Here is a 144,179-nt window from a genome sequence, read left to right as displayed (position 1 = left end):
CCAACTGGGTCCTTAGTTCTTTCATTTCCGTTGGCGCTAATCTGTAAGGTGCTCTTGCTATCGGAGCTGCTCCAGGAATGATGTCAATTCTGAACTCCACTTGTCTATCTGGTGGCAAACCAGGTAGTTCTTCAGGAAAAACCTCGGGGTATTCAGAAATGACAGGAAGATCCTCGATCTTCGGCTTTGGTTCTTCAATTATCACCTGAGCCATGTAAATTACACAGCCTCTGTTTAAACACCTAGAAGCTTTCAGCATAGATACGTCTTCGGGCAATCCGTAATGCGTATCCCCTCGAATGGTAAGAGATTCACCACTCGGAGTCTTTAAAACTATTTGCCTCTTGCCACAAATGATTTGGGCCTGGTTATGGGATAACCAGTCCATGCCTAGCACGATATCAAAACCCGCAAGTTTGAAAGGAAGCAGAGATAAAGGAAAAGAATGGTTCCTAATGGATATTTCACATCCTTCTAGAATAGTAGAGACGGTTTCTATCGTGCCGTCTGCTAACTCTACTTCGTATTTCACGTCAAGGGTTTTGATTGGCATATTTAGTAGTTGGCAAAATTTCTGGTCTACAAAGGACTTGTCAGCGCCAGAATCGAACAGTACTCTTGCAAATATATTATTTACGAGAAAAGTACCTGTAAGCACAGTGTCGTCCTTGACCGCTTCCTTTGCATCCAAACGAAAAATTCTCGCATTTGATTTCTTCGTTTCTTCCGCCTTCTTGGCATACTTCGGGCAATTACTCTTTATGTGCCCCTTTTCATTGCAATTAAAGCAGGTTGCGTCCTTTATCTTTTTGCACTCCACTGTCTTATGCTCCTTGGACTTGCATAGCCCACAGGATGGAGTCTTTTGTTGCGACTGTGAACCAGACGCAAACCTACACTTCCCAGAGTGAGGTTTCTTGCAGACCTTGCAGTAAGGTCTCCCATCAGATTGCCCCTCCTTCCTTGCCTCCGACCCTTTCTTGCCCTCACCGTTTCCACGGTGCTTTTTACCGGACTTTCGTGAGGTATCATCCTCACGCTTTCGCTTCTCAGCCTCCTTGCTCCTTTGTGCCCTCAGACGGACAGCATCAAGTGTAAGAGACAAGGAGAGGTCAGTAACTGACCTGAAGGTCGTTGGCCTAGAGGCCTTTACGCTGGCCTTGATCGCCGGCTCTAAGCCCCCAATGAATCGGGCAATCCTTCTTGACTCTGGTGTCACAAGATATGGCACCAGGCGTGACATAGTGTTAAAGCTTGTCAGATAAGCTTGACAATCCAGGTTTGTCATCACCAGTGAGACGAAATCCGCCTCAATCTTCTCAACCTCGTGCTGAGGGCAGTAGTTTTCTTTTATGAGGGTAATAAACTCCCCCCATGACATTTTGTACAAGGCAGACTTACCTGAAGCCTGCACCAGAGCTCTCCACCACGCCAGGGCCTCGCCCTTGAATGACTGGGACACAAACTTAACCACGTCCCTCTCAGCGCACCCGCTGATGTCCACAATCGTGTCCATCTCGTCCAGCCAGGTGATACAGTCAACCGCACCTTTCTCCCCTGTAAATTCACGGGGCTTACATGATACAAAGTATTTGTAGGTGCAACCCTTAGCACTGGACGCATCGGTATATTCTCTGTCGCGATGAACGCTGTGCTCAGTAGACGAATGCTTGTCGTCATCTTTCTTGGGTTCAGAGGGTGGTTTGGAGTGTGTCTTTGGTTTAGAGTGTGGTTTTGACACGGATCTGCCTTGAGACTCAGTATTTTGACGATCAATCGCTGCCTGGACAGCATTGTTGATCAGAGCCTTTAGTTGTGCGCCTGTCAAATGTACTGACGCATTGTCATAGTCATCTTCATTCGTGTGGCTGTTCTCTCCATCGGGATCCGCCATTTGTAACTTGAATCTGTTACAGAAGATAACAAAATTTTAATTTAGGAGATTTATATGATTGTCTTTTATGACAATTTGTCAACCATGGTACAGAGACCATATTCGGTTAACTTATTAACTCATTAAATATTAGGATTTGAATATATCCTATATTAACTATATAAATAGTATTGGCGGCATAAAGCCTAATCATGATGATGTTTTATAATACTGGCCGAGATTCCAGAGAATCAAAGGCATAGAGAATTGAACCGTAGTTCTTTATCTCTTTCTGACAGGGAGTCATAGACCACCACTGTTCTTTGTTGTTATAAGACAATTATTATGGCCCATAGGCACTACACCTCTAATGGACGTTTTAATATGGTTGGCCCGTAGGCACTACATCACTAATGGATGTCTTAATAATATTGGCCCGTAGGCACTACATCACTAATGGATGTTTTGATAATATTGGCCCGTAGGCACTACATCACTAATGGATGTTTTAATAATACTGGCCCGTAGGCACTACATCGCTAATGGATGTTTTAATAATACTGGCCCGTAGGCACTACATCACTAATGGATGTCTTCGTAATATCGGCCCGTAGGCATTGCATCGTTAAATGGATGTCTTTGTAATATTGGCCCGTAGGCATTGCATCGCTAAATGGATGTCTTTATAATATTGGCCCGTAGGCATTGCATCGCTAAATGGATGTCCTTATAATATTGATCACCTTTGCTGGTGATTTAACCCACGATTTATATATCATTTAGTTGGGTTTTGAAATCCTTAAAGGATTATTGTATAGGAATGACGTGCGTGATTATAACGAATCACATCTGCCATGAATGTTAACATGCGTACAGAGGTTAACAGGGAATCAGAATCTTTTCAGCTAGGTCGTACCATCTTGGCTGATCTTAAAAGACCCCAAGCTAGGTTTCACCCCTTTAAGATTCTTTATTAGGCAGATCAATATAAAAGGAATGGTTTTTGATTTATTTTTATATCTATTAAAACAAAACTCATAACATACATTCCAAAATCTCAAATACAATTACATATTGCCCTAAACGGGTCTTTCAAATAATACATACCTCCATAGAGGTTTTAAAATAAGTGACAAGTCCACGCAGGGACTAATATAAGATAGGTGTCCATGCAAGGACTAAAGATAAGTCCACGTAGGGACTGAAATACGATAAGTTGTCCACGTAGGGACTTATTTCAAAGTAGAAATTACATTAGTACAACTATTAAGGGCTAGTGGTCACGTTTCTTCTTTTTGCCCTTTAGTAGGTTCGCCAAGCCCTTGAGAAATCCTCGGTGGCTTTTCTTCTCTTCCTCGAACTCTCTCTCCACTCGATCTAGTCGATGGAGTATTTCTTCCTGTTCAGGAGGAGAAAATCGTGGTTGTGGCGCTTGATGTGGAACTGGAGGTCTGGGAGGTATTGGATACCCATGAGCTGAGTAGTCCGGTGGTCCCATGTTTCCATGTGCTCCGTCAGGGTAGCGCGCATTATATCTAGCCGACACCACATATGGGTCGCGCTCATAGCCGTAGTTGTATTGTGCTTGTGACGGTTCAAACGGATTGTAAGCCGTTGGACCTGTGTAAGCTGGTATGGGTTGGTCATACCCAAATGGTGGCGAATTTCGTGCAGTAGGTGCGGAGTTCGCCTCCTGTATAGGACTTGAAGGTCCTTCTTCATGTAGTGGCGGATAGTGGCTACTACTAGAATGTCGAGGAGTGCTGAAGTGGTTACCCCCTCCTCCTCGTGTAGACATACGAGCATTGGTCCTCCTACGCCTCGGCGGATCAGGTATTACTGGTTGTGCCGGTGGCGGAGGTGGTGGCGTAACTGCCTCAAAGCGTGAATCCTCAGATGGATCCTGTGGATGTCTCGGTTGCGATGTCTGATGAGATGGTGTGTTGTACCACTCATGTCGGTCAAACAAGGCCATAAAGCTGTCTGGGCCTTGATATTGCGGACCATGATATGAAGATCCATCAGATACTTCTATCGGATGCGTGGGCGTACCACGAGCTGGTTCAGTTGGATCCTCATCTTCCTCCATGGGATCTTCAGAAAAGTGGTCTTGTGGTCCTAGTGGAACAAAACCTGAAGGTTCCTGTATGTAGTCAGCCGGATTAAACTGAGCTACATAGTATGGACTAGGGTCGTCGTAGTTTCGGTGGGATACCGAACGTTGTAGAGGTATGAAGGAAGGTTGTGGGTTGTTGGGATTATTTTCTGAATCTGGCCCAAAGGAGTGCCGGTAGGATGGCGTTGAGCTGTGCGAAGTGGAATGCCTCGCTGGTTCGTAAAGATCTCTTCGTCGTTGTGGCTCTTCGCTCCTTGTCATCGAAGGATGTCTTGTACCAGATGGTCCAGCTTCTTGATCGTGATGTGTCACGATTTCTCCTCGGCCTCTACGTCCCCTTCCTCTTCCTCGGAATATAACAGGTGGCATTTTCCTGTTCCAAAACTTATTAAAAATCAATTCGAAAATAAAGACAAAAAGGAATAATAATCCGAATTTGTCCTAAGTTATTGTCTAGACTCAAGTATGTGCAATTGTGTCACTGAGATTAAACACAATAGGATAGTGTTTAATTCACTCAATGTTGGCTCTGATACCAACCTGTCACACCCCGATTTCCAACTGTCTCACCGGTGGGCCCGGTGGGGGATTACCGTGACGATGTTGGCAACATTATAGTCAAACCACACAATTAAATAATGCACAGCGGAAGCATAAAATAAATATATAAACTTCAACCTTTGATCGTAATATCAAAATGTATTACAAGGGTTGAATATATCCACAGCGGATCGTAATTAATTATAAAGTATTGTTCCATCAGATACTGCAATCAAGCTTGCGAGGCTTATCCCGACGCTAGGGAGCTAATACCAGCCAATTACGTTTAGGTACCTGCACTTAATCTTTTTGGGGAAAATACGTCAGTTTACACTGGTAAATACATTCAACTGACACATTTGAAAATGTTTATAAAAATTGATTTGGATGCACAAGGCACAAACTCTTTTATAACTTGGGAAAATTCATAATGATCTTGTGAACGTTTTACATGTTCTTTTATGCGTTCAGTAGCCCGGGTCGTGCCGGGTTAAAGATTTATAGACACACCACGTTTGCGTAAAACCGTAGTACAGAAACCAACGGCTACGTCTTTTAGTTTTAATGTCGACACTTTATACCGGGTGTACGCCTACACCGGGATGTCGATGGTCGTGGCCATTTCGTAAAATGATGCCGAGGATATCCGGGACAACGGTCATTAAACCCCCCAAAGGCTTATAAGCAACAAAACTGTTTAAATGAGCCAATCATATTATTTAGTTATCCACCTAAGCGGTGGACGAATATAGTGCTCAATCAAGCGGTATTAATATACCGTAACCCAAGCCCATATAGGGGAAATAAGTCAAAAGTATTTACCTTTGCAAGTATAAATCCTTAATTAAGATCAAGTCACCGATAGCTTTTACTGGGGCTCCTAATCTGGAACGAAGGTTTTAGTTAACCTCTTAGAATCCTAACGGTCCTTGTATTAGCCGTAGCTTAAACCGGTTGATTCCGATATATAGATTTGGTTAATTCGCACGAAAAGGCGAAAACCGAGAATGGAGTATGATTTGGACCCAACAAGTTCAGAGACTTGTTTTTATATGGGTCAATGGTTCATACTCTGGATTTTGGGGTTCAAATAGTATAATTTGACCCGTATCGGCTATTGCACGAAAACTAGTTCCGTGAGCCGTACCGTGTGCGCAAATAGGCGAAACGGTTAACTATAAGAGTCGTACGCTTATTTCCTAAGTCAATATGCCTTAAAAGTATTCTGGTATCAGTAGGATACCTTCCGTAATGCCCGTAACGAGTTTAAGTTAATATTATGCCCCGTAGGGGCTTTTTGGTCATTTCAAAGACTTTAAAAGGGATTTTCGAGTTCTACAGGAAATCTGAGTTTCCCGGACAGTTTATAAAGCTTAAAATACTTTATTTATTATTTAAAATCAGTAGCAACTTGAATCGGGTCAAAAGACCTTGTAGAACTCCCGTTTTGGCCAAAAAGGGCATATTCGGTATTTACCGAACCGTAGCCATAACCGCAGGTTATGAGCAAGGTAAAAATTATTAAAAATCTTTAAAATTCCCAAAATATTATTTTACCACAGTGGGTAAAAGTTTTGGTGACGAAAACTTGGGTTAGATGGGCGTTATGCTAATTGCGCCGTTAATTACAAAACTTTCTTAAAAGTGCGCCTTTTAGCATAACTCCCATTCTAGACCTCGGATTGACGTGAAACTTTAGGGACATGCTTATAATTTAACAAGCAAGGTTTTGGTCCGTTCACGTGTCCGAAATACTCGTTTTAATTTTAAAAGGCCGTTACGGTCAACTTTTAGGCGAATGACGGAAATACGTAAAAGACTCGGGTAACTCATGAACCGACCACAGAGGCTTATACCAACATGTGACCTGGTCTTAAGAGAGTCCTAGGGTATATTTATACCTCACTAAAACGGGTCAGAACTGAAGTCAAAGCAAAAGTCAAACTTTTGCGACTTTCGGCTCCGAACAGGTTCTACATAGTAAATGATCGATTCAAACGAGCGCAAACAGGTTTATATACTTATTATCATGTTTTATGATTGTCAAAACAGGTTCCATAACATATACATTACAGATTATGCATAAATCGCTAAAATAGCTTTCTGTTGACTTTTTAACCGCACGTTTGACTCGATAATTGACATAGTTAGAGTGGTGATCAGGGGGAACCATTTTAGAGGTTTAATACCCACATAAATACCAACTCATAACCATTTTTGATTCGTCATAAGACTGAATCGTTTGCAAGATATTGCAATGACAACCGTTAGTTACGACGGTTGCGTTTATAGGCTATAACTATGGAAATGTGACACCACAAAGGGTGAGATCACTTACAGAGGTTGTGTTCTTGACTATAGAGCAGAAGAAAAGCTAGAGAGCTCCTTAGAATGATCAGATAGTGTGTTTTGAGTGTGATGAAGGTTATGAGCACAATGGTGCTATTTATAGTGCAACCATGCCCTCTAGTTCACTACACAACAATCTATACTGACCATGATGATGGGTAGATGTCCCCTGAGGTGTATGGGTCGTGTAGGGGTCACCCATGCTGCCATAATTGATCAAATGATCGTTCAAGAGCTCAAAAGTCAAGAAACCACAACTATTCTGCATCTGGGCGTCGTACGCGACCCGCATGGACATTCCATGCAACCTTTACGCGGGTCGCCTAGGATCAGAAGATCAGACGCGTAATAGAGGGAGCTCGCGGCCCGCCTCGACTTAGGTTTAAACCTTACGCGGGTCGCGTGAGGTTATATTTTCAGAATTTTTCATATCTTTTATAATCATTACAGAATCGGGCCATTAATAACGAAATCTTTCGTAATGATTCACCTGGCCTTTCGGTTCTGAAGGGGTAACTTTGCGGTTTGGCCCTCGGTTATTTACCGATAGGGGCCTCGTGTTAATTACCCGCATTAATAAGTCCCCGGTTTATTTATTAATTATATTGGAAAGCCTTAACTTTCACTGTTGACGCTTTTAACCCTTCTTCTACGTATTTGATCGTAACTTTCTCGTTTCATATCGAAACTTCGCGTAATTCATATATTTATTTTAGTGGGGGTATAATACCGTTACAAAGTCTTTGGGACGTTAAAGGGTCACTCAGAGGTATTATTAAACATGTTGACACAGTTAACCCCTGTAGTTTGTAATCTCCCACTTTCTTCCGCGTTTTATATTTGTACGATCTATAATTTATTCGTTTGAAGGTTTAAGCATTATTTAGGGATACTATACAGTATATTTACCCTTGTTGACATTTATAACCCTCGAATTTATATATACTTTCAAGGTTTGTCAAAATTAGTCCTTTATTTATTATAGATGCCACGTGTAAACAAATGCCACGTGTTAACACATCATTGGACACAAAAATTCGAGGTGTTACAACTGGTCTGCCGTAAGGCAGTAAGGCAGTAGAAAACTGCCGTAACAATTTATTCGCTACCGTAAGTTACGGTAGCTACCGTAACTTACGGTAGCTTTCAAACTTAACATCTGAATTCACAAATTAATAGGCTTCGAGCCCTTGGCTTTAAAATTTATTTTATTTTTTAGACTTTTGACCCGTTCAAGTTTTTAAACCACAAACTTGTTTCTAATTAACCATTAAGCATACATCAACATGTTTATCTCAAAATCTTTAATTCGGGTTTGTAACTTTTATGAATTACGCGGGTAGTACCCAATCTATGCGCATAATTCTTTCGACCTGTTTCGAAGATTTAAACCTTTTAAGTTTAAATCTTTCCCATTTATTATGCACAATCTACTGTATACTTATCTATAACTCAAAATATGCGTACCTGGTTCGGATCAACATATTGACCCGTTCTAATACCTTGTATCAAATAAATGGTTAATTCCTCGCATCGCTAATTCTCAAATCGTTTTATCCTGTGGCTTAAGACTCGACAAACATTATTAGTCGTAAATTGTCAAATGGTATCAACTTACCATTTGACTCGTTTGGTCTAACAACCAAACATTTTGTGCTTATATATGAATGCCATTTATTTACCATTCCGTTAAGTAATTCGTTTCGGATTCTTCACCAATTAGTTAGGTCTCTTAAATCCGTTTCTTACACATTTACCCAATATGGCTTATGCCACTTGGTGTCGTTTTAAACTTCAACTTTGAACCATTTAAACTTGACTAAATCATCGTCTTACCCTTTTTATTCTTTTAGGCTTACTTATAAAGCAGTCGTTCCAAAAACTCATTATATCTAAGTCCTTTCATAACTACTTTACCATTTCGCCCCATTTTACCATTAACCAAGGTTTTTATCATTTACTTTTATTCCGACCCGTATCGTTTTGCGTCGGAACCATATTTCAAACCTTATATTTATCGCATTTATAACTTATAGATTAGATACACATTCTACAAGAAACCATGTAAGATTTACTTACCTTGCATCCATGCCACGCTTTTCTTTCCATGCTCGCTCCGTTTGACCCGTTTCATCCACAAGCTTCTACCTAGCTTGTTAAGCGCCAAACTATTATCCAATGTTCACAAGGTGGTTAGATTAACCATAATTTAATATGATCTTCCACCTTACACATTTCTATGCATTCATCCGAACACTTAATATAATCATGTTTTACACACAACCAAATAGACCGCGATTTCATTCAGGCATTTCATATCACTGAAAATGGGCTGTGTTTGGTGACTTGTTTAGCCTGTTTACAAGTCTTCAAAAATTATGATTTTTTTATGTGGCGTACCTCTCGGAGGGTTCGGCCTTTTGTTAAAATTTCAAGATCTAACTCTTTACCAGAAATTCGTAAAAATTCATTTACTAAGCTGCAATCAGATTCGTCACTTCTGACTGCAGCTTACGGAAAAATTCATTAAAAATTCCTCGTTTATCCGTTTGACGAAATTCCAACTGGCGATTCTTTTAATCACTTAAAACTTTCTACAGTAAGAATTTCAGATCATAACTCAATTCCTAAATTGAGTTATGACATTCGTAATGGGCTGCAAATTCTGCCAGAAAACGCAGCTTAAACCTTTGATACGGAAAAATTCATAAAACGCTCAATTTTTGTCGAAAAAATGCGATTCCAGTGGGGTTTTAAAGATATTTCCTGGAATTACATTTAAGACTCAAGAAACACATGTTTTTGTCCCGTTTTGTTCAAGTTACAGCCAATACAAATCGGCTGTAAATTCTGATCAGGAGCTGTTTGAATTCAGCTTTCAATTTAAGCATGTTCTTGACATCATAACACTAATTTTTAGCAATCAAAATCCTAAAAACATCTCATACATGAATTTAGCATGAACAAAATTTTGAATTTACTTGAGCTAAGCATGATTTCAATATATACTTGTCTAGGGTTTACTCTTAGGCATTTAAATGTTCCTATTGCATCTACATATCATTCATGCAACATCAATTTTCGATTTCTCTAAGTTCATCCAGAAATTTAGATGGAAATTTTCTACAAAATTTACATACCTTATGATCCCTTTTCAGAGGAGATCACCAATCTATGCTCAGATTTCGTTTTGGAACTGATTTAGGCCTTCAATTTGGACAATTTAGCATGAACTAGGGTTTGGTGGAAGAACTTGGTCGCCCCTGTGTTTTTTATCGAACCAGACACACACACAAGTGTGTGTTTGGTGTTTAATTTTTGTTTTAATAATACCACTTTGCAATTGTCCAACTTTGGTCCCTCAAATATCCATGGTTTATAAAAGGCTTACTAGTCCATGCTTCTTTAGTTAATTACCCCTAGTTAACTTAGCGAGTTCCGGGAGTTCTAACCCTTTTATTTTAAGTTCCGTTAACTCGGGCCTTTTGTCCATTTTATTATTTTCTTTTTGAAAATTCTTATCCGCATTTTAATTAATATTAGGATTATTTATTTAAATCCTAATATTTACCGGGTTACTTTTACCACTAACGGTACTTTACCCATCTTTTTGTATTAACGGGGTTTGATTACCAAACCCGTTTTCGGGGTGTTACATAACAGCAGACTATTATCGTCCAAAATGGATCTTTTTGGATTATTATCGGCCAATAACTGAGTTGAGATTATTATCGACCAAATTGAGAAAATTGGGATTATTTAAATCCAATTTGCCTTGATATAACGAAGAAATCAAAGACAAAAACAAACGTAATCACTTTTTAATGTTAGTATAACTCACAATCAAATAATAAACTTATAACTAACTTGCCAAAAGTGTCCCTAAGGTTTAAGGTTTGGACATGTTTGTCAGTTTCATCCAAAACAATCTTTTTGTACCATATTGTACTTTGCTTTTGGGATTTTTTGTCGTTTTCATCAAAACATCTAACTTTTTTTTTTTTGCCAAAATGGTCCCTAAGATTTGGGATTTTTTTGTCATTTTCATCTAAATGTCTGACAAAAAAATAAAGCAAATTAGAAATTTGAATGAAAATGGTAAAAAGTCTCAAATGTGAAGGGTCATATGGTACAAAAAAAAATGTTTTGGATGAAACTAGCAAACATGCATAAAACTCAGGGACGATTTTGGCAATTAAGTCTTTTACTTAATAATTATAGTAAAATGCTAAACTTATAATTTTACTGAATAATTGTAGTTTTTTTTTTAACGGCCAACAAAATCAATCTCGAACATTCTTGGGTCACCCACTAGACCAAACGGAGTACTCCGAGAGTAACCCGAGCCCACCACCAATTATGGGGAAAACCCGGTAATCCACCCGCCCGTAGGCACGACAATGAAATTACCGGTAAAACCCGTTTGCTCAAGGATCAAACACATGTTTCCCTGGGTCTTTTATCATTGCTCATCAATGTCTCACTCTACACTAAATGAAAATTAAACTTGTATCTCTTAAAAGAAATACAAGTGTTCCACCACTTGATCTAGATATCATTCGCATAGGGCTGTAAACGAACCGAACGAACACGAACAAGGCCTTGTTCATGTTCGTTCGTTAAGGAAATAAATGTGTTCACGAACGGTTCATGAACATTTACCGAATGAGATTTTATGTTCGTGTTCGTTCATTAAGGAAATGAGCGTGTTCGCGAACGGTTCACGAACACAAATAAATTTGGCGAACGCGACGAAGGATAAAGATAGATGGCCTAGAGAGTAGCACTCGAACTTGAATCCCTTATTGTGGAACGGAGGTTATTCGTGGACGTAAATAATGAGAATTGAAAGGGAAATACTGCATAAACAAGGTGAAAGTGGGTTTCCTAGTTTAATTGTTAGGGAAATAAAATAAATAAAAGTTTAATAATATAAAAAGTACAAATAAAATATAAGAAAGTACAAAGATCTTCAATAAAAACACAAACATACGTACATAAACGAACGCAAATCAACGAATGTTAACGAACACCTTGCCGAACGTTCACGAACACAATCGAACGAACGAGACCTATGTTCATGTTCGTTCATTTAACTAATCGAACGAAATTTCTTGTTTATGTTCGTTCGTTTATTAAACGAACGAACATAAACGAACTTCCCACCGAACAGTTCACAAACTGTTCGCTGAACGTTCGGTTCGTTTATAGCCCTACATTCGCACTTAATAATTGTAGTAAAAAGCTACCTACGAGTGAAGACACTAAGGTCAAATCTATACAACACACACCAAACTGTTGTTTGGACGTTGACTTGTCATATCCCTATCCAATCAGTTATTTCCACGTCACCGTTGTTCTTTATTTCTTCCGACGGCTCAGATCACATCCTCCCATTTATAATCCAACGGACAGTTCACCTTCTTCGAGATCCTTCTAAACCAAAAATCTAAGAAGATTAACCGAGATAAATTAATAAATTAATTAAATATTCACTAAAATATCCATTAACCGAGATAAATTAATTAATAATTAAATATTCACTAAAATATCCAAAACATAAGTATTTTATAATTTCGAAAAACATAAGTATATTATAATTTCGGTATAAAAGCTTTACTAAGGCCGGAGGGTATGGGGGCTCCATTGTGCCACCTCATCACCTATAGCGTCTATGGTCGCCAAACACCCACACCCACCATGTTAGCGTCTAGGGGGCTCCATCATGTTAACGCCAAGAATGAGATGTTCAAGTGGGGCTCACTTGATTTAATCTAATGAATATTTTTTTTAATTTTGTTTGATAGGGGCTCTATCACACACCGTGCAAATTAAAGAGAGGTGTGATAAAGCCCCCTGGCTGACGTGGATCCTATGTGTCGCTTACGTGGCTTGATAAAGCCCCTAGGGGGCTCCAACCGCACACTCCATTCTAAAGAAATATTATAAAGTCTTTTGTATTTATCGAATGTAACATTCTTTTGCGTGATGAAAATATAAATAAGTTCGTTCTATTTTTGTTTTACCTACTTGGATTCTTTACATTTTAAACTACCTAAATTAAAAAAATTGATGTTTTTTATAAAGAAAGGTAATTGGTTAGGTTGAAGGAATGGACGAAGGAATGAAATGGACGAGTGAATGCAATGGATGAGGGAATGCAATGGATCATTACCATTCCATGTCTTGTTTGGTTACCATGTGAATGGAATGAATTATTATTGTGTATTGTTCGTTAGGCAAGAAAAACGGAGTAATAAAATTAGCGGTGAGTGGTGGTGGTGGTCGGTGATAGTGATTGTGGGTGGTTATAGGTGGCGGTGGTGGGTGTCGGCGGCGGTGATGGGTGGTGGTGGTGGCGGCGAGTGGCGGTGCGGCGACGACGACGAGTGGTGGTGGCGACAAGGTGGCCGTTGGTGGTGGGTGGCAGCAAAGATGGCGGTTGGTGGCGGCGGTGGCGGTTGGTGGTGGCGGTGGCGGTGGTGGTGGCGTCGACGATGGTGGTGGGCGGCGACGAGTGGCGTTAGTGGTTGGTCGTAACAATGGGTGATAACGGTGGCGAGTGGGTGGCGGCGACGGCGGCGGTGGCTGTCGGGGTGAGGTGGTGGCGGGTGGCGGCGGTGGCGTCAGTGGTCGGTGGTGGTGGTGGTGGGTTGTGGCGAAGGTCGTGGGTTGTGGTGTTGTTGATGAATAGTGCAAGAGGGGATGGAGTGGAAAAAAAACATGGGGGGTGGAAGGAATGATTTTGAGGGAATGGAATGCCTTTCGGAATGAGTGATTCCATTCCATTGACCAACCAAACACTCTTTTCTTCATTCCCTCGTAATCACTCATTCCATTCCACCTCTAATTACTGCATACCAAACACTACCTGAGTGTTAAATAAGTCGTGTTTTCAAGGTGACATGCCGAATCTGGAATTTGTGTTAAGCATATGAACTTTGAATTGAATACGAGTATTTACAGTTTGACATAGTGGCGTACCTACTACCGAAGGAACGGGCAATCACTCTCTCTAAATAAAAATTAGTGTTAATTTTAGGTAAGAATCTTGATCACCCTTTAAAAATTTGGTTAAACCATCTAAATTGTCTCCCCTGAAAAAAAAATTATAAAACCACCATTAGTTTGATATGAACATGACTTGTTTAAATCTCTCGTATATTAATACTTAACAAATACATATTCACAAATAAGATTTTCAAATATATAGAGAGTTAGTACGTTTATACTATACAACTTGATATCAAGTTCTTTTCTATATACTAAAATTAAAATCTAACATAAAATACACAACCAGATTAAATTTTACGTAAAACATAATTTTTGAAAACAACAAAAGGTAAACGAGACAACCAATTAACCCGTCACGTTAACTTAAACACCATCCGCTCAATTAAACGTGTTAATAAATTGGATCCAAAACTAACCAAACACGTTTACACTACTAAAACTCAAAACTAGAATTACGTGTTACACAAATCTTTGTCATGAATTAATTTTATTAAATAACGTAATTAAGTTTATATGTTGAATTTCAACCCTGGCTTTTACTCCTTAAAAACCGGAGTGAAAAGAATATCACTGTCCAAACCTCTATATAGATACGATTATTCAGAGCAAGATTTAGAGAGAGAACACTCGAGAGTGATTGAACTCACAGGAGCAACAACAACAACAAGATGAAGAAAAAAGGGTTTTTTTAATTCGTTTTTATACGATTTTTCTTATATAAAAAACCCTTTTTTTCATCAGGTTTTCTCTCCGGTTAATCATCTTATCCGGATCTTGAACCGTTTGACTTCCGTTCTTTTTCCGTTAATCTCCGTCAGATCTGGTTATCTGGTGAGTTTCATGACATGTTTCAGCTGTTAATCTTCATGATTTTTTGGATTTTTAGGTCATTTTTGTGTCTACATCAATTTATGAGCTAATAGTTTCATAATTTCTAGTACTGTTAGTACTACTATCGTACCGTATGATACCATATCATACGGTACGATATTTGTTTTTAAATCTAGCTTAATTTTGATATCGGTACAGTACAAAATCTGTTCGGGACTTTTAACTGTACCGAACCATACCATACCGGTACCAACCAAACATATGCCATATTTTATTCTAGTTTTAGCTAGATTTCGGTATCGGTACTATGCAAAGTGTCGTACCGGTTTGGTATTGTACCGATCTCATCCCTAATAGTTACCTTCAGATTTGGTACTGTACCGATCTCATCTCTAGTATCAGTATGGTTTTGTGGTATTTAATCTCTAAAATTTAATATAATCTTGATAGTATTGTATATTTGTATATGTATATGAATCTGATTGTTTTGTGTATCTTGTTTGTTTTTTTTTTTTTTTTGTGTACAGATTAGGGGAAATTGCACTGATTAGGTTCAATCACATGGGTGGTGTGTGAAAACAATCAATTTTGGTGTTTGATGATTGTTTTTGCACTGTACTATACAAATAGTCTGCAATCAGCTTCTGAATTTGGCTGGTTAACTGGTTCATGTCTAGTAAGTTAGACAGCCCGGTTCAAACTCAAATGGCTGTAGCAGTTTTTAAGAGCCCGATCGGTCGGGAATACCATGGGAACGATAGGAAACCGACCGGGAGCAGGCGGGTTTTTGTTCAAACCGAAAACGGATGTGTTTTAGGAATGGAGTTAGATAGAAATGATAATGCGCATATGGTTAAACGGAGGTTACAGATCGCGCTTAATGTCCCGGTTGAAGAAAGTTCTTTGACTTTTGGAGATATGGTTTTGAAGAACGATCTTAGTGCGATTCGTAATGATTCTCCGCTTCTGTTAACGAGGAATTTAATGCATAGAAGCAGTTCAACTCCGTGTTTGTCTCCTTCGGGCAGAGATGTACAACAGCGTGATCGAAGCGGGCCTATTGAGATATTGTGTCAATCGGGTGGCTTTTCGCGAACGAAAGAGCTTGTTAACGAGATCGTGATGGCGTTAAAGGCCGGTGTTGACCCGATCCAGGTCAATGGTGGGCTTGGAGGTGCTTATTATTTTAGGAACAGTGAAGGTGAGAGCGTAGCGATTGTGAAACCGACTGATGAAGAGCCTTTTGCGCCCAACAACCCGAAAGGGTTCGTGGGTAAGGCGCTTGGTCAGCCTGGGTTGAAACGGTCGGTTCGGGTTGGTGAAACGGGTTTTCGTGAAGTGGCTGCTTACCTTCTTGATTATGACCACTTTGCTAATGTACCTCCAACTGCACTTGTCAAAATCACTCACTCTATTTTCAATGTTAATGATGGTGTTAGTGGAAGCAACAACAACATTAAACAAGGTAGAAAGAAGAAACATGTTTGCAAGATTGCTTCTTTGCAACAGTTTATCCCTCATGATTTTGATGCTAGTGATCACGGGACCTCGAGTTACCCGGTCTCTGCTGTTCATCGTATCGGTATATTAGATATAAGGATTCTTAACACCGACCGTCACGCGGGGAACCTGCTTGTTAGAAAGCTTAACGGTAGCGCGACGTTTGGTCAACAAGTTGAACTCATACCCATTGACCACGGTCTGTGTTTGCCCGAAAGCTTAGAGGATCCGTATTTCGAGTGGATCCATTGGCCACAAGCTTCGATCCCTTTCTCAGAAGACGAAATTGACTACATTAAAGCACTCGACCCGTATCGTGACTCGGATATGCTTAGAAACGAGCTTCCGATGATTCGTGAAGCATGTCTTCGGGTTCTAACCCTCTGCACCATTTTCCTCAAAGAAGCGGCTGGTTACGGTTTGTGTTTAGCTGAGATCGGTGAGATGATGACCCGCGAGTTCAGGCGTGGTGAAGAGGAACCCAGTGAGCTCGAGGTTTTGTGCATGGAAGCTAGACGGGTGGTAGCCGAAAGAGAAATGTTCATGTTATCCCCTAAAACCGAGCCCCATGAAGACAGTTTTCAGTTTGAAATCGATTGTGATGATTCTGAAATACCCGTAAACCCGATTTTTTCGTTCCACTTCGGACCCGGGAGAAACCCGCTATCGAAACTCGAAGAAGAAGACGAACACGAAGAACCCGAGGAACTCGTGCTTCCTGCTATATCAGGAAAGGTTCCGTCTGTATCGAATGTGTCAATGTCGTTGAAGAAAAATTTAAGTCTCGGTGACTCGTCAGCGGGGCACAGGAGTGCGACCGAGCAGCTTCCAGCGAGTGCTAGCTTTGTGAAGGTTGCGGATATGACCGATGACGAATGGGGTCTGTTTTTAGAGACGTTACAGGGGCTGTTGCACCGCACGTTTGTGGAGCGTAAGTCGGGTGCTGTGGGGCAGAGGCAGAGACAGAGGCTGGGTACTTCTTGCCAGTTTTAAGGTCGTAGGTTAATTTGTGTTTTAAGGATTGTGCGAGTTTGGGTTGTCATAGGTTGACTTGCAGTTGTAGTGTTCGACTAAGTTTAGGTTTTAGTTTGTTTTTTTTTTATTTATTGCAGTCCTTGTGGACCTGTTTTATAAATAACTTGTAGTATATGAAAAAAAGAGAGAAAAGAGTTAAAATAGTAGTGTAAAAAGTATATATTTGGAATATGTGCATTTGTGATTTTAGTCTTGCAACAAAAGTTTAACTAGGAGAAAATTATGAAAAGATCAATTTCTTGTGTTGTTTAACTTTTAGCCGATGATGATCAGGGACGGATCTACTCTAAGGGTTGGTACGGTCTACCCCACAGAAAAAAAAATAATGGTGTAGTTTTTAGGCAAAAATCTTGATCGCTCGATAAGCCCCTCAATTGCTCTCCAATAAAATAAATCTTGGGTCAGTCACTGTCGCTGTCCCATAAAGTATCTTTCGGTAATGTTTCTCTATCACTAATTTTCCTATAACTACTATTTGGTGAATTTTATACCTATTGATGGAGGATATTATGTTTTATCATAGTTGTCCGGATGACATGAAATGACAAAACCTTTTATTCCTTTGATAAATTAATGTACTTACTAAACCCATCAATGGCACCAATTTTAATCCTTCAAGCAACATAAGTTACACACTCACTCTAAAGTTAAAAATATTCTCATCTTATGTCAAGTTGATAATCTTTGCACAATGTTATGAACTTAATAGTTTGGTGAAACATAACATAATATAACATTGACAACATCTTATGACTTGAATCAGCAGTGGCGGACCCAGAAATTATTTACTGGGGGTGTGAACGTGGGTCTTAACCAACATTTCAAGGAGTGTGGTCGGAAAATTTTGCCTATAAAATACACTAATTTTTTTTTTCAAGGGGTGCGCCCGCCCACCCAGCTTATAACTTAGGTCCGCCCCTGCTTGGATGTGTTGTACATTCTCTAAAAGAGGACACCCATGGTGAATGTGGTAATGGAAAGGAGTGAAGGGTCAAAGGCTACAATACAATTACAATAATAATAATTAAAAATATAATGTAACATGTAGAACAATAGACTTCTACTAATCCCACAACAACCACCACTCTCTGATGACCATCAATAAATGTAACTCATCTCTTAAGGGGGTGACAGTTGATCATGCCAATATTATAACCACTTGCGTGGATAGTTGATCAATACATTAAAGCAACCACGACTCCACGAGCAACGATTAATCATGTGATTCCAACAACATTTGTTGGTTTCCATGTTTTGATCTCTCTCCTCACTGACAAACCTCCCTATATATATTACAAAATCTCCTTGTGTGCTTAAACTAGTATGTTTCCGTGATACTTATCGTCAACGTTTATGCCCTTTAATAGCAAAGGTCGGTTTTAGTGATGCGCGACTTATGTTCATACAAATATGTTTTGATTACCCAAAATATTATGCCGCCATTTTTGTGTACATGAAAAATAGATAGCCTAAATACGCGAGAAAAGTAGATATGCGACGATTAAATCATGTATTTCATTAGCATAAGTGTGATTTATTTTCAATTTTTTTTATAAAAAGTATAATACACTTGTTTACTCTTTTTAACTATTTGAAAAGAAAATGGGTTGCTTTGTTGCTTGAAGAAAAGCATGGGAGTAGGAGGTACAAGTGTCTACACTCTAAAAACTCTAAATTCTATTGAAACAACACAAAAAGGAAACAGCTTAGCTTCATGATTAGGAAGGGTGTTGTATGTGAGCACATGGTTTGTTGGTTTGCCTGAAACCATAAATCAATTATTATTATTAAGGTGTTTTTTTGGAAATAATTTATAAGTTTAAAAGAAGAGGAGAGAAAACTTTGATTATATATAAAAATAAAAAAGCTTGTGCTGAGAATCAACATGTTTTCGTTCCCTTTTCTTTGATACTTTTGGTTCCATTGCACCCGAAGCTATTCGATTCTTGGACAGAGTGTAGAAGGTCGTGCACGGCAATTTCTCAACACCGATGAGCCAGAGTTTTGTTTTTAGTAGAATTGGATTTGCTATTCAAAGTGGGGTTGCGGCGCAGCTTGTTGTCCGTCTACCTTTGATTCTTATATAAAAATCCTCATGTCACTTTATATATATATATATATATATTCTTTTGACCTAACATTCTGTCTGTGATATAATGGTCAGCTGTAAAGAGTAAAGAGAAACCTAACAGGATTATTGTGGGGCCTTGGGTATTCTTTGACACCTAAAAAGAAACAACCAAACAAAAAATAATGCTTCCATGTTACTTATATGACAAGACGTTCTTTATACATTGCAACACTTGGCTAAATTCTAGATCGATAATGGATTGGAGATGGAGATATATGATACTGATTTAATATTAAGTCATCCATCCAGCTAATGGCACAATTTAGAAAATCACAAGACTCGGTTGCAGCTTGTAAGTTGTTATACTAGACTTGTCGACCAACATTGACCACAGATTGGGGCTTCGAACCTGCCCAAAAAGAGACACCATTAGCCCCGTCACAAGAAGATAGTTCTACATGAGTGTATTTAATAGAGGAGTAAATGTCAAACATGGTTGTTTGGGATCGTATTTATAGTTAAGTGGTTATGGTAGTTCAGGCCTTTAATGCCATGGCTATTTAGGGTAAAGGCGCATCTAATAATTTCCTGACATGTGTATTTAATAGATGAGCTAATGTTAAACATGGTTGCTTGGGATCGTATCTAACTATCTATTGTTAAGTTGTGATGGTAATTGGGGCATTTAGTGCCCTGGTTATCTAGGGTAAGTCGAAAGGCGCTTTATAATTGCTAACATCTATCGGTCATAAATTATTGGATAGCGAGTACTGAATTTATGTTTATAGCCAGGGTAAAAATGGCTATTTAATCCATACGCCTCGACCCCTTGGTTCCAGAGCATACAGCCGAAGCATAAGCATGAACCTCATGTTGATTTGGGTGTGACGTCCGTTTGATCCTTCGTTGATTAGGAGACACATACACGTTTTTATCATTAATGGGACATCCGTCATCACAAGTGATATTACTATGTTGGAAACAATACCATTCAAGTGTTATATATATAAATTACCGAACACTATTACGTAAGTTGATACAAAACATGAAAAATAGTTATTAAAATCTTGTTGTACAACAAAATGAGTATATGTTTTCTTTGTAACCAAACACTATTAAGACACTTGCTTCCTTCTATCTAGCGTCTTGTCAGTTGTTTGCTATAATAAAGTGCCGCCTTTCAAAAAAATAATATGGTCAATTTGGTAATCACTAATGTCAACATCATCTTTTAACCATTCGCTAACACTATAATGACCCAATTGTTGCAAATTCTATTTAATACAAACTTATGTTGTATTTTAGTTACCTGTATAACTTGTAATTCATTTAGGGTATATCAGATATTTTAATTTTTTAATCATGTAACTAATCGAACACATAAAAATGTGTTATAAGGTTGTATAGAATTTTTAGTGTACTATATTAGAATGCTAATGATCTCTAGATTTAGTGGAGGAAGACTTGCATTTCTCTAGGGAGATTCTTCTCCCACTTGGTGCAGAATGAGGCATTGGTGGGCACTGATAGGAGACTCAGGGAAACTTGGGTTCGATCATTGAGCCAAACGAGTTTTACCGGTAGTTTCACCGTCGTGTCTACAAACGGGTGGGTTGCCGGGTTTTCCTTGGAATTGGTGGTGGACATGAGCTACTCTCAGAATACTCCATTTGATCTAGTGAGTGCCCCCATAGAATGCTCAGAATTAATTTTGTCAGCCCTTAAAAATGTACTGTATTAGAAAGCATAGTACCTTTTCTTTCTGTTTTATTTTCAACTAGTTGATGCCCCGCCCGCGTTTCGGGGCGATGGCCGAATAATGAGCGAGTGTTAGGCAACTCATTGACACGAAAAACAATTAAATCGAGTCAACCAATTAAAACAAAACACTTTGATAGATTTGAAAAAAAACTAAAACAATGGCAATATTGTAATTTTTAACTGAGGGAAAGTTATATTTTTTGACTGGGGCAAAATCGTAATTTGCCAAAATCTAAAGTAATGGCAGTACTGTAAATTTGAACCGGGGGCAAAGTTGTAAATTTTCACAGGGTCAAATTCGTAATTTTGAAATTGGAGTAACAACGTACTATAAATTTGAACTAAGGGCACAATCGTAATTTTAAGCTGGAGGCAAAAACGTAATTTTATTTTGAACCGATGGCAAAATCGTAATTTTGAGTTGGGGGCAAAAACATAATTTTATTTTGTACTGGGGAAAAACGTATTTTTGAATTGAGTGCGAAATCACAATTTTTTTAAACGGGGAAAAATCACATTTTTGAAGAGAGGGCAAAATTGTAATTTTTAGCTGGGGGCAAAAACATGATTTTATTTTGAACTGGGGGCGAAAAGGTAATTCTGAGCTGAGGGCAAAACCACAATTTTATTTTGAATGGAGGGAAAAATCGTAATTTTGAGTTGGGGACAAAAGCGTAATTTTATTTTGAGCTGGGGGCAAAACCGTAATTTTAAAAAGGGGCAAAAACGTAATTTTAGAATGGATATAAAATAATAAACTGGTTGGTCCAATGGGGGAGTGTCAGGCAAAGTCGTAATTTTCAATTGAGGGCAAGATCGTAATTTTGAGATTGGGACAAAAAGCGTAATTTTATTTTGAGCTGGGGGCAAAAACGTAATTTTAAAATGGATATAAAATAATAAACGTGTTGGTCCAATGGGGGAGTGACAGGCAACTGCCTGACACTATTCCCCCATTTGGTAAATGTATATATAGGATAATTTCAAAAGAGATGGTGAGAACTCGTGAATGTAACGATAACTAGAGTATGCCCCGCCCGCGTTGCGGGGCGTTAAACCGAATATTTATCACTTTAATAACATGTACGCATTTATTTCGATTAGTTATACATGCTACTTATAACACGATATCAAAAAAGATAGATCAAGTTAACCAAGTAAAGAAAAAACTATCGTAGTTATGATAAACAAAATAACTAAAACAAAGACAAGCGTGTAATTTAGAGTTGGGGGCAAAACAATAATTTGTCAGGACCAATTAGCGAATCTTAGGCAGTTGTTTGGCACAAATAAAAACTAAATTAAGTCAACCAAGTCAAATAAAAGACTATAATAGTTTTGCCAAAAAAACGCTGAGAAGATTGTAATTTTTAGATGGGGTAAAATCGTAATTTTAAACTAGAGGTAAAATAATATTTTGAAGTGAGGGCAAAATCATGTTTTTATTTTGAATTGTGGGCAAAATCATAACTTTTTTTAATGTGGGCAAAGAGGTAAACAAAATTTTTATTTTGAACTGAGGGCGAAATTGTAGTTTTAAAATGGGAACCGAATTATAGGCAAAAGTATATATATTTTTTTAACCAGGGCAAAATCGTATTTTTTAACAGAGGGCAAAATCATAGATCTAAGCTGGGGGCAAAGCATAAATTCAATTTCAAACTGGAGGCAATATCGTAATTTTTAACAGGGATAAAATCGTAATTTAACAGGACTTATAAATAACTATTTTATGCAAAAAAAAAAAAATATTAAAGTCAGCCGCCACTTTTGGCCAATAATTTTCTTTCACTATTTCCGCCAACTTTTGTAAGTTTAGTTTAGTTTGTATGTATGTATTATTATTATATTATATATATTAATACCAAGTCTTGATGAACAGTAACTTAAATGAAAGTTATAAAAATATTATATTATATTTATTTGGATTTATTCTAATTTAATTTGTTTTTTTAATTGAAAATAAATATTATATTATACATATTAATACCAAGTGTTGATGAACACTAACTTAAATGAAAGTTATAACAATATTATATTATATTTATTTGGATTTATTTTAATTTAATTTGTTTCTTTAATTATAGTAATTTATTTATTTTTATCGTAAAGTTCCCATAAGAATATTAAAAAAACACATATTTTTTGCATCATAAACTGTACGAGTATTTGATACATCACTAATCGAATCGATTTCAATCGAACAACATCGGTAGTATAGGAGCCAATATTCTTTTTATGGTTTTCAATTGATATAAAACATGTATCATTTTCAGCATATCACGACTTTATTTTTTTAGATTTCTCTTTGAGCTGTTGTAGTGAATCTCGGTACTAGAACGAACCGAACAGATACCAAATGAGTTCCCACCGCATAGCGCGGGGGAAACCACTAGTTGAAAATTAAACTACAGAGTATACAACAATGTAAATAATAAAATATTGGGTTTATATAAACTTTTATTTATTATTTGTAAATGAAGGTGCCACTTAGCACGTATTTAAAATCATTTCATCTTTTATTTTAAAAAACAGCACACATTTACATCCATTAACTACATATACAATTTCAAGTTCAGGGAATAGTGCCAGGCAAGCATATACAATTTCAAGTTTAGGGAATAGTGCCAGGCAGCTTGCCTGTCACTTCCCTATTCGACCAATCTATTTTTAACTTAATTTTATTCCCAGTTTAAAATTACGCTTTCGTTCTTCGTTTAAAATTACGTTTTTGCCACCACTTCAAAATAAAATTATAATTTTGCCCGTAGCTCAAAATTACGCTTTTGCCCTCGGTTCAAAAACCCATTCTTAATTTTGTTCTCAGTTTAAAATTACGGTTTCGCCCTCCGTTTAAAATTACGTTTCTGCCCCAGTTCAAAATAAATTGTTGTTTTTGCACCTAGCTCAAATTACGATTCTGCCCTCAGCTCAAAGTTACGCTTTTGCCTCAGTTTAAAATTATGATTTCGCCCCCAGCTCAAAATATAATTACGATGTTGGCCTCTGTACAGACATACATGTTATGAGAGAGAAATATTCGGCTTATTGTCCCGCAACGCGGGCGGGGCAAAAACTAGTTAGAGACATATGCAAATAACAACTATATATTATGTAAAATTTTATTCATAGCAAAGTTATTGATAAAGTACAAGAAGAGTGTGATATAAGTAAGGGTTAGGATCGTGTGAGAAACACTAGGCTAATTAAGAAAGTTGAGAAGCGTTCTGTATTACACATTTTCCTTAAGCTTTTCGTAATATACACATATGTATAGTTTAAAATTAACTATATACATATGTGTATAATTCAACATTTGACATTACGTATATGTACATTGTCAATTTTAAACTATACATATGTGTATATTACGAAAAGTTTAGAGAAATGTGTGGTACAGAATGTTTCTCAAGGTTCTCAAATAAGATAGATGGACTTCTCTTAGAATCCCTACTCATATAGGTAAATCATATATTCATCCCAGATGAAAGATAAATTGCTTCCAATTAAGCCTACTTCATGCAATTAATTAAGCAAAAACAAAGACAAGATCCAAGTCAAGCTAGGTGTTACGGTTCCACGAAGGGTGCCCGGGGAGCTTAGTTGAAGGGTCGGTGGAGTAGGAAGCACTGGGCCGTATGGCTGTAAACGAACCGAACGAACAGGAACAAAATTAACATGTTCATGAACTGTTCACGAACGCATATCGAACATAAGTTTATGTTCGTGTTCGTTCGTTAAGGAAATTCAGTGGTTCACGAACAGTTCGTGAACATTGGTCTCGAACACAAACGAACGCAAGTAAATAAAAACAAACACAAACGAACATTTAACTTGAAAATAAAAAAATAAAAACATTATTATCCTTAAGCATTGGATATGCATAGTTAAATACAATCATCAAATGATAAATCAAAACACAAGAAGTCTACTAGACCACCAAACGATGAATCATGTTTAACTAATTTGACATAATTATCCCCAACAATGTCTTAGAATGTCCAAATTTTAGCTAACTTAGAAAAAATAGGGTTTCAAGTTTTCAATATGTTTAAATAAAAGGTTTGTTATTTATTATTTTTTTATATAATCAAACGGACACGAACAAACGTAAATGAACATATTACCGAATGCTCACGAACGTAGTTGGACGAACGAGACCTGTGTTCGTGTTCGTTCGCTAAGCTAACCGAACAAATTTTTTTGTTCGTGGTCGTTCGTTAAGCTAATCGAACAGACATAAACGAACTTCCCACCGAACGATTCACGAACTGTTTGCTGAACGTTCGGTTCGTTTACAGCCCTACGGGCCGCCTCTCCCTTGCCTGTGAATTTCCGAGAAAATCTGGGCAGGGTTCCGAGTTCCGACCTCTTCGTTTCATTCTTCCTCTCTATCTCTCTCTCTAATTAAAAAAATATATAGAAAAGGGGGTGAGGATCACGGAAGAGTATATCATAGGTTGACTGATGAAAGGATATGATTTTATGGCGCTAAAGGGGGTGAGGATCACGGAAGGTGACAATCATACTTGAATCATGGTGACGGTCCACGTTGAAGAAAGGAACATATAAATGTTATTTTCTTTAAAATCTTAACACGTGTGATTGTCTTAATGACACACGATTAGTCATTAGAGTGAATTATATATATATGGTTCCCATTAAGTCTAACTGCTTTCTAAATCGATATTCACCGTCGGATCGTGCTGAGATGAAATCTCTGCCGTTTAAACTCCCAAAAATAACCGCTCTAATGGCGGTTCCCGGAGGTTATGGTCGGTTTTTGTAGCTGGTGGTTACCTCCACCTTTTGCTGCCCACTACCTCCACGATTTAATCGCCTAGAATATTACTTTTAACCGTTTTGGTTATTACATATTCTAATGTTCCTGATCTGGTGTATTGTCTTATATTGTTTTGACATCGCTCTCGTCTTCCACCTCAATTAACACCAAAAAATCCCTTTATCTTCTCCAATATCACATTCTGGTACGTAAAATTGTCTTTCCTTTTTTATTTGATTGTCATTTGCTTACAGATCTGTAATTGCAATTCTGTCGTTTCACGTGTTAATTTTTTGATATTAAGATCTATCAGTTTCTTCATATTGTACTTAATTGATTATGTTTCAAAGGATATGAAATCAAATTTAGTCATTCACAACTTTAACAGTTGTTTGATTGATTTTGCAGGATCTTTCTTTGGGTTAACGGCTAATCAGTTTGATTTCATTGTCATCAGAGCTTGATTGTAATTTGTAAGTAATATCATATATAGTTTGTGAGTATGATTGTGTTTATAGATGAAACTCGCTAGATTATAATTGACTTGCCACCATCGCCATAAAATAGAAGAAACATATGCGCCTCGCCCATAATCCCGATAATCGGCCCAAGGCATTAATTCAACGCAGAGAGAGAACCTAACCAAACCACCGGGCTTCGAGGTTTGTTTTCCAGTGCTCCAATTTTAATATATATATCTGAAGCTCTTGAATAAACTTAATAGTCCAGTGTTTTTCTCAACTAATTTTGGTTTTGGCAGTGAAATCTTGACGTTTCTATAGAGGATTCACAAGATGTTTGCAATCACGTTGATATGGATAATTGTAAATGTTCGACATCAAGTTCCGTTACCGATTATCTGTTCGGCAAACCATAATCCACAGGTTGATGATGGGGGCAGAAAGGTATAATTTGTTTTATTAAAAACGTACTGTTTTACTTTTATTATTTTGGCAAGGAGTAAATCTTAACTTGTAGTTGCCGGTACTAACTAATTTTATCCGAAACTAAAGTAGATTTAATTGGAAGGGTAGTGAATTAAGTTATTTTATGTATTAGAATTTGATTTGGGAATTTCTTATCATTTTGTGAGTGTAGTGAATGTTGTATTTAAAACTGATGGCAAGACCTACTTTGAGTGTGATGAAGTTGCACCACCAGCAAAAAAAAAAGGTACAAACTTACTTGGTGTGTCTATACTATATATACAGTTTAATCACATCATGCATTTGTTCCTTAATATGCTAGCACCTTTGAATTACTGTACGTATGTATATGCCAGGATGTCTGTTACGATGGTCTAATCTTTGCAAAACAACTATACTATGACACCTTCTACCCTATTGAGTGTTTAGCGCAATGTATTTAGAATAAGGTTTTATGAATTTTCAGATTAAAAATAATCAAAGCTGGAAACAGGTAAGGAGTTGCATTGAGAAAAATGATTAATGAGGTCATATCTCTACTAATTACACTTTAACATTAAGCACCCGATTATGTATCATTTTAGGTGTTCAAGAGCATAGATGGCAACCAAGATTCTGTGAACGAAGTCGATGAAGCGATTTCTGAACTAGGGAATTGGAGGGTTGGGAGCGGAATTGGAGAAGGGAACCTATTCTTGATCCTGAATCAGACGAATTGAACAATTGTAATGAGTTATTAAGTGCTATATCACTCACAACAAATCGAGACAATTAGGTTTGGGAGTTGAGCCCTTCTAGCTCCTTTTCAATGAATTCGTGCAGAAAATTATTAACCAGATTTGTAGTCCTGTTTTATCCTATTCCATGGGTAAATTGGGTCCCAAGGAAAATTATTATTTCCACCTAGAGAGAGCGGAGCAAGATCGCCTACCCATTTTAGAAGGGATTCACAAACATAACATATTCTGAGGGCCAATGACTTGTCGGTTATGCAGATAGAATGAGAACTCGGATCATCTTTTCACTTCGCGTTACTTTGCTGTAGTAATTTGGAATAAAGTTAGCAAGTGGTGTAAAATTCCCCCATTTTTGCTTTCTCAACAAGGGACCTTTTTAATATTCATAAAAATGTGGGCAGTTTTACATAACGGGTAGTTCAAGTGGTTGTGTTGGTGACTTGCTGGATCATTTCGAAGAGCCGCAATGAATTATCTTTTGGGAAGAGGTTGTGCATTGACAGAATAATGGGAGAAATGCAGGCCGCTTCATTATGTGGGTCAAGAATCGAGCTGAACGACATGATCTAGATCGGGTTTCCCAGTGTTATTTTAACTTTCAAAATGTATAATTTCCATTTCCAATGGTTTTAATGAGGATGTAAAATGGTGTAGTTCCTTCCTCCTAGCTGCTTGCTAGGAGAACTATTGTAATATTTTGGTGATGCATATAATCTTTTTCCTTTAAAAAAAACATCAATCCTCATTTCCCAAAGACGGGCATTTCGTTTAACCTTCTTTCATATGTTTGTTTTCAATGCAATATGAGTTACTGAAATTGTCTCCAATCTTGCTTTTTTCGTTTTAGGCATATGTTATAACCACCTTCCGAATCCATCTCCACCGTCGGATCATGCTGAGATTAAATCTTAGACCTTCAAACTCACAAAAAAACCCGCTCCTGTGGTGGTTGAGGGCAGTTTCTCAGTTGGTGGTTATGCTCCACATTATTCTGCCCATGATCTCCCTGTTTAGAAGCAGTTACCAAAACTGTAAAAGTGGCGGTTCATAGTAGTTCCACACCTTCTCTTCTATTCAGATCAATACTTTGTAGTCTATATGTTTTGCTGAGAAATATAGCGATACATTTGGTTGAAGGTTTAGCAACATGTACCAGCTTCTATGTGAATGTGTGTTGCCGCGTACTGTGTTTGGTTTGGTTTGTATCAATTATCATGTGGGTTGGCTTTTTGCTATACGGGTCGTACGTTATTAGACATTCCGCACATGTTGTTGTACTTTACCATGCATGCGTTTTGCCTATTGTTTACTTTTTGCATCAAAATGACACTATTCATGTTTCCGTACTCTATCAGTTTTACTTTCTATCGTTTTGTGGTTGTAAACTGTCGACGTTCGTTTTCCTTTTATAAATTAAAGAATAGAGCTTTTGTTTGTCATGTTGATTAATTTTGTGCAAGCTTAATATAGATTAGCTTCATTTCTCACATTCATATAGATTTGTGTCATCCGACTCTATTTTATTTCTTTGTGTTCATAGGTTTATTCATGTTGTTAATATATATTACATTAACGTAACCCATCCACCAGAAGAAGCTGGTACATGTGTCAAGTATGGTGGGAAGTGTGAGAATTATCTTTCCTCTGGATGTGAGCCAGGTGCAAGCGTGATGGAATGGACTGGGGGGGGGGTATGGGGGAGCAGACGAGTCTGGATGCTGTTGATAATGTAATGTGTTGGTTTAACTTTGTACCATGTAATTATCCAGCTCCTAGCTCCTTGCTGGTGTGTCTTTTAATGAAAGATTGGCTTTGATGTTCAAAAAGAAAAGGATTGATGTAGTGTTAATATTATGGCGTTAACGTTCTCTTCCACTTAAAGACTCAATGTAATTTGAGTTATTGAAATTGTCTCCAACCTTGCTTTTTTTTATTTTTAGGCATATTATATATGTCTGCGAATAAAAAACTTGTCATTAGAGACTTACGTTGCAATCGTACTAACAACCGGAATATAGTTGTTATGGTCTCATGCATATGGACAACATACAACCCCAAAACAAACCATGTTCTTTCTAACGACATCATTCTTTCATATGAACGCGTAAGATGATATTTATTTTCATATATAGTGCTATAACATATTCTTTTTTCTAAAACTTAGCATTGTTTCTTTTTAGGGTTAAAGTATTTTCATATATAGTGCTATAACATATTCTTTTTTTCTAAAACTTAGCATTGTTTCTTTTTAGGGTTAAAGAAATATAACATGTTTGACAAATGGGCACCATGCATCAAGTCAACATGTCGAAAAGAGGTCACCTTTGAGGTTAAAGAGGACGATCCAAAAGTCGAAAAATTGAGGCAGCAAACCATGTTTGAATGTTATTACAGTTCCCCCAATGCTTCCTATTGTTTGCTTTTGCATTAACATGAACCATTTCATGTTTTACCAATCTATCAGTTTTATTTTATATTGTTTTGTGCTTTTGTGGTTATAATTGTTTATGTTCGTTTTGCTTTTATAAATTAAAGAATCGTGCTTTTGTTTGTAATGTTGTTTTAGATTTGTGTCCACTTAATGTGGGTGTTTGGGATTGCTTATTTTGAGCTCCTTTTAACTTTTTGACTTCCTAAAAGTTAATAAGTCATTTTTGTAGTGTTTGGATAATGTGTTGAGAGGACTTTTTGTGGTTTGAAAAGAAGAAAAAGAAAAGTTAGATGATTGTGACTTTTTCAAAAAGGAGAAAGGGGATCAAATGTGGTGTTTGTCCGCTGGTTGATCTGAGTTTGGCGTGTCAAACGAGGGAACTGAGGTTTGGTTGTATTCCTCATTTGTTTTGCTTGTGTTGGTTACCCAAAAAAAGAAAGGGGATCAAAAAGAAGAAAAGGAGAAGCAATCCCAAACACCCTGAGTATAGATTATCTTTGTTTGTTACGCTCTTAGCGTGACCCGTCCACCGGACGGGTATTAAACTAGTTTTAATGAAAAGAAACCCTTCTAAATTTATTATTACATTTACTCTATTCTAAAAATCAAGTGTCGTTAAATATGAGCTTCAAGATTCAGTTCATTTTTTATTTACAGTCGAGCCTCCATGCTCACATATTTTAGTTATACCAAGTGTGATCGAAGTGTTATGGTCTACCTATAATCTGACTATTCCAATAGAAATTAGGTTGCCTAATTCATATAATGCATGCTCTGATGGAAATATATTTTTGTTTAAATAATATTTCATGCCATATAGTTTCTTTTTCCCAAACCTCACCCAAAACATGAATTAAAACCACATTTTAAGTGTTGATTACGACTTTTTAAATAATATACACAAATTTCGAACTACGAAATAAGAACCATGATAGGAGATATTTTGACAGCATATGGGAGTTGTATTTATCTAATTATTATTATAATTAGGAGATATTTATGATAGCAGTTAAGAGTTTAATTTTTTTTTTTGAAAAGAAAGTTAAGAGTTTAATGTATTTATATTTACCAAAGTTAGAGATATGATTTTATTACTTTTATTAAATTTGTAATTATTCTTATTATATTCCTATAAACAGATAATCCACAAGACATAATGTGATGTGATGTTATCATTATTCTATATGTTATAAGAGTTTTTGTAAGGCCCCAAACATCAAAAGTAGTTTTTAAATTAATCAACGGAAAATGTCAAAATTTCAAATGCATCAAGTCACATAAGTTAAAGACATAACAGTGAAATATCTTAACAAATCATCCAAGGTCGATAGGATATTAGGATGTCGATCCTTATGATAAGGTGGCCTTCATTCAATATCATGATGACTTCCTATCAAACATCCATATATGTTTAACATGACATGCATGCTAAAAGCCAGCTAGACTGAGTGAGTTCTAGTTTAGGTTAAAGACATCAAAATATCATTTTATATTAAACAAATTAATAAAGTTGTATTAAATCATACTAGATGTCAATTATGCATGTCAATAACAATCATCAAAGTTAAATAGATAGTTGTGAAACGAGTTTCACCATCGATCAACTGCTTGTTACATAACCAAGCAGGTATACACCGACATAAGACTTCATGATACCTTTTTCGTCGTCGCGCTCACATGTTTCATCAATAACATTGGCAACAAATGCTAACCATCAATCGGTTAACGCCTGATATCAATCACTTAACATTTACGTTCAATAAAATTAAATGTATAACATCAATTAAAAACACATAATAGCTAATAGTCATCTTAGAGGGTATAAACATTCGATAACATGCATATCAGTCCAAAATGTTAAAAGGGGCATCTAGAACCCGCTGGGGAGTTAGCTTCATTTATTGAATGCGACATACAGTCTAACCTCTGAACGCTTGGTGAACTCGTCAAAGATTCATATAAAACTTATTAGTTTTTCACCCTTAATACTAGGGCAAAGTAAGACTTTGAACATGTGGATGGCTTTTCGCTTGGGTAACACTTCGCCCCCAAGGTATATATTGTGCTACCTGCATTACGCTAACAAAACATTATGCTTGACATATTTCGTGCTCATCATTGTGCGTGCAAAGTCTCACTTTGTGTGCAAGCAACCTGAGCGAAAAGTGTCTCATTGTGTGTCATTAACAAGGGCGTAAAGTGGCGCACAATGCACCTGATAAAAACCCTAATAGCATGAAGTGGCGGTTGTTCTTCATATCCAAGCTTGTTTAATGTCAGGATCCTAAATTTAACGCTAACACATCAATATCACCCCATGACATCATATCAAACGTTTAACATCAAAAGCATGTTGATTTTATGTGAAACACACCTTATTCACCAGATATCCTTAGCCTTAAGCTGGAACCAACGAAATCCTCTTGAACCAATCCCCTTTGTACCTTAAACTCCGTCAGTGAATAAACAAAATTATTCCTCTTGATATATTTCTATAGCATATACATATCTCTTGTAATCATATTAGTTATATCATATTCATTAGCTTTTTAGTTGATTAATTTAACATAAGTAGTTAATAATGATTGAGACGTTAGCGTTTTTTTTACAAAAATAATTTGTTATCTTATATTTTTATTTCGGGAGGGACCGGTTACATTAGTTATTCTGATTAAAATAAAATTATCTATTATCTATATATTAATAAACCATTATCTATAGTGGTTGGTTTATTGCCGCAATTTTCATTGGTTGTCACGTGCCAACTTTTTTTATTGTTTTTATTTTCCGGTACGGTTCTGTTGGATATTGGTACATGAAAGTAAAAACCGACACCAGTCTGGTACAGAATAGACCAAAAGTCGGTACCGAATCGATATTGAAATTCTTTTAGTTCAGGAAATTTGGTCCTGCTACCGTTTATTCATCCCTGATCACGGGTACCGTACGAATAACGGTATCATACAACTTTTTTTGTTGATTTTCTTCAACTTTTAAAGATTTCTTTTTTTAGTTTTAGGGGTACGGATGAGCCCGGTGCCAACGGATACCGAATCGATACTGGTACCGAAAATACCGGTTACGGTACCGGTATATGAAGGTAAAAAACGGTAGCGAACCAGTACCAGGAACGCCAAAAGTCGGTATCGAATTGGTACTTAAAATCTTTCGGTTTGGGAAATGCGGTACCAGTCCCCAGTACCATTTGCTCATCTCTGACCACAGGTTTCATACGAACATCATTACCGGTATATTTCTGTGCGCAATGCACTCGTAGTAACTTCAAAACACATGTAAACACAGACAAAACAACAAAAGAAATTCTTCACAGCACGACGACAGTGATAAACCTAGTTAAAACTTCATAGCCAACCTTGCACATTTTTAATTGTGACACAAAAAAAAAATTACTCTTTTAATTGCTAGAAAAAAATATATAAAAAAATTGTGACATATCTCATATTTGAAGAGAAAACAAGTAAACAAGAAAGTGGTTGGTGGATCTAGTGATTATATACAGTCAATCCAACGTTGGAAAGTGGATAAACTAACAAGCATATGTTATTTAACAATTAGAGTGACCCCTCATCACTCATTTTAATCCAAACATCACATCACATCATCATCATCTTCATCATCATGATCATGTATGGTGTTCATAATTTGACCAAAATGGTCATGGTTTATTGGGTGGCAGTCTAATCTTTAACCTCAATTGACATGCTTTTGTATCTTAGTGCAAGTTGTTTAAAAGGAGTTGGGTAGGGTTTGGCTTAGAAATGAAGTGAAAATGACATGAGGGACTGAAAATGACATAAACAAATAGTGTGGGACACTATCTTCAATTCTTCATTCTTCTGTAAATATGGTCCCCTTGTGATCATGACATGTTCATATCCAACCCTTCATGTTAGCAAAAGCCACGTTTGGGATGCGGTAGGGGTGGGGGTGTTACACGCGTTTAAAAATAAGATAACCGAGTTGATTAGGTTTAGTTTAGATTTTAGTATGGAATTACGTTATTACAATTAATCATTTAGTTGAACTCATCCCTTCACATTCATTTCCTTCTTGTTGGATTCAAATCAACACATACAACAACCAAAACATAAAATTATCTAAACACAACCGCAACCTACAACAACTAATGCGTTATCATGTTCATCGGCCTTGAACCTAAGCGCAGTCGAACACTAACCCTTCTCTAAGCGTATCGTATTTTCATCGAATCCTAACTATGATGAGCAAAAATGGAAAAGGATGCAAATCAATTTTAGCATGAACGACCAGCCAAATTTAAGGGGTGGTTTAAACGGAATTATAATTATTTTTTCGATAGTAATAACCACAACAACGATAACAGATATTAACACATATATAGTACTCACATGCAAACTCATCCTTTTCATATGAATATATATTCTAAGTCATAAAAACCCCTACAAAGGGGTAGGGGCCATGTTTTATTTCCTTTTGAACCGACAATCAGGCATCGATTTACAAATATGTAAAAAAAATTATTACTTTTATTTTTGCCAATGGACCACTACCTCATTGGTAGGAGTATATTACATAGATTGTCTCTACGGTAGGTCAAATTTTCATGTTCGTTCAAACTTTTCAAAGGCCATCTTATCTATTCTAAGGGGGCTGTTTGGCAACTTCTGAATGGGTAAATGTTGAACCACTAAGAGGTCTGAACCATTAAGTGCTAAACTAGTAAGAGGTCTGAACCACTAAGAGCCAATATAATGCTTAAACATTCATAGACAAATGTCTGAGCAAGTGGTCTTAACCATTCAGACGCAGTATAATGCTTAACCAATAATAGGCAAATGTTTGAACCATGCAGACATCTGCTTGCGAAACACACAGTCTGAACCAATAAATGCTGAACCGGTAAGTAGTCTAAACTATTAAGAGCTCTTTAAGAACTGAAACAAAGAGCTCCTAAGTGTTTGCTCAACCATAACATTTTTGGTCCCTACAGTGTATGGACGTTAAGAGTTTACGTTAAGTTCATGTAAACTTAATCGTGTGCCCTTAATATTAGAAATTTTAACCAAGCTCAAATTGATAAAACAAACCAAAACTTTTCCGAACTATATAATAAATAGTAGTTTTAATATTATAATAATATAGTTATTTTTACAATTTTATTATTTTAATATTATAATATAATAATCAGTGGCGGATCCAGCCAGTTTTTTCACTGGGTTCCTTTTTCCAAATCATACAAGGTTTACACTACAAAAAAATGTTCTTTTCCAAATCATACAAGGTTTACACTAAAAAAAAACGTTTTTTTTCCAAATCGACTGGGTTCCTGGGAACCCGATAAACCCTTCTAAATCCGCCCCTGATAATAATAACTATTTTCTTTACTTTTTAATAGATAAACCAAAGATTTGATCATGGTTTCTCTTTGAATTATGCCTATATTTTTTAGAAATTAAAATTCGCGGATGATGAGCTTAGTTTAGATGGTCCGGGTAAGTTTTAACTCAAACCCCCATACATTATTAGGTCATCATGTTGTGCTTGGATCGATATGGTAGGTTGGCATTTTATGTCAAAATCTAAAAGATAACATAAAAAATAGTATAAAGTTTTATAGTTGAAACATATTTTTTATATATTTTTTTGTTATAAATCTTGTTTCTTATATGTTCCCAGTATCAGTATTATTAAATTCTTGTTTTTTATATGTTTCTATTTTTTGGTACCAGTATCAGTATTATCAAACCAGTATCATTATTTGTTTTATGGTTTTAGATCAATGTAAAATACGCGTCGATACCCTTTTCGAAATATCACTACTTTATTTTTTGGACTTGATCTTTTGGTTACAAAAGAGCACCATATATGTAATTGAAGAAACACGGAACTAATTTTAGGTTTATTAGTTGGGTTTATGTTTCAAACATGAGGGTTAATCTTCTTAATTATTCCTGAGCTCAAGTGTGATCCTTTCTGCAAAACAGTAACACCCTGTTAAGCTCGTTAAGAGGTGAATATGGGGGTTTCCCTCTTAACCACTCTCCGGCGTGAGAATAAGTAACTGCTTTGAGGAAAATAAGTGTGTGTTAAGAGTGGGATTATTGAGAGCAGAATGTTTAACCTGTGTATGAAGGTCCCTATTTATAGCCGGGGTGATGTAGGAGAAGATGGCCTAATGGGCCTTGGGCCGGAAGGTGACAACAAAGAATATCCTCTTTGTCTCTCTGGTGTCGACCGTTAGTGACTTCTAGAAAATCCTCGGTGCAGGCGCACCTTGATTGGAGCCACGTGTCCGGGTTGTCGACCCAGTTGTCCTTCTGACATCAGCAGGTGAGTGGAGATCGTGGGGCAGTTGTCGCCGCCCCCTGACCGGTGCCACGTAGGCGTCCTTGTGTACCTTTTGTCTCCTGCACGATCGTTAATCGTGGAGCACGATAGGGTACAGCCTGCTGGACGCTGATTGGCTCATTTTTCTGCCACTCGTACCTTTGACGTTTTCTGAAGTGGCCCTGCGCCGCTATCCTCGCGCGACCTTTGGTGTGTGTCCAAGTAGTCGCCGCAAGGTTCTGGGGTTGAGGGCTGTTATTCAGGATGCTAAGTGTGAAACCTGATGTTATGTCTTGCTTGGACCTCGCGCGAGGCTTAGGTATTGTCTAAGTAGCTCGCACGTGATCTGCAGAATAATCAGATTAATGAATAAGGAGTATTATTCAGCGCGCGACCTGATTGGTCTGCGCGGCTTTTTGGGACTATACCCCTTCAGTAATTAAATTTTTTTTTTTGAAACTTTAACTTCATTCACAAAAGCAACCCCTACCAAAAAGCAGGAAAAACTGCAGCAGCCGAACAAAAACCTATTACAAGCCCATCATATACAAGGAATATTTACACCAATCATTCCACTCTAACGATTTGATTACTGAAGATATAGCAACAGTCATTCTCTTAAAACATATAGCAACCAGTCTATGTAGTTAATATCCCGATATATCAACCGATATATCAGTGATATATCGGTTATCGGTCCTCTGCCGAGATAGCGGTACAAAATATTGGTCAGAATATCGATATCGATAATATCAGCGATATTGTCCGATATTTGACCGATATAGGACCGATATTTGATCGATAAATCACCGATTTTCCTGATATCAGTACCATTCTTCTTATTTCTACCGTTCATTTTTCTTCTTACTGCTGATATTAGTGTTTTAAGTCCTAATTGTTAGTTGTTACTATTAAATGTTAGTGTTTTAAGTCTTAGTCAGTTCGTACTTGTTACAATTGTTAGCGTTAAATTGCTATATATATAAATTTAGCATGATATTAAAATTACCGATATCCCGTCGATATCCCACCGTGATAACCGATATCTCAAATATCGGTCCTTGACCGATATCCGATATTTTACCGCATTAACTGCTTAGCAACCAGTCACGGGAAAATTCTATACCTATTTAATTACTGAAGATCATAAGGAGGTTATTCGGTAATTAAATAGGTATTAAATAGGTATAGATTTTCCCACGACTGGTTGCTATATGTTTTAAGAGAATGACTTGAATACACCACACCCACCGTATGTATGGGACCGATACAGATACACCTTTCATGTTTTAAATAATACATTTATGTTTGTCATTAATGCTTTTATCTCTATTTCTTTATTCTTTTTATGGAAATAGCGATCAGTAATTCAGTAGGCACACTTTTGTTAAGAGCATTTAGGACATTATATGTGTTATGAAATCAAACTTTACATAATCACTTCATATTTATATGTTTAAAAATCGGGTAGCTTTTTAAAATTATCGATTGGGAAATACAAAAAAGTCTATAACAATAATCAATGAAATATTAGTCGTCCATTATTTACGTAAAAAAGTTCAAATCCATTCATTCAAACATGAAGTAAGTTTTTGAAAGAGGTTGACTGGTCGATTCAACCGAAAAAAAACACACAATGATTCAGTAAGAGTAGGTTATGATCAAAATAATTTCGTGAAATTCTGCAATAACGTTTTTACGGGTCATACAATGTCAAAACTTCAATTTTAACAAGGTCTCTCTTTTTAGTAAGCTATGAACTAGTATGCATCTTAGAGTTTTCATCACCACACTTGGCTCCTACATCATTATATGCATCTACTAACATAATCTTAACATCAAACACAATCAAATCATCCTATACATGTATATATAAGAATCTAAATCATCAAAGTTTTCTATTACGGAAAGGTATGAACAATCACGAATCTAGGATTTTCAATCCATACAAAAATTATTCAATACACTCCTATGATCATAAACAAACACTAGAGACATCAACAAGTTTCAGTAAAATTAAGTTTGGATAAACTAGAGTTTTTGATCAAATCTTGAAAATCGTAAAAAATATCAAAATCGATCAAGATACTTACTTGTAAACATTATAGGGTATTGGAATCCATCAAAGGAACCACCAATTGCAAGATCAAAGCAACAAATCAAGATGTAATGGTGTTTTAAAGGCAAAATTTCAAAATTATGGTAGGGGTGGGGTTGTTGTACGCAAAGGGGAGTTTAGGGTTGAGTGTTATTTTTATTTTTTAAACCCAACTAATAGAAACCAAGGGTGAGTTTTGCAACTTTTAATGGACTTTTTTAATTAATACAAGTCCACCATAACACTTTCCTAGTAAAATCACTAGCCCAAGTCTATAAAAATAAAGACCCACTTATTTGTTTATAAAAATTATTTTTATAAACGTTAGATCACACAAAAACACACATTTTCTCGCAATTACAAGAAACACCTAACCATTGATTCACATAGTCAAGTAACATATAATTTCACACAATTATATTAATACTTTTATGTTCGAAATATCATATCCCTGTTTCACCAACGTTCAGGGTCAGACTCGTGTGCAGTTTGGTAATTCGGTTAATTCACTAAATTACTGTTACGTGAGTGTTCGTGTACTAACTGACACACTTAACCAACTAATATCAAGTGAAATGTAATAATGAATGTTTATGAAAATGTTAAAGATAATGGAATTAACCTGAAAACTCGGTTATCACAAGTTGACTGGTCGATTCAACCGAAAAAAAAAAACACAATGATTCAATCCTTTCCGGTCCACAACATAACAGTCAAATTTGCAAGATGATAAGTTTGCGCCATTCAATTAGAATTTCAAAACAATGCAAAAAAGAAATGAAACATCATTTGAATGTATATACCCAAATGAATAGCCCAATTAAAGCCCATCTAGTTAAGTAGTTGTTACTTAGCATAAGAGGCACAGAAAGCCCAAGGTGGTCCACTAAGCCATGGATGTTTTAAAAGGTTAGCTTGAGCTAACGAGCGAGCCAATTGGGCTCGTTACAAACCGAGCCAAGTCAAGTCAAGCTAGGCTCGCTTTCTAATCGAGGTGAACCGTCTTGGCTTCGTTTTAAATCGAACCCTATCAAACGAACTTTTCCCAAACTAAATCTGAACTGCCAATGATCTCTAGCTCAAGTGGTAGGAGGACTTGAGTTCTTCTTTTAAGACTCAAGTTCAATTCCCATTTAGTGTAAAAAAGAGCGAGGTATTGGTGGGCAATGATAGGAGACCCAGAGAAACCTGAGTTCGATCCTTGAGCCAAATGGGTTTTACTGGTAATATACTGTCGTGCCTACGGGCGGGTGGGTTACTGGGGTTTCCTCAGAATTGGTGGTGGATGACTCGGGTTTCTCTCAGAGTACTCTGTTTGTCTAGTGGGGCCCGAGTGCTCAGGATTGATTTATTTGTCGTTCAAAAAAAAAAAATCTGAACTGAGCCACGAGCTTTTCTTATAACTATTTTTTTATTCCACTTTCAAATAAATTGATGTTAGTATCAATTTTAAGGGAAAAGATCAAATAAGAAGTTAATTTTCGCTAGGAAGGATAGGAAGCCATAGGATTATAATATGTGGCAAATTTTAAAATAAAGAGAAAGGGTATTTTAGTCAATCCAACTCCTTCTTCTTCCTTTTTCAAAACCCAGTAACTTCAAAACCCACCATTTTCAAAACCCACCATTTTCAAAACCCACCATCTTTAACTATTTCTTCACTTTCTATCTCAATAATCACTACATTATAGTGCGATTTTCATCACCAATCAATGATTCAAAACCCGATCAACGTGTTCTTCTGCTTTTTTTTGAAGAAAACCCAGTTTAATTTCATAAAAAAATCTCTTTTTTCCAGTGATTTTGGAGATAATCACTCGATTCGTTCGATTCGAGCGTTGATAAGTGTTTCTATCATTCAAATTTCGTCAATTGATGAAGAAATCGGCTTCGATCCATGTAAGAAATTCTTTAATTTCATTTTCACGATCTGGGTTTTTGATTTAGTCATTGCGTTTTACGATCTTTGCGGGGGGTCTGGGGGCGGCAGCCCCTGGCGGGTAAGTTTTATAACTATATTTTTTTATTCCACTTTCAAATAAATTGTTGTTAGTATCAATTTTAAACCCAAAACACTACTTGCTTATCAAACCTCTTATTATTCTCCAAATTGGGGGTTTTCAATTAGATTCTGTTCATCTAAACCCTTCTAAAACCCTAACCCTTTTCTCATCACCACCTGTGATGCAATCATCACCAAAATCACATCAATTCAATCCACTCAAACTCAATTCATGCTCCATTGCATCCGGCACCAATGCCGATCACTAATTCGTCGACCCTTAAACCCTTCAACCCTAATTTCACCCATATCCTCATCACTAATATCTTCCCAAACCCTTCAATTAGAACCCCAAACCACTTCATTATCTCCAAACGCCTCTTCCCCTTACGGGGTTCTCTCAATCTTTAAACAATTGTGTGGTTCACGTTTGAAATCTGATGATGGGTTTGGAAGTATGGTTTCGGGTTTGAAATGTAGTGAAGTAGATGAAGTTATCGATTATTTGCGGATGAATGATTCGGATTCTGCTGTGGAGTTGTTTGAGTTGTTGAAGAATGAGTATGGGTTTAAGCATTCAAGGAGGTCTCAGTTTGTAATTGCTCATGTTTTGGCTAATCGACGACGGATTAAGATGCTGCGGTCGAATTTTACGCAAATGGTGCAAGAAGAAGGTAGCTGAATTTTAAAGTTTTGAAATTGATTAGTTTCATTAGGAATTGCATTGTATATTGCTTGTGTGTGTTATATATAGAGAATGATATTACACTTGAATACCTTCTTGATATGATGATTATATAACTAGTCTAATATATTGTACAACTATTGTCCAAAAAAATGTTTTTTTAGCATAGTTGTTAAAAGCCATCGCCTCTTGCGCCTAGGCCCATTTTTCAGGCGAGGCGAGGCAGTTGCGCTTTCAGTCGAGGAAATTGCGCTTTAATTCTCCAGGTGATGGTTCAGGCGCACGTTCCGGCGAGATTCCTAGATTCCGGAGAGCTTCCTGCCAAATTCTCTAAATTCCAACAAGATTCTAGCCAGATTTCTACTTTTATTCAACAAAAACTACTTTATAACACTAATATTTTGGTACTAATTAGATAATATAAAGTGTTACATAATAGACTTTGTTTATTTTATTTGAAAAATAGTATTTTTTTCTAATACATAATATACTTTTAATTTTTTTTAATGCGCTTTATTTTTCTCTATTTTTCTCAGGCCCTCGCTTTTTTTGCGCTTTGCGCCTAGGCCCCAGGCGAGGCCTGTGCGCCTTGAGTGCGCCTAGTGCCTTTAATAACTATGTTTTTTAGATAGAAAGAACGGTTTTTATATGCTTGTATCCTTATTAGTGGTAATTTACATGTAAATGTATATATTTTTCGAATAGGTTCGGGCTCAGGGCCTTCTCTTTGTGAGCTGCTTTCGGTCAACTTTAAGTGTTGGAACGACAACGCTATCGTTTGGGACATGCTGGCATTCGCATACTCTAGATCCGAAATGGTGCACGATGCCCTTTTTGTTATAGCCAAGATGAAAGATTTGAATATCCAGCCTTCAATAATGACATACAACAGCTTGTTATACAACTTAAGGCACTCGGATATCATGTGGGACGTCTACAACGACATCAAAGAAAGTGGCATCCGCGAAAGCAAACAAACAAAATCCATTCTCGTAGACGGTTTATGTAAGCAATCTTTAATGCAAGAAGCAGTAACCCTTCTTCACGAAACCGATCATGTTGCTTCGTTTAACACCATCATGTCGAGTTTCTCTAAAATGGGGTTCGTAGATGTTGCACAATCCATTTTCGGTTTGATGTTGAAATTTGGAGTGCATCCGGATGCGTACAGTTATAATATTCTTATCAACGGTTTATGTTTAGCGGGTTCTATTGAAGATGCGTTAAAGTTCACGTATGACATGGACAAACACGGAGTTGAGCCCGATGAAACGACATACAACACGATTTCTAAAGGCTTTCGTGTACTCGGTAAGATAAACGGGGCGTTAAAGTCGATTCAACAAATGCTTACAAAAGGGTTAACGTTAAACCCTAACAGTATCACGTACACGTTACTGATATGCGGGAATTGCCAGGCTGGCAAAGTGGACGAAAGTCTTATTTTGCGGGACGAGATGCTTTCTCGGGGCTATCAGTTAAATTACGTATCGTATAGTGTTTTGGTAAGCAGTTTATGTAAAATCGGGCGGGTTGATGAAGCGTTGTTTTTGCTTTATGAGATGGAAATAGTTGGATTAAAACCCGATGACGTTATGTATTCGATTATTATTCATGGGCTCTGCAAACAAGGCGACTTACAGAGGGCGATTCAAGTGTACATCGAAATGCGCACAAAAACCGTTTTTCCTAACGTTTTCGCTCAACGGGCCATTTTGTTGGGCTTATGCGGGAGAGGCTCGTTAACCGAGGCAAGGATGTACTTCGATATGCTAACGGATAACGACGGTAATCGGGACATTATTCTTTACAATATCATGATCGACAAATACGCAAAACTCGGTATGATCGACGAGACTCTGCGGCTGTACAATCGGATTGTGGAGAAAGGTATTGATTCAACGATTGTCACGTTTAATTCGTTAATATACGGTTTCTGCATAGCGGGACAATTAACGAAGGCAATGCGGTTGTTTGATAACGTCAGGGATCATGGATTAGCACCTACCGCTATAACGTACACTACACTTATGAATTTTTTATGTGAAAACGGAAACATAAAAGAAATGTTTGATTTAATGCGGGAAATGGAAGCTAGTGACGTAGAACCGACTCACGTCACGTATACCGTAGTTATAAAAGGTTTTTGTAAACAGTGGAAGCTTGAAGAGTCTATGTTAGTTCTCGATAATATGATCTCACTCGGTGTATATCCCGATGCAGTTTCATACAACATTCTGATTCAACGGTTTTGCAAAGCGCGCAAAATTAAACAAGCGTTTGAGTTACACGATGAAATGGTATCGCGTGATTTGAAGCCTGACGGGGTTACGTATAATATTCTTATTAACGGTTTATGTGTATATGGTGATGTACATGATGCTGATAAGTTGTTTTTGTATTTACGGGAACGTAATTTTGTGTTAAAGAAAGCTGCGTATATGACGCTTGTTAAGGCGCATTGTGTAAAGGGTGACGTGAATCGAGTGATGACGGTTTTTTCGGAGATGGTGAAGATGGGATTTGACGTAACGGTTAGAGATTACAGTTGTGTTGTTAATAGGTTGTGCAAAAGACGTTTAACGAATGAGGCGAAGGTTTTTTTAAGTATGATGTTTCGTAATGGTGTTCTACCTGATGTTTACGTTTATACAGTGTTGATGGATGCTTTACGTCTAGGGGGTGACCATCGTTCAGTACGTGAATTACTCGCTAATATGGTCAAATGCGGGTTTGATGATTCTTGATTTTGGTCAAGGTAATTAGCAAGATATCATCTCACCGATGGGTTACAACCTAGGTATCGATTTTTTTTTTATTGAGATTTTACGTTTTTACTTGACGTAAATACATAGCTTCTTTAAGTTCACCTGTATGTAAATTTACCGGAACTTGTATATTTAATGAGCCAAATTCAGAATTAAACAAGTTAGTCTTCACATGCCTGTACGTAGCAATGCACCCATATGGCGCTGTAGGGTTAATAGCGATAAATCGCGACCTTTTCTGTAATTTTTTTTATTCTTTTTTTATAAATATAAATAATGATGTCCATTAGGATTTTTTTTTTGTTTCGCAATTGTAAAAAAGAAGCGTATTTAGATGTACATGTAATGATAAAATATACATGAAAAATATTTCTTAAATTTCCTACTACTTTATCGGTAAACATGAAGAAGCGTATTTAGATGTACATGACATTTCACTATCCGAATCCGTATCCGAAATTTGGATATCCGATCGGATAGTGAAACGAATATCCGGAAATCCAACTTTTTATTTAATTTATATTTTTTTTATTTTTTCATATTCGGAACCGGATATTTCGGATAGTTTCGAATATCCGAATATAAGTTTTTGGATATTTTTCAGATATTTCGGATATTTTTAGATACTTTGGATATATTTTCGGATATTCGGTTATACAAAAAAATAAAAATTAAATTTTCGGATATTTCCCAGTGGCGGATCCACCCAGGAACCCCCTCGGTTTGGAAAAAAATGGAAAAAAGTTAGTGGAAACCTTGAATAATTTTGAAAAAAATAGCGAGAATATACCACAAGGATCCCCCGGGAAAAAATCTTGGATCCTCCACTGGCAATTTCTCACCTCACTAGTTGAAATCCCGCATAATTCTGTTGAGTTCAGCTCGAGAGCGTATGCTTACACAATTGGTAGCTTAATAAGTATCAGACCAGCAAATTTATAATATGGGCATGAATATGAAAGTTATTTCTTAATAAAATTAAAACATCTTGGTGCAGTTTATTAGAATTGGATAACAAAATATAGAGTAACCACCAGCAGCTAGTAAGTACCCTACTAAATAAAATAGATTAAAACTAACAAGTCCCCATTGCATCCATATGGCTTCCTAGTTCATACAAGAGGCTTAAAAAGCTTACAAGACCACTTGCTCCTTGGTACCTCTTTCAGCACACTTGGTATCTTCTTGCCCCTGATGGATAGATAGCATGTGTAAACAAACAGAAAATTAGGACATCTGGGGAAGGATAAAATGAAAGCTCATATTTTTCGTCAGAACTTTGTGCAGGGGCGGATCTAGCCCACATTTGTGGGTTCCCAGGAACCCAGTGTGTTTGGAAAAAAAGGAAAAAATTAGTGAGAACTTTGTAGAATTTAGAAAAAATTAGTGAGAATTAAAGATAATTTACCGAAACGAACCCATTAGAATAAAATCCTGCATCCGCCACTGACTTTGTGGGAACTCATATAAAACTAAACTACCGTTATATAAAACTAACATCATGGGGATGGGGAGATACGAGGCTCTTGACAAATATACTAGCACGAACATGGGCCCCATTGGCGGGCAAAAGGTTACCATCATCAACACAATCACTACTATTCATTTGCGCATCCGATGTAAATGGTAAGTAGTGTACAATATCATACTTGCTCTGACGATGATCATCAATAAACACTTCCCACTTGTTGTTTCTCATGACCCATTTCTTAGTAGATGGAGGGGAACCACTTGTATATATGCATAGACATTCTTCTATAACCCCTAGTAGTATATGATTGTAACCATATTCATATAACAGACTAGCATCTGGTAGGGGTATTTCTTTAAACTCCTCTGTGGATAAATCCAAAGAAATTATTACATCCATCGTCTTCTTCTCCTCGTTCTTCTTTTTACAGGTCATGATCCAGTGAAGTGCCCCGCCACATAAGATACCAGAAACACCGCCACAAAATCTCCAATACTTTACTTGTCCAATAAACTTCCAAGTATTTGATTTCAATGTTAACACATGAAAAACTGTCACTTTACTACCCGTCCGCTTTCTTTTCATGAACCCGGCTATAACCTTGTAATCATCTGCAGATGAATCATAACCAAAACCCCAAGATACTACTTCCCTGAGAGAACATTTATAGTGAATATCACAAAACCGATAGGGGGGCGTTGGTAGTTCCTTATGTTCCCTGGTCGAAGGATTGGTTACTACTAAATTAAATCCTCTAGGAGAAACGCATAACAATAACAGGCCATTACAAGAACCAACAATACGAACGAGGTTCCGCAAATACATGTCTTCGCTGACAACTGTGCGAAGACAGACCCTTCTGTGTCCAAGTTGAGGATTGTTATGATCAGTCATGTAAGCATGCTTCAAGTGAGCTTTAACAAAAAAAGGACTGGATATAACATATAGCCATGAGTGACACACGCTCTTAAATCGAATTAGATCTTTCACATCCAAACGTACCAGTATTTGCTCAACCACATCATCAGGCACAAGCTGCTTCGCCATTCGAATGATCCTTATATATATATATGAAGAGAAAGTTTAAAACATGAGACTGGCTTGTTACCGGAAGTAGGGGTGTGCATGGGTCGGTTTTGATCAAAAATCATAACCATAACCGCGATGTCGGTTATTGGATAACCATAACCATAACCGATCGGTTATGGTTATTCGGTTTTGATGGTTATAGCGGGTCGGTTATGGGTGGTTAACCGTATATTTAGCTTAGCTAAAAAGAGCTTAATTTTTTTTAACATGGAATAAAGTGTTATTGCATATTTGTATATATTAGTATATTACATAGTATTAAAAATACATATAATCTATAATGTTAATGCCAATTATTATCGAATATTCAAATAAAGTGATATGATACATTCCATAAATTCAAATAAACATTCAACCAAAACCACAATATGATATGAAGAAAAACCCATAAGTACTAAAAATCTTCAGTCAAAAACATCAAATATTAAAAATACGGTGAAAATCCTAAATCCTACAAAGATTTATTACATGTCGGTTCGGTTTGGTTATGGTGGGTATGGAAAAAATGATAACCATAACCGACCCGCTACTTTCGGTTTTCAAAAAAAACCATTAACCGACCCACCGGTTTTTTATTTGGTTCGGTTTTGTGAGTTAATTTGGTTATGGTTCGGTTAATTCGGTTTTTTGCACACCCCTAACCGGAAGAACAGATTGTTGTGTGAGGTTAGCCGGAAGAAGAGGAAAGAAACGTTACCGGAAAAGGTGCAGTTGTCGTGGTTCCGGACGATTTACTGACGCAGAGTGAAAAGCTCTCCATGTATATGTTTGTGTGTATATATATAATATTTAATATTTAATTTAATAGGTCAGATACCCATGTTACATGGGCCGGCCCAACTTGTTAAAACAATTTTGATATTCATATTCTCCTTCTAATTAGTAACTTTACATTAATTAACATTAAATGCTAAAAGTTACAACGAATAATAAAAGCTACATTAAAAAAAAAAAAAAAAAAAAAAAAAAAAAACAATATCAGTATGCTAAATTAAAACTTTGCCAGTAGTTCCAAGCTATACCCATGAGTTTTGACCTGTGTAGGATATCTTCAATCATTTTGTTTGCTGGTGTTGTTTTGCCCTAAAAGACTTTTGCATTCTGGGTTGCCCACTTTCTCTAGATTGTTTGTAAAAAGACTGCGTGTATTAGTGGTATTCATACCTATCCCGCTGACACTTTGGAGCCTTTCACCAACCGAGTCATACCCACTACTAGTTGGGATTTTTAGCCAATTATAGACTCGCTGGTTTGTCATCCTGCAGTGAAGAAGGGTGTGTTCCGCCGTCTCACTTCCAGTGTCGCTTAATTTGCATATTGTTCATTGCAAATTCACACCCTTTGCTGCTAATGTTGTTGCTGTTATGATCTTACCAGATGTGACTCTCAAAGTGAACAGATTAGTTTTTTGTGTCGCAATATTATTCTAGTTGAAGTTGTCCACTATGTTGTCTAGAGACTAACAATGTTAGGGTTCTGTTAGTCAGGGTCCATTGAAGGCCAATATGTGAAAAGTGGGACCGTCACTGGGAATTTCTGAAGTTGAGACCTTGCCGGCCAGTGACGAATAGTTAGGATTATTAAAATATATTATTCCTTTTTTTTTCCTCTCTCCAAACTCAGTGTTGAAGATTTTTTTATTAATTGAAGAATGATTTGGGAAAGACTTAAAAGAATTCCATACGTTAATTCTCTCTTTACATCCATAGATTTACCAGGACATCTTTATCAGGGGCGGACTTATGTATGAATATCGGGTTCCCATGAACCCATTCGGTTTTTAATTTTTAGCGTAAATGTATAAGACAAACTGAAAAGGAACCCATAAGTAAAATATTGGGGGAATCCATAACACAAATGTTCTAGTGTTCGGCTGGTTAATTGCACACCTCTTTGCCTTGACACGCGGGTTCGAATCCTGCATCAGCCATATTTTATCTTTTTTTTCTCCATTTTTTCCTTTTTATAGCTCTGCAACTCCAGACTCCACTATATCATTCCAGTTTAATTTTCATCAACATCTATCACCCATCAATTCATGTTTTCAAATCCAAGATCATCCTCTATTCTATTGAAGATCTTAATCAATTCAATGTTCACACCTATTCAGATAAGCCTTTCGCCTCATCAGTTCACGATTACGAGATTTCTATTCGTCATCTTCGAACGAACAGTAGCTATCTGTTGACCTAGTTTGTTTTTGCTGTTATTAGTTTTAATGTTGCCTAATTAGGTATGATAGTGCATTGAAGGACTTGAACTTATGTAAATAATTGATTAGCTATTTCAGTTTGCAGTTAGATTTGAGTTTACGGGAGTATTTTATTGCATAGCTTATGTTGAATTTGTGTAAATAAAGTAACAAATATTATTGTATCGTAATTTTATCATGTAATTTTATCATGTGATGAGCCTTACCCGCAGTGGCGAAGCTTGAGATTTCTGATGAAGGGGACGAAAACGTATATACCCAAAAATTTCTATAAAACCAGGGGGTCGAAAACGTATATACCCAAAAGTTTCTATACGAAAACCACATATATTACACTACTGAGCGAAAAGTTCGGGGGGTCGGGCGTCCCTACCCCTTAATAGTTGCGCCCCTGCTTACCCGATCCGAACTGTCGACATTTCGGGTCATATGAAATTAGAGCATCTAGAAAAGTGAACCCAGTGAAAAAAATTCCTGGATCCGCCACTGATCTTTATGTTGTTGATTATACACAAATGTCTGCAAGAGGGATGGTTGAAAAATTACACTTTTAGTTCCTTTCTTAATATAGAACTATGGATTTCTAATATACCAAAGGGCTTTGTAGCCTAGCATGAGGTTCAAGGTGTGTAGATTGAGGGTTCTAGACTTCTAGTACTATGGTGGACATAGGTTTAGAGGGTGTGCGAGTTAATCATTTAAAATATATATATATATATATATATATATATATATATATATATATATATATATATATATATATAGTGGAGAGTTCAAATGAGAAGATATTTTTTGGAGTTTTTTCCCAAACTAGTGTAGATACAAAAAGTATTTATCTATTTGGGTACTTTGAAAAATATTTACCTATTTGGGTACTTTTCCATATCTCTTTAATTTTTTACCTAATTTATACATTTCTTTTTATTTTTCTACCCAAAGTAAAATTAGATTACTCACAAAATTAGAATCAACACAAATATGAGTAATTATTTTTTGTAAAAAAATAAAAAATTCTGCAAATATTCAAAAAAAATCTGTAAAAATTCTAAAAAAAAAACTGCGAAAAATCCACAAAAAATCTGCAAAAATATATTAAAAAATTCTACAATACTTCTACAAACTTAAAAAAAATCTGCAAAAAATATTATAAAAATAACCATATAATCTATAGGGTAATAGTTGGTGGATTTGATGGTCCACATTGTGTAGTTCGTTTGGGGTTAATATCTATAAAAAAAAAAACAAACTACTTATACATACAGAATATTGGAGAAATAATCACTATTAATAAAATTGGAATAATTAAAATACTTAGGAACTTTTCTCAAAACTCAAATTTCAAGAAATTCGAAATTTGTAACTTTATTTTATAAATTGCTTGAGTTTAAATAAACTTGTTTGAAATATCAAACTTTCCACCAGATTTCTATCACTTAATCGATATAACTTAGGGGAGTAAATTTGTGAATTTATTGTTTTATTTTTTTATGAGCTTAGTTTAAACGAGGCCTAGACAATTTCAGGTTATAAAAAGAAAATAAAACGGAAAAAGAAATGGAGTTTTCTCCCAAACTAGTATAGATTATATGGGTTTTTTATAATAATTTTTGCAGTTTTTTTTAACTTTGCAGAATTATTGTAGAATGTTTTAATATATTTTTGCTGATTTTTTGCAGATTTTTTTGTAGAATTTTTCAGATTTTTTTTGAATATTTGCAGAATTTTTTATTTTTTTACAAAAAATTACTCATATTTTTGCTGATTCTAATTCTGTGAGTAATCTAATTTAACTTTGGGTAGAAAAATAAAACGAAATGTAAAATTAGGTAAAAAATTAAAGGGATATAGAAAAGTACCCAAATAGGTAAATACTTTTCAAAGTACCCAAATAGGTAAATACTTTTTGTATCTACACTTTTTGTATCTTACTGTGGACTTCTCCAATGCGTTCAACACGGTTGACCGCACAACCTTCCTTAAAGAGGTTCATCAACATTGTCCGTCAATCTATCGATGGGTCCAATTTCTTTACGCCCAGCCTGCTCGGTTGTATGTTGGTAATGAGTGTATTGGGGCCACTACCGGAGTGCAACAAGGGGATCCCTTGGGGCCCCTTCTCTTTTCCCTTGCCTTACACCCCCTCATTCTCCGGATGCAGGACCGCTGTAACCTCCCGTTTCATGCTTGGTACTTGGATGATGGGACGATTATCGGCAACGCGACTGAGGTTGCTAGGGCCTTAGACATTATTAACGAGGAAGGGCCATCTCTAGGGCTTTACCTCAACATTAAGAAAACAGAGGTTTTTTGGCCGACATGTGATGGGAGGAAAGTTCAGGACGGGCTTTTCCCGAGAGAGATTGGCAGACCAGAGAGGGGGGTTAAGCTACTTGGTGGAGCTGTTAGCCGTGACCCTAGCTTTATTGGGGAGTTGGCAGGGCGGCGGGCGGCAGGGGCGGTTAACCTCATGAAACTCTTGCCCTGCCTTAGGGACCCTCAATGTGAACTCCTTCTGCTAAGGTCTTGCATGGGGGTTGCTAAGTTACTTTTCGGGCTGCGGACTTGTCAACCTCATTTGATGGTGGAGGCGGCATCCCGGTTCGATGATGGCCTCCAGGAGGCTATAGAAGACATAGTCGTGGGTGGTGGCCCCTTCTTTGGGGACCTCCAATGGCGTTTGGCATCTCTGCCGATGCGTCTAGGTGGTTTGGGTCTCCTCTCAGCTCGAGATGTTGGGGTTTATGCTTTTGTGGCGTCCAGAGCTCAGTCTTGGGAACTACAGGATCATATTCTTCGAAACAGTGGGGTTGTCGGGCTCGACGGGGACTATCTGCAGGCGCTCGATCGCTTAAATGTCTCTCTCCCAGACTTTGATATCGGCGGTTTCTCTAACAAGGACACCGCCCCCTCGAAGCCACAAAAAACTTTGGCGAATGCTCTGTTTAGCAAAATCGCTCAAAGCCTGGGAGAAAATTTTGATTTGTCATCTCGCCAGAAGGCAGTGTGGGAGTGCCTGAAGGGTCCCCATGCTCAAGATTTTTTGACTGTTGTCCCAATTGAAGGGCTAGGACAATGTATGTCAGCAGTAGAATACAGAGCAATCCTTAAATACCGGCTGATGATCCCTATGTACCCAGAAGATGAAACCTGCCCGATATGTCGTAAAGCTTGTATGGATAAACACGGAGAGCACGCAGTGCATTGTAAAGAGCTCCCTGGGTTCAAATATCGACATGACTGGGTGCGAGATGTTTTATGGGACATCCTGAGAAGAGCTGGGATTTCGGCTAAGAAAGAGGCTCCTGTGAATTTCCTTACAGACCCTATGGAAGGGAGATCTACTCTGCGACCAGCGGATATTCTTGTCTTTGGTTGGGCTAGAGGGAAACATGCTTGTGTGGACCTCACGGGGGTTTCCCCTCTGGTTGGTTTAAGGGAAAACGGGTTTGTAGCTGGACAAGCAGCAACAAAGGCAGAATCGAAGAAAGTTGATAAGCACGCTAAAGCTTGTGCAGAGAACCAACATGTTTTTGTCCCTTTTGCCTTTGACACATTTGGCTCCCTAGCGCCAGAAGCTATCCAATTCCTGACCAGGGTCCAACGGGTCATCCACAACAATTGCTCAGCCTCAGGGGGACGGGGTTTTGTCTTTGGTAGATTAGGGTTTGCAATTCAGAAAGGGGTAGCGGCGCAGCTTGTTGCCCGTCTACCTTCTGTTCTGATGTAACTTTACAAGTATGAATGAAATTGAATTATTTAAAAAAAATAAAAAAAAATAAAAAAAAGAAGAAAAAAGAACAAAGTTCAACCAATAAGAATACTTTATTTTACTTCATTTAATATAAGTATTTAATGTTACTACAAGGGTACATTGGTAAATCTACATAGATAATTTGTAGTCTTCCTCTTTAATAGCTAATACATTAAATTTTTTGTAACTTATCTTCAAAATATATATTTTGTTCAAAAAAATAAAATAAAACAATTTAAAGTGTAAGATAAATTACGAGTTGTGTAGGACAAATTACGAATTGTGTAGGATAAATTTCAATGTGTATGATGAATTTTGAAATATGTAGAATAACTTTTGATTTGTGTAGGCAAAAAAAGTTAATGTGGAGGATAATAGTCTTTAAGACTAATTAATTAGTCAAAATGATAATAAATGAGATAAGTGAAAAAACTATTTAATGTTTTACAAAATTACTCTTTGTTCTTTTTCTTCTCAATTAAATTTTCTTCTCAAATGAACCTTCCCCTATATATATATATATATATATATATATATATATAGGGGAAGGTTCATTTGAGAAGAAAATTTTATTGAGAAGAAAAAGAATAAAAGGGTATAATTGTAAAACATTAAATAGTTTTTTTCTCATCTCATTTATTATTATGTTTGAATAATTAATTAGTCATTAAGACTATAATCCTCCACACTAAATATTTTTGCCTACACACATCAAAAGTTATCCTACACATTTCGAAATTTATCCTACACGTATTGAAATTTATCCTACACAACTCGTAATTTATCCTACACGCCTCGTATTTATCCTACACTATAAATGAAATTTTATTTTTATTTTTTGTGAAAAATATATACCTTAAAAATAAGTTATAAATTTAATATAGTTAATTATTAAAGATGAAACTACCAATTAATGATGTATGTAAGTTTACTAATATATCCTTATAGTTACATTAAGTACAAATATTAAATGAAGTTTAATGAAGCATTTCTATTGGTTGAAATTTCTTCTTTTTTCTTCTTACAAAGAATTTCTTCTCATTTGAACTCTCCACTATATATATATATATATATATATATAGGGTAAGGATAGTGTAAAAAAGGCCTAAAGTGTGTTATATTTGTTATATAATGATATATAATAAATATAACACTATACATCTATCATAGACATGCTATCAGACAAACTATAGTGTTATATTTGTTATATAATGATATATAATGTTACATAGTGTTATATGGTATTATATGGTGTTACATATTGTTATACGGTGTTTATATGGTGTTATATAGTATTATATATAGTGTTATAATACACTTCTCACATTTCTCACACTTTGAGCACTTTTTACAGGATCCTCTACCTATATATATATGGAGGGGCTCATGCGAGAACTCCATTTATTGCGAGAACCGCGAGAACCAATGTGAACACAACCTAAAATAGCTAAAAAAACCTAACCCCCCCCCAAAGCTAAATGCTAAAAACTAAAACCCCCAAAAAACCTAAAAAAAACCTAACCCCCCCCAAAAAAAAAAAAAAAAAAAAAAAACCTAAACCCCCCTCCCCCACCCCCCAAAAACCTAACCCCCCCCAAGCTAAAATGCTAAAAACTAAACCCCCAAAAAACCTAAAAAAATCTAAAAAAATAAAAAAAATCTAAATTTTTTTAATATTTTTTATGCTCAAATCGCTACTTTTAGTGGTCAAATTTGTTTTTTTAAATTTTAATTTTTTTTTGCTTCGAAAAGTAGCGATTTTTATATAAAAAATATTAAAAAAATTAAAAAAATTTTGTGTGATTTTTAGCTATTTTTAGGCATTTTTGGTTGTGTTCATATTGGTTCTCGCGGTTCTCGCAATAAGAGGTGGTTCTCGCATGATCTTCTCCATATATATATATATATATATATATATATATATATAGGGGATGGTTCAAATGAAAACCACTTTTATTGTGAAAACTCGAAAACTAACTAAAAAAATCCTAAAAGACACACAAAAATTTTTTTTTCAATTTTTTTTATAAAAATCGCTAGTTTTTATATATATAAAAAAACTTTTTTTCAAAAAAAAAAAAAATTTTGTGTAGTGCACATGTGTAATAATACACATGTGTAGTACACATACATATGTGCAGTATTACACATGTGCACTACACAAATTTTTTTTTTATATTAAAAAACCTGCGAAATTTTGATTGCAAAAAAAAAAAATTAAAAAAAAAATTTTGTATGTTTTTTTTGGCTTTTTTTAATTAGTTTTCGAGTTTTCACAATAATTAGTGGTTTTCATTTGAACCTTCCTCTATATATATATATATATATATATATATAAACCAAGCCAGCTCAGCTCGAATTTAAAACCGAGCTGAAAATCTTAGTTCAAGCTTGGCTTGGTTCGGTTTGGCTCGAATTTAAAAAAAAAGTAAATATCAATACATAGCTTTCAAAATTCAACAGTCTACAATATCATTCGATAATTTAAAATGACATATCCAAAATAAGTTCAAACTATTATATTAGAGCATTCACATCCATTCCACCATATTTTCACCCTAAATTACACTAAAAAAACCCTACATTTTCTCTCTCCGTTTCAATTAAATAATATTTTTATACCTTTATTATTATTTTTTTCTCTCTCCTCTACTCACAACCACTTTCAAAATATATTAAAAAATTATAGGGGGTGAACAGTGTCCCCCCAAATATACAGATGAACAGTAACATTTTCTCTCTCCTTTACTCACAACCACTTTTTATACTCTTTATATTTTAAAAACATCACACACAGAATTTGATTCCTTAGATGCCAATGCTCTTACAAGCTAAAGTCAAATTTTATCAAATACGAAATAAGTTTCCCAAAATCTTCTAATATAATAAAGCAAAGTAAAAAAAAGCTGAGGTGTCACAAATCTAAGCCTCCTATCTAACGCGTCAACATATAAAGCCGTCTCTTTCATTTGATCCTATGTGTCATTTTCTGAGTTTTTTCTTTTTCTTTTTAAAAAACCTAAAGTCAAATTTGGGGGAGTGGTTGCAAGACAAATGTTAGAAGGGCTATGCCAGCTTTCCTCAAACCACTAATCTCATTCAAAATTCAAATTCAAAGAAAAGAGTATGAGAGAAGAGTATGAGAGAAGAGAGGAGAGAGTTGAAGGGGATCCAGGCATAATCTCTTACCCGTCACTTTCTCTCTGCCCACTTTCTCTCTCCAGTTTTTCAAAAACATCTCATTCAAAATTCAAATTCATTATTTCCCTTGATCTTCTGCAAAACCCTAAACCCAATCTTTCCCATGGAAGACCACGCTCCGATAATCATTGATGGAACAACATTGAAGACATCTCTCAAGGTTTGATTTGATGTATTGGAAAACCCTAATCCTATTAGCAATTGAAGATGCCGCTAATCTCCGATCATTTATCGCTTTGTTCTCCAAGTTTTTACGAACATAATCTATTCGATATCGCTTTAATTTATGTAATATCGATCAATGATTCTTGCTTATACGAACTTACTGATGTTTCCGTTGGTTTTGTTTTTGCTCTGTAAACCCTAAATGTTGATGCAAGTTCCTTGTTGTGGATGTTCACAATGATTCAACAATTTTAATCAAAGGTATGTTGATCTTTCAATAATTTCATGTTTTATTGTTAACATTGTGTTAATTGTGTGTGTGTGTTTTTTTTTGTTTTCCAGTAATCATCTCTTCTCTGGATGTATGTTAATCGCATCCTGTTCATCATCAAAAAACTTCCTCATTGATTCAGGTATCTTTTAATGTATTTTGCATATGTTCTTTCTTTATTTTGTGATATTATATAGTTCAAGATCAACTAAGTTTTTATTTAAGTATTTGAAGATTGTGATATTTGAGTATAAAAACAGATTTCAAAATGATGTTTTTTGATAAATTTTTATGGTATTTCATTGTTCTTATCTTCTGTGTAGATAGATCGAAAATTTTGTAGTTCAAGATGATGTTTTGGTGGGTTTTGGATTTATCTTTTTTCGTTTTTTGGATTTATCTTTTGTTTTTCTGCATTTAAAAATATATTTTTTAGTCTGTTTTGGATTTATCTTTTTGTTAATTAATCAAACTTGATTTGTTATTACCTTCAAAGGGCTTTAAATCGAACTTGAGAAGTTCCAGAGTACTTATGGCATCCATGGCTGCTTTAAAAGGGTACAATATGGTGACATACGCTCCTTTGGAAAAAAAACACCGACACTTTCATGATTCAACTGTTTTCAAACACCGCAAACACTAAGGTAACTTTCATCATCTTTAACTTGATAGTTTCAAGTTAGAAATGGGTTTCTTTTAGTGTGGGTTGGGTTGACCCGCCAACATCGTTTTGTGCAATTTATTATTTAATGAAAAAGTAAGATGATTATTGTAAATCTGATATTATGTGATAATGAATATAGGTGCATTTTGAGCTGATAGGACGGTACAACTAGCAGAGGCACTGTATCTGGCGTTGGACAGTATCTTAAGTTAAAAAATCCTAATGTTAACGTAAAGTTTTTCTACAATATTGAACATAGCTCACAATCTTGATTTAGATGCTTGCTGGTTGTTCTTAAGATTCATCAAAATTTGTATTTTTATTAGATTTATGGGCTCGATCCCGAAGAAGGCGATATACTAACTGGAGGCAAACCTGGCAAGTTTTTTTTTTTGGTTTTCATGATATTATATATATAATCTCTATTTAGATTAAGCATTACAAAAGAAGGGCCAGGTCGGCGTAGCTAAAAAAAAGGTTCAGGTCTCAGTGCGTCAGCCAAACTCTTAAAGAGTATATTAACTTATGGACCTTTTATCACACATGAACTGAACCGAAATTTTCGGTTATTGAAAGTCCGAAAACCGAACCATTGGTTTTTGTTTGGGTTCCGTTATTTCGGTTTTCTACTTAGCTCTATTATCCCCTAATCACATACAATTTAGATGTGTACGGCAGTGACAAATGTGGCAAAATACATTTCAACAGCTATTATTAGTGGCAGAATTCGTGAGAGGGCACTTTAAAGTTGTTAGCTTTACAATCAACTTCTAATCAATTATTCGTATATTTTATTTCAATTGTTTTCTATGAAGAGATGGTTGATAAGATTTGTGTTTGTTTATAAAGGTAAAAAAAGAAAAGAAATATTGGACAAGAAAGGAGACATAATGAATTAGCTGTTGATGAAGGGGGTTAAGAACGTGTTATTATTGACTTGCCTAGACTTTGTAAGTTTTAAAAGTCAAAATTGTTACTTTGGTTGACTCGCAAAGTCAACTCTCTCTATTTATATATGATCTCCAGAATTTTATTACTAATATTGTTGTTAAATAATGTTGATTCAGGATTGAAGGTATGGATCCCAAGTATAGATGTTTGGATTAGAGCACTAAATCCAACCCGAATAATAGAGATTAGAGATGCTACTAACTTTTTTAGGCAAGAACATGATGTGGACTTTGAGTTTTGTAGTCTTATAGCTCTTTTACTTTCTTAGTGCAAGCTAACGAGAGATCTGGGCACTTCAAATAAATGAGACAGCCAAGAGTAAGACTACCACAAATATCTTCTTTCGTACCTTTTTTTATGAATTCTTTTTAATTCCCCGTCACTGGATAATATTGCATTTAACTTTATTTGTTTATTTAATTTTTGTAAGAACGTCATGAAGGAACCAACTTCGGGCGTACTACAAGTGGCCCGTTTATTGCTACAAGCTATGATTATCATGCTTCTCCTGATGAATATAGTATGTTCTAAGCAGAGAAAATTGCCAACATTTAAATGGTACAGCCTATGTATATTGTTCAACCATTGTTTACATCATTTAAATGGTCCGACCCGCGAAGTTCGCGGTTATAACCTAGTATGTTATATATATCCAACTATACTCCTAAATACCTGCAAGAGAAGATGTGTTTCTCTGATTCAACAATAGAAGATTTTGTAGCACTAATGACGCTATAATTGATATCTATGAACGCCACAAGAGAAGATTTTGTTCTAATTGTGTTTCTCTGATTCAAGATATGAAGTATGAACGCTACTGATGACCAAATACCCTTTTGCATCAATATTGTTAATTAGATCGTATCAATTGTATGTCCTATTTCAACAAAAGATAAATATCAATGTCTCACTCCCTAACTTTACATGTATAAGGACTAGATTACATTTGTATAATAATCTCGCTATTAAATGCCAATTTTATAAGATCAACTAGTTAAGAAATTTGAGCTCGCACGTGCATTTAAGATCCAAAGACTATGTAGTTAGAGCATCCATAGTGGGGCGTTTTTTTTTTAAAAAATTCAAAAAAAACGTCCGAAAACGTCCAAAGCACCATTACACTAGGCGTTATTTTTAAAAAAATTTTCAGAAATTTGCTTTTGGCGTGATGAGGAAAACGCTGCAATATCCATTTGCTTTTGGCGTTATTCTTGCATTGGCCAATGGGAGAAGAAGGTCAGGCCACATGGTGGGGTCTTGCATTATCCATTTGCTTTTTTTTTTAAATTCTTTTTTCTATAAAAAATAATAATTATTTATTGATTGTATGGGGTTATTGGAATAATGCCCCACTACGCCACTTTTGCTATAATGCCCAACGCTGACTAGGATGCCACGTGTCGAATAATGCCCTATGGTGGGGGCATTATTTTTGTTCACCACTACACATGGTCTTATAGAACCTTTTGATTAAATGCCATTTGCAATAAGAAACTAATCATTTCAAGAAATTTAACCTAGCACATGCATTTAAGGGTTAGCGGAGTGGTGCGGTAAACACCATCGGTAAGCAGTTTACCGATCGGCAACACCGCCGCCGATGGTGTTTACCGATCGATGAAACATGGTGAGCGGTGAAGCTTTACCGATCGAGAAAGGTGGGTTGGTTTTGACCGTTAGAGACTTCAACGACTATAATGCCGTTTAAAACAATTTTTTTTTAAATTTAACTATAAATACCAAACATTTAAATTCATACCCAAACACATTCAAATTCATACCTAAACCAAACCAAAAAATACTAAACATTTACCCAATCATTCCAAAACAAAATGGCGAATGAAATCCCGTTGTTTTTTCCACCCGATAGTAGCGAAGAATCATCCGGTAGTAGCATTCTTTTTTTCCAAAATCTCATCGAAGAAGCCGAACTTCAAGACACGGGCACATCTAACCGAAGGAGATATATTAAACATCAACGTGAGCTTGGGCATGAGACACTCATGGCGGATTATTTTGTCGAAGACCCGAAATACAATGAAGATATTTTTCGGCATAGGTTCCGTATATCGAAAAGTTTGTTTCTAAAAATTGTGAGCGACGTGGAAGCGAACGACTCGTGGTTTCAAGAGGGCTACGATGCGCGAGGTAGGAAGGGCTTTACGCCGTTGCAAAAGGTTACATCGGCTATTAAACAGTTCACAACTGGTAGCACTCCAGACGAGAACGACGAGTACTTGCATATGGCCGAAAGGACTTCCCGCGAGTGCCTAGAATGTTTTTGTGACACGGTTTGCAAAATATACGCTCCGGAGTTCTTACATAGACCGACAAGCCACGACATGACACTTTTATACGAAGCTCATGAGGAAAACATCACCTTCCAGGTATGTTCGGTAGCCTTGATTGCATCCATTTCGTTTGGCAAATGTGTCACACAGAGTATCGAGGCCAGTATATGAGAGGAGAACCCTTATACCCGACTGTTATGCTCAAAGCGGTTGCATCTCAAGATTTATGGGGTTGGCATGCTTTTTGCGGTCCACCAGATTCACAAAACGATATCAATGTGCTACAACAATCTCCGTTATTTTTAACGGAACGAAATGGAACCGCGCCTAAATGTCCATTTTACGTAAACAACCATTTATACAAACGTGGTTATTTGCTCGTGGATGGAATCTACCCTACATGGTCCGTGTTTGTGATCGATCCCATACCCTCACGAAGTAGACGAAAAGAAGTTCAAGAGGCAACACGAGGCGGCAAGAAAAGACGTCGAACGGGCTTTTGGTGTTATGAAGTCGAAACGGGGTGTATTGAGTCGACCGATGCGAGCAAGGAGCGTTAAAAAAATTAGGAATGTTGTGTACACGTGTATTATTTTACACAACATGATTTTAAAAGACGACGGAAACGCGATAGCACCGGTACACATTCGGGATCCTCCGGTCGAGCCCGCTCTAGACGATAGGGTGTTGGATGAGCTTATGGATGAAGACACTCATTGGAGACTAAAACACGATCTCGTGAATCATCTCGCAAGTCAAGATTTACCCCACCTGTTGGTCGATTCCGACGAAGACTAGTTTAATTTATTTCAATTTAATGTAATTTTAATTTTTTTAATTTACTGTAATTTTAGTTGTTTTAAATTTAATGTAATGTTATTTTTAATTCATTCTACATTTGTTATGTTAAAATACATGGGTAAATATTAAATATACTAGTTTAAAAAAATAAAAAAATAGTTTACCTAATCCAAGATAGGTAAACCATCGCCAACGTTTTTGAGCAATAGGTAAACTAATTAGATGAATTGACATGACACTCTTTGATTGGTTGAATGAGGAGTTTACCTATTCCAAATAGGTAACCACTCCCCTCACCCTAAGTTTCAAGGATTATGCAATTACAAAAGAATCTCATGGTTAAATGTCATTTGTAATAATTTTAATGAGATAAGAAATTCAAGCTGGAACATGCATCTAAGTTTCGAGTTTAATGTAACTAGAGATCACATTGACGTGTGTAACAAACACCTATAAGCAACTAAATATATTTGAATTACCGGAAAACTGTTATGGGTTAGAGTAACACAATTTCTAGATTGAAGTTGTTACATATTGTGTGCGAAGCCGCATAATAAATATAATACGCCATATGAATAAATACTTCTCATATTTAATGTCTATGCAAGCGAAAGACCGGCACATCAGACAAAGTTTAGCTAATGTCAGCTAATGAGATTGAGGTGCAGGAGAGATAACTTAGGCTATGGGGTGTGGGGGTCATGGATTGGAACATTATTGCCACATAGGACCATTAATTAAATGGTATACCACCCCCCTCCTTGATTAATGGTGGTTCCCATGGATTAAACCACGATTGCCATGACCCTCCTATTTGAAAATTTTAAGACAAAAATAAATTAAAAAAAAATAAAGGGGATAGTGGTTTGGGTCATGACCACACCCTTAGGGTAGTGGTTTAAATGGTAAATTAAAAATGGATGACATGGTGCCTATGTGGAGGATCATGGTGGTCATGAGGGTCATGACCATACCCTATAGCCTTACACGATTTGAATCAAACAACATGGAAATAAGTCAAACTAATGTAGACTAATGTTAGTAACATAAACAAAAAAGATAATAAGCATTGCTTACAAATTAAAATGTAAACACCATATGAATAATAAAGAAACTAAACATGTATTTTTTTTTTTTTTTTTGTGAAATAAAATCTGTAAGTTAGTCGTTTAACAAATATTTATAGAAACTGATAATGTAAATACCATAAGAATAATAACGAAACTAAACATGTAAAAATTATTAAAAGTTACTTTTGTTTTTGTGAAATAAAAATCTATAAGTTATATTTTTAACAACAATTTCTAAATTTTCTAGAAACTGATAATAAACATATTTAATGTCTATATGTACCACATGATTTAAACTCCTAACTTTTAACTCCTTCAGACAATTAAATTGTGTAAACATATTAATGATTTAAATTTACCTTGTATTATTTTAAGCTAAAAATCAAATTTGATTACTTTACATCAATAGCGCAGGTAAGCGAGCAACAAGCTGCGCCGCTACCCCTTTCTGAATAGCAAACCTTAGCCTATTAAAGACAAACCCCTGGCCCCCTGTTGATGAGCAACTGTTATGGACAACCTTGTGGACCCTAGTCAACAAACGGATAGCTTCTGGAGCTAGGGAGCCAAAGGTGTCGAAGGTGAAGGGGACAAATACATGTTGGTTATCAGCACATGCTTTAGCGTGTTTATCCACCTTTTTTGATTCTGCTTTCCTTATAGCTTGTCCTGCTACAAACCCGCTTTCCCTTAAACCAGCTAAGGGGGAGACTCCTGTGAGATCCACACAAGCATGTTTCCCTCCTGCCCAGCCAAAGACGAGCAGATCCGCTGGTCTCAGTGTAGATCTCCCTTCCATGGGGTCTGTAAGGAAATTCACAGGGGCCTCCTTCTTCGCAGAAATCCCCGCTCTCCTCAAGATGTCCCCCAAAACATCTCTCACCCAGTCATGCCGATATTTGAAACCAGGGAGCTCCTTACATATTAATTAAAAGATAAAGTATTATTTTATTATTAAAAATAATAAATTAAAATAAAATGAATAAAATATCTTATTAATTATTATTATTATTAAAAATAATAAAATAAAATGAATAAAATATCTTATTAATTATTTCTTGAAGTATACAAATTGACAAAAACCAAATAGGTTTAGCAAGGGTTTAAGGCGGCCCCTCTCTTCAATCTTCCATCACTCACCTCCTTCACACCACCACTTTCTTTCAGATCCTCTTCATCTTTCTGTACATACTCACAAACCCATTCATATATCCACAAATCTTGCATAAATATCTCCACTTTATCATGTGGAGAAGCGTCTTTAACCGAGCTTCAATCAAAAACCTAAAAGGGTTTGCTGACAAATCTTGTTTTAAACACACCCAATTTCGTCCAAATCTTGCAAAATCCACACAATTTGAGCTGACCCACAACCGAAATTATTCAAATTTCGAAAAGGGTATTCGTCAAATCAGAGTTCTTGATAATCCCAATTTGAAAAATTTAGGGGTTTGTTATAATTTCTCATATTTATCATCACATGGGTTTATTAAGGGTTTTGCTAGTTCAGCTGCCGCAGAGGAGATTGTGTCAACAGAAGAAGAAGACAGTGATGAAATCCGTGAAATGGTTGGTCAATTAGATAAGGAGATCAAGGCGATTGATCACCGAAAACAGCCGAAACTGGTTAACGGAATGGGGCAGGGGAAGTACATTGCGCTGCGAAGACGACAGACTAAGGTCGAAACGGAGGCGTGGGAGGCTGCAGCGAAAGAGTATCAGGAGCTTTTAGTGGATATGTGTGAGCAGAAGCTTGCACCTAATTTGCCTTATGTGAAGTCATTGTTTTTAGGTTGGTTTGAACCGTTGAAGAATGCGATTTCGGCCGAGCAGGATTTGTGTAGGGAAGGGAGGAACAGAGGGGCGTATGCGCCGCAGTTTGATCAGTTGCCTGCGGATATGATGAGTATTATTACTATGCATAAGTTGATGGGTCTGTTGATGACTGGTGGTGGTCAAGGTGGGGCCCGAGTCGTGCAGGCCGCTGTCCATATTGGTGAAGCCATCGAGCACGAGGTTAGTGTTTTCGTACTTTTATCTTTTTGTTTATAATAGTTTGTTTGGAGTTTTTAGATACATCTATGGCTGCAAACGTTGTGTTCGCTTTTTAAGGAAATGAACGTGTTCGTTTGTTAATTTTAGGCAACAAACGCAAATGAACGTTCATGAACACAAATGAACACAAACTAATGTTAAGATGATTAATTAGAACGTTTTCGTTAATACTTTTTGATAATTAGGCAAGGATACATAGATTTATGGAGAAATCTAAGAGAAAGACTACATTAAACGAAAGCCCTGATGACGATTCAGAAACGGTGAATAACGAGCAACAGATGCAGAAATTAAGGAAAAAGGTTAATGTTTTAGTGAAAAAGAATAAGCTGCAGCAAGTAAGACATATTGTGAAACAACAAGACGATTTGAAGCCATGGGGACAGGATGCGCAAGTTAAGGTATGCACCCGATTGACAAGTTGCAAAAGCGGATCATTTTTAAGAATCGCTTCTCATTTTCGTGATTTAAATACGATTACTGTCTGTTAATTTTCAGGTTGGTTCTCGTTTGATCCAGTTGTTAATTGAGACAGCTTATATACAACCTCCTGTTGACCAATTTGAAGATTGTCCTCCTGATGTTCGGCCTGCATTTTTACACACTTTAAAAACCGTGGAAACACCGTAAGTATGGCCTCGTTTATGCTTCATTAACATCTATTCACTTAGTTTTCGTATCTTGTTGATCATCGTAAATCTTATTATATATGTATAGGAGAGGTAGCAGACGATACGGAGTTATCGAGTGTGATCCTCTCGTTCGACGAGGACTCGAGAAAAGCGTAAGTCTAATTATTTAGTGAAGAATCAGAATTTGTTGAACACTAACATTAGTTATTATCTTTTTTTCTAATTTGTGTTAAAATCAGGCTATGCACATGGTGATTCCGTACATGCCGATGCTGCTCCCTCCAGTAAACTGGACCGGGTAGGCCATTTGGGTTATTTTTCTAATTATATTTTATTTAAACTTTTTGTAACATACTTGATTTAGTATTGTTCCGATTGGCAGTTACAATAGAGGAGCTTACTTATTTCTACCATCGTATATTATGCGCACACATGGAGCAAAACAACAACGTGATGTTGTTAAACGCACTCCGAAGAAGCAACTAGAATCTGTTTTTAAGGTGGGGTACCTTTTGATTTATGTTTTTGAGTAAAATGCCATTTTTCTTCATAAGGTTTGGCCAGTTTTGCGACTTTCGGCCAAAGGTTTGTTTTTTCATATCTAGATCCAAAAGGTTTAAAATCTTGGCATTTTCATCTGGCTCGTTAACTCGATCCATTTTTCTCTGTTAATTCAGGGGTATTTCTGTCTTTTTTGTTAACTTAAAGGGCAATTCGGTCTTTTTACATAAAGTGGAAAAAGACCGAATTGCCATAAGTTAAGACATAAATATCCCTGACTTAATAGAGAAAAATGGATGGAGTTAATGAGGCGGATGAAAATGGCAAGATTTTAAACCTTTTGGATCCAGATGCGAAAAAACTAACCTTTGGACGAAAGTCGCAAAACTGGCCAAACCTCAGGGATGAAAATGGCATTTTACTCTATATATTTTTATATCACACTTATATACTTTTTTTCTCATTTTTTTGCAGGCACTTAATACACTTGGTGCTACAAAATGGAGGGTGAATAGAAAAGTCCTGGATGTTGTTGACCGAATTTGGGCTAGTGGAGGCCGTATAGCTGATTTAGTTGACCGTGATGATGTAAATTATACATTTAAGTTCTATTTAAAATTTGGTTTAGGGAATAAAGATCATGTTTTTGGGTGATTTACGTGCACTTTATCCAACTGCTTACACAGGTTCCAACACCTGAAGAACCGGATACGGATGATGAAACCGAATTGAAAAAATGGAAATGGAAAGTTAAATCCATAAAGAAGGAAAACCGAGAAAGACATTCACAACGATGTGATATTGAACTAAAACTCGCTGTAAGTGGCTTCCTTGTTTAGATTTATCAAAGTCAGGGTGTGTGTGTGTGACTGTGTGTGTATATATATATTTAGAGTAAAGCACACGGATGGTCTTTGTGGTTTACCAAAATTTTGGATTTGGTCCCTAGCTTTCCAAAAGTACACGAATGGTCCCTGTAGTTTGCACTTTGTAACGCATTTAGTCCCAACCAACAAATCTTAAGGTTTTAGCATGTCCATGTTAGGGACTAAATTCGTTACAAAGTGCAAACCAGAGGGACCATCCATGTACTTTTAACAAAAGTTGGGGACTAAATACGTTACAAAGTGCAAATCACAGGGACCATCTGTGTACTTTTAGAAAGCTAGGGACCAAATCCAAATTTCTGGTAAACCACAGGGACCATCCGTGTACTTTACTCATATATTTATATGAAACAAATTACATTGTTCTTATTACAGGTTGCTAGGAAAATGAAAAATGAGGAAGGTTTTTACTACCCGCACAATCTCGATTTCCGTGGGCGTGCATACCCAATGCACCCGTATTTAAATCATTTAGGGTCCGATTTATGTCGGGGTGTTCTTGAGTTTGCCGAGGGGCGACCACTTGGCGAGTCGGGATTAAAATGGCTTAAAATACATTTGGCAAATGTTTACGGTGGTGGTGTGGATAAATTATCACACGAGGGCCGAATGTCATTTACGGAAAAACATTTGGATGATATATTTGATTCTTCAGACCGGCCCCTTGAAGGAAAAAGATGGTGGCTACGAGCAGAGGACCCGTTTCAATGTTTGGCTACATGCATTAATCTCTCTGAAGCGTTAAGAAGCTCGTCTCCCGAGACTACCATATCACACATGCCTGTTCACCAGGTATTAGTTGAAGCAAATTATTGTAACATTTTTTATTCTCAAAAAGTTAGTTAAAAAGTTGACCTTTTTGATAGTTATTTCCTTTTTATTATTATTTCATTATTAAATTTTTTTCATTTGCAATTTTTGAAGGATGGTTCGTGTAACGGCTTACAGCATTACGCTGCACTTGGAAGGGACAAGGTAATTCAGTGATTTATTATTCAAAAGAATTCATCAACTATAATTTTGAAATAGAGTTAAGTGCCATTTTAGTCCCTGTAGTTTGGGTCATTTTGCCAGTTTAGTCCAAAGGTTTCATTTTTAACCTGTGGGTCCAAAAAGGTTTCACAGTTGCCATTTTAGTCCACTTGGTTAACTTCATCCATTTTTTCTGTTAACGAGAAGGCCAATTCAGTCATTTTGTACGTAATTCTGTTAACTAAAAGGGCAATTCAGCCATATAAAATGACCGAATTGGCCTTCTCGTTAACAGAAAAAATGGATGAAGTTAACCCAGTGGACTAAAATGGCAATTGTGAAACCTTTTTGGACCTAAAAATGAAACCTTTGGACTAAACTGGCAAAATGGCCCAAACCACAGGGACTAAAATGACATTTAACTCTTTGAAATATAAACTAAGTTTATTAAACTTAGAGTGAAGTACTCAGATAGTCCATGGTTTTCAAAATTTTGGATTTTGTCCCTAGCTTTTAAAAAATACACGGATGGTCTCTGTGGTTTGCAATTTGTAACGCACTTTGTCCCCAACTTTTGCCAAAAGTACATGGATGGTCCTTGTGGTTTGCACTTTGTAACGCATTTAGTCCATACCATGGACCTCCTGAAACCCTTAGATTGTTGGCTGGGGACTAAATGCGTTACAAACTGCAAACACACAGGGACCATCTGTGTACTTTTTGAAAGCTAGAGACCAAATCCGAAACTTTGGAAAATCAAAGGGACTATCCGTGTACTTTACACTAAACTTTATTTCTAAGATATATTTGTTATTCCATGCTTACCCATTGAATATTTGACACATATTCAGCTAGGAGCAGCAGCTGTTAATCTCGTTCAAGGAGAAAAGCCGGCTGATGTGTACTCCGGGATTGCTGCCAGGTTGGCGCGTTCAACCCAAATTCGGAAATATATTTTTCTTTTATATGTTTTTAGGTGGTTACAGATTCATATAAAAATTTAGATATATATTTACATAAATCTGAAAATTTTGTTCTAATCAGAGTGATTGAGATCATGAGGAGAGACGCAGAGGGAGACCCAACAACCGATCAAAACGCTAAGCACGCACGATTGTTAGTTGACCAGGTAGTTTGTTTCTCCATGGTCAATTCTATGTCACAAATTTATAAAAAAGAATGTCTCTTAGTTGGTAATATATTTTTTTTTGACATGATACCTTGATGAATGGGATGCTTAGGTGGACAGGAAGTTGGTTAAGCAAACCGTGATGACATCAGTGTACGGTGTCACATATATCGGTGCACGCGACCAAATCAAAAGGAGGTTAAAGGAACGTTGTGCCATTGAAGATGATGCTGAATTGTTCGCTGCCGCTTGTTATGCTGCAAAAGTTAGTACATATGGAAGTTTTCTAATTTAATCGTGTTGTTTGACTTTGTAGAAAGTCAATGGAAATGTTGACTCTTGGTTAAACGTCATTTTACGTTTTACAGATCACGTTGACTGCTTTGGGTGAGATGTTTGAAGCTGCAAGAAGTATTATGAGTTGGCTCGGTGATTGTGCAAGGGTATATGTTTTCATATTCATGACTTCGTTGTTCTTTTTAGAGTAAAATGCCATTTTCATCCCTGAGGTTTGGCCAGTTTTGCGACTTTCGTCCAAAGGTTGGTTTTTTCGCATCTGGATCCAAAAGGTTTGAAATCTTGCCATTTTCATCGGGCTCGTTAACTCCATTCATTTTTCTCCATTAAGTCAGGGGTATTTTCATCTTTGTTGTTAACTTAAAGGGCAACTCAGTCTTTTTTACTTTTAACACTTTACGTACATGCATTTAGCATAATGTGAAAAGGACCAAATTGAACTTTAAGTTAACAAAAAAGACGGAAATACCCCTGACTTAACGGAGAAAAATGGATGGAGTTAACGAGCCTGATGAAAATGGCAAGATTTCAAAGCTTTTGGATCCAGATGCCAAAAAAAAAAACCTTTGGACGAACGTCGCAAAACTTGCCAAACCTCAGAGACGAAAATGACATTTTACTCTTTTTTTTATTATAGTTTGGTTATTCACCAAATCTGAATTTTATTTATATAGGTTATAGCGATGAAAAACCATTCCGTACAATGGGTGACGCCTCTTGGACTTCCTGTTGTACAGCCGTACCGCAAATTAGGAAGGCACCTTGTGAGTCCCTAAAAGTCAAACCTCCATATCTTGACTTTCGAGATTTATATACACACATTTTGCTAATATAAACCAAAATATATGTCATTTAGATAAAGACGTCTCTTCAAGTTTTAACACTGCAAAGAGAAACCGATAAGGTGATGGTTAAGCGGCAAAGAACGGCTTTTCCGCCTAATTTTGTCCACTCTCTTGATGGGTCCCACATGATGATGACAGCCATCGCTTGTAAAGAAGCCGGTTTAAGTTTTGCAGGTTGACTAGTGTTTTTGATCTTTTCTGCACATGCCACTAGAGCTGCAAACGACCATGAACAACACCTTGTTAGTGTTCGTTTGTTAAGGAAATATATGTGTTCACGAACTGTTCATGAACGCTTACTGAACTAGATTTTCTGTTCGTGTTCGTTCGTTAAGGAAATGAACTTGTTCATGTTCGTTTGTTAATTTTATGTAACGAAAGTTCATGAACACAAGCCTATGTTCATGAAAACAAACTAACACAAACAAGCGTTCATGAACATAATATATAATACACTGATACCTATTAAATATTTTATTTGTCAAAAATTTGAAGTATTTAAATAAAATATAAAAATTAAAACACCAACGAACTAGCGAACACAAACGAACACGTTACCGAACGTTCACGAACATAAATGAACAAACGCGGCTCTGTTCATGTTCGTTCATTTAACTAAACGAACCAAATTTCTTGTTTGTGTTCTTTATAAACAAACACAAACGAACTTCTCGTCAAATGGTTCACGAACTGTTTGTTCATTGCTGAACGTTCGGTTCGTTTGCAGCCCTACATGCCACATATTTATTAAAAAGTTGTATCTTTGTAGCTTATGTCAAAATATTGCGTGCAGGGGTGCATGATTCATTTTGGACACACGCGTGTGATGTTGACCAGATGAACCATATCCTTAGAGAAAAGTTCGTTGAACTTTACGAAGCACCAATCCTAGAAAATGTAAGTACTTACGGTTAAATTTACCTTCTTGCCCTTTATGTTCTAGTCGCATGTTTTGACGATGTGTTTTACGGCAGTTGTTGGAGAGTTTTCAGAAGTCATTCCCGAATTTAGAATTTCCTCCGTTGCCGGAGAGGGGTGATTTTGACCTAAAAGAGGTTTTGAAGTCCCCATATTTCTTCAACTAAGACTAACCACGTTCTTCGTGGCTGCCACTTGGTTTTACGATGGGCTTTGTGGCGGCTTGTGGGGTGCACAGGAAAGCTCACAATTGCATGACCTTTTGGAGCCATCGGTCTGAAGCATATCCATGCACACCTTTGTAAATTTGCTGACATGATGTGCGTTTTAAGCGGAACAAATGAAGGTTATGCTCCCCAACTGCTGCCCCGTACTCGCTGAAGATAAAGTGCGACTGACGAGTAGATCGAAAGGTTATTTTGGTGTTTGTTGATGTTAACTAATTTATAAGCGCATTTTAGTTATTCGGGACTCTAGTTTTAGGTCTTTTTTGGTCATGGTCACATTGTTAAAGTGGCATGATCTAATAAGGAGATAGGAAGATATAGAAAAACTGATGCTTGAAGCATATGATTGGTTGTACTGTAAGAGACTGATTTAATAACACAATACTTTATTTTGCTCTCTAAACACTAACAAATTAAATGACAAGACATAATAGTCGTCGTCCTCATCATCATACTAGATAAATCCCACAAATAGCAAAGCAAAAGTAGGGTTTGAGGAGGATAAAATGTAGACAATCTTACCCCTATCCTATAGGAATAGAGAGGCTGCTTCCGGTCAACGTAATTTGTTAGTACAATGTAATATTACAAATTTTGAGGACTTGGTATAAAATCACCACCAAGTATACACGTGGTAGAACGCATGCGCTACTGCGCTAAAAGACCTTGCCGCTCTTGGTTCCCTGTACGTGTTTGAGATTGTTATGAACTTATAATCGTATTAACGATACAACCGGTTATAATCATATTAATGATAAAGAAAATAGTAACTTGTTATGAATGGTATAAAAGTAAATTGAGATATGCTTTACTAAAAAGTAAAAATACCAAATTTTTTTACATGGTTTTCACTTTGGAACCATTCAACACCAAACTCTTACCAAATTTGTAGATATCACCTGTGCTCCCAGAGTCAACATAAAAAAGTCAACCTCTTGCATGAAACAATTATGGAAATAACTAAATTAAGAATCACAAGTTGACCTGGTCAACTTGCAGGAAGTTTTACTTGTTCATTATATCCAAAACTAGTGAAGGATCACACTCACATGACATCAGAAACTTCAATATTTTATTCAAGTGAAGATCCATTCCAACCATAGAGTTATGGTTAAGACTTAATAAACATAAAACCTGTGACTAAATGCAATCTATGGTAAGCGTAATCATATCTACTCCGTATAGACACAAGAGCGATGTTTCATAGAAGTTACCAATCTCCAAAGGTGGTCTGATCAGGAGTTCTTGCATATGAAACAAGGAAACAGTATGTCAAGCAGTAGCATCAGCTATGATTGGTTTTCTTCGGTACGGTAATATTGTTTCTCTCTATAATCTTGTTTTACTTACAGTTAGGACTGTAAACGAACCGAACGAACACGGACAAGTTCCTCTCTGTAATCTTGTTTCACTTACAATTAAGTTAGGGCTGTAAACGAACCGAACGAACACAGACAAGTTTCTCTCTATAATCTTGTTTCAGTTACAATTAGGGATGTAAACGAACCAAATGAACAAGAACAATGCCTGTCCGTGTTCGTTCGCTAAGGAAATAATGTGTTCGTGAATGGTTCATGAACACTTATTGAACGAGACATGTGTTCATTCATTAAGGAAATGAACGTGTTCACAAATGGTTCACGAACACAAACAAACACAAATTAAATTGGCAGAGGCTAGAGGTGGATGGCGGAGAAAGAAGTGCTAGAACTTGAAGCCCTAATCGTGGATCGGAGGTTGATAGTATTCATTGATGTGAATAATGAGAAAGAAAAGGGAACGATGCATAAACAAGGTGGGAATAGGGTTTCCGTTTCTATTTGTTAGGATAATAAAATAAATAAGAGTTAAAGAATATGAAAAATTTAGATAAAATAAATAGATGTAAAAAAATCGTTAATGAAGAACATAAATAAACGAACATGAACAAACGTTCACAAACACATTACCGAAAGTTCACGAACAAAATTGAACAAACGAGACCTCTGTTCGAGTTCGTTCATTTAACTAATCGAATGAATTTTCTTGTTAATGTTCGTTCATTTATTAAACAAACGAACGTAAATGAACTTCCCGCCAAACGGTTCACGTACTGTCCACTGAACGTTTGGTTCGTTTACAGCACTACTTACAATCCCAAAAAAGCTCAAAACTCGATCACGTTTTGATATCTCAAATGTAATTATTTTCTGAAGGTGAACAACATCTCAACTGCAAGTGATGTCAAGTCTTTGCTGGTTGTTATTTCCGAAATCATCGAACTATCAACCGTGACACAAAACGACGATTTCATCACAATAGGATGCTATTTTTACCGCGTTTCTTTGGTCATTATGGAGTTAGAATCCTCAGAGATCTTACTATCGCTATCAGACTGCATACACATAGCAAAAGATCTTTTCTCAAGCATAACCATTCCAGATTCACAAGTCAAAACCATCATGAAACAGCTTGAGAGTGTGATCAAGCACATGGGCGAAGTACTAAACTCGATAAAACCATCATCCGAAGAACATTTCCACTACGCGGTTCAGTCGTTAGTAAAAGACGTCGACAGTTTTAGTTTTGATTCTTTTGAAACCAATGTTCAGATGGAATATGATCTATACGCCATTAACGATATTGAAAGCTCCACAGACGATGAACCTGAACCTGAACCTGAACCTGAACCTGAAACGACACATGTGATATATAATATAGAACCGTTGTACGAAACTTTCTTTTGTCCATTGACAAATAAGATAATGAATGATCCGGTCACTATAGAAACAGGTGTGACATACGAGAGGATCGCGATAACCGAATGGTTTGAAAAGTTTGGCAATCCTGCTGATATTATCTGCCCGAAAACAGGCGTGAAGATAAACAGTACGATTTTGAACCGAAATATCGCGTTGCTGGAAACGATTAAGCAATGGGAGGTAAGAAATGAGCAAGCGAACATAAAGGCAGCAAAAGCGGTTCTATCGTTAGCCAGTTCTAAGCCCAAGATTCTTGAAGTGATACACAATTTGCAGACTTTATGCAGAACAAAACCGTACAACGTGGTGGAGATACGCAGCGTTGGCGTCATACCGCTTCTTGCAACAATCTTGAACCGTGAAGATAGAGATTTGACCGTTGGAACACTCGAGTTACTTACACAGTTGACCCAAAATGATGATGAAGATGAAGGAAAAGTACACTATTGCAACAGACTTTATATTGTATAATTGTATAAATTGTATAAAATCTGACATTTTTTTAATTTTTTTTGTAGAAAATGATTGCTACAGCGGTGGATTTATCGCTGATAATACAAAATTTAGCGAGTGAAGTTGAACATCTCAAGCATTCGGCTTTGCTGCTGCTAGTTGAGCTTTCGAAAAGTAGTTACTTTTGTGATCAAATCGGTTCGGTTAGTGGCGGGATTTTGATGCTGATTACTCTAAAGTACAGACAACCCGTTGACGCATTCGCATCAGAGAAAGTCGACGAAATCTTGAAGAACTTGGAGAGATCGCCAAATAACATCAAGATCATGGCGGAAAATGGACATTGGCAGCCTCTTTTGCATCATTTTCTTGAAGGTACAACTTAACTTAAAAAGGATCAAAATTTTAAATTTTTTTTAGTAAAAAGTAAAATGCCATTTCGTCCCTGAGGTTTGGCCAGTTTTGCGAATTTTGTCCAAATGTTTGTTTTTCCGTGCATCTGGAATCAAAAGGTTTGAAATCTTGCCATTTTCATCCGGCTCGTTAACTCCATCCATTTTCTCCGTTAAGTCAGGCGTATTTCCATCTCTTTTGTTAACTTAAAGGGCAATTCAGCCTTTTTGAGGGGTATTCGGTCTTTTTCTATAAAGTGAAAAAGACCAACTTGCCCTTTAAGTTAACAAAAACGACGGAAATACCCCTGACTTAACGGAAAAATGGATGGAGTTGACGAGCTGGGTGAAAATGGCAAGATTTCAAACCTTTTGGATCCAGATGCGAAAAACAAACCTTTGGACGAAAGTCGCAATTCAGGGACGAAAATGACATTTTAATCTTTAGTAAAATATGTAAATTATTTAAAGATATGAAACTAAACAGGTAATGAAGAGATGAAGATGGAGATGGGGAGTTATCTTGGCGAAATTTTTCTCGGACAGGACGACGAGATTAAAGGTTATGTCGTGGAGACGGTTTCGCCGGTTTTAATCCAAATGGTGTTTCATGGAAACTCTTTAGCACGAAATGTTGCGTTTAAAGCGCTGAAGCAGATCTCATCGCACCCCGAAAACGCAACAATTCTTGTGAAATCAGGTATTGCAAGTAACATGTTCGATGAAATGCTTAAAAGAACGATTTACAACGAGCCAATGAATTCAAAAGCAGAAGCTGCAGCCATACTTGCAAATATACTTGAATCAGGATCTGTACAGCTAAGTGATCTACAAACCGATCACAAAATGTCGTTGAATTATGTCGTATACACCATGATCAAAAGGGTCCGGAACTCAACCTCTGACGACGTGAACATCAACTTTGTTAGAATCCTATTATGCCTCATGAAATTCCCAAAAACCCAAGAGATTATCGTGTCGGTGGTAAGAGAGGGTGATGCTTGTACAAATCTAGTTGAGCTTTTGAACAACCCGAATGAGGAACTACAAGTGGTTTCAATTGTGTTTTCGATAGCTCTTTCGCCCTTTTTCGGCAACATATTAGCCGACAAATTATGCAAAACTAGAGGTCAACCACAAGCCTTGCTAAAAGACTTGCCGGAAACCACTGCACCCACCGAAAAACAAGCGGTTTCGGTCAAGTTCCTAGCCAAACTTCCCCATGAAAATCTTTCGCTGAACCTCGCTTTGTTTAACGCAGTCCCTTTGATTTTAAGAAAGTTAGATCAAGTTCAACGATCCGGCACGCGAATGAGCAAATACGGAAGCGTTTATCTAGAAGGACTTGTGGGAATTCTTGTAAGATTTACATCAACTCTTTATGAGCATCAGTTTTTGGTTCTAGCGACAACTTTCAGCTTCACGACTGTGTTCACCGAACTGCTTATGAACACGTTTAGCGACGAAATCCAGAAGCTGTCGGCAAACGGGTTAGAAAATCTGTCTTCAAAAACTGTTACGTTATCAAAACCGCCACCAAAAATCAAGAAACCGAAACTCAAAAAGTTCAAAAGGTTCAACAGGCTCAAAGAGTTCTATTTACAAAAGTGTTTCTCATTTGATTCAAGATATCTCGAAATCATACCACCGTCACTATGCCCCGTTCACAAGGGAGTTTGTTCTTCACAGGAAACCTTTTGTTTGGTTGAAGCACACGCAGTAGAAAAGCTGTTGACTTGCTTTGACCATACCAATATTCAAGTTGTGGAGGCTGCATTATCGGCTATCTGCACGCTGTTAGACGAACGGGTTGATTTGGACGCCAGTGTGAGTATTTTGATCCGAAATAAAGCCATACAACATGTATTAAATGTGATAAAAGCGCATAAAAACGAGTCTTTGAGGCGAAAAGCATTCTGGATATTGGAGAAACTGTTAAAGGAAGGAGATGTTAACTCAACTTCAGAAATATCACAAGACAAATTCTTGCGCGCGACGTTAATTAATGTTTTGCATTATGGCAATGGGGATATTAGATTGATGGCTGAGAAAATCTTGAGGCACTTGAGTTAAAATTATCAGTTTTAATGCTAGTTTTACCATGTATTTCTTCATATTTTGTACAAAGTATTATGTTTGAGATTCATATAAATGATCATATTATTATTATTATCCATATAATTAAACATATTTATTCGCTTTGTTTATTTTAATTTATGCTTTTAACCCCAAGTTATTTTTAAGTATAATATTCTTACTAATTTTTATTTTATAAATTTTAGAGTTAATTACTATTTTCGTCCCTGTGATTTGTCAAAAATCACTATTTCAGTCCAATAGTTTAAAAATTGCGATTTCAGTCCCTGTGGTTTCACTTTCGTAACCATTTCAGTCCACCTCCGTTAACCCGATCCATTTATTCTGTTAAGTACATGTGAATTGACCATAATGCCCTTATTAATAAAAAACAAAAAGATATCTAAATGAGTTAATTATTGTTTTCGTCACCGTGGTTTGTAAAAAATCACTATTTCATTCCCTGTGGTTTCACTTTCGTAACCATTTCAGTCCAGTCTCCTAACACCGTCTATTTTACCGTTAAGTTTTTAATGAAATACCTAAATTACTCATGTGTTAATTAAATAAAAAACCATAGAAATTTAAAAGAGACGGTGTTAGGAGAATGTACTGAAATGGTTACGAAAGTGAAACCACATGGACTGAAATCGCAAATTTTAAACTAATGGACTGAAATCGTGATTTTTGACAAACCACAGGGACGAAAACAGTAATTAACTCATTTAGATATTTTTTTGTTTTTTATTAATAAGGGCATTATCGTCAATTCACATGTACTTAACAGAATAAATGGATGGGGTTAACGGAGGTGGACTGAAATGGTTACGAAAGTGAAACCACAGGGACTGAAATCGCAAATTTTAAACTAATGGACTGAAATAGTGATTTTTGACAAACCACAGGGACGGAAACAGTAACTAACTCTAAATTTTAATAACATGAGTATACTATAATTTAAAAATAGACTGGTGGTTGGCCTGCACAACATAAATCAATTTGTTAAAGCAACCAAATATACTGTCTTGTGCAGGCCAATTATAAAACTGATATATATTACATTTAGCCGGCAGCGTTAAGAGATCAAGTCCATATGGATGTTTATAACGCGACGTTGAGCCAATTCATCGATGAAAACAAGTAGTTTATTAAGACACCAAGTCTATTATTATATCTAATATATAATAAACCAAATCATCATTGATATTTTCAACAAAAAAAACACAAGTTTTTTTAATGTTTCAAAGTGCTTTATATGATAAAGTTTGGTGTCTGTCGGTATTCTTATAAGTTCATTATATCAATCAAGTTTTTCGACGGTTTTTTTGCTCGAAAAGATCAGGATGGCTTCTTTCTCAATGGAGGATTTTGTGGGAACCGGATGTCTGCAAAAACTTCTTCCGAAACTGTTAGATGACGGTTGGGACGATGTTCCAACTTTGAAGATAATGAATTCGGAAGATATGATTGCACTTAACATGACTCAAGCACAACAGGTAGATATATATGTTTAATTCTTGATCATAATATTCAAAATCTAATCTATGTTTGAATGACCCATGAAGGATGCGTTAGAGATCAGATCGTACCTCCATGATCGCGCACTTATGCAATATGCCGACAAGCTAGAAGCTTCCGGAAACTGTCTGGCCGAGCTTCTAAACCTTGCAACATCAGATCTTTCGGCTCAGTTCGCCATGAAAAGAGGACACATTGCACGGTTCATGGACCGCACCTCTCAATGTGAAGCTGATCCTATCCCACAATCATTTTCACTCCCCGCAAGAAAACCAACGGTCCCACCATCCCGAACCATGTCCAAGACCACCCAATCCATTACAAGACCAAAACTACAAACCATGTCAACACGAAGCGCTATAGCTTATGATGCCACAATCGAGCAATCTATAGCGGACTTCAAGATAAAAGACGGGTATGTATTCAAAGGAATCGTGGCAGCTTTGCCCGATGAGCCACGGGCATGTGGGTGCATACAACCTCCTCCTATAGTTGATGATGCGGCGCCATACTCTAGCATCGAGAATATTTCCGTTCAGAAACTAACTCCTGAGTATAAGATAGGAATGGAGCGGTTGGTCAAGTCAAAGGCGCCACCTATGCGCGCTTCGGATCTGTGGCGTGACAAACCGTCGCTACTTCTTTGTATCCGTCGACCGGGGTGCATCATGTGTAGAGCCGAGGCACACAAACTTTATTCAAAGAAGCCCATATTTGATGCATTAGGGATCAATTTGTTAGCTGTTCTTCATGAACATATAGAATCAGAGGTAACAATCTAACTTTTCTTGAATCAGTACAAGACCATCCACAATAAGGAGACGTAAAAACACCCAAAAAGTCACTTTCACATCGTAAAAACACTAATTCTTCAAAAACATCAACAACCTACCAGATAAGAATCAGTGTTGTAAGAATCGCTAGGCGCTAGTCGGGCTGTGGGGTACCGACTAGCGATTAACCGGGATTAATAGGGACTAATCGGAATTAATCGGATTGAGATTCTTATATATAATTTTTAGTTTTACTATATACACACACATATTTATATGTAGTTTTTTAAAATATACATGTTTTAACCCCTCATTGACCCATTTTTTAAGTAATTGGAAGAAATTTATAAGGTTTGGTCGAAATTTGGCCGGCGTCAGGCCAAAATTTGGCCAGAATAGGACCGCCATTGACCGCCTAGCGATTAATCGGCCATTAATCTGTGAACCTCCGATTAGTGATTAATCGGCGACTAATCGGAGACAAGTCGGGATTTTTACAACCATGATAAGAATACCAAAATACATGTCACGTCATCAGTCATCATTACATCTTTAATTTTTAACCACTCATTTCCACGACACATTCTCTCTAAATATTATATATATATTAAAAGTACACGGGGCCACCACAAGCTTGGTTTTGCGTTTTTTTTAAAAAACTAACACGAAAAACATCACCTAAAAACAAGTCCAACAATAGTAAAAACATGATGATGTGGCAAAAACACCTAAAAATATCCCCTAAAAACATCTATTATGGATGCTCTGATAAGAGATCTAATATCCGAATCCAGCTTCTGCTGGTTTTCTGTGTTTAACCACTAGAAAACCAGATGCCTAGCCTAAACTTCATTTTATCTGATCTCATTGGTTAACAGGGTAATGGTGGCCTGGTGGGGTCCAACCAGGTTCTCACGGTTACCAAAAAACATAAAAAGTAACCAACTTTAAACATTTTTTGTTTCATTTAACTTTTCGGTTAATGTAGTTAATGTATGATACTAGGTAAGAGATTTCTGGCCAAGATATTGGGGTGGTGTTGTACTTCTTGACAAGAACATGGACTTCTTCAAAGCTCTAGGTGGAGGGACATTACTCAAGGACAAATTCATATCCGGTTTTTTATTCAATCCGCGAGCGCGAGCCAACTATAAGCGCGCGAAAGCCATGGGTATCGAGCAAAACTTCAAGGGGGAAGGTGAGATCAAAGGTGGACTTTTTATACTTGGCAGAGGAAGAACTGGAGTTGCATACCAGTTTATCGAACGAAATTTTGGTGACTGGGCACCACTTTCGGAAATCATTGATATCTGTACAAGATTAAAGGTATAATTCACCAAGATTTAACGATATTTCATGTTTTCTAGTATGTTACATTATTGTTTTAAAAATTTTATAATACTTTTTTTGCAGAATCAACAAGCTGCTATCGAGGAGGATTCGATAGCTTCACGCGATTATGAATGAGTTTAAAGGTGTTAATATTGATTGAATGAAAGGGATAAAGATTGGAGATACAAAGAAAGAAAAAAAGAGATAATGTAAGAGATTTGTTTGTTTGTTTATTTATATGTTTCCTTATTAGTAGGAGAAGAATTAGCTTGCGGAACAAGTTATTGTTTTAGTATAAATAGAGCGTTAAGGTCTATGTATTGCGTGTGGTCTTTAATATTAATAATATAGAGTCGTGATCTTGTGATTGAGTCGCAAATAATCGTGTTATTGTGAGATTGAGTTGATTTTGATTGTTAAATTTAGTTACATTGTTTGTTCTTTATCTACACGTCATAAAACAAAATTGACGGGTTTAGATATAGTCCAAACGGGCCCAGGTCAAACTTGGGAACATAGTTAGCTAAATGCGTTGTGTTTACGTCGACAGGACGTGTTCATGAGTTGATCTGTTTCCTTTTAAATTGTGTTATATAGTTAATACTTAAGTATTTTATGCCAAAATGTAAAACTAAGAGATAAATTATGATAAAGTTTTATAACTTAAGTTGTAAATCTTGGTATTTTAGTTACAAATTTACAACTTGAGTATTAAAAAACAAAAATATAAAAAAAAAGATTGCAAATATTTGGTTAAACAGTTTTCATGTCAACACACAAATATTTGTTTTGCATTTGGCTTCATGTTTGTGACACGATTGTTCGCAATGGCGGAGCTTGACTAAAAGGTCGGGGGGGGGGGGGGATCCTTTATCATTTTAAAATTTTCGGACGAAAAATCGGAAATTTACACTTCTAACTGAAACATTCGGGGGGCGGGTGCACCCCCGGGTTTCCACTAAGCTCCGTCCCTGTCTCCTTGACCATAACTTTGTTCGAGTTTTGTGTCAAATTTTCAGGTTCAAGCCGGGACCAACCCGCGAACACAACTATTGTAGCACCTCTAATTTTAATTAGTTGGTATAAAAAGTTTGATGTTAAAAAGATTCTGTATACAAACATCCAAACATATATACTGCAAGCAGAAAATTCATATGCAAGAATCCAAACACATAGGCACTTATTGAACTTCCTACTCCCTAACTAATCCATTTTCCTTTCCACTTTTTTAAGGCCACAAAATTTGACTAAAGTCAACAAAAACATGAATCAATGGAGTCCACAAATCAATTTTACTAAAACCATGTTAAGTATGAAGAAACCAACAAACTGTTCTAAAACAATCAGAAATTACAAACAAAGATTTTTTTTTTTTTTTTAACAAAATAAAACAACCCATAATTCCAAATATTCTTAACAAAGATAAACCGGATGCAGATTCGTCGGTTGCGTTACAATTTGAGTCAACAAAATCATTTGATGTTCTTACCGAGCAACTCGATTCCCATCCGTGAATTATGTATTATCACCTTCTCTTGCAGTTTATATATAAAAAGAATACCCACAGACTAATTACATCTCCCGGTGTCTGGACCCCACAAGATTCGACCCGGGATTCTTCTAATTATCTTTTTGTGAAGCCTAAGTTTTTAAGGTTCGGCTTTCAGATGGCCTGGAGGTGTGGATCCTGTGTAAAGTTTAAAGCCAATAGTTATACTATAAATAAAATAGTAAAAATGCACATATATATGGAATAAGTTCAGACGAGAACTCCTCCGAGTTATGAGAACCGTGAGAACGTTATGGCAGTGTAAATTTGTTTTACATCGACGTAAGAAGTCTTATACGATTTTTTTTTTTATTTTTTTTTTTTTGAAAAAAGGTTTCATAAAAAAATGTCAATTTTTTTCAAAAAAACCTTTAAATCAAAAAGTTCTCAAGTCCTCACAACTCAAGCTAGTTCTCATTTTAAACATTCCTATATATATATAGGGTAATGCTAGACAAAAAACCCTAAAAATTTTAGGAAACTCTGGAAACTCAAAGCTCCCGACTTTTTTTTTTTTTGAAAAAAATAACACATGTAATATACATGTTTTTAAGAGTTTTGGGCCAAAAAAAACAAAAAAGCGCCGAGTACTTTTTTTTAAAAAAAATAAACAAGTTCCAAAAACTTCGTTGACTAACATGTGTTAGACAAAAAATGCTGAAAGTCGCTGAAATTTGTTTTTTTTTTTAAAAAACCCTTCGGCGCTTTTTTGATTTTTTTGGCCCAAAACTCTTAAAAACATGTATATTTACATGTGTTATTTTTTTCAAAAAAAAAAAAAGTCGGGAGCTTTGAGTTTCCCGGGTTTCTTAAATATTTAGGGTTTTCTATATAGCCCAACCCTATATATATATATATATATATATCATTGAAGTACCTAAATTTTGGCTGCTGACGGGAGTATTAGGATTTAATCCCATTTGGACGATGTTGTTAAGCTCGTCGTCCCACGAACTAGGTACCTGTCTTTGGAAATACGTTAAATTCTTTTTTAAATATAAAAAAAAACTTAAGTAAATAAGTCTTGATATTATTATTTATTAATAATAAACGGCAATTTACCTGGGAAGCAGGATCTTTAAACCCTCCACCGATGGCCATCAAATGGGAACCGATGGTTCTTCTGACTGCATCGGAAGAGCTTCCGACACCAGGAATCCCGCCTTGCATTATCACCATTTGTGATTGGTTAGTAGTATACGGCATAGCCATGTCAGCACTAAAACCAAGTGAACCGGAAGATCCCAATCTTGATTCAAGTATCTAATTCAAATACATGCCCATTAGAATAAAAATAAATCATCGATGAGTGTTTAAACTCGAAACACCACAAAATATTTTTTTAGTATTATATAAAAAATATGCCTTACATCTTTTGCTAGGAGTCCTTCAAGGTTAAAATCCATCCTCGGATTAACAGTAGCGAGTTTCATCGACAAAAACTGCACAAATCAAACTTTTATTTCATATATATTTTTTTTAAAAAAAATAGCTAATTAAAGATATTATTTTTGGTCATCGTACCTCAACTTGTCGTTGTAACGACTGTACATAGTTAATGATTTCATCCAACATAACCGCTTTGCCTGTGACCTTAAAAAACAATCAAAAGATATGAGACACGCGCATGTATTACGCGTACAAATTCAAGATTTTGGATTCAAACTCACAAATCGATTCAAATTCAATAACTAACCTTGCTACATCCGGGGACAAGGTCTTGAAGGAATTTCATTCTTTCACTAATCTTTTCCCTCCTCACCTATTACGAATGTAAAACTCGTTAAGTTGATTAACGACACCAATAACCAATAATAATTAGGAATTATCTATTACTTGTCATTTGTGTCTTTCAATTCAAACAAATCGCTTTTGCATTGTGGGGGGGGGGGGGTGGATATGCTAACTATTAAATGGTACAACATCCAAACACCCCCAAAAGTATATGCAACCATTACAAAATGATGAATCTGGTCAATAAGATTTCTATATTTATGACAAGTATGGGATACATTTGATCGTTTGACCAAAGTAAAACACATCCATTTAATCCATTTTGTCCCATCCACAACTTGCATTTATTTTGGGATGGAGTAACATAAATAGATATAAAGACTCCAATATAATAATCGCAAAATACGTTAAAAAAAGTCTTACTCTTTCTGCAAGACTGTGGCTATTAGTAGCTTGACCTCTTCGCGCGCGTACGTGGATGTATTCTTCCTTTGGTGCATCGGATGATTGCGATACCTGCTTACCATGTTTCCCACTTGATTTATTAGCAACCGAATTCGGGTTGTTAGTATTATCACCCTTTTGTTGGACTTCACTATTGTTCTTTGTGGCTTCACCAGGCGTTTGCGGGGACCGTTTGACTTGATTGTGCTCACTATCCTGTCATTTATCAACAACAGTCAACAAAAGTCAACATAAGAACATGAAATCAATGATCAAGATTATGTAGTAGTAATTAAAAGATACCTGATCACTTCTTCTTCGTTTCTTCGGGCCATGACCCGAGTTCGAATTCTCATCCTGACCACCACCACTAAATTCGGTTTCACCGGGCAAATTATTGCCCGAAAAACCCGACCCGCCCGGTTTAGGCTGACTTCCGTCATTGGTCCCACCATCAACCGGCAATGGCAAATCTTTAGACGCTTCACCGGAACCCGATTTAAACCCATTTCCAACAAAACCCTCTTGTGGATGCACTTGTTGTCTACTAGAATAAGGGCTCAAAGATGTTTCAGGTGCATTGCCAAAAGGGTTTATAATATCTTCAAAATTACCAGCACTAAATGATGATAACCTAGCTGCCCTCTCGATAAAACCCGAATCCGCCGGAAACTGCGATAACGTGTGCGGAAGCATAGCGGAACCGCCCGGTGGCAAGAACATACCACCACCACCCCTTTTAATGGCAGAATTTGTATGTGCCCACATGTCAAGATTCCCTTTTCTAAACCCTAGTGAGGATGATGAAGTGGTTGCATTGTTTTGCATATTCATATCACAAAAAGCAGCTAAATTTTGTGGATTTGTGGGATGATGATCCCAAATGGGGTTACTTGATGTGTTTGCAAGATCATTAGGGTTGTTGTTAAAAGGCCAATCTGAGGCTAAATTGGTTGAATTGTAATGTATTTGTTCCTCATCTCTATTTCCCCTTTCAATTTCATCCTCACCAGCCATATCAAAACCCTAAAAAACCCTAATTTACAAACCCTCAAGCAGCAACAAAAACCCAGAAAAATTAAAGCCCCAAACTGAACAAACAACTTAAATATGAGAAATTTAAGCTACTGGAAGCAATAAAGATGATCCAAACAAACAAAAAGGTTGGAAATTTAATGTTAAAGATTGACAAGACTGTTCCAAAAAGGATGATTCCAGATAATATCAGTAAATCAAATCAAAATAAATACCTAATTCACTGAAAGAGATGCATCACCAATGACAAGAAAACTCATTAAAGACCTCTGAAAAGTGTCTTCTTTGAGCAGTTAATTCATTCAGTATCATAATAAAAATATTAAATAACCCATCATCCATTTCATCTTTCATCATTCATCATTCATTCTGAGCTTCTGACCAAACCAAACCCTAGACGGAGAAAAAGATACTCATTTCAGAGAATCTGACCAACTTTTAGCAATACCCACTTCAAGAATTTGAAAAAAGCACAAATCTTGGGGTTTAAATTACTGTTTTTTATGAGAATAATCAATACCCACAAGAAATTAAAAGAAACCCACAAATTTTTTGAAGATCAGTGTGTGTTTTGAGGTGTAAATGTGTGTTTTTTTTAATGGGTGGTTGAAGGGAAACTGAAAGAGAAGCTTGTTAATGGCAAAAGTCCTGCATTTATGCCCACGCCTGCATGAAAAACAGAGCTCTTGATGATTAACCACCGCCACTGCTGCTGTTAAAATAATATGGTAAATCTTTTCCCCAGAACCTTATTTAATTCAGATAGGTGATTACAGTTAGTTGTACTTTGTGCATTACAAGTTGTACTTTGCCACTGAATCTTACTTTGTTTAATACCAACCCATTATTATTATTATTATTATTATTATTATTATTATTATTATTATTATTATTATTATTATTATTATTATTACTATTTATTTTTTTTTACATTGCAAAAAGCTCGGTCACTCGGATATATTCATTTGGTAAAAGATTACTTATATTCATGATTGCAGAAAGTGCTGGTGACCCGGCCTGTCATCAATTTCAAATGAAATTTATGGCCCGAAAGTTTACTATGGTAAAACCCTAGTTTATACTCATTACAATTTGTCACAAACCAGATTTTTCAACCCAGAATTACAGTTGTATAATTAATGTATATGGCTTTATGTGTAACAGCACTTTCTGTGATGTAAGAATATTGTGTGGCTTTATGTGTGATTCTTTGAAGTTCACATCTTATCTTTGACCAAATTCATCATTTGATTTTAAGTTTTTTTATTTGATTTATGAATAAGAATGGATAGTAAATAAATGGAAAAAGATATAAATATGGGATTTGTTTAATGACTGTGTAGACACTAATATTTTAGTGGATTAAAATAATATAATCAAGGTTTAATATATGGAAATGCCAGCTTTGAAGTTTAGATGAATTTACATTGCCAACTGTTAAAACATATTATTTTTTAATTTTAAATCTTGAAGTAAGAGCTCTTAGCAAGTGTGTCATGATTTTTAAACTCCAATTCACACTTGCAACAGCATTGGCCAATAGAATCACTTGTAATCAGATTCATTAATCATTATAATAATTTTAACAATTTATCCATGTTACTATATTAATTAAATATCTAGAAAATTTTGTGAATAAATGAATTAAAGCTTAATGGGATGCATTCAAAAGTAATACTAGCATCAAAAGTGGATTTAAAGGTCAGATTATCATATTCAACTTTTTGGGTCAAATATTGACTAAAACTTTGATTAAAGATGAATAGGCAGGTTTAACAAATTTCTATGACCTAGTAGTAGGGCTGTAAACGAACCGAACGTTCAGTTTAAGCCATAAAATTTCTTTCATTATAAATACCTTAACTTATTTAAAATTTCATTTTAACACAACTTTTTCACATGAAGTCATCAACCGACTCATTTACAATTAAATACATGACATGGGTTTTCTAAATTTCAACACCAACGTTCCCGTACAATCTGTCTTGTGACTCGGTCCTTGATCTCTATCCCTTGAAGATCCTTCGTATCTCGTACTACCTGCGCTCACCACATAAAATTCATAAACATCAGTACGCATCGTAAACATGTAAAATTCATTTACGTTTATTTTTTCGTTCCGTTAACTCTTTACATTCCGGCTTTCCATCTGATCATACGACCCACGGTGAGACTTCTTTGCTATTCCTGCGTTACACTTCATTCACCATGGCACGCCATTAGTAACATGACCATTAAAATATGTTAGAGCCATATATATAAGCATATATACAAGATCCTTTCTTTCATGCACAACAAATCCTACTTCATGGATAAGTACCTACACACGTATGTTCATACTCATTTCATACCTACATACATACATGCATACATACTTATGTACATACATACTTACTTACATACATACATACATACATACAAGCTTTATTCCTTTGTGTACATCCAATCCCATTTACTACATATGTACATACTTTCATATATGTATAGTCATACATCTATTTAAATACACCCGAAAACATACATGCAAACATAAACACATCTACACGTACATTCTTACATACTTACATATAGTTATATAATGCATATAACGTATTTAGATAGCCTTCACACAAGTTTTGAGTTGAAGAATGCGAAAAATATGAAAGAACCAGCAATTGGCGCAAGAAGGAACCAATCTGGCGCAACCTTGTGCCAGTTCTGGCGCAATACAGATGACATCAGTCAGGGGCGCAACCTTGTGCCAGGGGGGCGCAACCTTGCGCCTGGTTCAGACCTGCAACTTTCAGCATGACGAATTTTTACAGTTTTGGTCATAACTTTCTCATTTCTTGTCCGTTTTACCCGATTCTTTTTCCTACGTGATCGTAATTTAATCCTCTATCATATGGACTTGAAATCCCACGTTCGGTTTAAGGAAATTCTTAACTTACGTGCGTTCGACATATTATCATTTTCTAACTATTTGACCCGTTCGTGCATTTATCAACATAATCAGTTTATTTGACCTCAATCTCATAAGAACTTTAATAATTTCATTGGCACCTATCATAAAAGATTAAATTCTCGGACGTCTTGCATCCTCTTAACCCATTTTCGCTCAAAAGCTTATTTTTGACCCGTTATGGGTATTTGCGCATTAAGTGGACTATGACATACCAAACCCTATACTTCGCTTTCATACTTGTCCAAGACATTACTCTAATCGAATAGCTCGTTTCCAAACGACTTCTAAGGTCGTTTGCCCGATATACCTATCAAGGGCATTTTAGTCAACTATGCTCTATCCTTAATAACAAAGGAATTCCTTACATAAGTAACCAATTCCACTACTTAGCTACAATTTCTTAATCACACCTACCTTGCTCGGATCAAAACTAAAATCCGTTTAATACTTCATTGACATCATACAATTCATTCCTATTCGACCTCAATTATCACATATAATTAAATTGCATATAACATTACATAAACAACTAAGAAGTGATTACGGAATCACTTACCTTATGCATTCGTGCTCGTATCCGTTTTCTTGCCTTTTCTTGACCCGTTATCCTTTCATGCTTGAGTCCGTCACGACGTGATCCCTATACTTTCATTTCATCGAAACCACGCTCTTATTAGCATACTCATTTGTACATGTAACAATCATATCATTCGCATAATTCATACTTAACTTTCCTAGTCATTTCTAACAAGTATCAAAACATCTAATCAACTTCATATCCTTTCCAACACACGTAATTCATCGGGTAATCAAAATTAACACATATTAACATAACATGTATCAAACGACTTCCTATAATCCTGCTTTTACAATAACGAGTCAAATCATGTTTCTTGTGCTTATTGGCTTCCAAAAGTCAACTATTAACCATAGGTAACTATCGACTTATCAACATATGCCCGTAACATCATAATCGACTATACGGACGACATTGTATACATTTAATCATACACTTACATAACTCTTGCATTCTCGTATAGTATGCACTCCATAACACTTTTTATATAAAAGGCCAATTTCATAATTTTCTACATGAAACACAAGACTTCATAATTCATTTAAATTTATAATATTACCCATTCAAGCATTTAATCGAACACTTGGCGTGCATATAACATTGTAAGCACATTGTACAAGCAATTTAAGCATATAGTACAAGTGTTTTATGCATACTCTTCCTAGTTCACAACATAGATTATCAATTTCAACTAGAATCATATAACTTTTCATACCATTATCAAACCATTACTCCTTACAACAACATCACGCATCAACCTCACACAAGCATTGAACATGTATAGTCTTCCATATCATCATCTCTATACTACAAGTGGGTTTATAAATTTTTTTTTTCAATTAAACTAAAATCAAGCATGATTTCTACTCTAGGGAGTAACCCTAACATCCAAATTAGACATATCATATCACAGATTCATGATTGGGTTGAAACCCTTTTTCTACAATTCACCAAATCAAGAAATTCGACTTACCACTTCGCTTGGTATGCTTAGATGATCGAAAATTGAAGACATGCAGCCGATTAACATCGAATTCTCTTGCTAATTGATGAGTTTTACCAAGAACAAGGGTAAACCCTTGTTTCTCCTGCCCTTGATCGATCCCAGGACACGCACAGAGTGTGTGTTTGGGGTTTAGGCACTACTAACCCTTAATTCATTACAATCTTTCACATCACCCCCTTCAAACTTGTTAAGTGTTTGATTTAAACACTTCCCACTTATTCAAGTTTAGCCCCTCTAGTTTGTGACACCATCACAAATGCCATCCATTTCATTCAATACTTATTTTACCAAGTATTTTAACTAGGTTAAATGGCCTAGTTATTTTATTTCGTGTTACATCATGTGAAAACATAGGGTAAATATATGTTTTCAAATTTTGGGGCGTTACAAGTCTACCCTCCTTAAAGAAGGTTTCGTCCCCGAAACCTTTCTTATTCTCAGTAGACCAGAACTACACTCACTTTCTCGATTACCCATTCACGATGCTTAGTATATCATGATTGCATTCGAGATCTTTACATAAGTCTTATTCATGAATAAATATAATCGTACGCATTGCCCTTATCTTCTTAAATTAGTAATTTACTCTCATAATCACACAAGGGTCAGGGTCTGATCCAGAGCTCTTATTAGTGTCTTTTACTTTATAATGCTAGCTCCTAACACATATCATCACTAGCGTTTCATTCATTGAATCTATTCCAATTGTATACAATTATTATTCATACAAACCTAAGTCTACGGCTTGTTTCTAATTTCCTATTTAAGCATATTACATTCATACATTTACTAATCGAAATAAATCGATTTATTTCATTCTACTCATACATCATATATGTACTTACATACCCATATACTTATACATCTACATACGTACACACATTTCCTATATTTTTCACATACATGCATACGCTCATACATATCATCATGCATACATACGTACACATCTTCATATTCATTCACATGATGGTTGTGCTCTTATATAAATACTTGCGTACCTACATAAACCGATATCTATACATATACATTTATACATACATAACTAGTACTTGTTCCCACACTATAAACTTACATACTTTCACGCATACCTACTTGCATAAGTTCTACGTACATATACGGTTACATATAAACATACTTACATGCTTATCTACTTATGTACATCCCTATATGCTCAATAGAAACTTTACGAATCATCGGAATGCGTTACGGATCATTTGGAAATGCAAAATTAAGCAAAACGGAGAAGTGGGCTAGACAGCCCGTCGGCGACGGGGTGGGTACCCGTCGGAGACGGCCTCTTAAAATGCCCGTCGTCCAATTTAACCCGTAACCAGTCGGTTAGGCCGTCGGCCTCTTTCACACTTTTGGGAGCCAGTCGGAGACGGGGTGGGAACCCGTCGGCGACGGCCTCTAGAAAAGCCCCTTATCTGCAGATCCGTTTCGTCGTCCGAACGCACTAAAACGCGCGTATCTTTTGAACCGTTTACCCGTTTAACCTCCCGTTTCTTCCTACACGCTTGTAAATTCACATTCTATCATATAACTTAAAATCCCACATCCGTCTTAAGGAAAAATCTTAACTTACACACTATCGGCTTCAAACATATCATTCGTACCTTTTCTTCCTTACATGTGCTCTAACAAAAACTTAAAGTTTTACCTACCTTCGGCAACAAGATTTTAAAGTTAGTCATCTCAGTTGTCGAATCATAATCACTTCATTTTAGTTCCATCCACATATGAGCTTTCTTCTTTCTTACACATTCGACTACCCAAGTAATTGGGTTTGGCATAAACACTCTCAAAGAGAGTTAAGCATACACATTCGACTACCCAAATAATTGGGTTTCGGCATAAACACTCTCAAGGAGAGTTTAGCATACACATTCCACTACCCAAATAATTGGGTTTGGCATAAACACTCTCAACGAGAGTTAAGCATACATATTCCACTACCCAAATAATTGGGTTTGGGCATAAACACTCTCAACGAGAGTTAAGCATACATATTCCACTACCCAAATAATTGGGTTTGGCATAAACACTCTCAACGAGAGTTAAGCATACATATTCCACTACCCAAATAATTGGGTTTTTCGCATTTAATCATAACTTCTTCTTTCAATCCGTATAACGGATTAAGCTTCTAGCATTCATTAGAGCATTCAAAATCACCCGTTCAAAACGGATGGTAGCTTATTCTTATTCGACTTGTTCGCTAGAACCGGTCGACTCGCATAACTTTTCATAACCTTCGTTAGCATAACCAAATCCGCAATGGATTTGCTATTTCGCATTCGCTACAACATAGCGCCCACCTGCTACCCAGTTCTACCGGACATACCTGCAATAATTGCCACGGTCTCACGAACGTCATATGCTTCTTGCGTACTGGCCAGGTGCGCAATTCACACACTAGTTTCGTGCCTTCGTGTAATCATCGCCTTGTGCCCGAGAAATGGGTTTCAGTTTCGTGCACATTTCTAAAACTTCCCCAAGACCACATCATTGTCTTTCGTTTAATAATTTCCCTCCCAAGGAGACCCCTTCCTTTTTCTTTTGACATCGATACTCATACATATTAGTAGTGTGTACCTGGGGTTAATTTGCCTATTTGCACCTTTGCCCGCCTTAGCGTTCATCCTATTCTGTATTCACGGATCATCCTCTTCAAGCTCTTAAGCTTACCTTGCACATAACACACTATTAGTTTCCTTCAAATACATAATCTAATACTTACTTACACATTTTCATTCCATTTCTACCTTTAGATCTTGATCGAGTCATGGATTGTACGGGTTCCTTATCACAAGAGCACACAGGTTTGAGTTCAAGTACTTATACTCTCGTACTTAATTCTCTCAAACCGGGCTCTGATACCAACTTGTTACGCGCTAATTCGTATTTGACAAAGAGTCGCAGCGGAAGTTTAAGCCATAAAATTTCTTTCATTATAAATACCTTAACTTATTTAAAATTTCATTTTAACACAACTTTTTCACATGAAGTCATCAACCGACTCATTTACAATTAAATACATGACATGGGTTTTCTAAATTTCAACACCAACGTTCCCGTACAATCTGTCTTGTGACTCGGTCCTTGATCTCTATCCCTTGAAGATCCTTCGTATCTCGTACTACCTGCGCTCACCACATAAAATTCATAAACATCAGTACGCATCGTAAACATGTAAAATTCATTTACGTTTATTTTTTCGTTCCGTTAACTCTTTACATTCCGGCTTTCCATCTGATCATACGACCCGCGGTGAGACTTCTTTGCTATTCCTGCGTTACACTTCATTCACCATGGCACGCCATTAGTAACATGACCATTAAAATATGTTAGAGCCATATATATAAGCATATATACAAGATCCTTTCTTTCATGCACAACAAATCCTACTTCATGGATAAGTACCTACACACGTATGTTCATACTCATTTCATACCTACATACATACATGCATACATACTTATGTACATACATACTTACTTACATACATACATACATACATACATACAAGCTTTATTCCTTTGTGTACATCCAATCCCATTTACTACATATGTACATACTTTCATATATGTATAGTCATACATCTATTTAAATACACCCGAAAACATACATGCAAACATAAACACATCTACACGTACATTCTTACATACTTACATATAGTTATATAATGCATATAACGTATTTAGATAGCCTTCACACAAGTTTTGAGTTGAAGAATGCGAAAAATATGAAAGAACCAGCAATTGGCGCAAGAAGGAACCAATCTGGCGCAACCTTGTGCCAGTTCTGGCGCAATACAGATGACATCAGTCAGGGGCGCAACCTTGTGCCAGGGGGGCGCAACCTTGCGCCTGGTTCAGACCTGCAACTTTCAGCATGACGAATTTTTACAGTTTTGGTCATAACTTTCTCATTTCTTGTCCGTTTTACCCGATTCTTTTTCCTACGTGATCGTAATTTAATCCTCTATCATATGGACTTGAAATCCCACGTTCGGTTTAAGGAAATTCTTAACTTACGTGCGTTCGACATATTATCATTTTCTAACTATTTGACCCGTTCGTGCATTTATCAACATAATCAGTTTATTTGACCTCAATCTCATAAGAACTTTAATAATTTCATTGGCACCTATCATAAAAGATTAAATTCTCGGACGTCTTGCATCCTCTTAACCCATTTTCGCTCAAAAGCTTATTTTTGACCCGTTATGGGTATTTGCGCATTAAGTGGACTATGACATACCAAACCCTATACTTCGCTTTCATACTTGTCCAAGACATTACTCTAATCGAATAGCTCGTTTCCAAACGACTTCTAAGGTCGTTTGCCCGATATACCTATCAAGGGCATTTTAGTCAACTATGCTCTATCCTTAATAACAAAGGAATTCCTTACATAAGTAACCAATTCCACTACTTAGCTACAATTTCTTAATCACACCTACCTTGCTCGGATCAAAACTAAAATCCGTTTAATACTTCATTGACATCATACAATTCATTCCTATTCGACCTCAATTATCACATATAATTAAATTGCATATAACATTACATAAACAACTAAGAAGTGATTACGGAATCACTTACCTTATGCATTCGTGCTCGTATCCGTTTTCTTGCCTTTTCTTGACCCGTTATCCTTTCATGCTTGAGTCCGTCACGACGTGATCCCTATACTTTCATTTCATCGAAACCACGCTCTTATTAGCATACTCATTTGTACATGTAACAATCATATCATTCGCATAATTCATACTTAACTTTCCTAGTCATTTCTAACAAGTATCAAAACATCTAATCAACTTCATATCCTTTCCAACACACGTAATTCATCGGGTAATCAAAATTAACACATATTAACATAACATGTATCAAACGACTTCCTATAATCCTGCTTTTACAATAACGAGTCAAATCATGTTTCTTGTGCTTATTGGCTTCCAAAAGTCAACTATTAACCATAGGTAACTATCGACTTATCAACATATGCCCGTAACATCATAATCGACTATACGGACGACATTGTATACATTTAATCATACACTTACATAACTCTTGCATTCTCGTATAGTATGCACTCCATAACACTTTTTATATAAAAGGCCAATTTCATAATTTTCTACATGAAACACAAGACTTCATAATTCATTTAAATTTATAATATTACCCATTCAAGCATTTAATCGAACACTTGGCGTGCATATAACATTGTAAGCACATTGTACAAGCAATTTAAGCATATAGTACAAGTGTTTTATGCATACTCTTCCTAGTTCACAACATAGATTATCAATTTCAACTAGAATCATATAACTTTTCATACCATTATCAAACCATTACTCCTTACAACAACATCACGCATCAACCTCACACAAGCATTGAACATGTATAGTCTTCCATATCATCATCTCTATACTACAAGTGGGTTTATAAATTTTTTTTTTCAATTAAACTAAAATCAAGCATGATTTCTACTCTAGGGAGTAACCCTAACATCCAAATTAGACATATCATATCACAGATTCATGATTGGGTTGAAACCCTTTTTCTACAATTCACCAAATCAAGAAATTCGACTTACCACTTCGCTTGGTATGCTTAGATGATCGAAAATTGAAGACATGCAGCCGATTAACATCGAATTCTCTTGCTAATTGATGAGTTTTACCAAGAACAAGGGTAAACCCTTGTTTCTCCTGCCCTTGATCGATCCCAGGACACGCACAGAGTGTGTGTTTGGGGTTTAGGCACTACTAACCCTTAATTCATTACAATCTTTCACATCACCCCCTTCAAACTTGTTAAGTGTTTGATTTAAACACTTCCCACTTATTCAAGTTTAGCCCCTCTAGTTTGTGACACCATCACAAATGCCATCCATTTCATTCAATACTTATTTTACCAAGTATTTTAACTAGGTTAAATGGCCTAGTTATTTTATTTCGTGTTACATCATGTGAAAACATAGGGTAAATATATGTTTTCAAATTTTGGGGCGTTACAAGTGAACTGTTCGTGAACTGTTTGGCGGGAAGTTTGTTTATGTTCGTTCGATTAGCTTAACGAACGAACACGAACAAAAACTTTCGTTCGGTTAGCTTTGCGAACGAACACGAACACAGGTCTCGTCCGTTCGATTGCGTTCGTGAACGTTCGGTAATATGTTCGGTTACGTTCGTTCGTGTTTGTTTGATTATATTAAAAAAATAATAAATAAGAAACATTTTATCTAAACATATTGAAAATTTGAAACACTATTTTTTTCTAAGTTTACTAAAATTTGGACATTCCAAGACATTTTTTTTGGGATAAGTATGTCTAAGTTAGTTAAGCTTTGGATAATTATGTCTAAGTTAATTAAAATTGATTCATCGTTTGGTGGTTGTAGTAGACTTCTTGTGTTTTAATTTATCATTTGATGTTATATTTAACTACTTATGTCCAATGTTTAAAGATAACAACGTTTTTATTTTTTATTTTCAAGCTAAATGTTCGTTTTTGTTTGCTTGCATTCGTTTGTGTTCGAGACCAGTGTTCACGTACTGTTCATGAACAACTTAATTTCCTTAACGAACGAACACGAACATAAACTTATGTTCGATATGCATTCGTGAATATGTTAATTTCCTTAACGAACGAACACGAACATGATCTTGTTCGTGTTCATTCGGTTTGTTTACAGCCCTACCTAGTAGTCTAATGGTATAGTGTCTATTCTTTACTCATGAGGAGGTGAAAACTTCAAATCCTGTAAAATGCATATATATATATATATATATATATATATATATATATATATATATATATATATATATAAGTGGTTAATAAGAATATTTAGGATGTGCATATATAAGTGGTTAATAAGAATATTTAGGAGAATGTTAGTTTGATGTTTAAAAAAAATAGCTATACGGAAGTTGTTTTATCTTTGTATTTAAACCTATCATTTTGATGTCTAGAATCACCCAGAATTGAATATGGAGATATAAGTTCTATATGGAAGTTTGAGCAAGAATAATGGTGAGTTGAGCTAACGGGTGCTAATATCTCAAATTCTCAACACTGTATGGATATCATTTAACAGGGTATTTGGGGTTGAGTTTTGAAAATAGATTATGTGTTTTGAATAATTAGAATCGTGATGTTGAAAGATAGTGTTTGGATTTAATTATGTTGCTTGATATCACAATAATTAGATAATCAACTATTTGAGTGTTCGGCAAATATATATATTTAAAAAAATAAACAAGTGAAAATCTTTTTCTAAACGCAAATAATCAATTTTTAGAAAACTGCGTTTTGTTGCAGTAGGGGGAGCTGCTTTTGGAAAACTGTGTTTTGTAACTTTCTAAACGCAAATAATTATTTTTTAAAATTTTTTTACCCAAACACTCAAAACTGATTATTTACGATTTCAAAACTCAATAATCTAAGAATCTCCTTCAAAACTCAACCCCAAACACCCTCTAAATAATGTACTATTTAATGAGGTTTTATTTAAAAAAAAAAAAATAAATAATGCACTAAGTATAGTCAAATCTTTTATGTTTATCTACTTTGCGCCATAATATCAAGGTACAATATATCCACCTCAAAACTTACAAATTATTCTTGAAGAGCATTGTTTTCGAACATTATGCCTTAAAAATAGCGTTTTAAGGAAATTCATAATTTTGCAAGCTTATATATGAAATTCCCTCTAATATTCAAGCAATGTGCTAAAGACTATCTTCACTTGTTGAGTTAGATTATTATTTGAAACTCACCCTTAAATGTTCAAGTATGATATATGGAATATTAGAAGAGTTTCTGAGCCCCCTTGGAGGTATGATGTGACCATTGTGCAAATGTGTAACATATACAAATAAATAGGTAATCTTGGTTAGCTATCAACTTGACTTGAAATTTTAAATGACTTTGGTCATAGCTACCAACATATAATTGTCAATGTACCATCATAATCTATACTATATAATAAAAGAAATCTGATTTGGGACACATGTCATTCAATGAGGGCATCAACAATTTATTGATAAATTTTAAATTTTAAATTTTAAATTAAAAAAACTATTGTATTTTTAAATACATATTGAAAATAATATCATACGTCATATCGAAAATCAATTATTAAGTTAAACAAATATTTCGTAATAATTGATTAAAGTCAAAAATGAATTTTTAAAAAACTTTATATTAAAAAATATAAGGTGTTTATTTAGTGTTTATAGGATATTACGTAATATAGTTGACTAATATCAAAAGTTTAAAATTTTTTAAAAACTTTATATCTATACTATATAATAAAAGAAACCTGATTTGGGACACGGGTATCAATAATTTATTGATAAATTTTAAATTTTAAATTAAAAAGATTTAAATATTATATTAGAATTTTATTTTGATTGTAAATCTAAAATCTAAAATGTGTTTTAAATCTAATCTATAATTTATGGATTTAATTTTGATTTGAAATTATTAAACAAAAACCCATAAAATTAGTAACCATTTAATCAATTTCCTAAGTTTTACTTTCCCTTCTAGAATCAAATTAGATTTTTGTGATAATTAAAGTTTTGTCAAGAATATAAAAAATCATTATTCAATATTCAATATATTACATCAAATATTTAGAATTAAACTCCACTTCATTCTAATTACTAGGTATGTTTTTTTACTCTTCAAATGCTATGCATATTATCTATGTCACATTGAAAACATCATGTTTTTTTTTAGATAAGTTTACCATGTCAAATAAGTAATATGCATATTATCTATGTCACATAGAAAACATCATGTATTTTTAGATAAGTTAGATATATGTGTTTTAAAACAAGGTAAACTCTTAACATACATATTTTTTCCTATTGTAACTAAGATGTAGAGGTCTGTAAAAGGTATCTTTACATTCAGAATGTCATAATTTTTTTTAAATTTAGATTTACTTAGTTGTCGTATGGTGTTTCACGTCTTTATTTTTATTTTTTCACTTATATATATGTTTCATTGGTTCAATTGTACTTGTAAAGTATTACACTATATATAGTATTTTCTCAACTATAGTTAATTGGTTTTACTGATTCAATTTTTGTCTATTCATTTACATTACCTTTATCTGTCTAGAAGTCCCTTTTCAAACCTTTCAAATGGTATGGGACATATTACATTATCAATAGTTTTTATTGGTTTCCTTACTAATTGTGATAAAAGTAATTATTTCGTACAATTCATATTGGTTTATAGCTTTGAATACGAGCATACCTTATATTAATGTTAATGATAGCGAAAGTGAGAAAACTATATTTGGATGGTAGAAAATATTATATTATGCCAACATTAACCCGTCAGAATAAACTATTATCAAATAAAATCAGACATGTTACCTTTGAACAAGAAAATGTCAAGAAAATGTCACAATAAATATTAGTAGTGGTACAAAATTTTAAGTTCCTATGACAAATACTAAAACAAATAACAGATCATATTATTATGAATGGCTATACAAACTTCAGTATTTATTTCGTATTTGGTCTGCATATTACTCTATATTATATATACTTAGATCATATTATGAACATATTTTTTTTATTCACATTATAATTATGATTCACCCCGTGTATTACACGGGGCAATAACCTAGTATATATTGTAAAGAAAACAAAAATATTGTCATCACAAGGCGTTCTTTCTAGATACTACAAGTGGTTATTATACTAAACTATCAACTTCCACTAGTATTTTAAGTTAAGGCAATAACATGCAATACCACATTGAGATTTATGAATCGACAAATAATAATAATAATAATAATAATAATAATAATAATAATAATAATAATAATAATAATAATAATAAAATCAAGCTAAAAATACTTAATTTATTGGAGGTACAAGTAAAAGAATGTTTCAAAGCCGTGAAATAGTTCAAAAACACTACATCGTCACATATGTTTAAAACAAACGTTCATGAACAACACTAATTTAAACGAACATGGAGGTATAATAAATATCTTTTAAAAAAACTCTAGTAGTTCACAAAATTGTTCAAAAACCCCAAAAAATCACAAAAATTAAAAACCAAACTTTCATAGAAAACATCAACATATAAAAATTAATGGGACATATAACAAAAAAAAAAAAAACAAATAAGGTAAGAACTTTGCCAACGTAAAAGTATAGGTGAACGTACATAGACATAATTACATGATGGTTCAACTTTGCCATCGTAATACTCTTTGAATCATCTTCTACGACCATAAGTCCTAACCACCGCTATGCACTCTTATGTATAAGCCTTGGATCATCATTAATAATCGTAGATGGTAAATTTTTATTTTTCAAAATAAACCGCTTAAGATGAAAAGTTATGTTACGTTAACTTATAGCGACAACATGACATAATTTTGCATTGATTATACTTTATGAAGTTTGTGTACATGTTTAAAGAGGGTTTTTAAAATGAACGGTAATTCCAAACCATTAATATAAAAAATTACATAAGAATGATAGGTAATTAAACATGTAATAAGCTGTGCTACAACCCTATTTTTGAATAGCAAACGCTTTACATAATGAATCTTTTTATTATGTATAATATGATGGTGTGTATAACAATAAAATATCATGACATCTTTACTTTCAAGTATATAAAAATACACATCTTTACTTTCATGTATATATACATATCTCAAGTATAAGACGTAAGATTGTTATGTTATTCCATTGCCTTCAATGATGATGTTTAAAACTTGAATTACCAAATATGCCCTTCGTATGTGATATGCCTTTACTTGGTGCTGTCCTGTTTATGAATATTCTTTCAAGGCCATACGCGGCACCCAAAACATTTGTGATACAGATCTTAATTCAGTGTGATAATTATATATTTGTTGGTTCTCTATCTTAGTCAAACATTGTTTTCATAAATCCAAATTTATTGCATTTTTAGTTTTATGACATAATTGACAACCTTATTGTTCAATATTTCACACATTTAAATTCTATAATGAATATGAGAACGTTATTAAATTTTGCTGGATTAAAAAAAAACTATATATCAAGATCCTTTAAAGTAAAATTAAAATAACCAACTATATGGTTTACTATTTTTGTTGTATTACCTATTGATCACAAATACAAAATATGTTTAACATAATATGAAAACAAATAAAATAAGTGCTTATCTTTTAAGGATTAAAATAAGCAAGACCACGAAAGGGAAGAATTAAACAACTTAAATCAAGTGTACGAATACTTTGATGATGGGTTGTCATTTTGGCAATTTGGCCTCCCTTTTATGGGAAAACTTAAACTAACCACTTCAAATCTTCTATGCATTTGACTCTCCATCTGGAGTCTAGACATATACATATGTATGCACATATATAGGGTTGTTCCGGTACAAATCATATTTATCCTATAAATCGTAAAAACAAATCCTATCACTTAAAAATGTTAAATTAGCACATACTAACAATACATACATAAAAGTAACACTTTTGAATTATATTAGCATATGAAAATTAATCAAGATAATTGATTTTAACACATATGTGAATAATATCAGCACTTTTTTTATGAAAAGTTATATCAGCACATTGAAAACCAAAGGAAGATTAAAATAAAGAATTAATTACTTGTTAGCATAATTATAGAGAATTCAATATAATTGATATTATTTAGGTTATTGTTTTACCATTTCTTTATAATTTGTTGGATGTTAAATGACACTTTTTAAATGATTTTTATAGTTTGTATACAAAATGTGGTTGTATTTTATCATACTCCTATACATGCATACGAATCTAAGAAGAAAAAAATGGATGGTGTAACATATATAATGGGGGGATTTTTTTAAATAAACTTTTCAATAATACTAGAAGAGAAAAAAAAAGTTTTTATCATATACCTTAATAAGATCACTAGCTATAAATAATGATGACAATAAAGTAAAGGCTGGATCTATTTGGACACCTTCTGCGCCTATTTTCACACTTTTTGAAACCTAGACGCCTCGTATAGCTCTATACGAGGCGTACATGCACTGAATTCGATGGGGTCTCAGAGGGTGTTAGGCACGTTGTTTAAGGAACCCTATACGCAGGGTATAGGGCTATACGAGGCGTCCATGTTTGGTTTTTTTTTTGGCTGAAATGAGGGGTGTTTTGGTGGGTTTTGGTATGGTTTTTTGGATAGTTTTTGAAGATGTGTTTTTTTGTTGAAATTTTTTTTGGTTTTAAAAAAAGTTTTTTTTCTTTTTTACACTATAAAAAGTTTTTGTTTTTTAAAAATTAACTATTTGCCTTTAAAAATCGTTCTTTTTTGGTTTTTAAAAAAGTTTTGTTTTTTTTTTTGTTTTTTACACTATAAAAAGTTTAAAAAAGTTTTTGTTTTATATCGATTAAATCAACTATTTTAAAAATCGGCTCTTTAAATATATTATATTGATTAAATATTATATTGTTTTTAACATTTTACTTTTTTAAATATTATTCTTTCGATTAAAAATTTATTTCTTTCAAATATTGTTTTCGTATTATATTCAGGGGGTTATATTGTTTCCGTATTATCTAAATTTAAGACAACAATCATTAAGTAACCGAATAACTGAAAACAAACATAAATATGACATATATAAGATAACTGTTTACATCCTGAAATAAGCCTAGATTGGGGGCATATCAGGGGCTAAATGGTCTTTTGTGCAACAATATACGAGGGGTCTAGTTCTGTACGAGTCGTACAGTTGTATTTTTTGTAGAAAATTATAGAAAAACACTATTAATTACAAAAAAATACTATTAATTACAAAAAAATAGTATTAATAACAAAAAAATACTATTAATTACAAAAAAATAGTATTAATTACAAAAAAATACTATTAATTACAAAAAAATACTATTAATTACAAAAAAAAATACTATTAATTACAATAAAATACTATTAATTAAAATAAAATTCTATTAATTACAATAAAATACTATTAATTACAAAAATCATTCTTCCGTGTAACTATCTATGTAATTAAGACTGGGGTTTGATCTTGGCCGAGGATTCATTATCGATGTATACCATTCTAGACGTGGCAAGTACATATCTTCCCATTGTTCTGTATGGGGTCTTCGGTGGGTCAACCATAGCCCGTGTGCTGGTGGCATAGGATAATCCCCTTCCAGCTTAACATGTATGAAGTGGTTCTCGTTAACATGTGTAAGCGTTATGAATAATGGTTGTTGATTAGCCGGAGGACTTAGTATTGGGAAGTAAGTGGAACTCGCACCCATGGTTGTCGTTAACAGGTGCACCCCGATACCGTACGTTTGTGCAATAAGAAGTCCTGCAAAGGGGAAGTCCATCCAGTGATTCTCCCCACAACCAGCCACTGAATCCCAAATTAGGCCCTGACGATGCGTGTAAAAATAACCATCAGCCCATGCTTCAAATATTGGGAACCAGATCGATTCGTTCTGATCCATTTCTTGGACAAGGTCCCTCCTAATAAGACTCCATGAACTCTGATCCATCCCTAAGCCCACAGCCACAGACCGAAACCCACAATGACCGTCCGGCATCACATCTCGTATGCACGAGACGTACGGATGGAACACTGGCGGAATATCAGACTTAAACCGTTCGATAATTCCCACGTACTCGTCCCCAATGATTAAAGGAAAACCGTGATCATCTCGTGTCTCTTTCTTCTTAGAACTCTTTGAACGGCTTAGGGTCGCTTTGGGTTTTTGGGACCTTATAACCGACTGTTGTGAGGCCTGAGACGGAACGTACGAGCTGTGGCGAGGTTTATTGTACTTACTTTGTCGTGAACCTTCAAAGCACGTGTTTGCATCACCGAAGGAGCTTCTCCTCAATTCTTCATCTATACGAGAGGCCTCGTCCAACCTTTCTTGTACCTGCTTTGTTGTTGGTCGGCCACGAGTATTTTGTTGGACAACCGGTGGTTTCTTGGTAGATTTCGTTGGAGTCAACACCGCTTTAATCTTTGAAAGCAGGCTTTTTTGCTGAGCTGGGGGGTGCGACTGTAATTGTTGTCTAACAACATCTAGCTCTTCGACCACGTCAAGGGAGTCGTCTATCAATTTACAACTTTGGAAGTTAAGTTTCCGCCAGAAGACGTCTATGTCTTCGAGTTGAATCGGACGCTCTGCACGGTTAAAAACAATATTGTTTAAGTAAAATGAAAAAAGGAAATATATCACACAAGTGTTGTACGTTCAACAATTATTACCTTCACGCATGTACTTTTCTATCCTACAAGCACAGGGCAACCCACAGCTGTGCCACATTTGGCAACCACATGATGAATTAAAGCGCTCCAAGACATCTAGCTTCCTAATTGCCTCTCCATGCAACAAGTCAAGGGCTTTGTGGGATACTTTTCCAAGTAGGTGTTGAAACATCGGGTGTTTGTGGTGTTTCATTGTTTTTTCGATGCTTTCTCGAAAAGTCTTCCTTATTTCACCGAACTGTGTCTCAACTATATCCCGGACACAACCAACTATACGGTCCAGCGAGCTCCTATCTTCGACGTATCTCTTTAAGTTGGCATGTTGGCTCTCAACTCTGTTTGTAGTACGATTACCAAAGTTGCGCCTCTTATCAGTCCACGCAAAGACAAACATCTCCTTATAGTCTTTTAGCCAGTTATCGTACACGTATTTGAAGACTCCTAAAAAGTAAAAATAATTTAATAAAATTTGCATAGGTGAGTCGTATGTTATTAGAAAAACTTACTAGCACGTTTGCACTCCACAAGTCGCTTTCGCATGTTGCGCAAGTGGTAGTCGTAGATGGGTATGGATGGAGACTCAATCAATGTCCCCAGAATGACATAAATTTCTTCCAGTCGTCGTCTGTGAAGGCACCCTTGCAGTGCTTCATAACATTCTGTTGTATGTGCCACCTGCAAAGAAGCCTGGAGGCGTCTGGAAATACTTTAGCACACGCGCCCATAAGGGCTAGGTCTCTATCCGTTAAAATCACACGTGGCTCCATACATTCATCCAACATTGACTTAACCCTCTCAAGCACCCACACAAAGTTATCACCCCGTTCTTTACTAACAACGGCATGCGCGATAATAAACGATTTGTTGGTAGGCGTCATACCAACAATCTGGATAAAGGGCATATTGTATATGTTTGTCTTGTACGTTGCATCGATCATCATGACGTGGGGGAATGCACGCCACATGACTCTCGAGTCCTGATGAAGAAAGAAGATCTCTGTTACGATCTCTGTTCCGGGTTCTTCCCGTGTCTCGTAAATAAAGTCGTTGTTTATCATCACATTTTCTAGTGACTGCATGGGAGTCAATCCTTCTCTTTGTTCGGCTCTAATCTTCGCTACAACGTTTTGAACGTCTTTCTGAACATGAAACCTGTCGGGGTCCTGCTTCCTTATCGTTTGAAATATTTTGCGCGGCTCCATGTTTTGAGCTGTCAGCTGCTCGATCAGTTTCATTTCGCTTGGAGTAAACCTTCGCACAAACGCGTGGGCCGACAGGTCCTCACAAAGTTCGTGGTTATGTTCAATTGTTCCGTCTTTTATCTCCCAGGTTTCATACGGGTGGTTTCGGACAGCCAGCAGGTAAAACGGGCAACCGGTTTTTTTGCTTCCAGCTTTTCTAAGTGTTGCTGTACTCTGGTGCTCACCACCACGATCACATTCAAGCCATACCCTCCCGGTTCTTCCCCCGATTTTCTTTGATCGACGGGTGACAATAACGAAACCATCCGCATTTGCTATTTCTTGTATCCGTTTCTTTAGTTCATCTAAGGAGTTGAAAACCTGTAACATCGACAATATTAATAATAATAATAATATAATAATAATAATAATAATAATAAAAATAAAAATATTAATAATAAAATAGTAATTTATACCGTCTTTTTTAAGTACAGACTGTCCAGAATGGGAGGTGCTTCACCACCATATCTACCATATCCACCATAACCACCATATCCTCCAACGTCCGAATTGTTTTGATGAACGTAAGGAGTGCCCGGGGAAATGAATTGCTGATGATCACCGTCTCCTCCGTATCCACCGTATCCCCCGTATCCACCGTCTCCACCGTATCCACCATATCCACTGTCTCCTCCGTATCCACCGTCTCCTCCGTATCCACGGTCTCCTCCGTATCCACCGTCTCCTCCGTATCCACCGTCTCCTCCGTATCCACCGTGTCCTCCGTATCCACCGTGTCCTCCGTATCCACCGTCTCCTCCGTATCCACCGTCTCCTCCGTATCCACCGTCTCCTCCGTATACAAGGGCTGTTTCATCAACAGGAGGATGCTTGTTCAAATCTAGAAACGGGCTGTTTTGTTTTCCTTGTATACTAGACACAACCTCCTCTTGCTCATTAGAATCGGGAACGCCAGACTCCTCCAAAATAGACAACCGTATCATCATTAGTACATAATAAACTAAAACAACAAGTAATTAAAACATTTACGCTAATAACTGTTACCGGAACGCTTTCGTGCCCCCACTTTTCGCTAGAATACTGCCCGAAGATATAGTTGCCGTCCCAATATGATGACATTTCAACACTCCGGGATGATAATAACGCAAAGACAAATAAAAGAAGAAACAGAATGTGAGTGTTTGTTTGTTGAATGCTCGGATGTGGACCAAGAACGCACTGTAGGTTGCATTTTATGTGAGCTAAAGACGCCTCGTATAGTTCTTTACTCCCCGTATGCCTTTAAGTCATGTCGGGCATAGTCTCATCATAGTCAAATCGGTCAGTCCAAGACGCCTCGTATAGACCTATACGAGGCGTCTAAGTACCTTCGTATTGACCCCTCGTACAGGGCTAGACTCCCCGTATAAGTTGACTGATGTGACGTTGTACGAGGTGCAGAAGCCGGTCGGGAAAAGCAAACCTATACGCCTCGTATAGGGCTATACGAGGCGTCTAGAAGGGTGTGGATTTAGGGAATAAGGTGTCTGAATATGTACACCCTAAAGTAAATAATATGACCATTCTAACTTTATTTTTAACTAGTGATATTCCCTTGCGCTTCGTGGTGGGGATTAAGTCGGTATCAATTTGATTCATTACAGTACCTGCACTCGACATAGTAATTGAAAGAGAAAGCATTACATCGATCGAAAACAAAAAAAATACATATTAATATGGTACCTATATATGTTGTTCAATTGATATCGGTTCGGTTCGCTTGCTTTTTATGTTTACTTTATTTCAACATTACGATTTTTTTTTTTGATAACGGATATTCTGCCGGTATCGTATCAAGCCCAATCGAAACTAATTGAACAACATTTGTATCGGTACCAATATTTTTTTATTTTTAGTTTTTTGCTTTCAATAAACCGATATTGTATCGCTACCATATTGTATCGAACATCATCTGTACCGGTATACATTTCGTTTTATTGTTTCCTGTATGATAATGGGTACTTTGATCGTATCTTAAAAGTTATATGAGAGAAGAAAATATACTTAAATCAATTAAAGTAATAAACCAATAAAATAATAAACCTTATAAAAACCAATATTGAAAAAAATCAAAAACAATTGTTCCCCTCTTTTTATTTCAACATTACGATATATATTTTTTAAACGGATATTGTGTCGCTATCGTACCAAATTCAATCAAAACCGATTGAATAACATCTGTATCCGTATCAATATTTATTTTTAGTGTTTTTGCTTTCGATGAACTAATATCGTATCGCTACCATACCGTACCGTACTGAAAGCGGTACCAGTATATATTCATTTTTATGATTTCTTGTTTGATAACTGGTACTTTAATCGTATCTTAAAAGTTATATAAAAATTTATGTTTAAATCAATTAAACTAATAAAACAATACAATAATAAAAACCTAGAAAAAAATAATATTAAAAAAAAGTCAAAGACACTGTTCATCATCTCTTTCTAATAATAGGTATAATAGGTATAACTAGTGGACTTCCCCCGCGTGTTGCGGCGGGAAGCCACAAAGTATCGGTTTGATTGAATAAGGCATCGATGCCGTAATCGGCACACTTTGTATAGCAACTGTAAGATAAACCTCAAAAAATATTGTCAATCATATGCCTAAAAGAATATTGATATATAGTTTATATGGATCAAAAACTAAAAAAAATGAATATCAAAAGTACAAATATTAGTACCGATGTTCGGTTGAAATCGATGTGGTACCAATGTTGATGTTGTTCCAACAATATCAGTTTTGTTCGTCACTGACACTTGCTATAGCTTATGATATAAAAGAGCTATTCTATACTGCTACCAAAGTTGTTCGGATAGTATCGATTCGGTTTGTCACGGTAAAGAAACAAACAATTATAATTGACTCGTTCAATTTTGAACAAAGCTTTTATCGAAACGCAGATAAAAATTATAAGCATGCCGTAACACTATATTCCACTATATTCCGAGTTTAATATATCATTAAACTATACTATTAGAATAAACGAAAAATTGTAAACGCCGCTAATTTATAAAATATCGTATCTTGAAAATTATAGAATATAAACAATATATGTTTAAAATAATGTATAATAATAAAATATTAAGAATAAATAATAATAATAATAATAATAATAATAATAATAATAATAATAAGAGTAAAATACACGGATAGTCCCTGTGGTTTGACAAAGTAACACCTTTAGTCCCCAACTTTTAAAAATTACACTCATGCTCCCTGTGGTTTGTTCGTTTGTTACTCGGATAGTCCCTAGAGTGGATGAAAGTTAGTTTTATCAGTTAAGTTCATATAAAATGACAAAAATGCCCTTAATATAAACATATATAAAACTAATTAAAATGGGTCCACCACCCTATTCATCTTCTTCAGTTACACTAAACCTAATCCTCACATCATCTTCTTCAAAGATCACCCACCACCACTTCAAAACAGATCCACCCACCACCTCCACCTGTAAATTTCCACAAACAACAATTCAGATGCAATAAGCACATCAGATGTAAATTTCCACAAACAACACTTCAGATGCAATAAGCACATCGATGAAACCAATGTATTTGACACCGATGAAACCCATATGGAGGTTCCGGCAATGTGCGGCTGAGGATTACAGTTCCATCCAAAATCGTTTAATACGATGTTTTCTTTGTATAGAAAAAAGTTGTAATCGCCGGAGAACAGTTACCCAACGGTCGGAGGAAGGTGGTTGGGAACGGTAACCCAACGGTTGGGACGTCGAAGCCGGAATCAACAATGTATGACTGATTTCTCCGGTGTCAACGTTGCTCTTGAATCAAATCCTCATTAGAGGTGTGTAAGGTCACTGATTTTGGTTCTAAATCATCTTCTTCAAATTTCGATAAACAACACTTCAGATGTAAATTTTCATAAACAACACTTCATTCGTTTACGTGATTTAGGTGTTAATGATTTATTGTTAATTTGGGGGTGGCGTTCAAATTGAGCATGTGGGTTTTGGTTTTGTTGTGAAAATATTAAATCTTTGTGGGTGACTTGATGATATCCACGGCTCTACTGCAGATTTGGGTTTTTTTTAGGAGGTGGTAGTTGATTTTAGGGTTGTGTTGGTGGAGAAAGGGTGATGATGAAGGGTGGTGGTTTTCTGTGGTGGTGGCAAGTGGTGGTTTTAAGAGGTGGTGGCAAGTGGCGGTTTCAATAGGTGGTGGGCGGTGGTGGTTTTAAGATGAAGAAGAAGTGGAATGTGGGTCCCACCTTTTTTCATTTCTTTTATTGATTTAACTAGGTTATAACCCCGTGTAATACACGAGTTGAATAAATGTAATTTTATATACCAAATAATAAAAAAACATATCTTTAAAAATCTTGTTTATTACACGGGTTGAATAAATGTAATTTTATATACCAAATAATAAAACAATATATCTTTAAAAATCTCGTTTATTACATGCGTTGAATAAATGTGATTTTATATATTAAATAATAAAAAAATTATATATTTAAGGACCCTGTGTATTGTATGGGTTAAGTAAATTTAATTTTATATATTAAATAATGAAGAAAATTACATTTTTAAGAATCTCATGTATTGTACGGGTTGAGCACATGTAATTTTATATACCAATCAATAAAAAAGTTATATCTTGTTATATCTTTATAAACCCTGTGTATTATAAAACATTTGGACTATACTGACAAAATGGCCCAAACCACAGGGACTAAAATAACATTTAACTCTTTACATTATATTAATTTATATTTAGTGTACATCTTTTGTTAATTTCAAGATAAATAATTTTAAAATCTAATAAATATTTCAAAAGACTATATTATCTCCTATACGAATTGTTTAAATTTATATTAAATTTTATTTTATAATTATCTTTTAATTAATATTTAATTATAATTAAGTAGGAGATAGAGATGATAAAACTAAAAAATAGATGGCTCTAATTATGACATGTGTCCCTCCATTAGTTTCTTTTATTATATAGTATAGATTATATTTTTTTATTACTAAGGGTAATTTTGTCATTTCACACCCACTTAACTGAGAAAACTAACATCCATCCGCTTTAGGGACTATCCGAGTAACAACTTGTCAAACCACATGGACTAAGAATGTAATTTTTAAAAGTTGATAACTAAAGGTGAAATTTCACCAAACCACAGGAACTATCCGTGCATTTTACTCTAACAATAATATATAAATGTTAGGTTACTATTGATGACCACTTTTGTTTAATATATAATATCAAAAAGGCATTTTAAAGATTTTGCCACTTTGATGTATCCATTAGTTATTTTGTAAATAGTGTAACCATTAATATTATATCTCTAGTTAGTTAGTAAAAAACAGTTTATCCTATAAATATCAAAATTTATCCTACATATAGAAACAAACATTAATCATCTCTCACTTGTCTATAAAATTTGTTGGAATCCATCTTACACGTATATAAATTTATCGTACACATATAATAAATTATCATACATGTATCAAACTTATCCTACACATGTTGCATTTTTCTACACACATCGAAATAATCATTAATCCTTTGTCATTTCTCTTAAAAATTTAAAAAATGTAACCCACAATTAATTGTTTACTTTATTTAGTTAAATTATAGGATATCAATGAGTTAATTGGTTTATTAAAATTACTCAAATACCCTTAAAGTAACACTAAATACAACAATAAAATATGACACTTTCATTAGTTTAAATTATTATTTCTATTCTTGCATTATTATTTTTCTTATTTAAACTCTTTACTATACACATTACCTATATATTACCTATATATTAAAATTTGAAGGCAATGAACAGTGCATCATCAAGGGATTAACAAATGGTATCGGGTACTGATACTCGTACTAGATTTTACCAAACCGGGTATATTTTCGGTACCGAATCGGTACCGACTTTTGACATTTTAGGTATCGGTTTGGCACCGGTATTCACCGGTTTTTACCCTCAAATACCAGTACCGTACTAGTACCGTACTAGTACCGAACCGTACCATGCCAGGTATATTCGGTACCAGTACCCACTTTTAGGGATTTTTGGTAACGGTATTTTTTGTACCGGTTGGCATGGTTGTAAAACAAGGTTTCCAAGGCCGAGTACTCCCCGAGTAGTCGCTACAAGGTAGGCTGCCGAGCCAACTTTCTTTGACTCCGCCTAATTACTCGGAATCAGTCAACCTTGGCCAGAATCGTATCTAGTAGGTCAACTCGGGCCGAGTTTGACTTAAAAAATAATAAAACATAATTTCTATGCCTATCGTATTAAAGAATGAATATCATTTTCACATATTTTGTTATAGATATTAGTAAATTTATGTTATTTGACATATATTTAATTTCCAAAAACTAATTTCTTTATAATTTAACATGTCCGAGTACTCCCCGAGTACTCTCCGCCTAGGCCGAGTACTCTCAACTACCTGGTCGACCGACTAGGGAGCGCCTGACGACTTTTGCAACCATGCCGGTTGGTACCGAGCTCATCAAATCCTGTAACAACGTAGCAACGCTCAACAGTACATCATCAAGGGGATTAACAAATGGTATCGGGTACTGGTACCAGTACTAAATTTACCAAACCAGGTATATTTTCGGTACCGACTTTTGACATTTTCGGCATCGGTTTGGCACCGATATTCACCGGTTTTTACCCTCAAATACCGGTACCGTACCGGTACCGACCGGTACCGAACCGTACCATGCCAGGTATATTCGGTACCGGTACCCACTTTTAGGGACTTTTGGTAACGGTATTTTCTGTACCGGTTGGTACCGAACTCATCAAATCCTGTAACAACGTAGCAACGCAAGTAATTGCACCGTTTAGATTACTTTTCATACACAACCCAATGAATAGTAACATAATCAAGGGGATGAGCAAATGGTATCGGGTACCGTACTGGTATCAAATTTACCAAACCGGGTATATTTTCAGTACCGAATGGTACCGACTTTTGACATTTTCGGTACCGGTTCAGCACCGGGATTCACCGGTTTCTACCCTTAAATATCATACCGTATGGTACCGAGCATTTTCGGTGCCGGTACCTAATTTCGATGATTTTCCGGATTGGTATTTTTGGTGCCGTTATCTGTACCGAGCTCATCCATATTTTAACGTGTTAGTACTGTAATAACTAAACTGAAAACAACCGAATTTTCAACGTGTAGGACGTGTGGGTCCTATTATTATATATTAGATTATTTAAAATCGCTTTTTTATTTATGTTTTGATATTCGGTATCTGCTTGCCTTTGCCGACACGCGTTTCGCAGACATCAGGTCCCCGCCGCAACACGCGAACGGAAAATCTACTAGTTTACATTTAGTCTCTTATCATCCCTAAGCTAGTGTAGACAACCCTAGTCATGAACAAAACCTATTAGAAAATAATTAAAACTGGATTAATATTAAAAAGAGATTTCATTAATAAAAAAACAATACTAAAACTTCGTAAATGTGAAAAAAACATTTAAATAAATAAAAAATAATTAAAATAACATTTCATTAGAACAACCCGGCCAAAATACGTAGACGCACAAAACATCATTGGGTAGTCGAGTTACATAAATATGACCAGATCCAAGCATGTGCTAAATACGCTTGCGATACCAAAAATTACTTTAGTTTAAAAACGACTCGATTTTCAATACATTTTTATATCAAAATGTTGACATATTTCTTTGAAAACAAAACGGTGTACTTAGATTTATTAAAAAAAAGTTTAATATTACAAGTTATTAAGAAAAAACAAAATTGGCTGTTAAAATAAATAACGGAAAAAATGATAAACAAATCATATAAATTGTTTGTTACCGCTCGAGACTCAAGACACCACAACCTCTCATTCATAGCCGCACCGCATCACCATGGGGTTGCGTTTTTTTAACAACATCGCACAGTCACACAACCTGCCTTGTATCTACAGCCTCTAGCGTTATGGCTCATTATTCACCATGGAGTTGCGTTTCTTAGTGGCATCGCACAATCACATAACCTGCCTTGTATCTGCACCCTCTAGCGTTATAGCTCATTATTCTAAACAATTATGTTGGTTTTATAGAACACACTAACACAATTTTCTCATTTTACGTCTAATAATAATATTAGCTAAATATAACTTTTATAATTTAATGGATATATTGAATCACAATTTGATTATTACACCAATTATATATAGTTCTTCTATACATACAGGGTATGAGTTAGGCTGTCTACACCTTACCCTCTTTAGATCCTACCTTAGTTTTGCTATTGATGGGATTTACTGAGTATAATGATGATAAGATGACGATGATGATATATTATAGTTCCTCATATACAAAACAAACAAATTTTTGGTTCTACCATAGACTTGAATTTGAATTTGAATGTAAACTATTAAATTAAAATTAAAACATTAAAACAATATTATAGAGTAAAGAATACGAATAGTTAAAATTTTATATTTGGTCTTTTACTTTCCAAAGGTATATGGATAATCCTGATGGTTTATACTTTGTAATGTATTTAATCACAATTTTTTGCCAAAGGTACATGTATGACCCATATGGGTTGTACTTTGTAACACATTTAGTCTCTATCTTGACCTCCTAAAACCTTTATATTTGTTGGTTGGGGGTCAGTGGCGGACTCAGGAATTTTTCATGGGGGGGGGAACATTTTTAAAAATTTTAGGCCCCAAGGTATATAAATAAAAAATCGGTTCGTATCGGGTCGGTTCGGGTCGAGTCGGGTCATGTAAAACAAAAGAACTTAATTTATATAATCATCAAAAACACGTCAAACCTTGTTACAAACATAATTATAACGTCATCCTACGAGTTTTCATCTTTTGAAATCTATCCAAAACATCCTCTAAGCCTACTTTCTTAGGCAACTCTTTCTCTATACAGCATATGCAACCTTCACTTAAATTCTCATCGCCAATCCGATTACGCAAGTATCCACATCAACGAATCCGAAAGACGTATCAACTTTCCTCTTGAGAAATCGCGCCATCACATCCTTGCTCATTGTTCATATCGGCTATCACCAACAAATTGATTTATAAGTTCATGGCTCCATAACATATTATATAACGTATCAATTACTCAAGCCCTAAATATCATAATGTAAATCACCCTAAAAATCATCTAAACAACATATACATCATAAAAAAAGCCAAACGTTCTTCACTAAAAAAAGCCAAACATACTGTGGTATGCGGCTATAAAAAAGGCAAAATATCATCACTAATAAAATATAACCCACCATAACATAATGAAAACAAAACGAAGCAAATGTCCACTATGTTTAGTATGCGGCTATAATAGGCTGCTGGAGGTGTATAATATCAACCAAAAACCAACCAAAAATCATCAAAAATAACAAAGAAACTTACCCGTGGCTGATTACGGTGGTATGCGGCTGCTGAATGTTCGCTGTTGTCGCTGTTTATGTTCTGATCGCTGGCGTGCAAGAACGATAAAGAGAGCAGGATAGAATATGTAAGGGTTTTGGGCTTGTTTATTTTATTTTAGTTTGAAATATTGTTGATTTGTTGGGTTTGTTTATTGGGCTAAGACTTAGTAGTGGGCTAGTTAAATGTATTGGGTATTTGGGTTTAGTTATTTAGGTATTAAAAGTAATATAATTTAGGTAGTATTTTTTTATAAAATAGGAGTTTACTAAAGAATATTTTTAAAATATAAATTGATAACACTTTTTACCTAAGGGGTGCGGACGAAAAATTCCAAGAGGTGCGGACAGAAAATTCCATGGGGTGCGGACGAAAAATTCCAAGGGGTGCGGACGGGATTTTTGATAGAACTTAGCACTAAATTTTTTTTTTCTCGGGGGTGCGCCCGCCCACCTTGGGCTGGGCTTAGGTCCGCCCTTGTTGGGGACTAAATTGCATTACAAAATGCAAACCACATAAACCCGTATACTTTTGAAAAGCTAGTATAGAGTATCCGTGTACTTTACTTGATATTTCCAAACTATAAATTTCCAAAAAATTTATGCTTTATGTTGTTGTAACATGAGCATTGGGAGTTTTTCAAAAAAAAAAAAAAAAATTGCATTTTTCACTTTTAACCCAAAAATTTTAATCTTTTACATTTTAACCCCTTTGACCTTTTTACTTTTAAAAAAAAGCTTTTCATTTTTTACAATTTAACCCCAACGCTTTTTTATTTTCAACTTTCGTCCCCCAAACTTTTTATTTTTCGCAAGTTTTTCATTTTAAGTTTCGTTATAAATTTTTTGAGTCAACATGCCATAACGTGCGTGTAGGGTTCAACATTTTTCGTCTGTTTTTCTCGGTTGATAGGCAGTCGCAAGTTGCAACACATTTATTTTTCTTCGTTTGACAAGTTCGTCGCAACACGCTGGTCCTGGATCGACTTAGTTATTCTTTTCTACGTTTTACATTTATGTCTAATATTCTGTATTAACACGCTGCAACGGGCGTGCGTGGTTCAATGATTTTTCGTCTGTTTTTAGTTCGGTGTTACTTTTTACTTTTTTATTTATTTTATTTTTACGAGCTCTTCTGATGTTCGTGGTCGCTGGCAGTGGTGTGGCATTAATGCTATTTGGCACAATTTTACGAACGTATTTAACCTATTAAGTTTTTTACTAAGAATTTGTTTCGAGTTTACAACTATATCTCCTTTACTTAAGAAAAAAATAATTTTTATGTGCATATTTTTGTGTACGTGTCGATATAAATTCGATTTGCTCTATGTTTCGAGTTAAACTTTCTATGGAAACGAGTCTGGTTAAATATAATATGTTTTCGTTTAAAAAAACAAATTTTACGTACATATTTTTATGTACATTTCGGTATAAATTCGAGTTGGTGTATGTTTCGACGTAAACTTTTTGGGAAACGAGTCAGGTCAAATATAATATGTTTTCGTGATTTTTATGAATGTTCTGTAAATTTTGTTTCGATCCGAGTGAAGTCAAATTGCGGTTTCTTTTTTCCTTTTTTAAGCTCTGATTAATATAGTTTGATTATACGTGTCAGCATTCCATTATAACCGTTACATTTCTGTGTATGACTCGGGTCGTATATAATACGTTATAATTGTAGGGTATAAATTTGATTTCTTTATGTTTTGACCCAATCGCAATGTTTATATAGGTTGCATTGAGTTTAATAAGATACGTCAAAATGTGTGTTTCGTAACATATCACATAACGTTTAGACTAATCCATTTGATGTTTACGATGTACCCGCACTGCAACCCGCGCGGGTCTTTATACTAGTTATATTTATTTTGAATAAATAGTATATTTTTATTTTGTATGCCATAGCCCATAGTTATAGTTATGAATTAATAAAGTAAAGTAAATAATTATATTTGATCTTTAATCAATTAGAGGGAGCACGTTTGTAGAATCGAAGGTTTCTATTGTTTATAAAGCCGTTTTTTTACCACATGAAGTATTCATTGATATCATTTAAAACAACTTATATTTTATTTCATAAGGTGTTATATATTGTCATTTGTTAAAAACTTAAAAAATGTAAATGAAAGATATTTCGAAGAACTAATCGATAGATTAAATCAAGTTTTTATATGGTTTTTTTCGACTTTAGAGAACATACGATCATATACAAGCTAAACATCGAACGATAGAATTGTTGTTAGTCGATAACTAGCCTTTTCCTTTTTGATTAGAATTTTTTTTATTGATGTGAGACGAGTTGTTATAAACCCACTCTTATAGCACTCCCTCAAAAGATGCGAGAATTACTCTCATGAGTCTTATAGCACTCCCTCAAAAGATGCTAGAATGACACTCATGAGTCACGAGGCTATTGCTCTTCATGTTTGTTTACATGCTTAGGCCCTAATAAAGCCACACAAATCATCATCCAATAGAGGTTTATACTATAGCCCACATTTAACTAAAAATATTTATCTAAAAGTAGCTTTATTGAGCTAATTTTGTACGACTTGACCTTTACTATAAGCTAAATGCTATATTTCTGTTCATCATAAAAATTAATAATTATAATAAAATAATATAGTTTCAGTTTTTTCATATTTTAAGAAAAATGACATCATTCTATTAAAGATGTCGATCTTAGACAATTTGGTAAAACAACTAACATGACTTTCAGTTTATATCAAACTAACCAGGTAGTGGCGGACCTATGTAGAAGTCGGCAATTCCCCCTCATGAAAAGAAATTGTGTTATTTATACACTAAAATCCCGATAGCTTCTAGGAAAACAGAAAGCATAATATTCTATGCTCCTAAAAATTCTTAAGAAAAGTGCATGACCAAATCTATACGTATTTTGGATATCATCAAAAGTTTCTTTCCTATTTTTTTAAAAGGTTTTTGGATTTTATCACCCCCAACTATTGGCTATTGGCCGCTGCCACCCTCAATTATCACTTTGACCCCCGTCACCCCAACTTAACACTTAGTGTATTCTGTCACAACATCGTTAACTGATCACTAATTTTTGATCATGTTACTATACTTTTGGGGGGTGTCATAGTGATCTTAGGAAGGTTTTAGGGATCGTAGGACACCCCAAAAGTATAGTAAGAAGATCAAAAGTTAGGGATTAGTTAACGAATTGGTGACAGAACACATTAAAAGTTAAGTTGGGGGCGACATACGTCAAAGTGATAGTTGAGGGTGGCAGTAGCCAATAGCTAGAGGTAATAAAGTCCAGTAACCTTTTTTAAAAGAAGAAAACCTTACTTAAAAAAAGTACATATGAAAGGCGGGGGCACATAGTTATTGCAATCATGGAAGAATTGAGATCATTCAAATCAATAGGCTTCAATAAGACCTAGAGAGATGCAAAGTTGCAAACTACCCATTCTTTTTTACTTGCTTTTTTTTCTTTCTTTTTGGAATTTGAGGATGATAACTATAGAACAACATCACGAGATTTTGCAAAATGATTGTTTCCCAACTATTTAGGTACTTTTGGCCCATACGACTATCCATGATATGCTTATCCTTGTAATTATTGAAATATGATTCTGACGGATAGTCCGTAGGACAACCCTTAAGTGGTATAAATGACAATAAAATCCTACATTTAATCGGGTAGTTGTCTAGAATTAGATAACTACGGTTGTTTGTGTTTCAGGTACAAACATGAGCTTAAAATGGAAGGAACACGGAGAATAAATGAAAAAATCAAATTTTGGAATTGAAGAACTAAGAGGATACCATTATAGAGGATGAAATTATGAGAACGTAGGCAAAAACGGTGAAGAAAACATAGTTGAAACGAAAATGTTACTCTGAAAACAAAATTGCATGCTGAAGCCTGCCGTAGCTTACGGTAGCTACCGTAAATTACGGTAGCCCCCAACATTTTTCATTCACCGTAAGGCAGTAAAGACCCACCGTAGCCACTTGAAAGCTACCGTAAGCTACGGTAGCTACCGTAGCTTACGGTAGACCCTGACGAAAAATGTAACTCCTCACTTTTAATGACCATTTGATGAGACTTTTGATTATACAATCATTGTTTTTTGTACTTTTGTAACTCATGAGAGGCGAATTAGGGGTGTTCTAAGGTGTTCTTGAGTGATTGAAACATGAAGACTTTGTTTTTGATTCCAATGGACAAAGATTTGATTGTGATGATGGTTCATAACACTATGAGCAGCTAGGTTTGCTTGGTGATCGTCTCAGATGTAAGGTTTTATTTGTGACAATTATGTTTGTTCTTTAATTTCTGGAATATTAGACTGTGCATGTGTTGTTAGTTTATTATGGTGTTTGATTGGTTGTTTGTAAACTGTTGATGTATGTTTGATCATAGTTCTAAATCATACGTTCTTGGTGTCGTTGGCAATTGAAATATCATGGGAGGGATTAGGGTTGGATATATGTTGATTGGTCATCGGGTAACAACCTCGCGTTCTAGGAACCCGAGTACTTAGTTCCCTTTCATTACAAACAATTGATCTTACATGAGCCATGTCTATGTGGTTCTTTCCAGTTGAACGTTAACGTTAGTTGTCACTTAAAACCTGAAACTCGGGATGATCACTATCCTCTTATCTTGTTACAAAACTTAACCTTGATTTGTAATTTAATTTAGTTTAATCTAGTAATTAAAATCAATCGCCAAAATTCTGAATTTACATTTTTTGCAATTTAGTTTACTTTAGTTAATATAGACATACATCGAGATAGCACATATTCCACAAACTTCCTGTGTTTGATACCTACTTACCACTAGCTAATTAGTTGTAATTGGTTTAAATTTGCGTGAGACTACGACAACACGTCAAATTTTGGCGCCGTTGCCGGGGAGTAGTGCGCAACGTGTGTTATCTTGTGTATTAGTTTTGAAAATTAAAAAAAAAGTAAAAAAAAAAATAATTAAAAAAACCAAAAAGATTTCCTTTTATGTTCTTGATTTACACTTGGTAGTTGAGTTGTGTTGTGCAGGATGACAGAGCATTACACCGATTTCAGCTTTTCTACGTGTATATTGTGCGGGGGTCCACGTCATCCGTGTATCGGTTGCCACGAGGCCCACTACAGGAGGGCACATGGAAAACCGGTGTCTTATGTTTCACAGCTTCCACTTCCATCATACGTTGATGATTATGAATCAGAAATGGAGGATGATTATTACTCGGATGGATATGATCGGGACGAGGATGTTTATTATGAGACAAGGATGGATGGTCTATGTTTTTGTTGCGGTCGCGATCACACTTTTGATTATGATGTGTGCACGGTGTATTCAGAAAACCCAAAGTATTGGAATAAAAAAATGATGGATGCGCACATCTTAAGACCGTATCAGGGATATCGACAATAACATCCTGAAGATATTCTAAGCCCGAGGGTGTTTATACTTATCAGACCGAGGAGGTGAAAGAGCTTGCTATATTGGAAGTGACTTTGTCAAAACTCGAGCAGTATTTATCAGCACCTAACCTTTCCGATGAAGATCGAATCTGCTGTTTAGTTTCTAAGTGTCAGAATTTAAAAATGAAGATAGAAATAGAACAATGCCTTTCACCATTACCTGATGATATTAGTGATTATTCTCACATGAAGGAGGAGGTTGTGGAGGATAATACCACACCAATGAGTCCTTTATCTGATGAAGAGTCACTGGTGGATCAGATGGTGTGTGCAGATGATGGGGCAGAATAGTCTGAGGAGATGAATATGTGCACCGAACCTCTTCCCATATCAATCATTCAAATTAATAAGTGTGGGGAAGAGGGTTCGAGGAAGAAGATGAGAAGGGTGAAACAACAAGACATCAGGGTATACATCATGAAGTAGATTAGAGAAACCCGCAGGTGCAGTCTGAACATGCCAATTATACTGACAAACCTATGGAGATGGCATGTAAATTTCCGGGCATTCGTTGGAAATGTTTTGGGTAAGTGTGCATTGAGACCACCGTAACGCATAGCAGGTATGGTCTGGCTGAAGACCTTTAAACTTAGCGCTCTCGGGAGGCAGCCCGAGGATGTAGAGTATTGTATTCGTGTTTTGTTTTGTTTTGTTTTGTTTTGGTGTTGTGTTTGTGTTTTGGCAGGTTACTACGTTTTAATCCTCGCGGATGCAATGATTCAAGTGTGGGGAGGTTTGGCAACATCCCCGATGAGATACCAGCGAATCCAAGAGATGTTTACGTCCCTGTCCGATCACCGCAGCTGCATCACTACCGACACTGTTGATTTATTGATCAGGTCGTGTTTTGCTCCATTTTGTACATTTTTGTATATATTCATGTTTATGTTCATAGTTGGGTGGTGTTATGATGTGTTGAGTTTAACGGGTTGTGAAAGAATGGTGGTGTTTTTAGTAGTTAAAAAGACAAAAAAAAAAAAAAAGAAAAGAAATTTGGGTTTGAGTGGAAAAGCTACAATTGATGTTGTAGTGGTTTAAGCGATCTTCCTTTCAAAGCCATACATTGGGGACAAAGTATCCCAAGTGTGGGGATGAGGGGAAATTTTGAAAAAACTTGTGAAATTTTAAAAAATCAAGCGAAAAATGGTCCAAATTGAACAGTTGAGTATTAAATTGCATGACACACCTGCAATCCATATCCCCTTGTTCTTTCTTGGTGAGAGTTGAGCCACTACTTGAATTTATTAGAATGCATTTTTCTTGATGAGAGTGGCAACGGGTGGGGGTGCATTAGAACTTGTGCTTGAATTCGGTTTAAGGCCTTAGATTGATATGCATGTGAAGAGGATAAGGGCAATTAGGTAGCCTCGTCATGGTGAGTGTGAGTGTGGGATTTGGGGGGTTGGACCTCATAAATTATATATATGAGCATGGTAGCAAGAGGGGCGGGGGTTTGGACTTTAGTAGCCCATTTGAGCTTTGAGCCGATCTTTTGTTTACCCGTGCCTACTTTCTCTTAAAAAATTAACCCGTATTTGACTCGGTCTATTAGTATAATCACCCTGTTCCAGTATGCTTGTTTGTTATGTTTGTTAAATCGAAAAAAAAAAGAGATATGAAAAGAAAAGAAAAAAAGAGAAAAAGCAATGAAAAAAAAAAATGAAAGAGATAGTTTGTATATAGTTGTTTATGTTTTGTTTTAGTTAGAAATAAAAGACCGGGTTGAATCGTTAGCTACTTCGCATATGTATTTCCATTTCCTACTCATTTGCCTTGCCACGTTACAACCTCTAAATTCCTTTGATTCACGTGCATGTTTAGCAAATCATTTAGGCGAAGGACTGATTTAATTACAAGCATATTGTCGTGCAACCACCCGTTTGCTTTAAGTGTGATCTAGCTTATCTTTGCTAGTTATTGCTTGTCGCCGAGAGGAGTGTTTTGTGAGGGGTGTGTCATGTGCGATTTTAAGAAAGAGTTAGTAAATGAGGACATTTGTTTGCTTGGTTTGTGCTTGATCGCTTGAATAAATTATGTTTTGTTGAACGGGTTGCTTGGGGCAAACAACGGTTAAGTGTGGGGATGTGACGGGTAGTCTGTAGGACAACCCTTAAGTGGTATAAATGATAATAAAATCCTACATTTAATCGGGTAGTTGTCTAGAATTAGATAACTACGGTTGTTTGTGTTTCAGGTACAAACGGGAGCTTAAAATGGAAGGAACACGGAGAATAAATGAAAAAAATCAAATTTTGGAATTGAAGAATTAAGAGGATAGCATTATAGAGGATGAAATTACGAGAACGTAGGCGAAAACGGTGAAGAAAACGGAGTTGAAACGAAAAAGTTATTCTGAAAACAAAATTGCATGCTGAAGCCTACCGTAGCTTACGGTAGCTACCGTAAATTACGGTAGCCCCCAACATTTTTCATCCACCGTAAGGCAGTAAAGACCCACCGTAGCCACTTGAAAGCTACTGTAAGCTACGGTAGCTACCGTAGCTTACGGTAGACCCTGACAAAAAATGTAACTCCTCACTTTTAATGAGCATTTGATGAGACTTTTGATTAGACAATCATTGTTTTTCGTTTTGTAACTCATGAGAGGCGAGTTAGGGGTGTTCTAAGGTGTTCTTGAGTGATTGAAACATGAAGACTTTGTTTTTGATTCCAATGGACAAAGATTTGATTGTGATGATGGTTCATAACACTATGAGCGGCTAGGTTTGCTTGGTGATCGTCTTGGATGTAAGGTTTTATTTGTGACAATTATGTTTGTTCTTCAATTTCTGGAATATTAGACTGTGCATGTGTTGTTAATTTATTATGGTGTTTGATTGGTTGTTTGTAAACTGTTGATGTATGTTTGATCATAGTTCTAAATCATACGTTCTTGGTGCCGTTGGCAATTGAGATATCATGGGAGGGATTAGGGTTGGATATATGTTGATTGGTCATCGGGTAACAACCTCGCGTTCTAGGAACCCGAGTACTTAGTTCTCTTTCATCACAAACAATTGATCTTACATGAGCCATGTCTATGTGGTTCTTTCCAGTTGAACGTTAACGTTAGTTGTCACTTAAAACCTGAAACTCGGGATGATCACTATCCTCTTATCTTGTTACAAAACTTAATCTTGATTTGTAATTTAATTTAGTTTAATCTAGTAATTAAAACCAATCTCCAAAATTTTGAATTTACATTTCTTGCAATTTAGTTTACTTTAGTTAATATAGACATACATCGAGATAACACATATTCCACAAACTCCCTGTGTTCGATACCCACTTACCGCTAGCTAATTAGTTGTAATTGGTTTAAATTTGCGTGAGACTACAACAGCACGTCAGCTTCTACTCTTTCTAACTTCTTTTTATTCCATAATCAATTGGTTTCTTTAGGTGGTTTCTGAATTTTGATTTTTCATGGAATTTTGTGTATACTAGCCCACCCCACGCGCGTTGCGACGGAGAATTCGCATACAAACCAAACGGTAAAGACCAATACAAAACTATAAAATATAAATGTGTATAACAACCAAAAAAAACGAAATAGAAGGTAACACATAAAAGAAAAATGGTGACGTGGTACCCTATGTGTGATGTTGCGACCCCGCGTACTGGAGATTACCAACTCGCAACAACCACTGCCGCCACAACTCGCGGTTGTGACCGCTAGAGTTTACTGAACATGAAGTTATGTTTTAATATTAACTATTACAGTGACGGGGGCAAACCCAATTTTTTAATTAATTTTAAATGGAAACGTATTTAGTTTTAATAGAATAGACCCAGGTATGTCATTTAGGAATTGATTTGTAATTATTTCTTTCCTATATTATTGGGCCTTGTATTTTGTATATATGTATTTGAGATCAATGAGAAGAGGTCAAGGGTTAGAGCCATATCTTTCATGGTATCAAGAGCCTAGGAAACCCTAGCAATTTTTTTTGCCCCCCCTTCTCTTTGCCGTTTTTCTTTCCCCTGTTCCTCACGTCCAGCCGTCCCTCCTTCTCCCTCAACATGTCTTCTCAATCCATCCATCCTGCTGTCACCGTCAACAACATCAAGAACTCCATCCCTTTGGTTCTCGATCAACAAACAAACCACTATAACACCTGGGCTGAACGTTTCAAAAACCACTGCAAAGCCTATGAATGCTATGATCATCTTCAACCAAAGAAAACCGACACCTCAACCTCCACCGACAAACAAGCCGTCCCACATCACCGAAACCCACATATTCCGAGTCATGGGAACGTATCGATGCCATTGTTTTACAATGGATATACAGCACCATAACTCAGGATCTCTTACACACCATTATGAAGAACGACACCACCGCTTACAGCGCATGGACCACCCTACAAAACATCTTCCTTGACAACCAAGAATCCCGCACCATTGACCTCCAAAACAAATTTGCAAATACCCGACTTGACCAATTTCCCAACATGTCCGCCTATTGCCAAGCCATGAAACTTATGTTCGACCAACTCACCAGTCTTGGCTCTACCACCACCGAAAAACAACTTGTCATGCAAATCCTTACCGGCCTAAACGATCAATACGAAAAATCGCTCTCATCCTATAACAAACCGTCCTCTTACCTGATTTTTACAACACCCGTTCTCGTCTTTGCCAAGTTGAGGAACGTAAAACGGCTCAAGCCAAGATATCGGCACAAGTTGCGGGTACCGCACTAACTACCACACCGGACACCTCCAACCGCACCGCCAATGACACACGTGATCGATCCCGTAGTGACACCTACGACCGCAACCGGGGACGCGGTCGTGGCCGGGGTCGCCGTGGACGTGGCTCCTTCGGCCGAGGTCGGTTCAACAACAGTGGAAATTACTACAGTGGAAATCCATGGCATTCTCCTCCTTGGGCCGGCCCACATACCCCTTGGAATCAATGGACTCCAGTGCCACCATATCCCTATCCCTCGGCCCAAACCCGACAGCCTAACACACCAAACCCGACCCAGGGTATTCTCGACCAAAGACCCTCCACTTCTGGCAGCGTGTTGGGATTGAACCCTAACAGAGGAACAGATAATGTAAAGCCAAAACCGGATCCCATCAGTGGACACTTAATAAGCAACAGTTTACTCTAATCTCTCCCCTTGACAATGGTTATCTAACAGCTGATGGATGTCAAGTGCTGCTCAATTACAACAACTGATAAACCAAACTCTGATGATTATCTAACAACTGCTGAAGACAAACTCTGTTGCTCTATCCACTGCTGTGTCCTAAGTACTGCTGAAGACTCAAGCACTACCCTCTCAAAGACTGATCACCTTTGAAGAAAGCACTAAAGACTCAACATCTGTGCTAAGGCTACAATAGTGGAACGTGAAGCAGTAGTTTCCTTATGTTTTGTATTTTAGTGATTATCAGATGTTACATAACAGGAGTTTGTATAGAACAGTATTTATAGTTTGTTAGGTCGTTAGATGTCACTATCATGGTGACGTCAGCTGAAGCATATCAGCAGTTTGGTTTGCCTATAAGTATGACAGTACTCTGTACTGTTACACTTGATCGTTTTGAGTGAGTTTTTCTCCTCAATTCATCCTTTCATCTTGTGCAACCAACTCTGGTATATCAGGCTGAGGGGGAGTTTAGATTGTAAGGTTTCACTGTAATCTTTTGCTTTTATGTAAATCTTTTGACTCAATGAAAAGCAATTGTTTATCAATCTACTCTTTCCTTTGTTTGTGCTTACAAAGTTTGCTACTCATTTCCGCTGCACTTATTCGTTTTATGCAAACAAACACACTCACAGACAGCCTCCGATCCTAACAATTGGTATCAGAGCTTGGACAGTCAAATTCGATCTTACAATCAATTTGACATAACAGTTCAGCTCAAAAGTTATTTGATACTAAAGGGTTGGTTGTACTCAGTTGAAAAACAGAGTAACGAGTGAATCATGGTCAAAATGGTTATTCAAAAACTCTGTCTATCAACCAAGATGTCATATGACACACAAATCTCACACAACAAGTGCTTTCATGCATATGTCACTCATAGTTTTCAGATCTGTAAAATATCTGATAAATTATGGGATCGTTCGATGTTTCCAAAATTGATTTCAATTGTTGTGTTGATTTTTGTGATGTTTAGTCAAAATTTCTCATGTGTTCAAAGGCAGGTTGAGAACCTTCAAAAGGACCAAATCAATTTTGTCCAAAACACATTGAGAAAATAAGGTGTCAAATCAGTCCTAATCATAAGTAATGTGAGATTTAAAACATGATCAAACATGGTCAGATCTCTCAAAACATTGCTTCAAAATGATTATGGACAAAGTATGTTCAAAATATAATCTCCTAGTGAGTATTTCTGAACATATGAATAAACAGGGTATAAAGGGAAAAGGAAAATGAACAAATCTTAAAGTGTGGCTATCTCAAACTTTTGATATCAAAAGCAAAAGAGTATAAGCATAAAACACTCTTGAGGTTCAAATTAGATCATCAGTGGTCATTGTGCAACTGTGTGCATTCATCAATACAGGAATTGTTCTGGTAACAATAGCACCTTCTGTGATGGTGCTTAAAAGGAATTTACAATCAATTGACAAGAAATTGACCCAAACAATGGTCAAAATAACTTGAGAATGATATGATCATGGATTTACTGGAAAATTGTCAGATCCTTTTGATTATTTTCAAAACTTCCTTTGATTTTTGTTAAGGTGTTTTTTTTCTCTAAAATAAAAACCAGATATATTTCACTCATTTATGAAATATATTTTGTTCTTTTACTCTTTTTTAATAGTAAAAGCTCATCTCTGGTCAGGATGTAATTTCCTTATTTTTGTGTGAAATTACTATCCTTAAATCTGGTCAAAAGGAAATGACATACATACCAAGGTCAGGTTGAGCTCAAGTTAGGTTTCCACTGATCATAAATTGATTGTAAATTGACTTGGACTACTGAGATACTCATGCTCTAGTTCAGGTAATTAGACACAAAATGAGCAGCTCATGTAGAAATGTCTTCATCATCTAGGATGCTAAACCATTGTCTAAATAATAGACACTTGGCAAAACCTAGAACAAAAATTCCTGTAAACAACTGCTGGCAATTTAATCTTGATAATTTACATCTAAAATGTACTTTGTTAAGAATAGCATTTCAAATGCTTAAACAGATGTTAGATAAGATACTATGCTTTCACAAAGCAAAATCAAGTTCTACATCTGAACAAGCAGATGCTAACATTTTTGTCAAGAGGTGAAACACTGCTGCACTATCAGTTGTTGAGACAAAAATCTTCATTATTCTACCACTGTTGTATCTAAAATGCTGTTGTGCTTTAACATCTGCTCTCTAAAGTCTGTCCACTGCTAAAGTGTCAACCTCTGCTCTTCAAAAACACTGATGTTTAAAATCATTGTTTCATCCACTGATACATTCACTGTTTCATTTTATTACCGTTATAACTACTAATACTTGTTCCATCAGTAGTTGTCAAAACAACTTTCCTCCATTATTTACCATTCCATCAGATGTTTGACACGTGGTCAGTTTTTAGCTTTCAGATCAAAAATAACCGCTGCCACATCAGCAATCACTTTTTCCCTAAATAAAACCCTGATTAAATCCAAACAGGGTTTTACTGTCAAATTGAATTCCAAAAGTTCTCTTCTCATAACAGTTTCCCTCTCATAACTCCAAAAACTTCTTCGATCTTCTTCATCCAAAATGACAAAACCAAAATCGAAGTCAAAATCAAAACCAACATCTTCTTCCACAACAGCAGATGCCACTCAAATGGCTGCTGAAATACCGGAGATTCGCTACAAATCTCCACACAACTATGTAGGTATACTCACAAAACCTACCGATAACCACACTTTCGACTCCATTCTTGACATCCTTTCTGCATCAAAGTACAAAACTTTGATAACAGCAGACGCTCCTATTTACCTTGATACCCAGAGAGAGTTCTGGAAAAACGCCACCTTGAAAAACAAGGAGATATCATCGCCGCCATCAACTCCTCGATACAGGGTAAGAAGGTAAACATCTCACCAAAATCCATCTCTGAAACCTTTAAACTCGATGATTTAAATGGAAAAACCTCTTTTACAAAAGACGAGTTGGTAAAGGATTTCAGGAAAAGGGGCTATGCAGAACAACCAAACAGGGACACCCTACAAAAGGGTTACTTCCCTTCTGCACCCAGATTTTTATTCCACACACTGCTCATGTGTGTTTGAAATAAAACAACGTCCTTCAATGAGATACCAACAAAAATCCAATGCCTGGGGTATGCAATTTTGAACAATGAAAACTATAACTACTCCCAGGAAATATTTGATGATTTGGTAAAGAACGTTGATAATAAGGCATTTCTGCTCTTTCCTAGATTTCTCAGTTACTATTTTGAACAAAAATTTGTTGAGAAAGATGCAGAAGTGCCCAAACAAGGTGTCTCATTCAAAATAAACTGTTTAACAATAGAAACTTTTTCAAGAATGATGGCACCAATAAAATTAAAAACAAAAGAGGCAGTGCAGACTGTAGAAACTGCCACTGACCCTCAAGAAACCACTGCTGAGCCCACTGCTCCAGGTGATCAGAGTAGCACACCCACTGCTCTGAAACCCACACCTGCCACCACCAAAAAGACCAAAAGAAAACCATCCAGAAAACCCACCAAACCCAAAACAAAGGCAACTCTGGAAGATGAGATCCCAGAGCAACTGCCAGTGACAACACAAAAGTCACCAAAAACCACTGCTGCTACTTCCTCACAGCAGTTGGTAGAAAGATCTCAACCCCAGCCTCAAACTCCTCTTGCATCCTCACAAAAGGATCAAGTTGTAAGCACAGGGACACCACAATATGAAGCTCTAGGTCTACTCGGATCTATCTTCCACAGTCCTGTTCCCAAGGACATGTCTCTTTCAACACCCATACCCTCACCAATAATAATGCCACAATCAATAATACCCCTGTTGCATGCAGTTGATATTGCACAGACAAAAACCAGTTCCTCTCAATCACCCATTACTGAGAGCATACCTCCACAAGTGACTTGGTCTGATGTTAATACTTCTGTTATCCAAGCAACAGTTGAGGAGGTTACACCCCTTGAGTTACAAGTAACTCTCGGTGGTAGTTCAAGTGGAGCAGCAACTACAACTGATGGATCAACAGATCTTCAGCTGGACAGTTGTTACATAACTAAGACTCCCTTGAAGGCAATTTCTTCCATGGCAACATCGGTAACCACCAGTGAGTTATCTTTAACTGCTGGTAACATCAAAGGATTATCGAGTGCTGAAGAAAGAAGTCCCTAGTACCAAGAAAAAGGGGCATCAATGGATGACTTTTGGGAAACAACTCCTAAGTCACACATTGATACAACCACCACTGGTGGGGATTCAGATGATCCTGTTAAATCAGGTGATGATTCAAGATACAACGAATTGACGGCCAGAGTTGAAAATCTAGAATCTTCAGTTGCCGAAATAAAAGATATGGTGCAGCAGCTGTTAGAAGCTCAAATAGCCCAATCTTCTGCTCCTCCTGCTCAAGCACCTGCTCCACAAGCATTTGCTGCAAATGAGCTATGGAATATTACTGCTTGAACATCAGCAACAATTGGCTGCTAAACAGCACGCAAATCAAGTAAAAATGCTGACCAACATGGTGGAGTCTCGGTTCAAAGATACTCAAGCAGACATCAAGGCTATAAAGGCCAGCATACAACAGAATGCTCAAAGGGAGAAAGGCCCATCTACCATTTTCTTCATGGATACACCCCTGGCAGATAATGCCAAAAAGGGGGAGAAAACCAAGTTGAAAAAGAAAGGTATAGAAGATGGGATATACTTTGAACCAGAAAAACCCAAAACCACAAAAACTTCAACAGCTGATACAACAGTAGTTACAAAAACTGCTGTCAGTAGCCAAACAGCTGCCATCCCATCAACACACACACCTCCAACACACACAACTACTATTTCAACACACACCACCACAACTACTGTTCCATCTCCATCACCATCTGTGTCTATAACACAAAAACCACCACTATCATCATCTAAAATCACATCACCACCACTGCCTCCTGCCATAAAGCAGAAGACAGCAGATGTTATAACATCTGTTGTAATGACAACATTGGTTGAAACACCAGTTGTTTCAACTACTGTCAGTCAGTCACAATCACAAACCACTGATCCACCCAAAACATCATCAGCCTCTCCTCCATTAAAAAGGAGAAGGGTTTTCATTCCTGATGATGAGTCACCACCACCATCACCACCATCACATCCTTCATTCCCTGCTTAAAAGCAGAAGACATCTGCTGACACATCAGCAGTTGTAATGACAGCAGAAGTTTAGACACCAGTTGTTTCAATAGTTGTTAGTCAACCATCCACCACTGCTCTATCCTTTCCTATATCCCAACCAAGGCTCTTTAGTAGAAAAAGAAAGCCTATTACTGCCGATGAAGGGATACATGATCCAAATGCTGAAAAATATCCACTAGAGCTTGATGCCATCAAAAATGAGATGAGGCAGTTTTATACAGAAACAGATCCTTCAAAAAGAAAATTCTCCTCACTCATTGGCTACATAGCTCCAGAAGATATAACTGATTATCTCAAGTTAAAGGCTAGGCAAGCTAAAGTTAAAGCTAAAGTTGACAGTGAAAAAGAAAGGCTAAGCGAGGTAGGCATTGCTAACAGACTGGAGTTCTACCTTGCAAAGGTTAAGCAGATGGAAGAATTTGCTCAAGAGCTAGAAAAGGAAAAGGCTGATCAAAAGAAGAGATTGAGAGAACAACTTCTAGCCTTCATCATGAAAGAAAAGTTCTATTCTGCTGAAGAATCTCAGTTTAAAGAATGGCCTTTAATAGCTTTGAAGCATGAGGCTGAAAGGATCCAAAAAGTAAAAAATGATCCTTCAAAGAAGAAAACTGCTCCAAACTGGAGTAAGTACAAAAGGCTCATTGCTGATCTCACTGCTGAGTATAAAAGAAAGAAAAGGAAGTTGGTGGATGCCAAGATAGACACTGCTGAAGCCATATCAAAATGGTCTAGGCAGCAAATAGATGAAGCCTATGAAAGGCTGAAGAATAGAAAAACTGCTGAATCAAGGGCTGCACAGAAACGAGAACAAATGTTGAAACTTGAACAGCAGATAGACAACCTCAAAACAGTGTTGAAAACAGCAGACAACCTTACACTGCAACAGCTGACTGAGGCAGAGGTTAAGGAAAAAGAAGCAGAGTACTTCAAAGACATCATCATGAAAATGGGTCTGAAAGAAGGCAACTCAACAAAGCTTCAGAGCCTGTTTGAAAAGGCATTAAACAAATCTGCATCACCAAACACTGCAACAAATACTTCAGAGATCGATAGGCAAGAACTCATTGAACAAGAAACTGCAGATGACATAGCTGCAGCAAACAATGTCATTGAAGAGGCCCTCAAAAGAATGTCTGATAGTTTGCATGTGTTTTCAAGGCCATCATCTCTCAACTCATCAGGAAATAAATCTCTCCCAAGAAACCCATTAGGCTTTAAAATACTAAAGTGGATGTCTGATCAAAAGACCCACGTATTGACTTTGGTCAGAGCCAATGGTGAGGTGAAGCATATATCAAGGAAAGAAGCACTAGGCCTTAGTGTTCAAGATTTGCAGGATCTCCTTGAGCTTTCACTATGCAGGGATGTAGATGACCAGAGTGCCAAAGAATTTGAAGCTGAATTCAAAGAAAAAGCTAAGGCACTCTTGATGAGTAATAAAGGTCCTGAATAAGGAAGGGTTTTGGCATTATCTGTTCCAGGGGGAGATTGTTGGGATTGAACCCTAACAGAGGAACAGATAATGTAAAGCCAAAACCGGATCCCATCAGTGGACACTTAATAAGCAGCAGTTTACTCTAATCTCTCCCCTTGACAGTGGTTATCTAACAGCTGATGGATGTCAAGTGCTGCTCAATTACAACAACTGATAAACCAAACTCTGATGATTATCTAACAACTGCTGAAGACAAACTCTGTTTCTCTATCCACTGCTGTGTCCTAAGTACTGCTGAAGACTCAAGCACTGCCCTCTCAAAGACTGATCACCTTTGAAGAAAGCACTGAAGACTCAACATCTGTGCTAAGGCTACAACAGTGGAACGTGAAGCAGTAGTTTCCTTATGTTTTGTATTTTAGTGATTATCAGATGTTACATAACAGGAGTTTGTATAGAACAGTATTTATAGTTTGTTAGGTCGTTAGATGTCACTATCATGGTGACGTCAGCTGAAGCATATCAGCAGTTTGGTTTGCCTATAAGTATGACAGTACTCTGTACTGTTACACTTGATCGTTTTGAGTGAGTTTTTCTCCTCAATTCATCCTTTCATCTTGTGCAACCAACTCTAGTATATCAAGCTGAGGGGGAGTTTAGATTGTAAGGTTTGACTGTAATCTTTTGCTTTTATGTAAATCTTTTGACTCAATGAAAAGCAATTGTTTATCAATCTACTCTTTCCTTTGTTTGTGCTTACAAAGTTTGCTACTCATTTCCGCTGCACTTATTCATTTTATGCAAACAAACACACTCACAGACAGCCTCCGATCCTAACACAGCGGCAACAACAACCCGGCTCACTCGTACAACATCAGGTATTCTCCTACGGATATTGCACATGCCCTTTACAACTTGGCACTTCAACACAACGATTCCTCCTGGACAATGGACACCGGGGCGTCAGGTACCATGTCTCCTCAACATACTATGTTCTCATCTATTTTTCATAGCTTTATTCATAACATTATTGTTGGTGATGGCAAAACCATTCCGGTCTTGGGGCAGGGCGACATAACCTTACCACCACCCTTCCCCCCCTTTAAACTTAAAAACGTCCTTTATGCACCCAACCTTGTCAAAAACTTAATTTCTGTCCGTCGCTTTACCACTGATAACCAATTATCTGTTGAATTTGACCCATATGGTTTTACTGTGAAGGACCTTCGGACCAAGGAACCTATCCTACGGTGCAATAGCTCGGGGGATCTCTACACTCTCAGCCCGTCCAACATCACACACCTTTCTGCTGCTATTTCCCAAGACATCTGGCATCAACGGCTCGGTCATCCAGGCCCCGCGGTTTTACAAACTTTAAAAACTTCATCTTCAATAAAATGTAGTTCTCATAATAATCAACTTTGTCATGCTTGTATTTATGGGAAACACATTCGTCTCCCTTTTGCTACTTCTTTTACACGTACTTTAATGCCATTTGATCTTATTCACAGTGATGTTTGGACATCTCCCATCATTAGCAATGGGGGACATCGTTATTATGTTTTATTTTTAGACGATTACACCAATTTTCTGTGGACTTACCCCATAGCCAATAAATCTGATGTCTTTACCATGTTCACCATTTTTACCAACTTCATCCAAACACAATTCAACCGTAAAATCAAACAACTTCAATTTGATAATGGTCGTGAGTATGTCAATAATCAGTTTCAAACCTTTTGCAAAAATAATGGAATGCATTTTCGTTTTTCTTGTCCCCATACTTCCTCCCAAAATGGAAAAGCCGAGCGAAAAATACGATCCATAAACAACATTATGAGAACTCTTTTGGCCCAATCCTCTATGCCCAACACATATTGGTCTCATGCCCTTGAAGTTTCCACATATCTCTTAAACATCATACCTTCCAAAGTCCACAACTTTCAAACACCTACCCACCGTCTATATCACATCCACCCCACTTATGACCACCTACGTGTTTTTGGGTGCATTTGTTACCCTCTCATACCCCACACCACCATACACAAACTTGAATACCGCTTCACCCTTGTGTCTTCCTTGGTTACCCTTCAAACCATCGCGGATACAAATGCCTCGATCTCTCCATCCACAAAATCACCATTAATCGTCATGTGCTATTTGATGAAACTATTTTCCCCTTCGCAACTAAACGCAACCCCTTTCCAAAACTACGATTTTTTTGGACGACCCCATCCACCCTTCCTTTCATCCACTCCTTCGGCACCCACCAGCCCATATCTCGCCTACCTCCACAGCCCAAACCACCCCTTCGTCACCTGCCCAAACAACCCAAACCTCGGCCACACTCCTCTCGGCCAAGCCCACTCTCCGCAATCCTACCCAGTACCCCACTCCATCCCACCACCCACTCTAAACCCAGCCCAATCTACAACCAACCCCGCCCAAACCGAGCCCAATCTCTACTCACCTAACAGCCCACCACCCACACCTACTACTACCATTCCTGTTCCTCCACCGCCACCTACCCGGACTATGCGCACACGTGCCATGTCAGGCATAAGTAAACCAAAACAAATATTCAACCTTCACAGTACATCAATCTCTCCCATACCCAACAACCCAAAAGACGCCCTCTCCAACCCGGACTAGTTTAATGCCATGACACACGAATTTAATGCTTTAATTAAAAATAACACATGGGAACTGGTTCCGAGGCAGGCAAACATGCATGTTATACGCAGTATGTGGTTGTTTAGGCACAAACACAGGTCGGATGGCACATTGGAAAGGTACAAGGCACGTCTTGTCTGTGACGGTCGCACACAGGAGGTTGGTGTGGATTGCGGTGAGACTTTTAGCCCAGTAGTCAAACTCGCAACTATTCGCACGGTTTTAGCACTTGCTTTATCTCAGTCTTGGTCGATTAATTAGTTGGATGTAACCAATGCGTTTCTTCATGGGAATCTAAATGAGACGGTTTATATGTATCAACCGATGGGGTTCCGTCACAAAGATTTCCCGGATCACGTATGTCTTCTTAGAAAGTCTCTCTATGGTCTCAAACAGGCACCCAGAGCATGGTATCAACAGTTCACGGATTTTGTGCTTTCTATTGGTTTTATATAGAGTAAATGTGACAATTCACTATTCACATACCATCACGGGGGTGATACAGCATACTTATTAATTTATGTCGACGACATCATTTTGACGACCTCTTCAGATGTTTTACGTCGAACGCTCATGACCTCTCTTGCATCCGAGTTTGCTATGAAAGATCTTCGACCACTCAGTTATTTTTTGGGAATTCATGTTACTCGAACTGCCAACAACATGTTCTTATCGCAACATTCGTACGCCAGAGACGTTATTGCTAGAGCCGGTATGCAATCATGTAACTCAGTCGCCACCCCAGCTGATACTAAACCGAAGTTGAGCACAACGTCCAGTCCTACATTTGACAATCCGACATTATATCGTAGCTTAGCTGGGGCTCTTCAGTACCTCACTTTTACCTGACCTGATATCACATATGCGGTTCAGCAGATATGTGTACACCTGCGTGCCCAGACTGTCGACGATTGGAACGCCCTCAAATGTGTGATTCGTTATCTTCAAGGAACTTCCTCATACGGACTCACACTGTCACTGTGTAATCTTGTTTCTCTTCAGACTTATACTGATGCTGATTAGGCAGGCTGCCCAGACACGCAACGTTCCACTTCTGGTTATTGCGTCTACATGGGTCCTAATCTTCTTTCCTGGTATTCTAAACGAAAGTCCACCGTTTCTCGCTCTAGTGCCGAAGCCGAATACAGGGCTGTTGCTAATGTGGTTGCCGAAATTTGTTGGCTACGGAATCTCCTTCTCGAACTTCCTCACCCACTTCGGACCGCCACTCTAGTCTATTTTGACAACATCAGTGCCATTTATCTCTCTGGCATTCCGGTTCAACATCAACGTACAAAGAACATTGAGCTCGATATCCATTTTGTTCGTGAACAGGTGCAACGTGGCAGGGTCCGTATATTACACGCACCAACGCGATTTCAGATTGCTGATATTTTCACCAAGGGTCTACCGAAGGTTTTATTTGATGATTTCAGGTCTAGTCTCAACATTCGACCACCTCTCGCTTCGACTGCGGGGGTGTAATAGAATAGACCCAGATATATAATTTAGGAATTGATTTGTAATTATCTCTTTCCTATATTATTGGGCTTTGTATTTTGTATTATGTATTTGAGCTCAATGAGAAGAGGTCAAGGGTTTGAGCCATATCTTTCAAGTTTTTGTAAAAAAAATTAATACATTTTTTCATAGATGCCGAGTCAGTCCGTTTTCAAATAAGTGTATATCTCATATTTGGTTTTTGTAAACAAAACTAACGAATGAAAGTTATACAAAGCAAATAAAACTATTTGGTTAAATGCATGATTATTTTAGTGTTTGAAGTTAAATTAAAACATCAAAAAGAATAACAATAGCAACAAACAAACCTAGTTAAAAAGAACTAGGTGTTTCAGTTAAGCGCGTTACGTGATAGGCATTAGTGTATTCACATAACGCAAGTTGCTGGTTAACTGTGCATGTTTCAGTTAACACCAATTTATAAACTGTCAGGGTTAACAAAATGGTCAGCTTCCTAAGGCCGGAGGATGTGGGGGCGCCACCCAGGCCAACTCAGCCTCTATAGCGTCTCTAGGCGCTATACAACCACACCGAGCAATTCAGGGGGGGGGGGCTATAGAAGAGGCTCCATGGTGATAACGAGCAGGAATCGCGTGGAACGAGGAGGAGTTATGACATTTTACCGTTGAACGGTAAATTTTAAAATTTTTTTCTTAATTTCCTTTTTTATAAATTAACCTTATAAATACCCAACATTCCTTACATTTTTTATTCCATTCCTTTCACTTTCTCTAAACTTTTTATACCATTCTCTACATTTTTTAAACCATTCTTTACAATGTTTCCCAACAACCAAAACCTATGGGACCCGAGCAATCCGTTGTGGCAAAGTTTGCAAAACAACGAGCAAGAGGACCGGTATCGGCGAGACCCGCGTGTAACACCCCAAAAACATTAAATTTAAATATAAATAAAAAAAATGTGAGTTGGTCAAAACAAACGGAAATGTAACTAGGAGCAAATAACCTAGTTAACTAAATATTGGTAAATAACAAGGGAAATGTGAATAAATACACCTTTTAGAATAACTTTCAAACATAAGGGACTAAAAGGGGCAATAATGGAAAATGTTTTTAATTAAAACAATTAAAAACCAAAACACACACACATATGTGTGTGTTTGGTCGTGATATCCAGGAGAAACAAGAAGGTTCTCCACAAGAACCCTAAACTCATAAAAATCCAACGAATCAAAGGGAAAACAAGCTAGAAATTTGGGGCTTTTACTAAATTCGTGATCATCAAAACTAGGAGATCACAAGGTAAGTCAAATTTCGTGATTTGGTGATATCTTGAATTTTTGGTAAAGACTCATAATTGAAATTCTTGATTGAATGTTGAATGTATGAGTGATATTATGTTGAATCCATGTCTAGGAGTAAACCCTAGTCAATAACTTGTTGAATTAGTGATGAAAATTATGAAATTGATAATTACCCATACATGCGTTAAGTGGGTGTTGTAATTATGTGATGAACACTGAATTTCAATGTCGAAATAGTGTAGAATTGATGTTATGATACAAATCTTAGTATTGTTTATGAATGCTAGCCATAAGGACTTGAAGTTTGATGATTGAAACTTGGTTAAAAGTTAAATATGAACTAGATAGAAGAAGAATAAAAATCATGCCCACAAGGTGTTTGTTAAAATGCCTAAATGAACGCTAATATATCGAAAATTTCGAATGAAACGTGTAATTGAATAATATGGCGAATTGCGTATAATATGAAATGATATGAGTTCTAAATACGGTGTTGGTTGAACTCTATAGGCACGGTGGTTGAATCTTCAAGCGGTCAAGTCGGAGCGGACGCGCGCTTGAAGGATATGCTTTGAAAGGTACGCGACTTGTCGTCCCGTTACATTTATGTGGTCATAGATAGTTAAAATTTGTGTAATATTGATATAAACGGTTAAAGCATGTTTGGAATGTCAATGAAGTGATGTAACTCACTCGACAACCAAATGGGTCAAAATAGTTATTTAGATATGTTTGTTGACAATATTTTTCAATTAGTCATGTTTGGAATATAAATAAAGTGATGTAACTCACTAGATAAAGAAATGGGTTAAAATAATGGTCGAAATGGTAGTGATCGTAGTGACTTAAACGTCACTCGTTAAATTTGAGTTATAAAAGCGTAAACCATGAAATGGAAGTGATACACTAAAGTTGACAAGCCCGGAAAATGGTAATTATGGTTACAAACCAATGATGATGGATTATGCATGTATGTAACCGTGATTCCGTTAAATTATGTTATATGATTAACTATAGATATTTGAAATTGTGTTTATTGGAAAAAGTAGCGTTAGTAAAAGTGACGTAGATCACCATTAGTTAGTCGAGTCATGAACTTGAATAACAAATGTTTGGTAGTCATTAGAAGTGGAGGATTCCATAAATGAGCCAAACGGGTCAAACAATTGTTTAGTAAGTAGTAAAAATGTGTTTAGAATAGCATTTGACGATGACGGATTACAAGAGCGTGAAACCATAGATTTGGTAGTGAAACGCCGGTGATCATAAGCCCCGGATGTTGGGTAAATAGGTCTTGCGGTCATAAAATTTGTTAGTGGTTAAATTAGTGCTAAAATTAAACGGGTCAAATAAATACATATGGCATTTATAGACTTTCAGCCCGTACATTCATTTTTGACACAATGATCATAATAGACGCGTCGGTAATTTAATTACAGATGCACAGGAAAAAGAATCACCTAAAACGGACTTTCGGATCAAAAGCTATGAATGTTTGAAGTTAGAATTGTGCCAAAATTAAGAGCTGGGAATCTGTAGCTCAAAAAGAGCAACATCTGTGAAAAACGGGGTGTCACGTCACGTGACACCAAACATGGCTCACAGTCGTGCAACGTGACGTCCGTCGCGGGCCGCGAAAGATGAGGCCTGATCTGTCGCGGGTGCGACAGACCCTAATTGCTGCATTTTTGTTTCGTTTTCGTTGTTTGATAATAGAACTTATATTTATATAGTTTTATGTTGTCAAAACTGACAAATGTTGTGGTTTTGACCTTAGGTGATGTTGATCATGCTCCGGATGACGATCAAGCAGCAACACAAGAACCAAACACTATCTTTTGAAGCTTCCGCGCTTGTCTAATCTTGTTGAAAACAATGTTTTATGGTATAATCACTTAACTTGATGTTTTGGGATGTTAAAATTAGTTGGTAGTTAACTTGAATACGGTTGTTATGTGAACTTACCTTTTGTTTAATTTCAAGGAAGTGAAGTACTTGCTTTTAAAATCTCGTATTTTATTATTAAATTCTTATAAAAAAGAGACGGGTGTTACACTGCGTACGGGTGAGCTTGGATATTATCCAATGCCACCAAGCACCCCAACTTCTCCTCATCCCACCACTCCACCGATGCCCGTTTTTTCGGGTATTATTCTCAACCCCCATTTTTTCCCTCACACATACCCCAAAACATACCTCAAAACATACCTCAAAACATACCCCAAACCCAAAACATACTCGAAACCCAAAACACAACCCAAACCGAATCTGTTCCTGAAACCCAAGTCGAACCCTCTTCTAGACTCAAAAAATATCCCAAACCCAAAACATACCCGAAACCCAAAACACAACCCAAACCAAATCCGTTTCCGAAACCCAAGTCGAACCCTCTTCTAAAAAAAAAAGAAGTCATAAAAAGAAGGATGACTGGATGAGTACGAAAAACGTGCTACTAAGAAGGTCGAATTTTGGTCGCCTAAGGAAGAGTTCGAGTTGGCAAAAGCATGGCTCGATGTATCGGAGGACGAGATTGTTGGTAAATTTTACATACTTTTATAAACATATAGTTGTCACACCCCGATTTCCACGTGTCTCACCGGTGGGCCCGGTGGGGGATTACCGTGACGAAGTTGGCAACAATATAGTCAAACCACACAATTATATAATGCACAGCGGAAGCATAAGATAAATATATAAATTTCAACCTCTGATTGTAATATCAAAGTGTATTACAGGGGTTGAATATCCACAGTGGATCGTAAATAAAAGTAAAGCATTGTTCCGTCAGATACTGCAATCAAGCTTGCGAGGCTTATCCCGACGCTAGGGAGCTAATACCAGCCAATTACGTTTAGGTACCTGCACTTAATCTTTTTGGGGAAAATACGTCAGTTTACACTGGTAAATACATTCAACTGACACTTTTGAAAATGTTTGTTAAAATTGATTTGAATGCACAAGGCACAAATTCTTTTATAACTTGGGAAAATTCATAATGATCTTGTGAACGTTTTACATGTTCTTTTATGCGTTCAGTAGCCCGGGTCGTGCCGGGTTAAAGATTTATAGACACACCACGTTTGCGTAAAACCGTAGTACAAAAACCAACGGCTACGTCTTTTAGTTTTTAATGTCGACATTTTATACCGGGTGTACGCCTACACCGGGATGTCGATGGTCGTGGCCATTTCGTAAAATGATGCCAAGGATATCCGGGACAACGGTCATTAAACCCCCCAAAGGCTTATAAGCAACAAAACTGTTTAAATGAGCCGATCATATTTAAATCAATTAACCACCTAAGCGATGGAATTATATAATGCTCAATCAAGCGGTATTAATATACCGTAACCCAAGCCCATATAGGGGAAATAAGTCAAAAGTATTTACCTTTGCAAGTATAAATCCTTAATTAAGATCAAGTCACCGATAGCTTTTACTGGGGCTCCTAATCTGGAACGAAGGTTTTAATTGACCTCTTAGAATCCTAACGGTCCTTATACTAGCCGTAGCTTAAACCGGTTGATTCTGATATATAGATATGGTTAATTCGCACGAAAAGGCGAAAACCGAGAATGGAGTATGATTTGGACCCAACAAGTTCAGAGACTTGTTTTATATGGGTTTATAGTTCATACTCTGGATTTTGGGGTTCAAATAATATAATTTGACCCATATCGGCTATTGCACGAAAACTAGTTTCATGAGCCGTACCGTGTGCGCAAATAGGCGAAACGGTTAACCATAAGTGTCCTACGCTTATTTCCTAAGTCAATATGCCTTAAAAGTATTTTGGTATCAGTAGGATACCTTCCGTATTGCCCGTAACGAATTTAAGTTTATATTATGCCCCGTAGGGGCTTTTCGGTCATTTTAAAGACTTTAAAAAGGCTTTTCGAGTTCTACAGGAAATCTGAGTTTCCCGAACAGCTTATAAAGCTTAAAATACTTTATTTATTATTTAAAACCAGTGGCAACTGGAATCGGGTCAAAAGACCTTGTAGAACTCCCGTTTTGGCCAAAAAGGGTATATTCGGTATTTACCGAACCGCAGCCATAACCGCAGGTTATGAGCAAGGTAAAAATTATTAAAAATCTTTAAAATTCCCAAAATATTATTTTACCACAGTGGGTAAAAGTTTTGGTGACGAAAACTTGGGTTAGATGGGCGTTATGCTAATTGCGCCGTTAATTACAAAACTTTCTTAAAAGTGCGCCTTTTAGCATAACTCTCATTCTAGACCTCGGATTGACGTGAAACTTTAAGGACATGCTTATAATTTAATAAGCAAGGTTATGGTCCGTTCACGTGTCCGAAATACTCGTTTTAATTTTAAAAGGCCGTTACGGTCAACTTTTAGGCGAATGACGGAATCGCGCAAAAGACTCGGATAACTCATGAACCGACCACAGAGGTTTATACCAACATGTGACCTGGTCCTAAGAGTGTCCTAAGTTATATTTACACCTCACTAAAACGGGTCAGAACTGAAGTCAAAGCAAAAGTCAAACTTTTGCGACTTTCGGCTCCGAACCGGGTTAATATAGCAAACGGACGATTCAAACGAGCGCAAACAAGTTTATATGCTTATTATCATGTTTTATGATTATCAAAACAGGTTCCATAACATATATTTTACGGATTATGCATAAATCGCTAAAATGGCTTTCTGTTGACTTTTTAACCGCACGTTTGACTCGACATTTGACATAGTTAGAGTGGTGATCAGAGGGAACCCTTTTAGGGGTTTATTACCTCCATTGATACCCACTTATAACTACTTTGGATTCGTCATAAGACTGAACCATCAATGAGTTATTTTAAAGTCAAACCGTAGTTACGACGGTTTGGTTTTTAGCTAAATACTAAGTATAAACTGAACTATGGGTGATCAAGATAACTTACAGAAGTTAGGACTTGAATGTAGAGCAAAGAAGAATACTTGGGAGCCTTTAGAATAATCAGATAGAGTGTTTGAGGTGTGATGAATGTTATGAACATGAACATGGTATTTATAGCCAAGGCCAAGCCCTTAGATCACTCCACCACACTCTACAACTGATATGGGATGAATGGCATGTGTCCTAGGGAGTTATGGGTCGAGTAGGGGGCAACCATACTCCTGGAGAACCCATCATTTGATGTCTGGCCGCTTAACAAAGCCAACAGCCACATTTCTGTCGCTGGGCGCTGCTTACGGACCGTATGGCTTCGGCCTTGCGGTCCGTAAGCCATAGGCGGAATAATTCAAATCTGCTGCCTCCTTACGGTCCGTAAGGCACACCCTTTACGGTCCGTAAGGGGTCAAAGTTGAATCTTTTTCAAATGATTACTAAATCTCTGTAATTAATAACAAATCTTTCGTAATGATTTACCTGACCTTTCGGGTTTGAAGGGGTAACCTTGCGGTTTGGCCCTCGGTTATTTGCCGATAGGGGCCTCGAGCTATTTACCCGCATTATTAAGTCCCCGGTTTATTTATTTAATTATTCTGAAAGTCTTAACTTTCATTATTGACGCTTTTAACCCTTCTCCTACGAATTCGATCGTAACTTTCCCGTTTCATATCGAAACTTCGCGAAATTTATATATATTATTTTAGTGAGTGTATAATACCGTTACAAAGTCTTGGGAACGTTAAAGGGTCACTCAGAGGTATAATTAAACATGTTGACACAGTTAACCCCTGTAGTTTGTAATCTCTCACTTTCTTCCGCGTTTTGTTTTTGTACGATCTATAATTTATTCGTTTGAAGGTTCAAGCATTATTTAGGGATACTATACAGTATATTTACCCTTGTTGACATTTATAACCCTCGAATTTACGTACCTTCAAGGTTTGTCAAAATTAGTCCTTTATTTATTATAGATGCCACGTGTAATCAAACGACACGTGTTAACACATCATTGGACACAAAAATTCGAGGTGTTACATCCTCACCCCCTTAAAATAAATCTCGACCCGAGATTTACGCAAATAAATAGGGGTATTTTTCTTTCATTGTAGCTTCGACTTCCCACGTATATTCAGGACCTCTACGAGCATCCCATTTGACCTTTACAATCGGCACGTGCTTTCTGCGAAGCTTCTTCACTTGTCGATCTTCAATCGACAAGGGTTTTTCTATAAACTTTAAGCTCTCATCTATATGCACATCTGTGTGTGGAATCACCAACGATTCGTCGGCGAAGCACTTTTTGAGATTGCAGATGTGGAACACATTGTGAATTCCATTGAGCTCTTCAGGCAAGTTCAATTTATAGGCAACTGATCCGACTCGTTCAATGACCTCAAAAGGCCCTATGTATCTCGGACTCAGCTTGCCCTTCTTGCCGAAACGCATCACCCCCTTCCAAGGTGATACTTTCAACAATACCTTTTCACCTACTTCAAAGTGAAAATCTTTACGCTTCGGGTCAGCGTAGCTTTTCTGCCTATCTCGGGCAGCCTTGAGACGTTCCCGGATCTGGACAATCTTGTCCGTTGTCTGGAAAACAATCTCTGGTCCCGATAATTGGACCTCTCCTACTTCCGCCCAACAAACAGGCGATCTGCATTTCCTACCATATAATGCCTCAAAAGGCGCAGCCTTTATGCTGGTGTGGTAGCTATTATTGTAGGAGAATTCGATCAGGGGTAGGTTTTTATCCCAGTCACCACCTAAATCGATCGCACATGCACGAAGCATGTCTTCTAGCGTTTGGATAGTACGCTCACTTTGACCGTCCGTCTGTGGATGGTAAGCCGTACTAAAATTTAAACGCGTGCCCAAAGATTGCTGGAAACTTTTCCAGAAGTGAGATGTGTATCTAGTATCCCTGTCGGAGATAATAGACACAGGTATGCCGTGTAAGGCTACAATATTATCAACATAAAGTTGGGCTAATATATCGGAGCTATATGTCTCCTTGATGGGTAGAAAATGAGCTGATTTAGTCAGCCTGTCGACTATGACCCATATTGTATCGTTTCCTTTCCTGGTTTTGGGTAACTTGGTTATGAAGTCCATAGTTACGCATTCCCACTTCCACTCGGGAAGTTCAGGCTGTTGTAGCAAGCCAGACGGCTTTTGGTGCTCGGCTTTGACTTGAGCACAAGTCAAGCACCTTGCTACATGGGCGGCTACAGACTTTTTCAAGCCTATCCACCAATAATTTGCCTTTAAGTCTTGGTACATTTTATCAGCACCAGGATGGACCGAGTATTTGGAACTATGGGCTTCCTGGAGAATAACATCACGTAGTCCTCCGTAAACTGGAACCCATATACGTCCATTCAGTCTTAGGATTCTATCCTTGCTAAGAGTCAACTGCTCCTCAGTTACTCCCAGCTTTTCATTAGGATAATTAGCTTCCAACACAGCCTCTCGCTGTGCAGCCAAAATCCTTTCAATCAAATTATTTTTAACTTCAATGCTCTTGGCATTGATTCGAATGGGTTTTACCCTTTCCTTCCTGCTCAAGGCATCGGCGACCACATTCGCCTTGCCGGGATGGTACCTGATTTCACAGTCATAATCATTCAGGGTTTCCATCCAACGGCGTTGCCTCATGTTCAATTCTTTCTGGTTGAACAGGTGCTGGAGGCTTTTGTGATCAGAATAAATCACAAATTTAATACCATAAAGGTAGTGCCTCCACAACTTCAGTGCAAATACAACGGCACCCAACTCCAAATCATGGGTGGTGTAATTCTTTTCATGCACCTTTAATTGCCTTGAAGCATAGGCAATCACCTTGCCC

General features: G+C 36.4%; 9 protein-coding genes and 4 long non-coding RNA genes across 14 annotated transcripts; 8 read left to right on the top strand and 5 right to left on the bottom strand.

Annotated features, from left to right (window-relative positions):
* Positions 1 to 14,448: 14,448 nt before the first annotated feature.
* On the top strand, positions 14,449 to 17,456 carry LOC110872169 (phosphatidylinositol 4-kinase gamma 7). The gene is made up of 2 exons (XM_022120959.2): positions 14,449 to 14,723; positions 15,251 to 17,456. The coding sequence occupies exon 2, from the start codon at positions 15,393 to 15,395 to the stop codon at positions 17,214 to 17,216; it is 1,824 nt and encodes a 607-aa protein (XP_021976651.1). The 5' UTR covers positions 14,449 to 14,723; positions 15,251 to 15,392; the 3' UTR covers positions 17,217 to 17,456.
* A 23,047-nt stretch (positions 17,457 to 40,503) lies between these two features.
* On the top strand, positions 40,504 to 44,018 carry LOC110872170 (putative pentatricopeptide repeat-containing protein At1g13630). The gene is made up of 2 exons (XM_022120960.2): positions 40,504 to 41,068; positions 41,785 to 44,018. Exons 1-2 carry the CDS (start codon positions 40,627 to 40,629, stop codon positions 43,824 to 43,826), a joined length of 2,484 nt encoding a protein of 827 aa, XP_021976652.1. The 5' UTR covers positions 40,504 to 40,626; the 3' UTR covers positions 43,827 to 44,018.
* A 779-nt stretch (positions 44,019 to 44,797) lies between these two features.
* Positions 44,798 to 47,161, bottom strand: LOC110870865 (F-box/kelch-repeat protein At3g06240). The gene is made up of 3 exons (XM_022119961.2): positions 47,105 to 47,161; positions 45,346 to 46,375; positions 44,798 to 45,038 (listed from the first exon to the last, which is right to left on the bottom strand). The coding sequence occupies exons 2-3, from the start codon at positions 46,363 to 46,365 to the stop codon at positions 44,982 to 44,984; spliced, it is 1,077 nt and encodes a 358-aa protein (XP_021975653.1). The 5' UTR covers positions 46,366 to 46,375; positions 47,105 to 47,161; the 3' UTR covers positions 44,798 to 44,981.
* Positions 47,162 to 56,077: 8,916 nt separating this feature from the next.
* Positions 56,078 to 57,050, top strand: LOC110872171. Its single transcript, XR_002554232.2, has 4 exons — positions 56,078 to 56,149; positions 56,504 to 56,651; positions 56,811 to 56,901; positions 56,998 to 57,050. It is a non-coding gene; the product is annotated as an uncharacterized LOC110872171 (long non-coding RNA).
* Positions 57,051 to 59,454: 2,404 nt separating this feature from the next.
* LOC110869614 lies at positions 59,455 to 60,776 on the top strand. The gene is made up of 2 exons (XM_022118853.1): positions 59,455 to 60,009; positions 60,768 to 60,776. Exons 1-2 carry the CDS (start codon positions 59,455 to 59,457, stop codon positions 60,774 to 60,776), a joined length of 564 nt encoding a protein of 187 aa, XP_021974545.1.
* Positions 60,777 to 62,872: 2,096 nt separating this feature from the next.
* Positions 62,873 to 70,644, top strand: LOC110872172 (DNA-directed RNA polymerase 1, mitochondrial). Its single transcript, XM_022120961.2, has 18 exons — positions 62,873 to 63,800; positions 64,025 to 64,240; positions 64,338 to 64,465; positions 64,557 to 64,623; positions 64,711 to 64,769; positions 64,854 to 64,971; positions 65,447 to 65,560; positions 65,659 to 65,790; positions 66,235 to 66,651; positions 66,784 to 66,834; positions 67,683 to 67,753; positions 67,876 to 67,960; positions 68,073 to 68,225; positions 68,329 to 68,403; positions 68,932 to 69,021; positions 69,114 to 69,276; positions 69,896 to 69,999; positions 70,077 to 70,644. The coding sequence occupies exons 1-18, from the start codon at positions 63,030 to 63,032 to the stop codon at positions 70,185 to 70,187; spliced, it is 2,925 nt and encodes a 974-aa protein (XP_021976653.1). The 5' UTR covers positions 62,873 to 63,029; the 3' UTR covers positions 70,188 to 70,644.
* A 655-nt stretch (positions 70,645 to 71,299) lies between these two features.
* LOC110872173 (putative U-box domain-containing protein 42) lies at positions 71,300 to 76,007 on the top strand. The gene is made up of 4 exons (XM_022120962.2): positions 71,300 to 71,555; positions 72,443 to 73,426; positions 73,507 to 73,816; positions 74,321 to 76,007. The coding sequence occupies exons 1-4, from the start codon at positions 71,499 to 71,501 to the stop codon at positions 75,904 to 75,906; spliced, it is 2,937 nt and encodes a 978-aa protein (XP_021976654.2). The 5' UTR covers positions 71,300 to 71,498; the 3' UTR covers positions 75,907 to 76,007.
* A 1,128-nt stretch (positions 76,008 to 77,135) lies between these two features.
* LOC110872175 lies at positions 77,136 to 79,911 on the top strand. Its single transcript, XM_022120963.2, has 4 exons — positions 77,136 to 77,405; positions 77,475 to 78,197; positions 79,206 to 79,526; positions 79,614 to 79,911. Exons 1-4 carry the CDS (start codon positions 77,253 to 77,255, stop codon positions 79,665 to 79,667), a joined length of 1,251 nt encoding a protein of 416 aa, XP_021976655.1. The 5' UTR covers positions 77,136 to 77,252; the 3' UTR covers positions 79,668 to 79,911.
* Positions 79,912 to 80,807: 896 nt separating this feature from the next.
* On the bottom strand, positions 80,808 to 85,019 carry LOC110872176 (transcription factor bHLH49). Of its 2 annotated transcripts, XM_022120964.2 has the most exons (9): positions 84,510 to 85,018; positions 83,563 to 84,309; positions 83,239 to 83,475; positions 82,778 to 82,843; positions 82,606 to 82,674; positions 82,452 to 82,523; positions 82,144 to 82,344; positions 81,959 to 82,043; positions 80,819 to 81,219 (listed from the first exon to the last, which is right to left on the bottom strand). In XM_022120964.2, exons 2-9 carry the CDS (start codon positions 84,274 to 84,276, stop codon positions 81,182 to 81,184), a joined length of 1,482 nt encoding a protein of 493 aa, XP_021976656.1. In that variant the 5' UTR covers positions 84,277 to 84,309; positions 84,510 to 85,018; the 3' UTR covers positions 80,819 to 81,181. The 2 variants fall into 2 exon arrangements, 1 of the variants encoding a protein (XP_021976656.1); XR_004864725.1 differs by having other exon boundaries at positions 80,808 to 81,219; positions 81,959 to 82,047; positions 83,563 to 85,019.
* A 1,139-nt stretch (positions 85,020 to 86,158) lies between these two features.
* Positions 86,159 to 86,482, bottom strand: LOC110870866. Its single transcript, XR_002553311.2, has 2 exons — positions 86,429 to 86,482; positions 86,159 to 86,334 (listed from the first exon to the last, which is right to left on the bottom strand). It is a non-coding gene; the product is annotated as an uncharacterized LOC110870866 (long non-coding RNA).
* A 5,306-nt stretch (positions 86,483 to 91,788) lies between these two features.
* On the bottom strand, positions 91,789 to 92,255 carry LOC110870867. Its single transcript, XR_002553312.2, has 2 exons — positions 92,059 to 92,255; positions 91,789 to 91,964 (listed from the first exon to the last, which is right to left on the bottom strand). It is a non-coding gene; the product is annotated as an uncharacterized LOC110870867 (long non-coding RNA).
* Positions 92,256 to 101,832: 9,577 nt separating this feature from the next.
* On the bottom strand, positions 101,833 to 103,265 carry LOC110869615. Its single transcript, XM_035975908.1, has 3 exons — positions 103,083 to 103,265; positions 102,592 to 102,998; positions 101,833 to 102,546 (listed from the first exon to the last, which is right to left on the bottom strand). The coding sequence occupies exons 1-3, from the start codon at positions 103,252 to 103,254 to the stop codon at positions 101,833 to 101,835; spliced, it is 1,293 nt and encodes a 430-aa protein (XP_035831801.1). The 5' UTR covers positions 103,255 to 103,265.
* Positions 103,266 to 136,300: 33,035 nt separating this feature from the next.
* On the top strand, positions 136,301 to 138,436 carry LOC110870868. The gene is made up of 3 exons (XR_002553313.1): positions 136,301 to 136,433; positions 136,946 to 137,013; positions 138,213 to 138,436. It is a non-coding gene; the product is annotated as an uncharacterized LOC110870868 (long non-coding RNA).
* The last annotated feature ends 5,743 nt before the right edge of the window (positions 138,437 to 144,179 follow it).

This window comes from Helianthus annuus, chromosome 8 (assembly GCF_002127325.2).
Source record: "Helianthus annuus cultivar XRQ/B chromosome 8, HanXRQr2.0-SUNRISE, whole genome shotgun sequence".
In the NCBI taxonomy this organism is placed as follows: Eukaryota; Viridiplantae; Streptophyta; class Magnoliopsida; order Asterales; family Asteraceae; genus Helianthus; species Helianthus annuus.
This window is presented reverse-complemented; position numbering and strand designations above follow the sequence as displayed.

Excerpts from the sequence above, each read along its gene's own strand:
- LOC110872169 (XM_022120959.2), top strand. The coding sequence starts at position 15,393 with ATGTCTAGTAAGTTAGACAGCCCGGTTCAAACTCAAATGGCTGTAGCA.
- LOC110872170 (XM_022120960.2), top strand. The coding sequence starts at position 40,627 with ATGCTCCATTGCATCCGGCACCAATGCCGATCACTAATTCGTCGACCC. Across the intron at positions 41,069-41,784 it reads GCAAATGGTGCAAGAAGAAG|GTTCGGGCTCAGGGCCTTCT; the intron begins GTAGCTGAATTT and ends TTTTTCGAATAG.
- LOC110870865 (XM_022119961.2), bottom strand. The coding sequence starts at position 46,365 with ATGGCGAAGCAGCTTGTGCCTGATGATGTGGTTGAGCAAATACTGGTA. Across the intron at positions 45,039-45,345 it reads TATCTCCCCATCCCCATGAT|GGGCAAGAAGATACCAAGTG; the intron begins GTTAGTTTTATA and ends TCTATCCATCAG.
- LOC110869614 (XM_022118853.1), top strand. The coding sequence starts at position 59,455 with ATGGCGAATGAAATCCCGTTGTTTTTTCCACCCGATAGTAGCGAAGAA.
- LOC110872172 (XM_022120961.2), top strand. The coding sequence starts at position 63,030 with ATGTGGAGAAGCGTCTTTAACCGAGCTTCAATCAAAAACCTAAAAGGG. Across the intron at positions 68,226-68,328 it reads CCGCTTGTTATGCTGCAAAA|ATCACGTTGACTGCTTTGGG; the intron begins GTTAGTACATAT and ends TACGTTTTACAG. Across the intron at positions 70,000-70,076 it reads AAGCACCAATCCTAGAAAAT|TTGTTGGAGAGTTTTCAGAA; the intron begins GTAAGTACTTAC and ends GTTTTACGGCAG.
- LOC110872173 (XM_022120962.2), top strand. The coding sequence starts at position 71,499 with ATGAAACAAGGAAACAGTATGTCAAGCAGTAGCATCAGCTATGATTGG. Across the intron at positions 73,427-73,506 it reads ATGATGAAGATGAAGGAAAA|AAAATGATTGCTACAGCGGT; the intron begins GTACACTATTGC and ends TTTTTTTTGTAG. Across the intron at positions 73,817-74,320 it reads TTTGCATCATTTTCTTGAAG|GTAATGAAGAGATGAAGATG; the intron begins GTACAACTTAAC and ends GAAACTAAACAG.
- LOC110872175 (XM_022120963.2), top strand. The coding sequence starts at position 77,253 with ATGGCTTCTTTCTCAATGGAGGATTTTGTGGGAACCGGATGTCTGCAA. Across the intron at positions 77,406-77,474 it reads ACATGACTCAAGCACAACAG|GATGCGTTAGAGATCAGATC; the intron begins GTAGATATATAT and ends TGACCCATGAAG. Across the intron at positions 79,527-79,613 it reads ATATCTGTACAAGATTAAAG|AATCAACAAGCTGCTATCGA; the intron begins GTATAATTCACC and ends CTTTTTTTGCAG.
- LOC110872176 (XM_022120964.2), bottom strand. The coding sequence starts at position 84,276 with ATGGCTGGTGAGGATGAAATTGAAAGGGGAAATAGAGATGAGGAACAA. Across the intron at positions 82,345-82,451 it reads AAGGACTCCTAGCAAAAGAT|ATACTTGAATCAAGATTGGG; the intron begins GTAAGGCATATT and ends TATTTGAATTAG. Across the intron at positions 81,220-81,958 it reads CGTCAGCAGCCAAAATTTAG|GATCCACACCTCCAGGCCAT; the intron begins GTACTTCAATGA and ends AACTTTACACAG.
- LOC110869615 (XM_035975908.1), bottom strand. The coding sequence starts at position 103,254 with ATGTTTCAACACCTACTTGGAAAAGTATCCCACAAAGCCCTTGACTTG. Across the intron at positions 102,999-103,082 it reads AGAAAAGTACATGCGTGAAG|AGCGTCCGATTCAACTCGAA; the intron begins GTAATAATTGTT and ends TTAACCGTGCAG. Across the intron at positions 102,547-102,591 it reads CTCAGGCCTCACAACAGTCG|AGTTCTAAGAAGAAAGAGAC; the intron begins GTTATAAGGTCC and ends AGCCGTTCAAAG.